General features: G+C 36.4%; 2 protein-coding genes across 3 annotated transcripts; both read left to right on the plus strand.

Moving 5' to 3' along the window:
• Positions 1–8,379: 8,379 nt before the first annotated feature.
• CkIalpha (Casein kinase Ialpha) lies at positions 8,380–95,576 on the plus strand. Of its 2 annotated transcripts, XM_081734853.1 has the most exons (8): positions 8,381–8,647; positions 45,041–45,147; positions 49,886–50,111; positions 53,097–53,236; positions 57,482–57,560; positions 62,996–63,070; positions 64,871–65,087; positions 93,246–95,576. In XM_081734853.1, the coding sequence occupies exons 1-8, from the start codon at positions 8,522–8,524 to the stop codon at positions 93,254–93,256; spliced, it is 981 nt and encodes a 326-aa protein (XP_081590979.1). In that variant the 5' UTR covers positions 8,381–8,521; the 3' UTR covers positions 93,257–95,576. The 2 variants fall into 2 exon arrangements, with proteins under 2 accessions (XP_081590978.1, XP_081590979.1); XM_081734852.1 differs by lacking the exon at positions 93,246–95,576 and having other exon boundaries at positions 8,380–8,647; positions 64,871–65,253.
• A 21,626-nt stretch (positions 95,577–117,202) lies between these two features.
• Positions 117,203–117,736, plus strand: LOC145666282 (histone-lysine N-methyltransferase SETMAR-like). The gene has a single exon (XM_081733346.1). The coding sequence runs from the start codon at positions 117,203–117,205 to the stop codon at positions 117,734–117,736; it is 534 nt and encodes a 177-aa protein (XP_081589472.1).
• The last annotated feature ends 16,613 nt before the right edge of the window (positions 117,737–134,349 follow it).

Raw genomic sequence — 134,349 nt, forward strand, 5'->3', positions numbered from 1 at the left:
TGTTAAAAAAAGTATCATAGGCGGTTTGGATCCCCACAGAAAATGCGTACATCCGTATTAATAATAATACTAGTTTCGTCCTTCGATCTTTCTTGGTTACGTTGCCCACGAGACGAGACGAAACACATTTCAAATAGTTTGTTGCATAATTTGCCCACCAGACGATACAAACACGTAGTGTTTAAACAATACAGACTTTTGGATTGCTTATGAGATGAGACGAGACAAAGACATAGTCTTCAAACAACAGTTTGCTGCTTAAGTTGCCCACGAGACGAGACAAACACGTAGTGTTCAAACAATACAGACTTTTGGGTAGCCTATGTGAGACATGACGACACGTACTCTTCAACAATAATATGGTTAGTGAAGAAACAATTCATGAACGAATAAATATTCACAAAATTCAGGAGGTAACTCGGGCCTGATACCACCCTCAACCAATTCTTTTCAAAAACAAATATGTCACATTTGTGCTGACACGGTGGGTCAATAATACTCTCGTGGGGGCACACTGATTAACAGGAGGTTTTCCTCCGGTTTGAAAACACAATGGCTCACTGGCAGAGTACATATCTCTGGTACTTGGTGGTTCATAGTTCGTTTCTACTCTGCGTTAATTACTTTCATGAGAAAGGCAATGTATCTCAATTTTCTAGGGAGTTCCCGCTTCGATCCTTGTGCAAATAAGTTTATGGTGGACAAACACAATATATGTGGATTTCCTATGAGGGATCTCCCGTTCTCTCTCTCAATACAAATACATCAAAATAATAATAATAATAATAATAATAATAATAATAATAATAATAATAATAATAATGATAATAATAATAATAATAATGTAAAAACTTACTTGAATTTGATATCGCCTCTTGAGAAAAAACAGGCAAAAATATTAAGAATAAAACACGTTAAGGAAAAACAGAACTTAACCACACTGTGACAGTAAAGTAAATTTTTCAGATGGGTGTGCAGTGGATTTATATAAATAGTATATTTATTAAGGTTATAGGGGGATAAAAGAGAAATAAGGTAAATAAATTTTTCTTTGTAAAATCCGCTTGGGTAGTAATAAGTTTCAATGTACAAAAGAGGAAGAGAAGGGATATTCCATTTCCAGACATCTTGTCGGATCTATAGTGATCAATTTATTTTCTTCTTTAAATAAATGACAGAACACATTCACAGATAACCCATTTGCTTTCTTTCCTATGAAGCTAGATGGTTATTAAATATCAATTTCTTCAAAGTAATAACCATTTACTAGACAGTTTTACAGTGTGCTTAAAACACTCATCACGACAAATTTAATTGCTAGCATCGAGTATGTCTGGAATCGTAATAATCAAGTTTGTTACCTGCGGACACATTGGTGCTGTTCATAATATAGTCAGCGCACAAAAATCCAAGATGATAACTACAAAAGGTAACGAACATTGTTACAGCTACTGATTTAAATTTAATAACCCATACATTTCAATGAAAGATGAAAACCGTTGTCAGTTTAAATTTATTGATGGAAACCAAAGCATCTTGTATTTTTGTCGAAAAGAATATCATGCATCTGAATACACAAAGACCAATAAACCAATTCAACAAAAGATAAAAATATCTGAAACACTCTTCAATGACCGCCAACGGGCGCCCGAAAGGCAGCTGCAAAGAACCCAAGGCCGCACCCTTTCGGTTGTGTGCCTTGTCAAAGCTAGTCACTCAGTGGGGAGGTGGGGTAAAATAATACTTCCATCAAGACCTTTCACCTACGCAGGTAGTTCGTCAGCCATCGGGAGAAGAGGGACGGAAGGAAGGACCTTCAACTTGCAGAATGTCCTGTCGGCAGGAGAAATGTCAAACAGTGGGAAAAGAAAGAGAGGGAGAGCGATATACCTGTTCAATCATCAATGAGAAAAGGAGATAGGGAGAAAAAGTGCATTCATTCATTCGCAACAAGAAATGTGTGCTCACCTAGCGGAGAGGAGAGAAGGTGGGGTTTACCTGTGCACAAGAGGAAACTGTGGCCATTGAGGGGAAGTGATTGACAGGTGAGTATCTTCATGGTTAAGTAGAACACCTGACTATTGGGTGATGGTGGGGTGTGGCTATACTGCACTTGCCTTACCAATCAGATACCATAGTTAGTTTCAGCGGGTGCAGTGGAAAACTTGGAAAGAGAGCCTATAAGTTGAGAGATGGCAAGGTTGAAAATGCGTGGCTGTATCTGTTTCTGCAGAAGGAAGTTTTTTCACGTCTCGCAGAGTTCGCTTCTCGGTGAGAAAACATGAAAAATAAATAGATAAATATTCATTCCTTCCCTTTCCTTTACTGCATATCTTATTCAAGTTCATACAATCAGTATTTTCGGAATATAGTTCCTCGGAGTTTGCACATCAAACGATACGTAAAAGATAGACAAGGAGACGGCAAAAGACATAGTTTTCAACTTTCAGAAATTTTTTCTAAGTTCACAACATTTTAACATCCAAATTATTTGTAGAATCATTGCGTAGCTCTTATAAGTTTCATTGATATATTCTAAGTTCATAGTGTAGCTCCTCTTAGGACTTCACGTAGTAAAACGAGCCAAAAACAATCCATTAAAAATCATACTTTGAAATATTTTCGGAATAATTTTAGCACACTCACACAAGTGTTTGAGTAATTTATTGTGAGGGAAATAATTTTAATGAAAACGAATTAAATTAAAATGTATGACGTCATTTTGACGGATCATAATTAAATATTTAAGTAGGATCATAATTAAATTAAGGGCAAAAAGCTTGTGGGAGCTAGGGATCGCGTTTCAAGCCTTATAGTTGAGTTCTGATAATCTGAAACACAATTTAATTTTAATTTGATCATAATTATTAAAATTTCGATTAAAGAATCGAGTAGGATCATGTTTCATACAGCAAAAAATGTCATTCCAATTTCCAGGACCACCTCAACCCCTTCTATTGCCCAGGTAATAAACCCTCCCCCTCCCAGGGACTTACCCAGGGCCTGTCGGACCACATCTGGCCCCACAGACAAGGAAGTGGTTAAGTAATAAATCAATTAGTCTAACAGTAGTCCTATTCACGACCACTTTCTAATCCTAGGCTACTAACTTGTATATACCTAAGGAAAAATAAAAATATGTATGATAAACAATTACACATGGATGAGCTTTTGTAAAAACACTGACTTTACACAACACTAACGAACAACCCTATTGTTTGTTTATCGTTAGCGCTAAGACAAAATATAAAACCTTCTAGGGACCGCGTTCGGATTTTTGACGTTCGGATTATCGACGTCCTACTGCATACAAAAGGTTAAAAGAGAGTTACCATGGTCCCATATTTTTCTATTCTTTTGAGTTTGAAACGTAAACTTCGATGAGCTGTGCCATTTGGCACCACTTTAGGTTACTGGAAACGACCGCTTCAAGGTCAAATTAGGAGTCAAAAATAAAAAGTGGGATCATTTGGGCAATGCGAACCACTGACTGGCTGGTACTAAATTGGTATCATTCCATTCGTATTCACACGCACATAAATAATTGATATGCCATTTTTCCGACAATTCTATTTTGACCCCGAAAATTAACGAAAATCCGGTATTTTGGACAATTTGGACCTGTGACCGACTAGGACGAAATGGGTGTCATTCGATTTGTATTCACACGTACATGAATAACTGATGGGGAAAACCTCATGAAAACGGTCATGCGAAAAACCTAAAACTAATCCTTCTGAAAAGAAAACATGTATATGACACAGTCAACAGTCATTGTAAGTCACCAATACCGGGAGCAGAGGACAAATCATAATAATACCAAATTCCTTGATATACTGAAGTTTAATTTAAAAGGAGAAGAAAGAAAGGAAATTAAAATAATATATAAATCTTCTTGTTATTTCACATACTACCTACCATACGTGGGTGATAATAACGTAACCTTTCTGATTATGACTTGACTCAAAAAAATGAGGAAGAAAAATCTTTAAACGACGAATTTATGCGTACGCCAATAATTATAATAATAATAATAATAATAATAATAATAATAATAATAATAATAATAATAATAATAATAATAATAATAATAATAATATGGACTTTTCCTCTGTGGCTTGGAATCACTATTGTACGCTTCTTTCTAAAGTCTGGCCTTTTGCGCAAAAATAGTATTTCTATGGTAAGAAAACAAACAAACAAAAAAAAACTGTTTTTAAATCAATCAAAATTTGCACATCATTTGTTCACAGGCACGTACTCAAAAATTTTTATTCGAGATTCAAAATCGACAGTCCCGACCAGATGGACTCCTGTGAGTGCTCTCTGTTGCAGGGATATCATTTGGGAAGATCAGGGGGCAGGCACGTAGCCAAGATTTCGGAATGGGGGGGGTCCGTGACATGAAATACTGTGGTCATCACATGAGAGGCTCGAGCATTCTAAACTATTTTACTGGAATATATGTTGGTTCGTTTAGCCAGGATTTCGTAATGAGCGGGGGGGGGGGGGATGGCGAGACGTGAAACTACGTTACTGGCGATATATATTGATTTATTAGGACAATAAAATGAGGATATGTTAGTACGTATTTTAATAACAAACCATGAAGAAATTTCGAGTAAAAGAATTTAAAAAGGCATTGAAAGGGATTTTACAATATCTGCGTTCCTTTCTCTGATGAATCAAATACTAACAGAACTTTCTTTCCACATAACATTTTTGTTTTCATTACTCCGTCAACTACTGTCTGCTTCTAATGACAGGTTAAAGGAGTAGTAGAAAACTCTTTCTGTAATAACATGTTCGATATTGCAGAGAAACGATGACGAAAAATTATTAAAAAATGTCTTACAGAACGGCATTATGCTCTGAAAAGCTTGAAATTTTCCTGACTAGTAGCAGAAATTCTGAGAATTCCGTAACTTTTCTAGAAATGTCAAATTCCCTGACTTTTCCAGGGTATTCCGCTCATTCGCCACCATGTATTGCAAATAATACAAATCTCTTCATAAGAAAGTGGAACCAAAACTTTGCTGTGGCTTTTTATTTTTAATGCTGATTCTTCTTTTACTTGTTTCTTTTCGTTTCATCCTTCCTTAATTTTTTTTCATTTCCGGTTTCGAACGGGGTGGCTACGTGCCTGAGAGGGGCAATTGTCTCCCCTGAGCTTGAGATGCATTGTATATACATTCTAATCAATAATCTAATAATATACTAATGGAAATCATAGAATTCTATTTATATCGGACTCTTGCTCCTCCTCTCCAAGCAAATAATGAAATGAGGCTACTGTTGTAGACAAAATAAGAACATGCGAGGGGCAGTCAAGAAGATCCGGGACTGCTGTCGTAGCTCTTTATTACCACAATATAATGAGTTGAATTGATTATGAGTTTAACGTTCCTTTTCAGCAGGCTATATGAGACGTGGACCTCCGAATCCGAACCACATGAGCTCCCGTCGGGAATCGAACCCGGGCCTCCCACGCCAAAGGCGCGTACCCTAACCGCTTAGCCACAAAAGAGCTCTACCACAACCTAAGTACAATTGGCATCTTCGGAACCCACACACTTGTTGCTCCTTTCCTGCGATTGGTGGGAACACCGACTCAAGTCTTGTTTTTGGTATCTTCCGAAATTCAGGCGTCGGGTAGGTTAGGTTAGGCTAGGCTATTTGATCTGTTCTGCGTTGACGAAACTGAAAACGCTCATTTTTAGCTTTGGGAAGAGCCCGAGTCCGATGGTGCTAAACTGTTTTTAAGGCTATCAAAGTCTGTGAAGCAGATTTTTCCCAATTTGCACATGAATTTGATGCTTTCGCGTTGCTGGATCTGTGAAATTGCTCCAACTGATCAGCCCGCACTCCTTCATTTAGCTACATTACTCCCCACCCAACACAAGTACATGCTAGGCATGTGTAAAGAATGTTCTTCGAGATACATTGGAATACGAGATACTTAATATACACTTGAATAGAGAAATCATTTGAAATTCACATGAAGGAAATAACGTTACTTCCACCCTAAAGTATGTGTCTGGAGGAATATCGAGGAATATATCTGCTACGTATATATCATGTACCGGATATGTACTTGATACATTTATTGACATGTATCAAGACTGTACTACACATGTGTCACGATATTAGCTACTCTACCAGCTGTTACAAAGGCTAGAGCGAAGCCAAGCCGCATTCTAATTATATTATAATCCTTAACAATTATACATATTTTGATATTTTCTTCTAGTGAACAACATTATTGTAATATGCAAAAATTTGAACGCATAAATGGTATGGAGAACATATGAAATGAAAATACGTCACATATTTACATCACCAAATAGGTCTACATAAAACAATAATCGTCGAAATTTCATGCGTAACTTATTTCGAAGGAACAGAAATTTTGTAGACGGTGTTCTAAATTATTTTATATTAATTAAACACAATCAATACACACCTCACGATGAACTATCGCCTTTCTCCTTAACTAACTGCTTCTGTGCGGGCGTAGACAAATGAGCGTCGCAATGCGAAGCAACGACCCGAGAGGGCCATAGTACATGAGGTATGTGCTATTCACGTTCCTCACATTCCAGCAAATCACGTAAAATACCTTTCAAGTGTCAGAAATTCCTCGAAAATTACTTACCTAGCGACACATGCTGGGCACATGAAATGCATATTCCTCAAATACCAGGTTCGTAAACGATTGGTATGGAAGTTAAATGGTACGTGCTTAGCATGTATCTGGTCGTATGCTGCCTGTTAAATGCATAATTAGACAACCTAAGGACTGTACTGTATAAGATTCATTTGCATCACAAATGCCAAAAGTAGAACAACATTCCGGAAGTTTTTTGACTGTACCTCGTATTATTTAAAAAGAACTACGAAGAATATTTGGTGCCGGGAAAATCCGGATCCGGTGGACCGTCTTCGTAGGTGTGTTCCTGTTCTTCTCTATTATTATTATTATTATTATTATTATTATTATTATTATTATTATTATTATTATTATTATTATTATTATTATTATTATTATTATTATTATTATTATTATTGCATATGCTGGGCTCGTATTTCTCATTAGGTTGGCTGGGATTGTGCTTAGAGCGCAAAATATTTTAAAGGCTCAAAATTTAAACATTAAAAAAATAAAATAAAATTGAGCTACCAACTTTTAACATTAAAAAAAGAGAGCAAAATGGAAGATTTCATTTCCGAAATGCGGCCCTGCTATAACCCCTATTTGTGGGAAATTTCACAATATAGCTACATAGGCATATCCACTGAGCTCACATATGCAATCTAATGTTTTTGTATGATAGAACTAAGCGAGTGTATTAAAAAATAAAATGAATATAATAAATAAATAAAATAATTATAGTAACTAAACTTCTCACTTTATTATTGGAAACTCCAAACTTCAAATCCCGCTATGGACCATTCTGACAGATTTTCCGTTTTTTTTTTCTGTCCACCGGCCGAATGTTTAGTGGTAGGCATTGGTCAACTTGTTCCAAATTCACTGTCATGTTTTATTGATAACACTGGCGTCTCTGGCATGTAAAATTTGAGGGGGGAGGCATTAAAGAAAGTGATTTCAATGGTACTACCTAGCCCAACCTGTTTATTAACTCCGATTCCATTTGTTACCTTTCTGCTTACCTTCATGGACCCCCTAAGGCATATCAAGAACTCGATTACAATCGTTTCACAGCCTGAATATTATATTCAAAATAAATATAATTATTATTATTTATATGCCATTCTGTCGTTAGTAAATACATTAAATTAGAATAAAATATTGAATATTTTGTACTTCAAAATATTGGGGGGACGCGTCCACCTCGTCCCCCCGCCAGAGACGCCCGTGATAGTTTTTAGTGTAAAATATCTTGCAGTTGCAAGTTAAATAAATAAACATAAGTTTAAATAGACTCATATGCGTTCTGGATGATTGGAATGACTGCACTATAGTAGTTTTACTCCCTATTCTAAGACGTAAATCTCTACACGTTTATGCGTTGCTTTTCTTTATATACAACACATAATACGCGAAACATAATTCCTCTCTCTCTCTATTTTTTTTTTTATTATTATTTCCCTCCTGTTCGTATAAACATAACATGAAATCTTGTTTGTGACGTCACTTAATCAAAAAGGCGAAGTTTCATGTATTTCAATAATTTGCTGGTAGTATATACTAGCGCACATTTCAATCTGAAACTTAATAGAAATTCCACATGTAATTTTGCATTGAATATTTGTTTGCAAAACATCCATTTCATATAAATCGAATAATATTTCATCTAACTTTAAGTCGTTTTACATTACGGTACTGCATGCAGGATTGGCCTTACCCAGAATGCATTGCACTGCTTTGTTCTTACGTCAGTCATTGGAGAGGAGATGTCGGCGTGTAGTAGGAAGTGTTAGTTTTGTGTATTATTGATTTTTGTTTTCTTATTTGCCTTCCTAAATTCCAAACTTTATAGCACAACAGACCTTTAAAATGGCAACCTCAAGTTCTTCATCAAAACAGGAGTTTATTGTGGGTGGAAAATATCGTTTAGTGCGAAAAATTGGTAGTGGTTCTTTTGGTGACATCTATTTAGGAATCAACATAACGAATGGAGAGGTAAGTTTCTCGTGAAATTATGTGAACAAAAGTGAGCCAGTATTCTTTATTGCATATAAATGTGCTTATCTTCGAAATTTTAAGTGAATCTGAGCTAAAACTTTTGCGTACGAACAGGTAATATATAAGGTTAAAAGTAGTCCGTAGCATGTACGATCGCAGTAATGGCAGACACAGACCAGCTGAGAATGGAGTTTTTCTTCAGCTGTTGTGTGGAGGCCATAATAAAGTGAAACTTTCTCTTGCTTGTTGAGTTCTGCTGTGAATTTTCAAGATGGAAAATATTTTTTCGACCCCCATTATGTTTGTGTACTGATTGCAATTGTTGTATAAATCACGGATGAGGAAGACGTCTTAAATAGGTCTCAGCCTAGTTGCTTTTTTTTCTTCTTTTTGTATGGGTTCCGATCGTGTATCTTTTTAAGGATGGCTGTTGGTCAAATGGTTTATGAAGAAAGAAGTTGATAAATCTTTGGTTCTGCAAGCCAGGAACATTTGAAGTCATATTTAACGCTATTTTGATACTGATTTAATGATTTAGAAGTGAAATAAATCAGACAGACAGCATCATGAGCGTTAATAGGCTCACACAATGCTTAAATATAAAATAACGATGTTATTCGTATGGAGTGTCGTTAAGTATAGTAGTTATAATTGCAGGATATTAGTAATAATTACGCTCTATTAAAAAAATCGACACATTGCAGTACTTGCAAAATAAAAGTTTCCTCATGTATTTTAATAGTTATTATTCTATATCATACTCACCCAATTAAATGGGTATCGAAACCCAAATTACTTTCATATGTGTTTATATACACTTCTTGGGCAAACTTTACAATACCCACTCCAGTGGTTATCCTTACGCAGGCACGAGAAATTACACTCGATTGATGTTAACAAAATAAGTCAAAACTTCCTAAGCTAACCCGATCCTGCTGAACCGTACTCGGGTTAACTTTACAACGCCCGCTCTAGCATGTATACTCACTCAGAAACTAGTAATTATGCTCTTAATTTTATGAAAATGGATCAAGACTTAACTAATCTTAAGCTAACCCGTTCCTATCCCTACCCTATTCTACTTTGTTATACTAAACCTTTTAAAGCGGCCCTACTTATCGATGCGCAGCTGGAGCGTGTATTGTAAAGTTTACCGCCTCTACTCTACCATACCCTTTTAAAGCGGCCCTACTTCTGAATGCACATCTGGAGCATGTATACCCGAAATTTACCCGAAGGAAGACATAAAGTAGTTTTGAAGACTTTAAATATTGTAAATCATGTAGATTGAACACTGTAATAGCACTACAAATTTGCTACCTCATACTGCTTTAAGTCGAGTTATTCAGTTTAGAGACTCCCATTTTGAAAATTATCCTTGCACTTGGGAGATCTATTTTGTAACTCATTGAGTGTTTCGAGTCTAGAGTGAGCGAAAACAAACTAGTATCACTCACAGACAGATACGGGATGGTAGCACAGGAGCAAATACTTTTTGAAGTAGTGAATTGTAAAATACCGTAAGCAGTTACGTATAACGTGTTGAAGTGTATGCAGTTCGCGTATAAAGGTTTATATGACAGCCACACTAACAGTTTGTTACGCCACCTTAGTATATTATCAATATTAATGCAGATTTACCACTTACACTCGTTACTGTTTCTTTGTGAAGTAATCGATCTTTAAATGTAAAATTTCCAGTTTATGCTGAGTTATTTTCAGTCTGCACCCTACAACTGTCTTTGAAATACAAAATTGGAAATATTCCGTTACAAATCCAAATCTTGTTTTCGTATGATTGCAGTCTTTGAAGAGTAAATGTGTACTTGAATAAATTGCAAATATTGGAGTTCGTTCGGTAAATGTGTGTTAAAATGTAGTGCTGTTTTAGAAATAGTTTGTATATAACTATATCAATGCTAAATTCTTATGGTATTTCGAGACTCTGTAGCGTTCATTATTATAAAACTTCAAAAATTAGTAGATCGATATTATTTCGAAAGTTGATAGATTTCTTCAGAAATCATCATTCAAGTTTATTCGTGAACTATTGTAATTGGATAATCCATTCGTAGTTATTGGAGGAAAAAAGAATCACAATCATGCTAAAACTATAAATTCATACTTTTGTGATGAGTTTCGTACTCGTTTGTTGATAAAATTATTTTAAAACTGCGGCGTTTTTTATTTATATAAATAAATAAATGATTAAGATAGATAACAGATTATAATCATCAGCCAAGACGAAATATGATAGTTTCCCTTTGTCAATAACGAAGAGATTAATTTTAGTAGGTTGTGGTGACTTAAAGAGGTTTTTAAGAAAAATTACGTTGCTCCTAGTAATGTAATCGTTCCCATGTTATTGACAGGTGTATGTGTACGTGGATGCTAATAGGAACACTAACCATCATGTAAAGGTTGTCATATATATATATATATATATATATATATATATATATATATATATATATATATATATATATATAAATTTTTGTTAGTTTTTGAATAATTTTGAGCATATGTATCAACATTTGAGTACTTTTCTGGCTCCACTGTACAGAGTTTACTATCAGATAAACTTGTTTCGTATTTGATTTAATCGTTCTTAACAAAAGAATATAAAATAACTGGGACATAACACATGGGCGGAGCTAGGAATTGTCTGCTGGGGGGCACGGTAAATACAAATGAGAATTGAAGGATCTTATAAGTGGCATTTTATTTTTTTTATTTTATTTATTTATTTATTTATTTTTTTTATTTATTTTTTTTGTCAAAAAGTTGTGGGGCATACTTAGCTCCGCCCATGACAATATTTTGGTGAAAACCTTTGGCGAGAATTTTTCCCCCTCTATACAGAAGGGAACAGACTGGTCTTTAGTTTTCGTTACTTAGATATACTTTTCAATCAGTGTAAATCAGGGAAGTGTAAGGACACAATCTAATTATCCTCAGTATGAAAACCTTTTATTTTCCAAGATCACGAGATTTTCAGTATAAGTCGTCTTAATTGATTTTTGAAAGAAATCTTAGAAATTAAATAATACTTGAATCGATAATACACGTAAGACAGGTACTATCGTTTAATGCTAAACAAATTCATGTGCTGTACTCGTATAAACTTCACGTACAATCCATTTTGAAGCTGTTCTTCGCATTTAATTTTACATCAATCAAGAAAATAGTACCGATTTGATAATGATTTGGATCGGATCTGCCATTTTTTTTTCTTTTTTCTGTCGTACTAGATCAAGGTTGTGTAAATGGATGCTAACACCTCCGTTGGAACCAAAAGTTAATGAAACAGTTAGTTTATGTATTGCATGCATCAAATTATGCTAAATATGGTTACTAAAATACATGGAATCGTGTTTCATGATTTCATAGGTAGAGATTATACAAATTCTAATAGGTTGTGTCAAAGTAGATATATATATATATATATGAAATATTCTTGATAGCTTTCCATTATTTAGAAAAAAATGCACTTTTTCTATTAATACTAACAGTATATACTTAAGGGGCTATTTTCAATCTATAAGTATAGTGGTATACCACTATAGTGAACAATAGTAGGGTTCTCTTTACAATTTTATGACTAATAGAAGTGGTCTCTACTTGGAAAAAAGTCTGAGAAAGACTAGTTACCAAGCTTACATATTAAGTGGAATTTTAAATTGTTAGATTCTATTACCAAAGATTGCCAAAGAAATAATGATGTTTACTTAACTAGATACTGTAGGCACAACTATCATGACGCACTTGTTTGGTTAGTTATACAGGGTGATTTCATTTGGGTCTAGAATTTCTAACTAAAGTCCTATTTTCATGCTGTTTGTGGCAAGTGATCAAGGGAGAATGGGAGATTTATAGCACTATGTTCACTGGTTTAAATTTATCCGGGGTAATGTCGACCACGCTTCAAGAAAAACAGTAAATATTTACCAGTGTACCTGACAATTGGAATAATTGGAATGAAGTTTTGGATTTTTTTTAGCGAAATTGTAGAATACAAATTAACTGTTAGTGAGAATACAAATTAAGTGTTAGTGGTAACACCCATAAATCACATGTTGAATAGCTATAGCCGGTTTCTTGCCACAGACGGAGAGATTTTTTTGGGTGACCTAATGAGTTAACTGACATCTTCCACATCACCCGGCTATGGGGTTCAATGCTTCCCTTTCTCACTCAGAAACGATCCTGTTTCTTCCAGTTTATTTACTAGCAACCATATTATGTTCCTTTGTGGGGCAGAACGTGAGGCAAATTTGTTTCTAAATGCCCTTTACGTAGCAACAACAGATTCCGTTCTCCAAAGACTTTTTAAGGATAAACTCATGTTACTCCAAAGAGTACACTATTCTTACTGTGTCCTGATCATACTCATACAGTAGCAGATAACTGTACAGAACAATTCCTAATACAACGGCCTAGTTTCCTGGTTCTTATTGACCTTGGCCATCTAACGAAGAAAACTCAAATATCTACACCGCACCTCATTCCAATTCTAAGGTACACTGGCGAATATTTGCTGTTTTTCTGGAGGCGTGGCCGATATTACCCTGGATGAATTTAAACCAGTAAACATAGTTCCATAAATCTCCCATACTTCCTTGATCATTTGCCAAAACCGCATTAAAATCGGGCTTCAGTTAGAAATTCTAGACCCAAATGAAATCCGTGAGTTAAAAAAAAAAAAAAAAAAAAAAATCACCCAATACTTTTCTACAGAAGTGACAGTCAGTCTCTGCTTTTTAATGCTTCTTTATATAATGTGTTTATTGAATAAATATCGGTGCATGGAGAAAAGCATGAAAACTTGCATGAGCTAGTAAATTATATGTGCTGTGCTGGAGTAGTTCAAGATACATAGTACATAAATATTTTACGGGAATTTGTTGCGGGGTAATAATATAATAAGTAAATTGTGATTGCATTATACTTATTTTACAAAGGCTTCATCGGATGAATGTTGGGATAATAGCTTGAAGTGCCTTACTACATTCGCGTCATAGTCATTTTCCTACACTTTTACCGATGGACTTACTCGTTAAGGTGAAAATCTTAAATATAATAAAAATAAATAAAATGGAGCAATTTCAAAACACGAAAAGTACCGGTATGTTTGTTTTCAAGTTTAATGAACAAATCTTCTGTGCTTAATGTATATGTAGTTGAATTGTTCAATATTAAAATAGTACAGCAAACATGTGAAGGGCAGAAGGACGTAATGTCTGAACTGGAAAAACTTGTGTTATATGTACACTCATGTCCAAAATTATTGTCGCATGTCTATAAATATGTTGTTGTAGGAATATAATTTGATCACGAACTCGCCCTGCATTTCTTATAATGTTGGTAAGTGTATAGTCGACAAAGACATGTATATGGCAAATTTCATGTCAAAGGAGCAGTAAATAAGAATAAAATGAAAACAAATCTTTCTCGTCCATTTTGCAACATTTTGTTTTACTCATTCTAATTTTCATATTTATAATAATTTTCCTATGAAATTTACCACAAATATATATTTGCCGATTATATACATAGTATCAGTATTAAAAGTACCCTGCAAAATCATTATCAAATTATATTCTTACAAGAAGACAGTTAGATATGCGACAATCATTTTGGACATGAGTGTACAATAGGTAAAGAAAGGAATGCGACAGGCTTTGAATATATATATATATATATATATATATATAAAGTAAATATATGATTCTTGAAACTAAAAATGAGTTAATTACAATCTGATGCCAAGGACCTTCATGAATTGCATCAAATATTCCGCTGTCGTATGACAATCTTAACCTCCAACAAGTGCTGATTTTCGAATATAACATCTGCACTGATTTCTAACATATCTTAATGCTTCTTTACTTAGCGTATTCTCCGTAACACAGTGTAATTCTTTGTAGTTTGGTTCCCATGCACTGTAATTATTAACTTAAAACATTTATAAACTTCAATCACTTCAGGACTATAAGAATTGTAGAGAAAGAGAAACAACCCTACATTATACTTATAGCTGTAGCGTATAGGACGTAACGTATAACATTGTCATCGCAAGTTAGTCACTTGAAGGGTTACCTACTTGTGGTCTGGGGCAAATATGTCCTTGTCAATAAGGTATACATAGTGTTAGCAATTATAATGTTTGTCTATGCAAATAGTAGTGTTTCCTATGTATTCCACAAATCCATAAGTAACTGGTAAAAATTATATAAAACCAGCTGATCACAAAAAATGTATAAAGGCTTTACATGTATATTAATTTATATGCAAGCTCATTTGGGTAGTTTCTGTATCTTTAACACCCAGCCCACGAAAATTGAAACATTTTAAACGATCTAGTGTAATTTCAAGCCAGTTTAAAAAATATAGGACAGGTATGTCCCTTGGTCGTGAAGGGATTAACCTTCTGAGTTATCGATTGTTAGTAAATACACATTGTTCTTCGAACATTTTTTCATTCGTTTACTGAGCGTTTTCCTAACCGACGCCAACCATCATACAGAATGTTTGCAGCAATTTATCGACGCTTGTGTAAAACAGGACTCGTACTACGTGTCAACGTGGATGCTGCTCGACCTGATCGTGTACGAACACGTTATTTACGATTGTATGTTGGAAGCTGTGGACAAATGCATGTGTCACATGACTATAGTCTTTCCAGCCTTAGACCAAAGTAGATGTAAACAAAGCGAAATGTATTACTTCGCGGTTCACACGTGCTTCGTCAGCGAGAGACGTGAACAGCAAGATCTTCTGCTACCTTATTATCGTCGCATAATTTCCAAAGTGTAAGGTTCTGTTGCTTGGTATATAATTAACGCACTTGAACTACTGTTATGTTGGAAATACATATTTTCTTAAATCGTTATATAAACGAGATTCCCTCTGTTCCTGATGTTGTCTTTTGTGTTTTATAACACAAGAGGAAGGTGGATTATTGTAACACTTTTTCGCCATGGAACTCTCTGCATTCTACAATTTCAAATGAGTGAGGTCAGCGCCCGAACGCATGCGCAGCAAATACTATATGTCGAAGGACGGGTGAGGTTGAAATAAAGCTACATCTGTTGTTAAATATTATATATTGCGTTTATTATCACAAAGTACAGGATAAATTTGGATATTTTCATTTGAAAATATCGTTTTAGTAGGGATTATATTGGGGTAGGATATTAGTGCAGTGAGACCAACAACCAATCACTGGTCATCGATCCACTGGTAGTCAGGTGAGTTTGTTTACATCCACTTTTTTCTAAGGCTGGAAAGAGATTATATGGCTTGAGGTACAGAAAATGCCTTATACTGCTTGTAGACGATCCAAGAAAACTAGAACAAGGGTATTGTTCCAGACCATTCAAGACTATTTGATGAAAAAGACGTCAGCACTGACGTCATTTCTGTCTTAAATTCAATAGTTTCGTTCAAGAAATTTCGTTTCGGTCCTGTTCTAAACAATCCAATTCAAGAACGTTTAATAGCCAATCAACGCTCGAGTTGAGTGCAGGAAAATACAAAACAACTATGATGGCGTCGTGACAGAGCGGCAGTTGTTGAATAAATATCTTTTCATTACTCTTTTCTATAATTATCTGATGTTCAAAGTGTGCTTATAATAAATATTGGTAGTATTTTTGTTGGTAATATACGCGATTTATGTAGTTACAGTGCTTGCATGCCCATAACTATTATTAAATTTTGAGTCAATGATAGGTAAAAGTATTAATTTGAGAATTTAATATACAAGAATATCGGGTGTAGATTAAGAAAGAAGAGTCCATCAAATAAAAATCATATATCTGACTTTTCTTGCTTTAATAAGACGTTTGGTACTGTTATTAATCTGGGATAATAATAAAAAAAATAATTGCGTACAGATTGATATGCTTGCAAACTGAAGTACCGTGGAAATGATTACATGTTTTCCTATTATAAAATAATGCAATTATTTTATTACGGAATTCACACATAGTATTTCAGAAGTTATTTCTTAAGATAGGATTTGCTTTACGAAAGAAAAAAAAAATCGAGAATGCTATTTAACAGGGCAGGAACATAGGAAGGGGCCCACGCGAGGGTACGTCCGTAGGAGCAGGCGCGTCATCGACGGAGGTTATTGTGCAAGAAACAAGAATAAAATAATGCATAAATAAGAATAGTGCAACAAACCCTTGACATCGTATTCACTCATTTTAACTCAACTGTAGCCCTTGTAATGATTTGATACTGGTAACATTAAACTTCTAAACACAAAATACTGGTTTCCTACATTATACAGGCATGTTTTGACAGTGGATATTATCCCAAACAATCCTCTTCCATACGCACTCACACATTTTAACAGTAAAATTACTATTTGACGGGTTATTCTTAACCAGTACCAAATATAGGATAGGTTTGTAAAGAAAGTCTGATGCAGATATGGGCGGTAAGTGCAGTAGCTGAAAAAATATATTATTATTGCCTCGTTTGGTTTCGTGTGTTTTCAGGCCTTTTCTATAAACAGTCTTCGATGCCATAGCATAAATCCAAAGGCAGTCATTGCCAGGGTGGATTGATTTAAATCAATCTGATTTAAATCACTTGATTCTTTTAAATAAAAATCGTTGATTTAAATCAAATTCCGAAATAAATTAATTTAAAGTGAAAATAAGTAAAATCCAGCCTCTGTTGTGGTATTTCAATTATGGAAGATAATCATAATACAATAAGACGCAAATATATGTACAGCACAGTATGGAAACGAGTGTTTCATCAGAGGATGATTTGGGAAAATTCCGTTTTGAACGGGTATGGGAGGAATTCTGCTTTCTTATCTTCGTAACATAAGGTTTTTAAATCGTTTACTATTCCAACGAGAAAATCACCATGGACATTTAAGACAAAAGTTCTTTTGTGTACGCGTCTGTTTGTTTGTTCCCAGATAATGATGTAGCAATAATCTTCCGGATGCAACCTGGAATACCATTTTATACAAATAATCAGTACGGATTTAGAAAAGTGTTTTGGGAGAGTTTTTTCTTATTAATGGTTAGATTTTTTCTAAAAATGCCTGATTTTCATTTGAGGGGAGCTTGAAGTTTATGAGTCAAGACAACTAAAATTTCGTTTGTTTTAGAAATTCCGTAATTTCGGAGAACAGGCTTCAGTCCGAAAGACACCCCCATCCTAACCCCTTTCGCAAATCCATCATTGTTGGTAATTAGTAATAACAACAATTTAAAACATAAGAAATGAAATCAGCCAGGAATCACAATACACGCACTATCTCTACATTCACAGATGGAATTAAGAACTTTTGTCGGAACGGTCAAATGCGGGACTGAATCCCGGATTTCCCAATAGAAGCGGAAAAGCTAACAACACACTCATATTTGTTGTGCGTGACTTAAAAATGTATTTCGCGTTTTTTATTTTATTTTATTTTATTTTATTTTATTTTTTTTTATTAAAGGGAAAGTTCCGTAATGACACGTTGAATTCTTTTAAAAATTCAGAAACCTTCAGGACTGGGTAAACCGTAATGGTAGTTACATGTTCCAGAGCCTTGGAAACCAAACGCTCAGATGAACAGTATTACGCATATGGTCCATGAACAGAAAATTCAGTACTTTCCTGACTCTAAAGAAGCTTAAGGAACAGTCAGTGCATTACATACAGAATTTGGGACTTTACCGATTTTGCAGGTCCGAAGCACCTGATAGGTGGTAACAGATTATTACGTATGTAATAAATGAATAGAAAATACAGTTTCAACATTTTTGTTCCATTTCAAAGAAGTTTCTGTAGGAGTAGCAAAGGCGGAAGCAAGAGGTGCATTAACAAATTAGGTGATTTTTGAGCGTCCCATACAAAGATTGCATTTTTTTTAGTCTTTTAAAGTAATACTTTGAATGTAATAAAACAATGATTATTTTTCATTGTCACTCTAGTACCAATGTTTATGAAAATCTCGGAAGTCAGACATAATAAACTCATGGGCTATAACAGATTGACGAGGGAATGATATTTATTTATTTAACAATCACCAGATGCAGCTCAGAGGCTATTTATTTATACTGGATATCTAACATGGAAAGGATTTGTGAAGGTATCGGCCAGGGACTGTTTTAATAGGTACCATTCCGGCATTTGCCTGGTAGGACTAAGGAAAACACTGGAAAACCCCAGTCAGGATGGTAGGCAGCAGGAATCGAACCCATGACCTCCCGAATGCGAAGCCAACGTTGTACCACTTGAGCCACTTGATATACGTAATGAACAAGAAGAAGAACGGGTTATTTTTGAGAAGGTTACGGCGTCGAAACTTAAATTTGTTTTGTGCGTTTGTTCAGTAAATATATTATCATCACCCCGATGTGTTATTTGTTTGAACTCACACACATAGTACAATAAATTCTGTATGTCATGCAACAGTTTTTCCTTGTTTTTGTATTTTTAATTCACAATAAAAAATATTGCTTATAATGCATGAGAAAGTTAAAACTTAACTGCAACTTTGTAACATGGATTAATTTCTTGGGATTCATTACAAAAATGTGTTAAAAATTAAAATTGTTTGAAATATGTTTTCGAAATTCATGTTTATTTTCGAGGTTTTGTATTATTATGAGCATCCACTACTATTTGGTCTAGGAATTAATTCGTGCGGGTGGACAAGAGATGGCGCAACGAACGGAGCGTCCCACAGTTCCGTGTATCCACACATGTGTTGCAAACCCCTGTCATCGCGTATCGTTCGTAGTATAGGGCAGTGGATTAAAGCGTCAACAACACCAGTTTGTAGTTAAGTGAACATGGCGCAATTTGTGCCTGATAAAGTGTTTTTGCGGGGTGTCCTGCTGCATTACTTTAACATGCAGAAAAGTGCGACTGAAAGTCATCGTATTTTGGTGGAAGTGTATGGTGACCATGCTCTAGCTGAGCGAACGTGTCAGAAGTGGTTTGCACGGTTTAGAAGTGGTGATTTCGGCTTGGCAGACCAAGAGCGAGCTGGACAGCCAAAAAAATTTCAAGACGAAGAATTGACAGCATTGCTCGAGCAGGATTCGTGTCAAACGCAGGAACAACTTGCAGCAGCATTAGGCGTTGATCAAACAACAGTCTCCAAACGCTTGAAAGCCATGGGAATGATTCAAAAGATGTCACATTGGGTTCCACATGAATTAAAAGACAGAGACGTTGAAAGAGGAAAAACCATTTGCGAATTGCTGCTTCAACGACAGAGCAGAAAGGGGTTTCTGCATCGAATTATTACGGGTGATGAGAAGTGGATCCATTACGAGAACCCTAAACGAAAAAAGGCCTGGGTGAAACCAGGTGAACCAGGTCCATCACAACCAAAACGAGATATTCACTGTGCAAAGGTTATGCTGTGCATATGGTGGGATATGAAAGGTGTGGTGTACTATGAGCTGCTGCAACCGGGTGAAACTATGAATGGAGAACGTTATCGACGACAATTAATGCGTTTGAAGCAAGCTCTGGCCAGAACACGACCAGAATGGGAGAACAGACATGATAAACTTATTGTTCAACATGATAACGCTCGCCCACATGTCGCAAAACCGGTCAAAACCTATTTAGAAAATGTCGGATGGGAAGTTTTACCCCACCCGCCGTATTCACCAGACGTTGCTCCTTCGGACTACTACTTGTTCGCTTGCATGAACAACGATTTGATTGGACAGCGGTTTACTTCTTCAGAAGATATCGAAACATGGGTCTCTGACTAGATCGCTTCCAAGGATGAGGACTTCTTTCGCCACGGAATCCGTACATTGCCTGACAGATGGGCGAAAGTGGTGGCTAGCGATGGACAATATTTTTCTTAAGGTATTTATGTATTTTGTGTTTGTACTACAGCTTCAATGTGTGCGTACCAACCGCACGAATTAATTCCTAGACCAAATACTTAAATGAGTTTTTGTATTGTAGAGAAGCGAAACGAAACCTGCTTTATCAATTTAAAACAGAATTTGGTAAAATGCCCAACATTTTCGAAGCAAAAAAGCAAAGCAGAAAAAACCGAGTTTCCCCCACGAAAAAAGACTGTTTTTTTTTTTTGAATGCTTGCATCTCTATTTGGGATTGAAATAAGTTAACGACTGGCAATCAATTCAAAATTCAAGCCCAAGACTTTCATTTAAATGGCATAATTAACATTTTATATTAATTCTTAATGTTTTATCTTCAGTTCGTGACTTGTATTACGCGAAAAGAAAGATTTGATTTAAATCAAAAAATCAACAAAAATGATTTTTTTCCACCCTGGTCATTGCCTTATGATACGCACAATTTTTTGAAACAGTTCAATTTTTTCTTTCCGAGTGTGATTCTGCCATCAGTACGTCATTTGAAGAATCAGATTTTCAAAAAGCTTAGTACAGGGATTTTATAGCTAAGCAGCACTTTACTCTTAACTTAAGCTAACCTAACCCGCATTTAATATAAAAGGGGCAAAATACTTAGTGAAAATTCGATGGGGTTGCTACAGAATCAATTGACTTGTTTTCTAAATGATTTAATATAATCTGTTAAATTCCAGATACCTGTAGAAAGTTAAGAAAGATATGGTAATATTATAGCTATTCATGCGCAGGTCTGAACTAAATCAGTACACAGTTTCGTTTTCATAGTTTGTCACTTGTTTTGGGCTGCCACCTATCAATAAGTATATAAAACATGATTCAATACCTCTATGATGATGTAAAAGCTGCTTCAAGACCATTCGAGACACTTATCAAGTGTCTTGAACAATACTCCTTTGAACGTGTAAATTTGAGGTATTGAATGGTCTTGTTCAATCTTTCTTGGATCGTCAAGAAGCATTATACCCATACCACCTGCGAAGGGTACAAGGACTGACAGAAACAGATTTCCAACAACGTGAAGCATTCTGCCAGTGGTTCATTCAACAGACCACTACCATCGTTCTGTTTCAGGCATCATTACCGTTCACTGACGAGGCCACGTTTGGAAGGGATGGTATTGTTAACATGCATAACGTATGCATACGCAGATGCATATCTCCGTAGTACGGTTGTCATTCATCATTAACACCAATTTTGACTCAATGTATGGTGTGGTATTGCCCATAACTGATAGGACCATACATACCACTCCAAAGACTGAGTGGAGCACAGTATTTGATCTTGCAGGATACACAGGAAGATGTTCCCCTAGTGATTCGCCGCAACTATGGCATATGCATGATGAGGCTCGTATGCAGTTGTGTAAATGTCCGCTGGTGGTTGAACAACAACTTCCCAGGACGTTGGATAGGGCGTGGTGGTCCAATGCATTGGCCTGCCCGGTCACTGGACTTGAATTCCACTGGATTTTTATCTGTCGACACATTAAAAGAGTGATGTATGCTACTCCTGTCACCGATGTCAATGACGTGGAACAATCTATCCATAACGCCTTTGCAACTATTCACTATGACCCAGGTATTTTTGAACGTGTTCGCCAATCTGTGATCCGGGTTGTTATGCATACATTGCTGTCTATGGCAGACATTTTGAATATCTCCTGCGATGTGCCCAAACGTACGTTTGTGTATGTGCAAGTCGATATCCACAGTTTTGAACTTACTGTTCTCACGCTTTCATTCCTCGCTAACTGCAAATATCCCCAATATGCATACTGCCTTCATAGGACCTTTATTTATTATTTTGTTTACCTCAGTGTTACGAATCGCCTCCCGACGTTGGTTACATTGTTACACTATATATATATGTGTGTACCGCTCAAAAGTTTTCGAATATCTCGAATTTTTGTAAGCATCTACTGTGATTCTATTATTTTGGCACTAGAAGTTTACCGGCCTGCATGAAAGGTACTCCTGCCTATAGCATCAAATTTGACGACAATTGAATCGAGATCTGAGAGGTACTGCAGATGATCTGTCAAATAATGATTATTAAAATTGATACCAAAAAAGACAATTTAGTATATATATTGCATACCATAAACAAGAGTGTAGAAGGTGAGGAAAGATATTATTTTTGTTTAGAAAGTGTGTATATGGAGGGTCAATTTAGAGGCAAAAATTTGAATGAGAAAATAGGTATCCAAATTTTGCAGTTTTTATAACTTGTTGATATGCTAACGTTCGAAACGCCGAAAATACCATACTTTGAAAAGTGCTTACGATGGTTTCGTATGCTTCATTGTTGCTCGTTGAAACAGTAACGACAAGCGTTTATATACGCTTCCACTGAGCGACAATTGAAGCGAGAAGGATGTATATTGGCCTTCGTAAACATTTTCAAAGCTTTTTTTAAAGCCAGGATGTCTATAAGATATAGATAATTGTAAAATTTGGAAAACTACTTTCTCTTTCAAATTTTTGTCACTGTATTGTCTCTCTATGTGTACACTTTCCAAACAAAACTATCTTGCCTTACCTCACACAATGGTTTCAGTTTTTAGAACTATAAATTGACATATCATTTATCTAAATTGACATATCCTCTCAGACCTGAATTCAACTGTCGTCAAACTCTATGCATTAGGTACCGTGTGCATGGGTTTTCTCCGGGTTCTCCCGTTTCCTCCCACTTTATTCATTCCACCATTTCATTCATTACTCATCATCACCGTCTCCTTTAGCCTAACCGGCATAACCGTGGGACGTAAAACTCACAGATTTCATTTCATTTCGATGCATTAGGCAGGAGTACATGTGATGCAAGGCGTTAAAGTTCTCGTGGCAAAATAAATGGGATCACAGTAGATAGATGCTTACAAAAATCTGGGGTGTTGGAAAACTTTTGAGCGGTAGTATATATATATATATATATATATATATATATATATATATATATATATATATATATTGGGCCTATATGAGTGGCATTGCAAAAATCATGGCAACTTTTTTTTTTTCTCAAATGTAGGGAGATGGATGAACACACACCACCAGAAAGATATAGCACAAGAAAAAAAGACGAAAAAGTTTTGTCGTTCCAAAAGTGTTTGTTAATTGCAACTGTATACAGTAGTACATTACAAACAATGTGCATTCCATGGCATCAAGCGTCTTCCCAAGAATCCACAAGATGGCAGGGACGTGTTCCTGCTCTGCACTATTGTGTACTGTTGCAATTGACAGTAAAACACGTTTGAAACAACAAATATTTTTTTCGTCTATATTTCTCGTGCTATATCATTATGGTAGTGTGTATGTTCATCCATCTCCCTACATGTAATGTTTACATATAAACTAACCTTCATTTGCGTATTTCAGAATATTTTTATTCGTCACCATTTTCGAGAAAAAAAAAAATAGTTGCCATGACTTTTCCAATGGCCCTCGTATATATATATATATATATATATATATATATATATATATATATATATATATATATATATATATATATATATATACAGTAAAGCATTTATCTTAAAGCTCATTTAGGATTTATAACAATATATTTAACTACTGTGTGAGTATACTGTAAGTGTACCTATTTAAATATTGTGTAGTACTGCTACGACACTAACGTACGCAGAATATTCTTACTTCATCAATATGCACCCTTCTATATAATTCCACAAGAAGTTGTTACAGTAAGTAATATGTGAGACTACCTGAAATACCCGTTCTTCGTTGAGAAAAATAGGTTTATGGAAATATTTATCTCCCTTCTCCCCCTTAGGATACGCATATCAATGGTGTGTAACAATTACAACCCCTTAAGTTATCCTGTTTTTGGTATAAATTGTTAACCCCAACCTCTTAGAAGACCCCGTTTAATCAAAGTTATGTGATGAAATCCCAGCTTGAGGTAGGTGCTAACTATTTCAAAAGTTGAACTCAAATTGTTGAACCGTTTACCTGTGATACGATCGCAAACCACAGGGAACACCACTTTTAATGTAAAGGAAAAATATACAGAAAATACCTCCCCAAAAACTTGAATTCTGGATACATGTTCACTTATTTTAAGTAAGGAGTTTATATTTCATCACACTAATGAAAGGATCGTGAGGAACTCAATTTTACGCATAAAATTTGACTCCTTCTTTGCTCCCCCCATAAGATACATATTTTAATGAAAGTAACATAATAAAACTCACTTCGAAGTATCTGATAACTATCTAGAAATGAAGTTCAAACGGTTCAACCATATTCTCGTGGTGTGATCAGATGGTTTTATTTTTATATAATAGATATTCCATCTCATGTTGGAATAGAAGCCTTGGTCTGTTAATGAAGTAAGGCTTAGGAGCTTTTCGAAATATATAGAATCAGTATTTGGCTACTACTCGGAACATGGAATGAGGAAAGTCAATATGCATATCATTGAAATAATTTTTACTTTATAAGAGTCTTCGGACGAAGTATACATTGCATCACATTGATGAAGGTCTTCTGAACAGCTATAAGTATTGGAAAGCTTTATAGTAGATACCTAATTGAGAAAGTAATTAATAAAATTTGATTGGAGTGTAACTAAAGGACTTGGATGGAATGTCGTTTTCATTATTTATGAATATGCTTTGTTCACACGGGGTTCTTGTTTATGTTAAATTAGCAAAAAGTAATTAAAATTAAATACAAGATATGGTTCGAGTGGTTCGGATGAGTCATAATGTTCTAGTGAGCATGGATTTTTTGTGCAGCAGTTTTCTTTCTTTTCTTTTTTTCGTTCTTTTATTGTATAAGATTATGAATCATATTCCTGCTCAGTGATTGGCAATAATTTTTGTTGTCTGACAGAGAAACAATATCATTAACTTCCGGTGCGAGCTGCTTTAGTTTTATCAGGTGGAACTCCGTAATCGAAATGAAAGTTGTGGTTTGTAAGATGGATGGAGTAGTGTAGTGAGCCATTACCTTACCCAGTTACGTATGTAATATCCTGTGGTCGGCATAAGTTGTTCCCCATCAATAAACTTTGCTTTGTTTGTAGCATCCTGTTATCAAATATGCAGTGATTTTGGTTTAAAATGTGTGCGCAAAGAACTTACTTCTACCTTAAACCCTGTTTAAGATGATCATCGGTATTTAAAACTTGTTTTATTTTTCAAAATATAAATATTATTTTAGTACACACGGAACAGATCGTAATCAAGATTTCGGTGTGTTACTTCGAGTTTTTAAGGATTATATATATATATATTTAAAATCCATATCCTGAGTCTTCTATTGATACATTCCCGTATCGCCTATGGTTCTTCCAGCAATATATATCATTATCTTAATCTCATTTTAGATTTAGGCCAAACGGGTGTTCCCATTTTGTCTACACTCACTTGACGAGGAATATTTAGTGTCGGAAGGTTTTTTAAAGATTTATGAACAAATTTATTTCTCAACGTCAGCAAGAGCTCTGACGTGATTGATTGTGATTCTAACCCAAGTACGTGCCGTGCCACTAAGTAGTTTCAGAGGTCACCATTTCAAAAATGCTTTTTCTAAAATGGCTGTCCTTGAAAGTGGTAAATTTACTTTTCAGATATACTTTTCTTTACAAGCTAAAAGCAGTCATTGTAAAAAGATTCATTGAAATCCACTTTTCAAACGTAAACAAAAAGCAGAAATAAGAGGGAAAGTGGATCTACACTTGTAGAAAGAAACTACAATTCTTAGGATTCGTATAATGCCTACAAATATAATTCACAAGAGACGTGTATATATTACAATATAATCTTTATAATGTGCTTATGTCACCACTTGTAAAATGTAATGCTCTCAAATATCTTTACATCAACAAATTTAATTGGTTGTAATTTAGAAATCTCCGGGAGTTTCCTTATATTTTATAATCGTAACTTTTTTTTTTTTTTAAACGAGCTTACAGAACAGTTTGAACAGGCGAGTGACCTGCTATTCAAGATCAATTTCTCAACTTTGAAAGGCTGGTCGGTTCTCCCGTAGTTCTAAGAGATGAACCATTAGGACCTTCAACTGCCCTGCTAGGAAAATTTCCTAATGTAATTCCTTATCCATAGTGGTGGGTGGAATCAACTTTGTAGTTTTTCTGCATGAATGCAGAAATACTTGTAATATTGAAAGTAGAGTGTAAAATTGAGGCCCAGAGAGAAGGCCCAGGATAGCATGAATGCTAGCTATTAAATTCAGATTTGAATGCTGGATTCATCTTCAGAGTAGTGGACGAGTATCAAACCAAAGGTAGCAAAGGAGAAGTGAACGGAGTCAGTTCTCTTCCTCGTTCTTTCTGTTTGAATAAATTGAGTATGAGTTTCTCAGAATGAAGAGATACTAGAATAGAGATGCAAGGGCTCGGGGAAAAAAAAGTTTTTTCTGCTTCGCTTTTTTGCTTGGGAAATTTTGGACTTTATTCAAAATTTTGCTTTAAATTGATAAAGCAGACTTTCTTTCGTTTCTCTACAACACAAAAGCTTATTTAATTAGTGATGCATATAATAATATAAAACCTCTAAAACAGACCATGAATTTCGAAAAGATTTTTCAAACAAACAATTTTAATTCTTAAAATATTTACATTATGAATTCCAAAGGATTGACCAATGTATATACATAAGTTTTTAAGCTCTTATATACAAAAGTAAGTACTTTTTTTTTAAAATGATACACAAATAACTAGCAAAAGTGTATGTAGTATTTTTACTTCAAAATAGCATGCACTCTCTTTTCGAAACAAAATAAAGTAAAATATGAGAGAAATACATTTTTACGATATTCTTAAAGGATGCACATCAAGAACTTCGTTTTGGGTGGTTCTTTACATTCTTAAAAATTTTCACTGTAGTTTTAACTTTCATATACATTTATGAATATTTCGAACAATTTTTTCATTCATTGATCACATATGTAATAGTTTGTTACCATTATTACCTGTGCTTGTAATAGTGATTTGTGTGCTTCGGACCTGCAAAATCGATAAACTTCGAATTCCGTAATGCACTGACTGTTCTTAAGCGGTACGTGACGTTTGGGCGCGAGTTAAATTAAAAAGTCATTATGTTAGGCAGTGAGTACTAAATTCGAATCAAGATATCACAAGGTGTCTAATGTAGTGGAAGTCCTTGAATTATACTGGATTTTGTTTTACATACTAGAAATACTAGAATTTCAAAATTCTAAAAGCTGAATTAACAATTAAATTTTGTAAATTTAAGTTTAAGCCAAAGTTGTGTGCTTTTTTTTTTTTGATAACTTTTCAAGCCAAAGGTAAGTAGACCAGACTAGATATGATTGACTGCAATACATACATAGTGAGCCTATTCCATTAAAAAAATTTAAAGCAGGCCTTCTTCTGTAGTTACGCAATAAGTGTAAATGTCAAACACATTTCTAGTGGCTAAATGACCAATATATGTACACTTAACAATTATTTTTCACTTTGAAAGCGTTCCTTTTTTCCTTTCGCCACTTTCTTTAATGCAGGTTAAATGCTTACAATGGGACGGAAAAAAAAAGTGTGTTAAGTTTTGATTTTTATATTGGAATGTTAATTTTTTTTTAAAAAAAAAAGTGATACCAGAAATACGGCATACTGCAGTTCCTAAACTCAGTGTCTTAGACATCCTGTATGCGAAGTATGTCTTAGACACCCTGTATGCGAAATATCTTTTCCTCAACTCGATTAGGATTTAGGATTTTTAGATTTCTGGGCTCTCGGATCGAAGGCCATTTAGCCCGTCACGTTTGAGGGAGCACACTATCCGGGGAAAGGGAAGGAAGGAAGCGGCCTGGACCTATAAATTAGGTACCACCCCGGCATTTGCCTGGTGTCAATGAGGAAAACCTCATTCAGGGTGGCTGGCCTGAAAGAGCGTGTTACACTTTTTCGACCGAGTGTCCCCACCGGGAATCGAACCCGGGACCGCTCGCACCGAAGGCGAGAGCGTTAGCGGCTACGCTACGCGGGGCCACTTTCCTCAACTCGAGTGCGCGGAAATCTTTTATTGGTAGTTCTTTATTGGACTTAAGGTTAGTGTAAAGGGACAAATTTTGCTGATAGATGTCGCTACAGTCTTCGTCTCTCTCCCATGTATTTTTTACCTTTCACGAAAATTTACAATTTCTTTTATAAATTTCAACCTATAGACTTCAAATTTTTAGAGAAGGAACTTCATAACCCATTAAAGGGAAGAATCCGTGCCGATTTTTTTATTTAGAATTTTCTTCTAGAGGTTCGGCAACAAATGCCACAAACGCATTAAACTATTTAATTTAGAAAATATACAGATAAATGAGGTGAGATAAAGATAGAAGTGTAGGAGACGTATACATCTTGATTCGCGCTGTTTTCAGTGCCTAGCTTACTTTATATGTCGTAAGTTGTGATTTTTACTATGTACCTCGTGCCCAAACGTCTGGCGCCTAAACGGCTTTGCGCCCAAACGTCCTCTCCCGTCCTTAAGCTTGTTTAGAATCGGGAAAGTACGGATCATATGCATAATAGACTTCATCTGAGCGTGTGGTTTCCTAAGCTCTAGAATATATAACCATCATCACGATTTACCTAGTCCTGAAGGTTTCTGAATTTTTAACAAGAGGATTCAACATATCATTACAAAACTTTTTTCCTTTTACAACAAAAGAAAAACTATGGAATACATTTAAGAAGAATGGAAAGAATTAATAACTGTTCCAAGTCACAATAAAGGCGACAAGACTGATTGTAATAATTAACGAGGCATTTCTCATGTGTCAACATCCTATAAACTCCTCCCGAACATTCTATTATAGTGCTGCCAAAATGTCTTGATCCGTGGCAAAAATGCGAACTAAAGCTCACACCCTCGACACACCCAGCGTTGAGCCAATAAGGGTACAGCTTTGCTAAGCGAGAGAGCGGATGACGAAAGGGAGTGGAATTCCTTCAGCCGATAGCAGCGCTTGGAACGGAAGATTAGGTGTCATGTCAATATGGTATATGTATAACAAGATTGATCCCATACGCAGATGAAATTATTGGAGATTATCAGTATGGATTTAGGGGAAATCGATCAACTATCGACCAGATATTTATCATTTGACAAATACTCGAAAAGAAATGGGAATATATTACCCAGTACATCAAGTATTTACAGGGTTCATACACTACCTGGAAAACCTGGAAATCTTAAGGAAATTGATTCTGGAAGAAATAATCCTGGATAATTCAGGGAAATCGATCATATCTAGTAAAAAACCTGGAAATATTAGGGTAATTGAGTCCAATATTTTTTGTATATTTTGACTGTATTCAAGTATGAATGTATTCAAGAATCCTGCGGTACTTCTGCTACTTTTTTTTTTTTTTTTTAATAGATAATTGGTACGAACTTCAAATTATATTCACGCAGCCAAACTGTATCTATAAAAGTTGTTGCGTAAGTATTTTAGGATTCTGAAACTAGTATTTTTGGATAGGACACATACTAGTTCCTAAGTGAAGTCTTGACCCGATAACGGTAGGTCCCATAGTTTTGGAGTTATGGACGTTTAAAGTTCATTTTTTCATGTTTTCGGCAGCCTATAACTCCGAAAGGAAGCATTTGTGCTCTCAGGTTGGTCTATATCTTGATGTGTGGAATCCCCTCCAAACGTTGTCGGTGTTGTTTTGAAACTCCCTGTATATATATTACCATTAATTATACAGCACGTATTAGTGTCATTATAAAAAGCTGTAAAGTATAGTTTAGAACCCGTTTTATCTTAATAGGTGGTGTGGTTATCGTAGAGCATCAGTTTTTAGATCTTAAAAGTAACTCTGACATTACGAATATCTATAGCACGTACCTATATGATTTCATTGACACGGCTCGTTCGTGTCTACGCGCCTTTGGCGTGGGAGACTCGGGTTCGATTCCCGGCGGGAGCTTGTGTGATTTGGATTCCTCTTTTATCAGTAGGCCCATGTCTCATATAGCCTCGCTGCTGAAAGGGGCGGTAAACTCAGTCATTTCGTTCATCTCAATGAGAGCTATGGGTTGATGTATTGTCTCATGTTTGGTCAGGGCTTTTTTTTTAACGTTAATATAATATTGTAGAGTGTTTTTAAGAAAAGTCTCCAACTAATGCTAATTATGCACTGTATACATACTTCTCGTTCTAGTTATGTGTTCTACTTACTTTAGATGTCTCAATTATTTGATTTTCCACAGTATATTCAGTGAGAAATACATATTCTGGAGCTTCGTTTCAAGTAATTTTCTCCATCTACTCGTTGGTTCGTCCTCTCTCTCTCTCTCTCTCTCTCTCTCTCTATATATATATATATATATATATATATATATATATATATATATATATATATATATATATATAATATTTATAGTGAGTATAAATCATAATTCTCTCTTAGCGGTTTTTTTTAATCCTAATGTGAACAGAGCTTCATCTAAATGTCCTAGAATGATTCAAAAGGTTTTGAGCAACAATTTTAGGAAACAAAAAAAAAAAAAAAAAAAGGATTGCGATCTTGGCCAATAATTAGTTTTTAGATGAGGGCCACAAAATTTTTGAACGGTCCCTAAATAGAGTTTTCTTATTTTTTACGAAGTAAGCACATCATACTGAGTTATCTGGTAGTTTGGGTTTTGCCACACTATATGTAATTCTCCAGACCTACAAGAAAATTTATGATTGAAATACTGTATATTGGATCTTTTGATCCAAAAATTCGGATGCCTGAAAAAAGACGAAGAAAATGCTTGGTTACTCTACTCTTGAATTAATTGACGATAGAACGTGGAGGTGGGAGGTATGCAATTTTTCTGACAACAAATCAGATGTCATGTATAGGTAATTTTATTTTAAGTACAAGTTCAGTATCGATAATGGTTGTACGATATGCGTCATAACTTACAGTTTTGTAAAATATTATTATAGTAGCCTATGAATGTTCGTTTGCAAGTATTCAGCTAAGCTTCACTGCAGTTCTGACTGCTACATTGGAATTGTGATTTGCATTCCTTCCAGTTCGTTGGTCATAGTTTATGAAAGAGAAGAGGTCTATTAATAGATTCACTAGAGGCTTCAATCAATCAGTGCAGCGAAGTGGTTCTATAAAACACGTGTTGAAACAAGTTCAAAAGAGAGATGCACGTGCGGACAAAGTAGATACCATATGGACAAACGTCATACGTGTAGAATTATGTATATATAAATACGGTTAATATATGACTGAATAATAAGACATGTGATTTATATTAAAACTTGGTGCGCTGTGCTGTCCAAGGACAAACTCAGAAATAGGCATTTATTGATGAATTTTATTTATTATCTTTGTGAACCAGTACTTGTCATTAATATGAAGTGTCGTTTCTGATTATGGTCTAAGCGAAAACCCAAGTAATGTGACCATAACTTAATTTATAAAATAATTTGACTAAATACTACTATAATGAATGGTAGCTGCCATTCTGAGGTCTATTTGAGCCGTAACAGAGTTTAAGATATAAACTTCGAAAATAATTTGAAAGAGTTATAGAGGAATCATATTAGTTTTATATTCCTTGATTATTCCGTAACCAATCATTTTCAGTGTGTCGAGAGAAAGTTAGGACATTTAAACTAAAATACATGCTTTATAGAAAAATTTACATCTTATAATTTTTTTAAATTTATTATTTGAAAACAATTTGCAATTACGTATGTAATGTTTCTTTATAATCAAAAGTACAACTAATTTGCCATTAGCTATGAAAAAAGATAATTTCTTATTGGTGTGCTGTAGAATTCTGAATTACAGTTAGTGTGCCAAAAACTGAAAAAGATTGAAAAACAGTGCCCTAACGTACTATAGATTAAGGCCACGTTGGAAATTGAACTTGGGCTATCCTACAAGGAACCGCAATTACATTCATGTAATAGATTATTGTTTACACAAAGAGTAACCAATTTTCAAATAGGGAATTGTATTTTATTTTGTTGTACGATATTGCAGTAGTATGATTATCTTTTGTCAAGACTTTAATGCTTTCTATTTATCACTCCCTTCTCAAAAATGAATTTCTTGATTCAGTAAGTATCTTGTGTTTCACCATCTAAGAATAATTGTATAGCCAGTCACATAGTAAAACTAAATGAATTGATGGAATTTAAGTTTAGCGTCTCTTTCAGCATCGAGACTGTATGAGACGTGGACCTGTAACTGCACGTGGGACTCGAAGATTAGCTCCCACCGGGAGTCGAACCTGATTCTCCTGCACCAAAGGTGCTTACACTAATCATACAGTGAGTGTAAAAAGTATTCATACAGCCAGTATTTTTGTAAAAAATGAGATTTTGTCCCGCTTCCATGATATGTAAATCCAACTCACTGGGCTATTAGAAAAATGTGTTCCCGAAGGAAGACTTGGGGGAAGTATAAACAACAAATGCTATTTTGACCTTGGTTTACAGAGACAAAAAATGGAAAAGTCTGAAAATTCATGTGCAAAAAGTATTCATACAGTACCACAACTCTCACAGGAATACCTCACTCTCCGTGTACAAAAACGAACGACAGGCCTGTAAGGGCACTCTAGTTTGTTCTACGTTCCCTTGGAGTGCATTCAAGTTCACAACATTATCGCGGAGTTTGGAAGTGCGGCAGAATGGGGCGTAAAGGTCGTGAAACTACAGAAGAGGAACGAAGAATTATAATTTGTCTGCATAACCAGTGTAAGTCACTTTCTGAAATCGCAAACATGGTTGGTAGGCCTAGAGGGACTATTCAAAGTATTATTGATAGAGTGCGACAGAGAAAAACGTTGAAAAATGCACACAGAACAGGTCGTCCAGTGAAATTAAATACCCGTTGTCAGTCATTGATAGTTCGAAAAATAAAAAAGCATCCGCGTCTGAGTGTGCCAGAGCTTGCAAGTGAGCTTTATAATGAACTTAAAGTGCATGTCTCACATTCTACGATTCGCAATTACTTGAGAAAGCGTGGCTTTCATGGTCGGATAGCCCGAAGAAAATATTTTGTGAGTGAAGTTAATAGGAAGAAAAGGTTGACATTTGCCAAAGCACACCGAAATACACCACAATAATTCTGGGACCGTGTGATATTTACGGACGAAAGCAAATTCAACATTTTTGCACCTGATGGACGAACCATGGTGTGGAGGCAAAAGAATACAGAGTTTCGAAAACAAAACCTGAAACCTACAGTGAAACATGGTGGTTGTTCTATCATGGTTTGGGGGTGTATGAGTGCATCTGGTGTAGGGTCCTTGCACTTTATAGATGTTACGATGAATCATTATCAGTACATTGATATTTTAAAATCGAATCTCCATTCATCTGCTGAAAAAATGGGCATTAGACAAAACTTCATATTCATGCAGGATAATGATCCAAAGCATTCCGCTTTAAATACACGCCTTTGGATCTTGTACAATACGCCAAAATACATGCCAACACCTCCCCAATTCCCCGACATTAATCCGATTGAGCACCTTTGGGACTACCTTGACAAACAGATTAGAAAACGACCAATTTCAAATAAACAAGACTTGCAAAGTGCTCTGCAAGAGGAATGGCAGAAAATTCCCTCATCAAAGACCAAGGCTTTAGTAACATCAATGCCAAAGCGTATTAAAGCTATTATAGCAGCGAAAGGATATCCTACGAAGTACTAAAGTGGCCCAATGTGACCAAAACATAGGTACTAAGTGAAGTGTATGAATACTTTTTGTTGATTTATATTTATTTCTTCTCACAACCTTTTTGAATTTCCTGCACGAACAATAGTTTCTTTCTTTGCTACAATCCTAATTTGTTTCATATCAGTGTATTTTTGTGTTATGTTTCCTACAGTTGAAGAAATAAAATAGAATTTTCAGTTCAAGCGGTGTTTGTTCACCGTGATAAGTTACATGTTTCGATTTTTCGAGGTGTATGAATACTTTTTACATTCACTGTATATCGACAAGAGAGCTTATAGTAAAACTAGAGTTTCGAAACGTTATTGAGGACTTGTTATTGAAACTGAATTCGAGTTTGGTTCTAATGACCCTTTAAAAATCTAGCGGACGAAAGTTAGTGGTTAGTATTCTTGCTTCGCATTGAGGTCCTGGATTCAAAATCAATTTGCCGGCCATCCTGGTAGAGGTTTTTCCGTAGTACCCCCTGAACTCCACCAGGAAAATTCCGGGAAGGTACCTTTAAATATAGAGATTTGCACCTGTTTTCTTCCTCGTTGATAATTTCAGCATAAAATGCCGAAGTTGAATAAATTGAAGTTTGATTTCAGTCGCTATTACACCGTCCAATCTAAGGACATTCTACTATCTGGATGTTAAGAAAACATAAAGTACTCCCAAAATAGGCTATACCGAGCCATTTACGATGTACTTAGTTATATCCTTCAAAATAATGAACAATTCATGTCTTAGTCTTCGGTGAAGACAGAGGATTTTTCATGTTCAAGAAGGAAAAAAGAACGGTCGTTAATCAGTAGAGATATAATGGAGTAAATAAATCTGAGGCTGAGAGGTAAACTATGACAAGTCACTTTTTGGCAGAAACTGAGTTGTCATACTTTTCTTTACTTACATTAGTACAAGGGACACTAGGAACGTTTTGAGATGTGGGCAACTGGAATGCAGGAAGTGAACAATTTTTCCATCAATAAACAATCGACGCAAATCAACAAAATATTGTCTTGCAAACACTTTTTAGCTTCTTCTGTAAAATTAATATTTTATGACTTAAACTACTTTACTTCTCAGCCCCAGCAATAAGAGATGGTCATTGATAAAGTTATCATAGGTTCAGTATGATTTCTCAGCCAACATAATATTCTCCATTATATGCTGTAATTAGATATTGCCTATTATATACTATAATTAGATAAACTAATTGCTGAGCAAAGCCAACTGATTTTTATTATAAAACTAATACCATATAACAATTCCGTCAACTAAACACTTTGGCCTTATCAGAGACTATCAAAGTATCTGATGAAGCCAAAGCATAATGTTCAGTTGGCGAAACAATTACACGATATTAGTTTTACTCAGCGATTAGTTTATTATCTAACTCAGCCACCAATCTGAAGTAAGATTTTGTTAATGTTATCTACAGTCGTACAGTCAGCGACAAAAATTCTTTCCGTTTAGTAAAATCAGGGCTCCCAGCTGTCCTATTTTCGTATGTTTTCCTATATTTTGGAAATTTGTGTATATTTGTCCCATATATGTCCTATATTTTAATCTTGTCCTTTATTTCCTATATTTTTCAGTGATTGAATTATTAAAAATACAAACCAAGGGCAGTTCCAGTGATGATTTAAATTGCTATATATTAGTAATATGCTAAATGTATCTTATTTTTTTTCTGAGGGAGTCACTAACCCTTACTATTTTTTTTTTTTTAATTTGGTCTTTCCCATTCTCCCATGTCCACTCTTTTTTTTTTTTTTTTTTTTTTCTTTCTTTGTTTCCAATGTGTGTATTCTCCACCAGTGAAGTTTAGCTGAGGAACCTTGCCGTGCTCCAGTTTCTTATATCGCAAGCTGTGTTAGCATTTTCTTTTAGTAGTGTGTGCAACAGTATTGGCTAGGCATTGAAGTTTTGTTGGTATTCACCAACATACCCCAACGCCTTCCAATATTGCTGTACATAATGTGCAGGGTTCCCACGTGTCTCGGAAAACCTAGAAATAAAAGTACGGTATGTCGTGAAAACGGAAAAGTCATGGAAAGCAGAAAAATAGTGAAAATCCTGGAAATGTTCTGGAAATTATTTATAAACTGGAAATGTCTTGAAATGTATGTTGTATAACAGTTGTTAGAAGTATATATAAATATATATATAATTTCCATAGCTAGAAGTTTAAAAAGTAAAAGGTTTTATATATACTCTTATTCTGTATTAATCTAAATATTGTTTCCTGTTACCCATTGAGATGAAGGGTGACCTTTTCTTACAATACATTTGTATTTTTTTCTGTGCTTCTGAGCATAATATTCTATTGTATAAACCAAACTGTCCTATATTTTTTTAAATGTCTTACTGGGAGGCCTGTAAAATTCATTTTGAGAATAGGAACGTACATAGTTTCACTGTGTTTCAAGGCTGGAACGTCCGGAAAATTACGTTCTTTTTAATTTACTGTAATCTGTACTCAAATTGTCCTTCCATTTTAAAGTTATTTACGAAAGTAACTTCATCAAACGGATATAACTTTTGTCACTGACTGTAGAAGAAATTTTAATTGAACTACAACTATTACTGCTGTATTAAAGAATAGGGAGAAAACCGTAAAAGATTAGAAAATAAATAACCCAAATGTGCAATGTGGAGATTTAAGTCACCTTCCAGGTTCTCTGAAAATCATTTATGAAAAATTAATGAAAAAATTAAAAACAAAGGAATAAGTCAGTAAGCAGGGTGGCGTATTGCTGTTTATTTAGTAAATCGTAGGTTCGATTCCTTCTTGTTCACGTGGGGACTTTTGCCTGATTCATGGATAAGATTGAGACTAAAAATTAATAGTAGGACCGTGTTAATTTGTAGCAGCGATACTGAAATTTCAAAACATGTTGAGTTAAAGAATAGTCATTTCATGTAAAGACACGCAATATTAAATGAAATAGTTGCTTGACCGTCAGGTGAAGTTTTTACATTTTCACCGAAAGTTAAGTGCACTGCTGAAAACACTGTCACTTTTTCTTTCATCTGCCGTTACTTCACTTCGATAAGAGTGAAAAGAAGGGTTTGTAATGGTGTAGAAAACAAACCGTTGCGTGGTTAGTATAAAAGGTATAAAGTTGTTTTTACTACTTTAAGGTTAGTATAAATGGCAGGGTTGGCTGGTTTAAACCAGCTGGTTTTTTCAAAAAACCAACTGGTTTAAACGAAAAAACAACAAAATATTCGTAAAAGTGTAAGTGTTTGTAAAATCTTGATGAACACACATTTGAGGGTTATCACGTTTCACTCCCGTATATTATTCGTATTATATTCAGACCTAAATTCCCCATTCATTACTCAAAAAGATTATACTACAAAAGCAACTTTTTTTTATAAGTTTATAAATGTTTATTTTGTGATTTTTTTGTAGTTGTTATTATTGTTATGTAATTGCAATCGAAGAAAAATTCTAAATATTGTTTCGTTTCAATGTTTACTATTGATAAAATACATCGAAAATGCCGTACTTTTTGTGTTTGTGGGATCATACAGACCCCACGAGAGGCATTTAGTGAAATAAGTATCTTTGGTATCTATTTATGTATAAATGAGTCTGAGCTAAAGAGGACTCAAATAATTCGTATCTTTATTCACTTTTCTTATTGATATGCAGATTAAGTCGGTGTATTTCTTTAATTTGGACCGATAAAAGTCGTTGTTAACTAACTTGAACTAAATTAGTTCTTCTGTACTCCATAGTACTTTGAAATTGTTCATATGTAATTCTGTGTAATGGTTTCACTTGTGCAACTGTTTATCTTTTTGTCCTTCTGAAATGACTCTTGACAGTTATATTAAGAAGCATGTAAAGATCAGTACAACGTATCTTTTTATCAGGATTCCTTCGTGAGTGAGTCGGCAGACGTATCGCATTTGTGGCCAATTAGTCCTGGTTCCGAGTTCAAATGGAGGACAATTTCTCTCCGATGTAACTCGAGAAGCGGTTTTTATTCCGCTTTAAGCTTATGTGACCCCTTCAGCATAACCCGGTTGTTGCAAAACATCAAGGCGAAACAAACTTATTTCTGTCCATATATGATATGAATATATAGAGCAAATTATTTAAACCATAAAAAACCTGGTTTAAACAAAAAAAAAACAAACGGTTTTTTGGTTTTTTAAAATAAAAACAATGGTTTTTGCCAACCCTAGTAAATGGACAAGTTTTGCCGATAGATATCACTACAGTCTTCGTATGTCTGCCATGTATTTTTTACGTTTCACGAAAATTTACAATTTCTTTTATAAATTTCAACCTATAGACTTCAAATTTTGATAGAAGGAACTTTATAACATATTAAAGGGAACAATCCGTGCCGATTTTTTATTTAGAATTTTCTTCATTGTTGAAACAGTCCATTGTTAAAGGTTTGGATATCAATTTCAAAAATCAAGCCACTTCAACAATGAAGAAAATTCTAAATAAAAAATCGGCACGGATTATTGCCTTCGATAGATTATGAAGTTCCTTTTCTAAAAATATGAAGTCTGTAGGTTGAAATTTGTAAGAGAAATCGTTAATTTTCGCGAAAGATAAAAAATACACGGGAGAGATACGAAGACTGTAGTGCCATCTATCGGCAAAACTTGTCCCTTTAAACCAACCATGTTTCAGAATACATACATACAAGATCAAGCCCTGGGAAATGGAATTTTAAAGATCTCGATTCCCTTTCTTTAGAAATAGCATGAAATGGTCTATAAAATACCAAACAAGCTGTATTAGTCAGTCTGTATGTACCAAAACAAGTATAGTCAGACAGTGGAAGCTTTTTAGGGAAGTCACAACGGTTTAAAAAAAAACTGCAAGCTTAGGGAAGGCGGCTTCATGCAATTTGAGAAACCTGGACAATGTAATTAGTACTTTATCAGTACAGTATAATTAGTAATACAAAAGCTGTTTCTTCCCTTCGCTGGTAGCTATAAAATAACCTTTTTTTTTTCGATGTGACTTTCCTCCAGAACCGCCACTGAGTCTAACATAAAACACTTAATTTTAAACAATAACGAATTTTGTAATTGTCACATTTTTTTTTTCTTTAAACAAAACAAGAAAAAAAATAGTAGTTCAGTTTCTGCTTCTAAAATAGTTTATAATGTGACTTAATACATTAGATTCTTCCTTTGCTTTTCAAAGGTAATTTTGAAAATGTTGTTAGGAAGAAGAGAAGTACTGTAACTAAGATACTTTTCCGTTATGATTCCCACATTCAGCTCGCGCAGAAGTTACATCGTATACGAACAAGATTTTTTTACTGATACTTTTTTTTTCTTTCACTGATACTACTGCTACAACGGTGTCTTAGAGTTGATAGATCTACTTTGTGGTATCAGTTACAGCGGCGTCGTTTAACATGGGAACTTTCTTCTTCCAGCCAAAGTTATATTTGCTTTATAAGTAGAAGCATTTGCTCTTGAAAACGTGGCTTTTTTTTTTTTTTTTTTTTTTTTTTTTTTTTTTTTTTTTTTTTTTTGTCGGGTGGTATAAGCATATCAGTTCCCTTTGTCAATTCCGGCTTTCTGTAAGCGTGTTCGCTAGGCATGAACCCAAGTGGATTGGTTGAGTTTGTGTTCAACGTCCCTTTTTCAGATTATATGAGACGTGGGCCTATAATTTAATGTTCGAACGTAGCCGTGAGGAACTCAAAGCCGGGGGTAAAGGATTAACCATAATATATACTACGTACCAGGGTTGGCAAACCCCCCCCCTTTTTTTTTTGTTTGTTTGTTTAAACGAGATTTTTTGGTTTAAATAATTTGATCTATATTTATATTACATATGGCCGGAAATAAGTTTGTTTCGCTGTGGTGTTCAACAACGGAAATATGCTGGAAGGGGTCACATAAGCTTAATGAAGTCCGGTCAGTAAATTTCTTAAATCGTGAAACTTCCGTGTTAGCAGTCGGGAAAATCAAATGCAAAGCAATAAGGAAAAAATCCTGTTATTGTTTTGCATGTAAAATTTTAAGATCAACGTATCATGTTCAGTACGCTAAAACTAAGGTATTAAATTACAAATTTAGTATGTAGATGTTGAAAGTCCAATCCAAGCTAATGTTGAAAGCTACGTAGGCAGTTTTGCAAATTTCTGTCAATATATTTAAGCAACTTTGACTTCTTTATAAAACAAGCGTTTAGCCAAGCAGAAATATAAAATTTGGTTTCGTTTATATGTTTAGGCTTAAGATCCTTTTGCAATACCGAGATTATCAAGAAGGAGATTTTCGCTTAAAGTGATATCCGGACTGCTACTTGGTTTAGACTTGAAAGAAGGACTGTGGTTGATTAAAAGGTGAAAAGGAGATAAAACTAATGCAGATGGTTTGATATATGGAAAAGTCACCATAAAGTTCACACGGTTCGCATTTTTCGTTCTTTTTTTTATTTATTTATTTATTTGGTTTAAACCATTAAAAAAAAAGGCTGCTATAAACATGGCTTAAACCACCTTGGTTTAAACCAGCCAACCCTGCTACTTATAATACATATTGAGTTACAATATCAAACTCCTACGAATATTTTGTTTACTGTTAATAAGTGAAAAGCTCAGTTCTTATTCCTGTGAGGCGACACATTCCTTTTGCTGTAGCATGGGGTTCCGGGTTCAAACTCTGCTCCCGCCAAGTGAACTTTGTGGTGGGCAAACACCGTATGCGTGGATTTCCTCAGGGTTCTCCCGTTTCCTCCCACTTTCTTCATTCCACCATTTCATTCATTTTTCATAATCACCTTCTCCTTCAGCTTGACCGGCATAACCGTGGGTCGTAAAACTCAGATTTCATTTTTTCCTTTTTTTTTATATTATTTGCTTATTTATACCTGTTTCTGTCTGTTAATGAATAAATGTTCACAAAAAAAAAGCTTAATTCTGATAAATTAATAAATGTTTATTTACACTAACTACACAACTGAAACACAACTTACTGGTATATTGTCTTTTTTACGAATTCCGGAGGACAGTCTTGTATGGATCTCATGGCGCTCAACTTGCTGACACACACACAAACTGTTTTTAAAAACAAAAGAGAAGCGTTACGCAAATGTAATGGCAATGATACAAACTCACTACAAGTGTCTCTACTATACGAAATGCCAAAAGATTCCGTATTCTTTGAAGCAAAAATATCCTATATATTAAAATTTCCTGTGTTACGTACAACTTTATTAAATGCTAATACATAACAGTAAACTTTCCCCCTTTTCATCTTTGGTGTAGAATTTCCAAAAATTCGGATATCACACACAAACCTGTCCTGAAGTGAGGAACGTTATATAGGCCATGCAATTGTCGACCCAATTTCTGTCATAAAGAAGCTAAGTACATAAGCTAATGATTTTCATAAACTATCACGTCGTACGCTTAAGACCTTGGAGCTTTTTAGCCAATAAGATTCCTTAGGAATCCATGTTAGAATTTTAATTGCAGTTGATTTGTCTCTGTTTGTGAGCCAGCAATTCATTCTCGTGTTTATATTTTGGATATCCTAAACTAGGGTTGTTTTAATTTTATTTCAAGAAACTGGGGCAAATTTACCCCTAAATTGGGTAAATTTTGCTCCCCTATATAGTTGACAATTCTGGTTTTTCGGAACAAACAGCATGTCAACTTAGCGTCAAACTCAACTTAGTCTTAGAACGTCAATACCTCCTTTTATCAATGAACAACAGCCATAAATTGTTATATCAAACGGTTACCACATGAAAATAAGCGAATTGTAAACATTTTGAAATAATTCCACCTACGTCATAGTTTTTTTTTTTTTTGAGTGATCTAGTTTTGAGAATGTTGATGAAAATATTAATTTCTGTATAATACGAGGGTAAGTCAACTGAAAACCATAAAAGTAGAAATAAAAATCCGCATATGGCGCCAGTGGGCTGTAAGTTGGCATGCCTGTTTACGATAGTATGCCGGATGTCTCCTAGGTGGCAGCAGCCGGCAGATGCACAAACACCGGCGCAACAACAGTTCCAAAATGGCAGCCCCACTAGCCACATGCACCAGCGAGGAGCAGCGTTCTGTGATTCGGTTTTTGCGAAGTGAAGGTGTGAAACCGAGTGACATTTTTAGGCGAATGAAGGTTCAGTATGGAGATGCGTGTTTGTCACAGCCACAAATCTATGAATGGTGCCGGAAATTTGCAAATGGTGTTACGTCTGTGGCTTCAACGGCTGCAATGGTCTCTGGAGTCACTACGCGCCGAGCCTGGCCGGGGCGTGGAGCATCAGCCACAGACGTAACACAGAATGCTGGTTACACAGACGTAACACACACGTATAATCGGAGAACGCTGCTCCTCGCTGGTGCATGTGGCTAGTGGGGCTGCCATTTTGGAACTTGTTGCGCCGGTGTTTGTGCATCTGCCGGCTGCTGCCACCTAGGAGACATCCGGCATACTATCGTAAACAGGCATGCCAACTTACAGCTCACTGGCGCCATATGCGGATTTTTATTTTTACTTTTATGGTTTTCATTTGACTCCCCCTCGTACATTATTTAAAGATGTAAATCAGGGTTCTACTGGTCAGGGAAGTCAGGGAAAACTCAGGGAAATTTTATAAAATATATTTTCTGATTTCAGATGTTGTACACATCAAATCAAATTAGTGACACTGTTGCAAAGAATGCAAAGAAACAATATTCTCTTCTTTGTAGATATTAATGATCACAGTATGGAACGTGGCTCAGATTTTTATGGAATGTACGTAGAGCAATTGATTACTGTTTGTCTCTATAGAATAAATGTTCTCGTATATAAATATTCACAGTTATTTATTCCTTATTTATATATCAACGTCATATAACACTTGTCATGAAAGTCAAGGGGCCGCGGTGGCTCAGTGGTAGAGCGTTCACCTCTGGTGTTAGGGGTCTCGAGTTCAAACCCTGCTCCCGCCAAGTGAACTTTGTGGTGGACAAACACCGTGTGCGTGGGTTTTCTCGGGGTTCTCCCGTTTCCTCCCACTTCTTCATTCCACCATTTCATCCATTACTCATTATCACCGTCTCCTTTAGCCTAACCGGCATAACTGTGGGACGTAAAACTTTTTTTTTTTTGTCATGAAAGTCAGGGAATTTCCTGCCAAAGGTCAGGGAAATATATATCTCCAGATCCTGTAAATCCTCCTATATAAAAATTGTTGGCTCAGTGCTCTTAATAATAGAATAATATATGATGACGATCACTGAGTACACAAGATTTCAGCAAAGTGGGAGGAAGAAGTTTGTTTCCAAGTTCATATCATTTTAGGATATTTGTATATATTTTTACATGCATTCTTATGTAATATCTTCTTCAAAGGAGGAGGCCCGCATTTTGTTCGTTCATTAAACTGTCGCAAATCCGTCATAATCTCGGATAACCCCCCCCTTTTTTTTTTTCGTATTTGTCTCAACAGCATTGCTATGTAAAAGTCAAAAGTTAAAAAAAAAAGTGAATGCCAGATTAGAAGTAATGTATCTTGTATAGGGAAGCTTCAAAAACTAATGTTTCAAGTAATATCTGGCTTCGATATTTTAATTTTTATTGTAGTTTACATTTATATCCTAACCATGATAATCCGATCAATCTCTCAAGGTCATCATACAACAACAAAGCTGTTAGGAATCGATTTAATAGAGATCAATTAAATGAGAAAACCTTGGATGTTTAAAGGCTGCATTCGTTTCCTCAGTATATCAGTCAGTATATATACACAAAATAGAAAAATTATTGTTGTGGTTACCTTTAGTATTAATAATAATTCTCACTCAAAAGTGAGGGTACAATGATCCAGTGGAAGGGCGCTCACCTCTTGTACGAGGGGTCTGTGGTTCTATCCCGGGTCATGAAAGTTCGTGTCCGTATGTTTTCTTGGAGTTCTCTTGTTTCCTTCTATTTTCTTAATTCATTCTTTCATTGATCACCTGTCTCCTTTAACCTAAAGTGCATAGCCATAATACAGTAATTTAAAGCTGTTTTTCAAACTCCAAAATAATATCTGGAACATCATTAAATATATATAATGTGATCAAGTGAAACTCATTTGCAGACAATATCTATTCATTATAGACCATGTAAAGACATTATGATGAGTGTATTACAGTATTTGTGCTTCAAAACAAGTCACCATACGCATTCAGACATTTGTTCCGTGGTGTGATCAATCTACGAATGTTGTCAATGTAAAATTTGGAACGTTATCATTCGAACTATTGACTGGCGGCAGCCTCTGGCAGTACTATAACTTAATTTGAATTGTTCTACTATGGATCAAATGTTCATACGTCAGTTTGCCTAAATAGTTTTAGACACCTCTGCACAATTATCCTTAGTGGCATTTGACTAGGACACAAGGAATCACTTGTTCCTGCACCTCTTTTCTGATTTATTCGTGACCAATCGACCACTGCTATTTTCGGTAGACACATGTCGCTATAAACGTCTGTCATACGTTGAAATATTTCAACTGGTTAGTATCTTTTAGCAGTGAGGCATCACGTTGATCTTGTTTGGACGAGTTGTGAATTCGGAACGTCATCTTTCGACGGTCATTCCCTCAACAAGAAACGTGGCACCATTATTTCTACTGTACATAAATAAGAACATATGCCATGAAAGACACCATGACTATGCCATGTCGCAATTTGTAATTTTTCTTCATTACTTGCATGTATATGAACCTTAATGTAAAAGGAATTGTGAGATGAATGTTGATAGTGCTTTCCATGCATGCTAGAATTAACAGTAACTTTTCTGTTCTTTTTGCAGGAGGTCGCAGTGAAGTTAGAGCAAGTACGAGCAAGACATCCCCAGCTTTTATATGAGAGCAAATTGTATAAGATTCTCCATGGGGGAGTTGGAATTCCACACATCAGGTGGGTAGAAGAAACTGTTCTGTTTCATACGTGGTTTCACTACGTACATAAGAAATTCACAGCGGCTTTTCACAGTAAAACTGTATATACCGCAAATATTTAACTTGGCTGAATTGATTATTTGAAAAAATGTTGGTTGAAGTCATTGAGCTTACTCGTGTTTTAGTCAAGACCTTGTTTATAGTAATTATTCCAGGAAGTTGCATTGTGGGTTGCAAAATTAATATTAATCTAAACTGATAGAAATTACAATAGAAAAGCCAAATTGAATATTAACAGACAAATCTATGGGGTGTTACCTACGTAAGCTTTCTTTTTCTCCCAAAGTAATTAAGAAATAAACTGCAGTATCAATTTAGATTTGATACTGCTTCCGAATTCTGAACAAAGTACTTTACCATATCTTTAATGCATTGTTTTTACCATTGAAAAAGTGTAAGGACTTAAAAACTGTCTCTCAGAAATGAATGCTCCAACTTCCATCACCGTATCGGAAGAAGTTCGTTGATTATAGATAACAATTGTTTAGGTAATGATCTACTACATTTTACCTTTCCAAATAATGATCAGCTCTTCTGTGAAATCGTTCTGGCTCCTGCAGAGCAGAGGTTTAGGATCTTGGAATTTACGTTATCATCAAATAAGAGATAAGTAGGAGGATTAACCACTTCTATTTTACTGTTAAGAAGAATTTGCTGGCACTAGTTTTCACTTCTTACTGTTTATCTTCTAGGGGGGGGGGGGGAAATTAATTACATTTCTTTGTATTTGACCTTTGAATCGTGGCTTCAAATGTTGGTGGCTGTTTGGAGTTCAAGATTTCCTTCATTTAAACTTAGACAAATTTGCAAGCGTTACGTACACATTTCTGAAGTGTGCAGTACGTATTTATTTCCTTATGCAATGTGTACGTAAAATTTGCAAATTTATCTAAGTTTAAATGAAGGAAATCCTGAATTCCAAACAAAGTACTCAGAAATGTTACAATATTTTAATGTCTAATATATATATATATATATATATATATATATATATATATATATATTCAAGTACAGTAAAGTTGCATGACACAGTTAAACAAACATATAAAATATTCGAAAATCTGGCAATAACATTAACATATTTCTCACAAAATGTATTAAAGAAGTTACTGGAGTTTTTACATTTTTTGATCACGTAGTTGAATGACAGCACACATTTTGTGGGGTCGATCCAGGTGAGCTCATAGACTTGTTCAGGTAGCATCGTGAGGCAACTGGGGAGGACCATGAATTAAGATAGTATAGACTCCTCTTAAGAATACAGTAAAGGCGATATTTTGAATACACGTCTCCCGACATAAAATTACTAGATGATCAATTTACGGATTCCTTTTGGATTTTTTTTCGAAGTGAATGGGTGAGACCTACAAAGAACAATCCCGTTCTTTGGAAAGAATATAGTTTTTTTTTATTGTAATTTTACCTAGGATGCTGCTAATTATAATGTAGACGAAATACAACTTTATCGTGAAGTGTTAATACTGAGCGTCAGGGATGGAAAAAGAATCAAATCTGACCTGCTTTTGAACCGGTTTAGGCACCAAGAACCCATGCTAAAGATAGGAACCTGTCCGGAACATTTTCACACGAATCGGTTCATTTTCCATCCATGCTAAGAGCACCTTTTCGCCTCCCCACGTGTTCGCATTACTTGCTGTAATTTCATAGAAAGCTTAATATGTAGATACCAACTTATTCATTACTAAATTATTTCTCATTTAGAAAATAAAAGTTGTGATTAATACCTGCTTATTTAAACAGAAAAAAACAAAATCAGAAGCGTGTGTAATATTTTAAATCTTGAATTTTTATCAACTCTTATCCTATGTGAAGAAAATCTCGTTAAAATAACAGTGGTTTTCCTAAAATTTTACCTGTTGTTCGTAGGCTTTCTCGGAGAGGATTACGACAATTGCTAGCGCGTGTCTTTGGTACATGAGTCGATAGCCAGTGGAAGAGCACAAAAATTTTAATTTCACAATCATTCGATTCCAATAATAATCTCTCTTTTAGTTTAAAGGATATAACCGTGGGATATTAAAGGACTTTCTAAGCACAACTCTGCATAGGGTATATTAAGGTTGTAACTGATCCACGGTTCTGTGATTTTTACCAGATTGTACGATGCATTTCAGCTAGCGTTTATTTATTTATTTATTCGTAACATTTCTCATTTTCTGTGAGAAATGCAGAAGTTAAAATATTTTGAAATCATTAATTTTCTTTCCTTTTTGCAACGACTTGCTTTATTTACCTCTAAGGTACAGATATTAGCCTAATATAAGTAAACCTCAAGACAAAATTAATACAGTTGTCTAGCAGACGCTGTATACAGTAATTTAGCATAGCATGCAACTAAGGAATATGTATATTTTAACTTTTCTTACGTTGGATTCTAATTACTTCGCCACATGAAAGAGTATATAATAAAACGCACTAAAAACACGTAGTTAGGCGCTGTGAAAAAAAGAACAAATTCAGATTAATTGAATATTCAAAAATATTGTCAAAAGGGAGTCATGTACTCTTGTAACGCTAGTCCACAAATCTGTAGCTAGTATTTTATTACTGTAGGCTAGAGAAATGCTCATATATTATTCTAGTATCACAAGTGTTAGAACAAGTATTACTAATCTAGTAGCTTTGAGAAATAGGCCCGTGGGAGTAAAGCGCCTTAATGAGATTTCTACATACAAGACCCTATTTTACGTTTCTGAAACAAGATTACTAGCAAAAACACGGGGCTTTTCTGCCCTTCTGTTAATGAACGACCCATCTAATTGTTACCTAACATTGGTCCAGTTTTTTTTTTAAATCTCTCTCGCATTTTCTGAAAATGGAAAAAAAAACTTTAGCTAAAAGGTGCGAAAATGAACTGGATCTGAGTAAATTTGGCTATAGTATCAGTTAGGATACCAACATTTATGTGAAATTAACTTTATCTCAAAAATGAAGGTTCACTCCGTAGACTACGTAATTCCAATTCTTCATTTCGTGACGGTGTTAGGGATTCAGCACCTAATAGAAAACTCAAGTATGGACGCATTCCAAACGAGCTACTAGCTTAGACAATTTATAGGACAAAGTTAGCACTTTAAAAAAGTTATTTTTTCTTTACATTACTTTTTATTATCATGGTTATGATATACAAAATAATTTATTTTCTATCCACATAATACAATAAAATAATACTATTTCCCTACTGAAAATGCGATACAAACATAAATTGCTATGCATTTAAATTTGTTTAGCAATTTGCGACGCAAAAATCAAATACACACGCACACACAAAACCTAACATATATCACTGTTATCTACTTTCATTTTAGCTAAACTGATAACAAAACAAAACAATGTGTGATTCGCAGGATACGTTGTCAGTAATGAATCATTCTGTTCATTCCATCAATCAAAAGCTATCATATTACAACTATCTAGTAACGAATAATAATAAACAATGGCAGACATCACAAATTGGCAGTGTGTGAGAACTATATATTTGAAGCGGTTGTTTTACGTATCTTTATGTGCTTCTTGGGATTGTGGAAGAATGCTTTTTGAATCTGTGATTTCTCCGGTAAATGGGTTGATTCCGTTGCTATGTTAGGGATGCTATATTACAAGAGGGAAAATCCCGGACACTGTGCTTTCATCTTTACAATGCATGAAATGAAAGGACCAAAGTTGCATTCATTTCCTTGCACTAGTGTAATAAGTATAAAAACTTAAAGCAAGGCACGTATTTAATCAAACAAACCTTGACATTGATATAAATAAATACATTAAAAACACAAATCATTAAGTTACTAGACACAGGACCCACATACAACGCACCGTTCCCTACTCACTACTGAGAACTCAGCTGCAGAAATTCCAACAACATTACCATATCGAGATGAAACACGAGATCATAGTAGTGTGTGTAACAACACAAAGTATTAAATTTCTGCTTTCTAATTTTCTATCAAAGTGTTTTAATATTTTCCATTTTTGCGTTGCCAATATCGTCGGAAATCTGATCAGGGGTTGCTATTTTAAATCTTACGTAATCGTAAACCCCAACTTTCTCCTTGGTATTGTCGAACACAGTGGCACCAAAAATATTGTAATAAAACAAGATTTAAGTATAAGTTCTAATCTATATCTGATTAAGAACATATCGCTGGAAAACAAAAATAGCCAAATCCATGCAAAGCCATTAACCCCGCCTAAAAAAAAAAATCAAAGTACGGCCTTTTAGCATTGATAATAAGCAACAGCCCTGAGACATATCGGGTGAATATGGGCAAGACTCAGATTAATTTTCGATGATGATGCCGCCAATTTCCGAATCAGCTTGGAGAGCACGGTGACTTGTAGGTCATGTGAACTTGTGATGGACAACATTGCGTCCGTGGGTTTTCTCGTGCCTCTCCCTTTTCCTCCTATAGTCTCATTTACTGTGATCACCAAATTTCCGTAATCATCATTGTTTTGAGCTTAAAGAAGATACTCATTAGATGTTACATTAAAGGTTTATTATTATTTTTGTTTCAAGTCAACTCTCGTCTTTGTTTCAATTTTGCTTATTGATTTCAATATAACCACTTTATCAATAAAATTTCTGCTTTTATTTGTTCATTTTATAATCGTTTGTAAGTTGTAGATAGAAAAGGATATTTATCATATTTCTTAGTGGTTATTTTAACGTTTTTCAGGTGGTATGGACAGGAGAGAGATTATAACGTATTAGTCATGGACTTACTTGGACCATCCCTTGAAGATCTGTTCAATTTCTGTTCAAGACGCTTTACCATCAAAACTGTTCTCATGCTGGCAGATCAAATGATTGGACGCATTGAATATGTCCATTGCAAAAGCTTTATACATCGGGATATTAAACCTGATAATTTCCTTATGGGAATTGGACGACACTGTAACAAGGTAAGTTGTATTGTGATTTTGTCCTGAATAGAAGGAAACTTTGTCAGTCACAACTAAACTGTCAGTTGATACAAGTGGATACATTCCAGATGTTTATTTTGATTTGTATTATGCAGGAGTAGTCGAGGATTGACCTATGTAAAAAAAAGTTCCCAAAAGTCATGTTGTACTTTGTAAGATATGAACACATCCTTGCGCATTAAAAAAGTAATTATTGTTGACGTAGGTATGAAATCTGACTTCTTCACTCCAGTTATAATATAGAAACGATATTTTATTTATGAAGATACTAGCTGAACCTGCGTTCTCTACACAGCGCATCATTCGCATATGAGCATAAATCTCCTTCTCATTCCTTACAACATATATACATGTCCCTTTACACACACAAGTGAGAGACGTCTTGATTTTAAAAAAATCGGCAAGGGGGAGATTTTTTCGATTATTTTTTTCTCAATATCTCGCACTGTTTGCAAGATTTGAGCCTACTTCCGATTGGAGTTTCTGATTCATGCATGACCAGTGTTTTCTTTCTTCTTGCATGCAGTATGTAATAAGCAAATACATTACATATACAATTAATTATAATGTCAGTTATATATGGTGTTCATTGGGCAAAACATTCAAAAAATGAAGATTTATCTTAGACTTGAGAAATGGGTATCCTTCCTTTCTCATTATTATTTGGCCATGAAACAAACGCCTGAGACATATACAACCCCAATATACAACAATGTGGTGTTGGAATGCATAACACATAGTATATGATGCTTTAGTTTTTTTTTTATTATTTCAACGCTTCCAGTGTACCTTAAAAAATGTAATAAATAAATAATGGCTATGTTTTTTTTTTTAAATATTCAATTAGAACTGGACAACGCAAAATTTCCAATCGATCAGTGAAAACGTCATCTTTCTAGAGCCTGTAGTTTCTAGATCTCATTGTCGAAAGGATTGACCACAAACATATAAACGTCCTCAACATATAGTTTAAAAGAACTCGAAAGATAGCACAATTCACATGCATTGATTTTAGAGAAGGCTTATTTTTTAATACAAAGGCTTTGAACACTAATTTTATATCAAACTTTGTGAAAAAGATATAGTTAACTAATTTAGACTATGTAAAGTACAAATACTTAAAATGTTTGTCTCTGTTAAACGTGAAATCACACATAACCGTAAATGAAAGATTTGAAAGCTAAAGTTATAGGTTGGAGCTCAGGCGCTTTTAATTGCTGTTGTAGCATTTTAATAGATAGATAAAGAGAACAATTATATATTAAGTCGACTAGTATTGTTTTCTAAGGCTAATTGAGTGAAATCATTTCCTGGAGAAGTGAAAGGGAAAGCGTCTTCCAAAGGTGTGAAATTTATTAAAGGGAAACATGTTAATTACTCACTAACCATGAGGTATAAACACATTATTCAAAAGTTATATTGATACAACATACATTCATTATAATTGAATAATAGTGAATAGGTACACTCTGCTCTATTTAACATCAAAGCTACCTCGTGTCTAAGCGGTTAGCGTACACATCTTTAGCGTATGTGGTTCGGATCTCATTTTTGTAAGTCCACATCTCATATAGCCTAGCTGCTGTAAGGGACGCTAAACTGAAATCAAATCAAATTATTGAACATCAGATTTCTAAAAAATAATACAGTCATCATAATTGCTTCACTTGTAAAATCTCAGTCCTCAAGATAAAGTATTAACAAAACAGTGACAAAATAATAAAGATTGGGGTATATTTACACCGCATCTGATAACTAACGATTCACTTCAAGAGTGCGGGGCTTTAAAAAATATCTTCTAAGTATTTTGAAGCTGTATGTAGAGGGCATATTACCAATCACATGTAGCATGACTTAAGTACTCGATGAATATCGTCTCAGGATCAGTTCTCAATGAGGCACCAGTATTCATTAGCGTAGAGGATATCGTGGCATAATTAAAATAAACTGAAGTTTGAGCGGATTTTTTACATTCTGATTGCTCGATTAACTAAATGGAAGAGTGTGTATCTTTAGAAGATAAGATATCGAGTTCATATCACGGTTTAAACACATATCAGTAATACTCTTTTTTAATTTGATACGTAATAAAGGGAAGTAGCGGAGTGAAATTTTTGAAAAGTTCAACTTTATAAGGGTAAATGTTTACCAAATTCACGACTTAGTAAATAATAATTATGAAAGCAAGATTATATCGTGAATAGTATCTTGAGTTAACATAATACGTACTTTACACACACATAACATGCTTATACATTATTGATATACATTTAGCAATTGGGCTTATTTGGGCTCTGATTCGCTACCGACTTGGAACGCTAGTACTCACACGAACTTGCACATCTCTTATCCTTGGATACTTGAAAAGATCAAGTGTATGTATTCTTGTCAGTGTAATTGTGCGTAAAAGTTTTTTTTTTTTTTTACTTACACTGCATTATTTTAGTTTTTTAGATGAATATAGTAATAACTAACATTAACAGGCCAGTTGGCAGAGCAATGAAATTTTCATGGCATCAGATCGCTTGTTTGTCGTTTAGCCTTCGTGTAGAATTTATCCATCATCAAATAGTCTTATCAGTTGTGGTTTTGTCTTTTTCCTTTCATGCAATCATATAAGGACCTTGAGAAATGATTAATAATATAATTATTTTCCATTATTATCCTTTTCTCTATATTAAAAGAAAAAAACTTGCTTCACGTTATTTCATTTAAGAATTTTCTTCATTCCCTCTTTCAAGGACTTCAGTTTTATTCCGTCACTTTTCGTATTGTCTACCCACAAAATATTTTTTTTTTTTTTTTTTTTAAAGTTTACATTTCGTAAATATAATATAGAGCAGTATTACCCAATTATATCTTAATAAACAAAATGTTATGGCCCATTCCAGGAAACAAAAATGTAAGTAAAAGGTAAACTATATCATGGGGTTTCCATATTAATAACTTTGTATCTCATTTCAGCTTTTTTTGATAGACTTCGGATTAGCAAAGAAATATCGTGATACACGCACGCGACAACACATCATGTATCGAGAGGATAAAAATTTGACTGGTACAGCACGATATGCTTCCATCAATGCACACTTGGGAATAGAACAGAGGTAGGTTAATACAAGTCTGTGTAATAAAATACCTAGTCTAGACAAAACTTCTGATACGATGCCGGTAGGTGGAACGTAAAAGCAAGTATGAATAGCGGTAGCAGAGATTTAGTAGTTATTTTCCAATGCATAAGCGACTGATACAGATAATTCAAAATGTCCACCGCGGGCAGTTACACAGGTCCGAAAGCCCGTTGACCAGTCGTCAATGTCAGTATGCTTAACTTCCAAAGGAAACTGTTCCCGCTCTCACAAGGACACGTTTCTGGGGCACAATATTAGAATGTCACATTGAGCAGACCTTTGGCCTTCATTCTGGACCACAGGTCTCAGTCCGAGTGTTTAATTAGGTTGAAGCTGCTAGGCGACTATTATACGCTGCGATCAAGTCGGAAATATATTACTGGAGACCAGCTTAGGCCGACTGCCTTGCGGGTCGGAACTGAGTCCCTTTGGAAGACAGTATGTATTGGCAAAGTCTGTAACAGAAGTTCTACTACAAATGTTAGAACATCAGACTGTTCGCAGCACACGTTTCGCTCCAGTTTCATAGAAGTGAAGCTTTCTGACTTCATGATGTGAGACGCCTACCACATTATTACCGCGGCCGGATGTTTCACTATAAGAGTGATTGTAGTGACTTCCGTAGACGATGTTACATACATCCGATTATTTTAGCGTTCGTTTTCGTCAATGGTAAAAATCTTTCTGTCCGTAAACAAGATGTGTGAGTCGCTGAAATTGCTGTTCTTTTGAACCACAGCATTTGTAGCCCCAAAGTTTGATCCTCCCGGTATCTTACACTTGCTTCGTACTTCTGCACCAGATTTGTTTATAGTCAGGTGAGCACATTTTTAATGGCCTGTTGAGCCGTAACAGTACATGGACGAGCCGAGACAGTTGAAGTCTACTAGTATCTCTGTTGTCCGGTAGACGAACACACAAGTAATCCCGAGTAGCTTCAGGATGTTGAATATCTCATTTGCGTTGTTATCTTTTGTTATGGAAATCCACAACATTTATCCTATTTTCGTTTGTACTCCATTCAATCTGAAACACAGACGGTTAAAACATTGTGGTCTGAAGCCGTCATGCGTTTTACTACTTCCACCTAACATATCGCATTTCGATAGCTTCTACATTGTTACTTACGATGGTATGAATTTTATATAAATATACTTGTCCAGACTGGGTATTTTTAATTTTGTAGTTATCTGATGCTTACTTTGGTGTTAAGGGATATCCTAATCATTAGGATAAACTAACATTGCAAATACACCGTAATAAGTAAGGTAACATTAATAAGTAAAGTAATCAGCTTTCGCGCCCTAAATATTTATTTCTTGAAATATTTCGGGAAAATCGTTTCTCTTCTTTGGACAAATGTTGCCATAGTTTCCGAAATATGGTAAGAAATAAATATTGAGGGCGCGAAATAGCTGAATATCTACTTATTACAACGTTAATTTACTTATTACGATGTGCTTACCATGTTAATTTATATTACGAGGGTGGGCTGAATAGTTTTGTCTGTTGATTAATAACTCGGATTATGTTGAACATACAATTTAATGATATAAAAAAGAATGTGTACCTTGACGTCTAGGTTTCAGTTCTGGAACATTACTTCTCCACATAATCTACTTCCACGCATTTCCTCCAACGGCGCACTAGTCCTTCCATGGCGTCACGGTAGAAGTCCTTGCTTTTGGAGCGACACCATGATCTTCCAGCATGCTGGGCATCATCTGATAACTAATGGATGCCCTTAAGGTTTCCTTCAGATTATAAAAGATGGCAAAAGTCACGGGATGCAAAATCAGGGCTGTGGAAGGACAGTGTATCTAAGGTTCAGTATTGCGTCGGTGGTAAGCTGCTGATGTGAGAAAAAGAGGGGCTCCATTGTCCGGTCTGACGCATGTCAGTCAAGCCATTAGCTTCTTTAGGGTTTCGATGTATCGCTCTCGGTTCAAGGTGGTACCCTTGAAAAAAGCTCTATGTGGATAACGCCGTTCACTTCGAAAAAATAGAGTCAGCATGACTTTTCCCCCGGACGCAAACTTTTTTTTTAAGTGGGAAAGCCTTTTGTGACGGACGGTACTCCATGAACTGCTTCACCGTATACAACTTGCATCCGACGAAAAATTTTGAGCTATCGAAACTCATTCCGTTGTCAAGTATTGCAAGAATGATAGCAAGTCACTTTTTTAACTAAAAGTTACTTTTTTTCAAGTTGGTTACTAAAAGTTATTTTTTTGGGGCTGAAATCATTTTTTTCGTGTGATTTATGTTTTGTATTGGCAGTACTTTTTGGGGAGCTAAAGTCATTTTTTTCGTGTGATTTATGATTTGCATTGGCAGTTTACTAAGAAAAATAAAATAAATGGAAAAATGCAGAAAATTGTTATACCTTTTTCCATTTCACATAGACTAAGTTTATGTGAAAATATGAAAATCTGGTAGCATACGTTCTTGTTACTACTTTTTATTTCATTTTGTATGCAACTGCATTTTTAGTTAACATTTGTAATTTATTTTAAAAGTTCATAATAAGGGTATAAACATATTCCACATTATTTGCTTTGATCTTATTGTGTTACAGGACAATGGCACATATTACCAGTTATATTACATTACTTTAATTTTGTCTTATTGGACATAATGAAAATATGTCCCATCCAGATCAAAGTTGAAATATAAAACCGTGCAAAGTATGTAATTAATAATGAACCTCGAAACACAAATAATCCATTTTTTTTTTATTAGCTGACAAACTCAAGTAAAATAATTTTTAATCTCCACATATTAAAACATTACGTGTTTCAGCTATGTTCCAGCCACGGCCCTATTTTGTTTGGGGAGAACAAAAACAAAACAACAACAACAACAAAAGAAATTCAATTTATGTCCAAGTTTGGCATCGAGGTTTAAAGTTATTTTTGATGAGGTTTTGCTCACTTTTTCGTGTGCTTTTGGTCATTTTTCAACTATTTAGAAGAGACCAGACCACTACGAGCCCTGGTATTGGCTCTCTGCTTGAATTGCACGTCCATACTAGTCGCCATCTTTAACATAACTGCTGATCACTTAATCAGATAACTCCCACTACGTGGCGTCGTAGGTAGGAATGGAGGAACGCTCAGCAAAAGTTCCTATAAGAGAGATTAACCAACAGGCAAAACTTTTCAGTCTTTTCTCGTATATCTTAAGAAGTAAATTGAGGGCGCAACAGAGGCAAGTATCTTGTTTATTTACTGAAGATGTGCCAGATGTAATTTTTATTATGTAACATTGTAAGTTTTACTTCAGTGTTTTTATGTACAAACTGAGGACATGCTCATAAAATTATTATTTCAGCTTCTCTTCCAGTGTGTTGAAACTTTTTTTAATCATTCCAGTAAATAATATATCATATACATACACTTTTCACTTAAATTCCTTGTTCTAACAAACTTTTCTGATGTGGAGTGCCGCCGTTACTCTTAATACGAGAAAGCAGAAAGAATTAATCTTCTGCTTGACGCAACTTATTTAGTTTTCTTTGAATTGTTCGCTCCCATTCGATCAGTTTATTGGTAGAAAAAATGTTATAAGTAGGAATGTACTAGTGAACCCGAATGTACGGACATCAGGTATTTACTAAAATAAATTCCTGCTCTGATGCAAGTGTAATTTTTAACTTTAATGTTGAGGAGGATAGTATTTAACTTAATGGTACGTTTCCATTTTACATGAATCTTGTAGCTGTCATAAAGACCTTGCTACCCGATCTTTCTATCTACTGTTTAGATTTTACAACTTCTTGTAAGCAAGAAAGGTATCACCACCTATGCAGCACTGCACTCTAGAGGACAAACAGTGAACCTCCTCATTAAAAACTTGTATTTTGGCACACTTCCCCTCCCTGTCCAAAAGAATCCGTTGTTTCGGAAGCAGCGAAACTGGTTTTTCTTTTATGTCAGCGGGAGGGCGATAGCAGGTAGCAAGCAAGACGTCCCAGAAAGTTGCGCATCGTTCAACTCCTTGCAAGATGGAAAAAATGTTTTATGACCCTTTCAAGACTGTGTACACAGTGAAATATGGTAGGGTTTCAAGATTTTTTTTTTTTTTATGCCAGCTAAAAGTTCTTCTAACGTGAAAATGTGGCTTAAGAAAAACGTTAAGAATAATGCTTTTTAAATTTTTTTTATTAATGTTTAGCTCAATCGTTTCTATTTTGACTAATTGGGTCGTATTATTTTTCAGTCGTCGAGATGACATGGAGTCCCTAGGGTACGTTCTGATGTACTTCAACCGCGGGACTTTACCTTGGCAGGGACTTAAGGTAAGAAACGCAACTTTTTTGTTATTTGTGCAATGTTGTGTTATTTAATATATATAAATGGCTAAACTGGGAAATCTCAGAATGAGCATAAGGTATCGACGGAGTTTTGAAGTAAAAGAAAGAATAAGAAAGAGAGAGAAAGAGGGGGCTGGAGTAGGGTTGGATGGTTTTGCCTGAGGATAAGAAAAGAATCCCATTCTCCATTATTTAACAGTGCTTTTATTTTTTCTGCTGATCTGTACTTTACCAGCCGTCCTGTACTTGTTTCTACCTATTTCTCTATAGTTCACTTTTTATTGGCCGTGTCCCTGTTTCTGTATAAACTGTTCTCCAGTCTGGAAATGATGCCTCGACATTGAGTTGATAACATTCTGCCATTATAACAGAACGGCTGACAGTGACAAGCCACCTGGCCCAACCAAAGTACTCCTACGCCTGTATTCGATGTAGGCCATTGTTCAAGTGGAAAGGTATTCGTTTAAGGTGGTTCGATATTTTCCTGTTAGGGATGTTCATTGGACGCTGTTTCGACTTAGACTGAGTTTAGACCTTTGAAATAGATTTGTCGAATCGAGATAGGTTGTGTAAGAACCAAATTCAGAAAATTAATGCTGCGTACTCTTGACTACCATGTGCCACCTTACCTTATTCGTATGTCAAGTGGCTTTAGAAATCGCTGTTCCACAAGGCGGACTGTTTCAGGATCTGCTATTTCTTTGAGACTTTATGAAACATCTCTTCGCAGAAGATTTGCAGTCTTGTGCTGTTGATCCTAGCGCTTGTCACAAGTTCTGTTTATATGTGAGTCAAGGTTTAGCTTTCAGCCCGTGTTCCTTCCGCCGCGAGCTGAATACAGGGGAAAATAATCACTTTGCCAATAATAGTTTGATAATGTGAGGTAGCATTATGTTGGATGGTCGCTCCGACGTCCTCATCATTGAGGCAGTTTCACTCCCCGCCAAATATGAGATTCTGTAGCAGTGTGAGCGGAAGTGGCGGAATCTGTTGGCCTGAAATTGATCCCAACTGATAGGTTGTGCACATACATCTGATTGTTCGGATGAAATGGCTACAGGCAGGTCATAAATCTGTGACAGACCATGTGTAAGCAGAAGGATAGCAGAACATAATTTCCTTCCCAGGAACTTCGAAAGCCAAAAGTGAATTCCCTCGAAAAATGGGGATTGGGGCTTGCTACCCACTGATCTCATCAATAACCATATTTAAACGTGGGTCGTGTTTTATAGCACTTCCGCTTCATCACATCCTGCATTAAGTGCAAATATCTCTTTTATGTATATATAGGGATTGGACAAAAATATCTAAAAACGCTTCATACAGGACACGTAAGTTTGGCCCTCCATTGTACAACACGTGTTTGTTGCGGTTGCCGATCGTTTTTTTGTTTTCAATATGTCATGTGGACCTTCCTCTTCCGTCAGCAGTAACCAGTTCACCTGTGAGTGTCATGGTGTGAAAGTGGTGCAGTAAAATGGGCAACCTGCCAAGACTTCCAAAGACTTGGTGCCCGTTTGGTTGGAGCTTCAGTGGCAACAGTGGCGAACATTGTGGGGGTATCGAAAGGCACTGTGTCCAATGTTACGAGGGCATACACAATTCATGGGCAAACGACGTCTGCAAAGCACAACAGTGGTCGAAAGACAATCCTGTCAGATAGGGACCGGAGGGCATTAAAACGGATTGTAGCAGCTAAAAAGAAGACCACTGTAATGAAAATTACGTCTGAACTATATTCCGGCCTAGAGAACCCGGTTTCATCGAAAACAATGCGAAGGGAACTTCATAAAATGAAAATTCATAGCAGGACCGCTATCGCCAAACCCCTGGTCACAGCAGTAAATGCGATGAGGCGTATCCAGGGGTACAAGGACCACAAGGCGTGGACTCATGAGCAATGGATCCGATGAATCGACCTTCACCTTGTTTCCAACAACCGGTCGTGTTTACGTATGGAGAACACCGTCGCAGGCCTATGATACAGACTGCTCCCAACTGTAAAGCATGGGGGTGGTTCTGTTACAGTATGGGCAGTAATATCGTGGTTTTCTGCAGGTCCCATCATAGCCCTGCATGGAATGATGAATGCTAAGGCGTATGAGGCCATTTTGGGAGACCAGGTTCTACCCATGGCCCAAATATTGTTCCCTGATGGTGATGGCATCTACCAAGATGATTTGGCACCCTGTCACGCTGCAAAAACTGTGAAATCATGGTTTGAGGAGCATGACCAGGAGCTATCACACCTCTCCTGAGTCCCACAATCACCAGTTCTGAGCATCATTGAGCCATTGTGGTCTGAGTTAGAAAGGCGTGTTCGGTCTCATTACCCTCCATCAGCATCCCTTAATTAACTGGAGCATGTTTTGGAGGAACAATGGTACAGAATTCCACACAGAACGATTCAGGAGCTGATACGTCCATTTCACGTCGGATCCAAGCTGTTTTGGACGCAGAAGGAGGCCCCACACCATACTAGGTATGATTTTCACACTTTTGCAAACGTTTTAGATTTTTTGTCCCACCCCTGTATATATATATATATATATATTAGCACCAGTAAAACATATGCAAAAGAATAAGAGATTTTTCTTATTGTTTTGCATAGATTTTACTATGCCAGCACATTTCCTTCAGTTCTTACTGTTTGGTGGCGTGTACGGTATTTGTAACACGTCATTAAACATAGTGCCCTTAAGTTGGGGTTTCAACTTAGAGCAGAGTTTCTTAACCTGGGGGATCGCGAAGATAAGCGAAAGAAATAAATATAATTAGAATCTAATACCGGAAAATATTTTTAAATATTATTTTGAATTTTGCTCTGATTAGTCATATTTTTATTTTTATATGTATTGTTAAGAACAACAAAAAATAGGTCTACTAAACATTTCAACAGGTGGAGAGTTGTTTAAAAATCCAACCATAAATTATAAGAGGGTCGCTGGCAAGAGGATGTGATAAAATGAGGATCGTGATAGGAATTAGATTGAGAACTACTGACTGGGAATAGGAAGTAGACATACGGAGCCAAAAGTGGCGAATATGGTGGATAGTCAATGACACTTCTTTATTATGTGACGGTGAATGGAGTGCTAATTGCTGGAGCTAATTAGTTGTAGCATGATTCCAGGTTATTCGCTGGGGGAATCACTTGATTACCTTTAAGTGAAGCTGCCATTAAAACAAACTTACGGTGAATGAAACTCTTGATATCAAAAAAGACAATCAATAAAAACTTGATTCGTGACTCCTACATGCGGACCGCTTTGGCTTCCCTGGAATGATCCAATCCGAAGACTGTTGGTTGGTAAAAAGATTGTTTGAAATTTCATGTTTTATCTCTGATGATAATGGCTCTGAGAATGTCTGACAAGTAATCCGCTGTCATGACGAAAGTCTTTGCAGTTGCTGCCTTCTGTTCAACATTGAGTGTGTGGTACAGCAGTGACACTCTTATATGTACTGTTATTTAACAGTTACTAGTTCATTTCAAATTCTCTCACAGTATACTCTGTATTAAGGTAACCAAGAAAGTTCTGTTGCTTTTTCATCCACCACCTTAGAACATCGATATGTCACCTAAGACGTACCTGGAAGATCAAAGAGAGTCTCCATCACCATGGATGACCTTCTGCCAACGTTCTGGAAGGTCATGGATTCCATCGCGGTGGAACTTAGTGGGTTGTGAAGCAAAGAAGGTATCAAGTGCATTTTGCACCTCTACTAGGGATTTGAACTAGCGTCCTCTAAGATGATTGTCTAAGGAAGCAGGTGATGATCGGACGGTGCAATGTTCGGGAAGTATGGCAGATGCAATATTGTTTCCATCCAAGGCGTCGAATGGTGTCCCGGGTCATCATAGCCACTTGGGGCTTGACGTTGTCCTGTAACAGGAAGGACCCCATTGCGATTCAGAAGTGCTGGCTCTTGAGTTCTTCTTAAACACGGCTCAACTGTTGACAGTACAGTTGTAGTGATGCTGTGACCAGCTGGTAGCAGTTCACGATGCCGCGAGTAGTCCACCAAACACACAGGAGGACCTTCATCTGGTGTAGTGCTAGTTTCGGCTGTTTTGGAACCGGTTCATGGGATGCTATCCAATGAGGACGGAGCCGCGAAGCCGTACAGGACCCAGTTCTCATCACATGTCAGTATCCTGTCCAGAAATGGCTCCTTCCTCAGACGAGAAAGCAAAGAAACACAGGTGTCTGCTCGCGTTGCCTTCTGACCCAGAGGCAAATCATGTGGGATCCATCGACCCAACTTGTAGTGCTTCCCAAGTTGAAGGAAGTGCTGCCGAATGGTTTCTCCACTCACACTGAATTGTAGTCCCAGTTTCTCACATGTTTGGCCACTGTTCTCCTCAATTGCTGCCTGAAGATCTTCATTTTGTACATGTTTGCCTTCCGGCACGTGATGCGTCTTCGAGTGTTTCTCGAAGTTAAACTTGTTAAGCCACCGCTGCAGCGGCGTTTGACCCCAATTTGAACTCGTACAGCATACACGCCCTTATGACGTTTTGTGGAGTTCCCATGTTCACTCTGCCCTGCCGCTGCCACCAACAACTGACCATCGCCTTATCTCCATTCGCATTCAATTCACAGTGTGAGGGCCAATGGAACAGACAGTGAGATATTTTTTTTTTTTTCATTAATTTATTTGCTTGTTGGTTTGAAGTAGTCGTTGAGCTGAACACTATGCAGTTCCTGTTGCATATTAATTTTTCTCGAAACAGATCATGTCAGGTTGTGTATGTGATGTTTTCTGATTTGTTGATTCACCACTTAGGAATGAAAAATGGCAAAGAACAATTCTCCATAGAATTCAACATCGAGAACGGTATTTCTTCGAAATATATTGAAATAGGAGCCTCATCGGGGAGACTTCTAGGAAAAAAGAAAAAAAAAGAAAAGAAAAAACACCGGGTAGGGGATCTGGATTCAATTCTCGGTGAGAATTCAACCTACAACTGAACCTAGGATCAAAATCATATGATCTTTGGCGGGTAAGGTTAACAATGCTTGGAATGATTTCTTACTTTTTCAGAGAATACATACAAGTTATGGAGTTCTAATTGAGAGTGTACGGAGTTTCGACAATATAACTTGATGCATTTAAAAAGATATAATTCTCTTAAATACTGAAGTTTTGTTTATTCAGTATGATTATTCAAATATTTTTAAAAAGTGGAAATAGTATGGCAGTATTTATTTATTAAATTAATTAATTACCATTCCCTGTTTATGCAGGAATAAATCAGCATTTTCATTCTTAGAGTCAGAAGACAATAATGTTGATGATTTTTCATTTAAAAATATGTCGTCACTCATAGGAAGTAAGTGTGACTTATTGTACTATAATTATGTAAGTATCAGTTGTTAATGTGACACTAAGATTCTTATATTGTTTCTTTTTAGGCTGCAACCAAAAAACAAAAATATGAAAAAATCAGTGAGAAGAAAATGTCAACCCCAGTGGAAGTGCTGTGCAAGGTAACTTGAAGGATAATACACAGTTTAAAGCTTTTTTATTATTATTATTATTATTATTATTATTATTATTATTATTATTATTATTTCTTTGAATAATGCTTATGAACGTCTTTAAGCTATCACTATTCCAAGCTTTCTAGTGATGTAATGCTTTGTTCCAATTATATATATATCACTCGGATATAGAACTCACTATAATCATTGTAAAGGTAATGAATAGAACTGTGAAGTTAATAAGATTAAATTGACAAAAATAATTGTTTAGGTTGTTTCTAGTGCTTGATTGTCCAGCAAATCCTCATTAACAGACACAAATGCGTACGAGTTGTGATTCAGTGTAATGCAGCCTAAATTGTCTACCGACAATTGATAAAAATGATATTTCATACTGTGCTGTATGAATAAGCTACCACTCTGTCGACTTAAGACCGGGCGGGCAGTCGTAACCGAAGTCGATCCTAAATCGACGTCTAACTGTACTTTTTAAGAAAATGTAGTGACCTCGCTGAGCCTAGTCGGTAACTCTCTCGCCTTTGGTTCCGAGAAGTCCCGGGTTCGATTTCGGTTGGGGACATTCGGTCGGAAAGATTTAAATCGTTTTAGACCACCCATTTCAAGTGAGGTTTTTCGTGAGTTTTCCTCATTCACACTAGGTAAGTGTCGGAATAGTACCTAACATAAAAAGATCCCAGTCCATTTCCTTCTCCACTTCCCTGGTATTGTGATCACGGAGGGACGTCATTCCTCTCACGTGACGGACTTAAAAAGTCAGATGACGAATGCCCAGAAACAGTATTCCTAACTTAAGAAAATGCATGTAGTAATTTAAGTTTGGAGAGCCTAACTCATATTAACAATATACGAGGTATGTTCAAAAAGTATCGACCCTTTAGTTTGCAAAAATACATTTATTGATTCGGAAATCTGAAACTAATCCCCTTGAGAGTAATCCTCTTGGTAATGCACACACTTCTCCCAGCGCTCCCACCATTGTTGGAAACACCTCTGGAAAATAGTTTTTTGTAATGGTGAGCAACCGTGTCGTTCGCATCGGATCCCTTTTAGTGGCATTTTCAGCTTGGGAAATAACCAAAAGTCACATGGAGCTATGTCGGGTGAATAGGGAGCCTGACGATACACAGGAATGTTGTGTTTGGCGATGAAGGCCTGAGTCAAATGCGAAGCATTCGGTACAAACTTCACGGACACACTCCCCATGCTCAAATTCTGGTTGAAAATTGAATGTACCGATCCGATGCTTACTCCTGTATCGTTCGAAATTTCTTGGACTGTGATATGACGGTCCTGCAAGACCACAGTTTCACTTGCTCAATGACATTGGCATTCCGGCTTGTTGAGGGCCTACCTGAACGTGGTTCACTGTCCACTGATGTGCGGCCATCTTTAAAACGGTTGTACCATCCTTTATACGTGAGGTGCGAATGGTTTCCGCTTGGGTATCGCTAATCTTTTGGCAAAGTTTATTGCAATATCGCTGTTCAAGTTTTTCTGTCATTTTAGAAAAATTCGTCTTCACTCGTTGGTCTACTGCCAGTGACTGACTGTAGGCGGGAAAAAATTCACGACTGAGCATGAGTGTCCTTTCTCGCGCTTCATTGGTTCACGCAGAAAAATTAAGGTTCGATACTTTTTGAAGACACCTCGTATATCAGTACTTAATAAAGTAACTTCTTCAAATTTTCTCAAACTCAAGGTTTATAAGATAACTTGCGTTGGATTAAATTATGGTTTGAATCAAATGCGATGTACTAATTACATACGTCCGTTCTTTCATTTTAGGGCTTCCCAGCTGAGTTTGCTATGTACCTGAATTATTGCCGAGGGCTGCGATTTGAGGAAGCCCCTGACTACATGTACTTGCGTCAATTGTTCCGTATTTTATTCCGTACTCTAAATCATCAGTACGATTACACTTTTGACTGGACTATGTTGAAGCAAAAAGCTGCGTCCTCAGCTGGTACCGTCGGTGGCACGTCGCAGGGCATCGCTACCCCAGGTGAGAAACGAGATAAAGACAAAGATCGGGCTGACAAGCGAGAGTGACCGAGCTCTTGGATTCAAGGAATAAGACCTTCGATGAACTGAGTTTTTTTTTCTTTCAGATTTATTTTGGAAGGTGGGAATAGTAAAAAGAAAACAATAATAAAAATCTGGTATCATCATTTTTTCTCTCATTAAGTGACTTTTCTGATATCCAAATTAACGAAAAGAGAAAACTTTTTTATATATATATATATATTTAAAAAAAACTCCATTCCTCTCTACACGTTTTTTTCTTTGTTAGGTGTGTTGTAATGTTAATGATAAATTTTCCTTAATGTATTGTTTCATTTCACTTCATTTCTTTCGTTTGTGTACGTTCAAGAAAGAAGTATGGTTGAAAATAAGAGAGAAGGAAAAGAAATCAAAATGTTTTCTCATGTCTTGTTGATCGTAAATTAATAGTTCTTGTGTAAATTATGTACAATAAATAAATTAGTAGATAGATCAGGTTGTGTAGAGGTTTAGATTTGCCTGTAGTGAATGCGTGAATTATGTACAGGTACAATAGATTCAGTATCAAACAGGCTAATGCACACTTTTGATGTACATATCTTCTTCAGTGTATTATGTGCATTAGTTATTTACTCTTGATACTCTTTAAGTAATAATAATAATGATAAAACATTGTAAATGTTTCTAATTGAAATTGAAACAGGAATTTTGCGTGTGTGTGTGTGTATGTGTGTATGTACGTACGAGTATGTGCGTGTGTGTGTGTATGCTTAAGAGCGGAAGAAGTGTATTTGTTTCTGTGAAAAATTCTACAAAATATATATCAACACATTTATTCAAGCCATGAATTAAACTTTGTTCATAAAAATAACTACTGAAAAGCGACTTTTCTGGTTCATATTTAAGGGAAAAGGAACTTAGATTAATTGCTATCGACATACATATTTTTTTTTCCATTACCATGTAAATAATTAATACTATAACTAGGGAATGACAGGATTGAAATTTGAGTGTTTGCTTTGTACTTCTGTTGCATTGTGATTTTTTCTTAAAAACTCTGTCATTCTTTATTATGTTGAGAATTTTCGTTGTTCTGTTTACGAGAAGTGGTAAAACGTAGCGACATGCATGTGCTCTGTATTTGTCATAGCTTTCCTTAGGTCACTTGAGTAATTTTAGTTTGGATAAAAAGATATCTATATATATATACTATATATAAACACATACACACAGCAGCTTCTTTGCTGTAAGCTCATCATTGTATCTTTATTTCTAAAGCACACACAGTAAAATAGTTTCTTCATGTCACTATATTGAATCTGTAGTCAAATTTCTGAATCTTAAACGTAACGCAAGAGGAAGGGATTGGTTTATTTTGAGCGTTCTGTTTTGAAGTTTTGCCATTTTGGTTACTAAAATTTAATGCTACTATATGTCAAAAAGTTTTTTTTTTCTTAATTTATTGCAAAGAATGTAATATATCTGCTTGAAAAAGGCCATGACATTGCCTCTTGTGTTCCTAAAGCTATACTTAAGTTGTTCACTCCGTGGCATGACTTGTGAAGGTTTACAGTTGTTGTTTACTTGTGGGTGTATTGGTTTATTTTTCTCTGTATGTGACACATAGCTCATTATTCTGAGAACAGTTGAATGCATTAATTCATTTTTCTGTGTAATCTGGAAGGCATGCCATGTCTCTTAGTGGAAGATTAGCATGTTTTCTTTTTTCGGTTACTTTGCTGTATCATCAGAAGACATTTTCAACCAGGAGTTTTTTTGTAATTTATTATTACTATAATTATTATTATTATTTGTAATTCGTATTTCATGTAGTGAAGTGAGATGAGACACAATAAATTTTTAAAGACTGGAAAAATATGGTGTTATTTTAAAGGATTTTTGTTTTCCTTTGCGCTTTTATATATATATTTACTATATATATGTATGTATGTATGTGTATATGTTGCAAGACCTCTGTTGTGTGACTGAAATGTATTCTCAACTTCCTTCCGAGTGACCGTATTAGCGATCTTTCTTTTAAAAAAAAAAAAAAAAAAAAAAGTCCCTAACATCCTGGAGGCCAACTCCTTAACAATTCCCAACCTTCCTCAGGAGCACAACCAGAGTGTCGGGTGACAGGATATGGAAATTAAATGACAGGCAAGCTTGAATTGTGGTATGTAAATGTATAGTTTTTAACCCCCCCTTTTTTTTTTTCATTCATTAAATCTTGTATGAAATGACATGGCTTTGCTTTAGCCTGGTTGAAAATTATTTCTGGTGTACAGTCAAAATTGGCTTTAGTTGCTTGTTTGTGACCAAAAACCTTAGTTGAATTTCGTACACTGAGCTTATTTTTTTCTTCTTTTTTAGTTTTATTACCAGTTTCAACTCTTACCTCATTTAATTCTGTAGGTCAGGTTTTTTTCATGTTGTTTGTAGTTTAATGCATGCTTTCCCTTTGGTTTGTTCTTTGCATTAGTAGTACACATGAACATGTCTTTATTTATTTTTCGTTGGAAGCTGCTTATGTTGTGTATATTATAAAAAGCAAAATCTAATCTTGAAATAACATTTCTAATCAGATTCCTTTTAACATCTGAAACTAAATTGTCATGTGTACTACACCGAATGAATTTAACAATGTTCGTAATTTTTTTTCTTTTTTTGTTTCCAAATATTTTAACATGCTTTCTGCGTTGCAGCCAGAAAATATTTTCACTTCATTAACAGTTTTTTAACATTATTTTTAATTTTCAGATGTTGCACCCAAGGCAAGTATTCAGTAACACAAATTTTTATTGATACATGAGTTAGTAATTTAATTTGTAGATTGGTTTTTATTATGCATTTGATTAGAATGTATCTTCTAATATTTTATTATTATTATTAATATTATTATTATTATTATGTTAAAACAAAATATGGTGGATATCAGCTAATTTTATGACTTTAGCTGATGCGTGCTTCTTTTAAGAAAAAATCCTATTCTTGCAACTGGGTCGATTGTACTGCACTTGACTAACTTTTGCATGTAATTAGTAAGTTCAGTCCGCACAACCAGAAAAATATAAGGTAATACATCGTATGAAAAGACATTCCTAATTTTCTCGTTGTATATTCCGGAACCGTAGATATAATCAGATAGTTACTTCTGTATAAAGTTGTAACATTGTATATACCGCGCAGTTTAATAAAATGTGAGGAGGAGTAATGGTATAATGATACTAGGGCTAGCATGTAATGGATTAAATAGAATTCGGATATGATATTTGGTGTCTTGAGTCTCGCATGTATGCAACTAATCTGTGGTACTCGGTATGAATCACTTAAAATTACCACCGTGTTTATTACGGAATAAATAAATAATTGTGGAGATTTATGAGAAACTCAAACTTTTCGATAAAGTAAGACTTTTGAGTTGTATTAACGAAAATCAAGCCATGAGTCAGGTATCGTTCTGACTTGCACTATGACTCGATGTGCACAGAACAACACGAGCTACATTTCTTCAGTGTAATCGCCTCTCCTGCCACACCATGTGAAAGGCGTCGTACACCGTCAGCGCGTCAATTTTTGTCGATGCCCCGCAGGTCCACCATATAGCAAAGAGGTCTTCTCTTGTGTTGTAGTTCTTCCCGTGAAATGGTTCCTTCATTTCGGTGAAAAGATCACAGAGTACCTGAAAACATCGTGCACTGTGCCCACGTACCACTTCAATCTTGTTGCACACACGTGATTCGTCCTTTTCTGAAACATTGTTGTTACAGTCCTTTCAGTTTTCCTCTCCTTTACGGCAGTGCTGCTTTTGACTGAATAACAGACAGTCATTACCTCTTGCCACACTTCATCGCTTCACATTTCCGTATCAGCTACGGAATTCTGGTAATAGTGAGACTCAGTCCTCTGACGTGAGGTATTACCACTACTGTTTATCCAATCTATGTATATGGGGAGTTGCAGATATCAGACTACATGAACGTTGGAGCATTTGAAATAACATGATTCTGCCATTCTGAAAAATCACTTGTTTCCGACATTTGGGACTAATCTGGCAATTTATAATCCTTTAAAGATAGTCTCTAACGTTATTTTAAGATAATGTAATAAATAATATTTTTGGCCCCGAAGACCATAGTACAGAATTACGTTAAGTAGTGAACTCAGATTCGATTCCCGGAGAAGAGCATTACAGTGGTTTAGAGTCAGAGCGCCGTAAACTGTAATTCCACTACTCAATAACTTCGTTGCTGAAAAGGGACGGTAAATTTCAACATAATATTAAACAACGCCCATCTGTATTTGGCGTACTCCATAAAATAAGACTGCAGGAAGGAAAAGGTATATATTTTTCATTCTCGAAGCCTTCCTTGATAACGTATGTATCAAACATAAAGTGAGAGTAGGGTTTTATATATATATAATATACAGGGTGTTAAGAGATGATTCCTCACATCAAAATAAGTCAAAAAGTTCCTGTGAACTTGTGGGAAAAAGTGTGTAGGTTCAGAGCTAGGGCTGCCCAAAATCGCAAAAAGCGAAATTTCAAGAGGCCCTATTTCGACTTCGAGAAATCGTGGAGTGGTGGTCCTTATCAGCGTAAAGGAAGTCACGCATACACAATCCAAAAATGCATATTTCCTTAATGTCCAATAGGTGTGCAGAGTATTCTCTACAGGGTGAAATTCCCAGACATGCCATTAACCGAATTTTGAGATATGCTCTAACTTTACGATTGATCCAAAGTAGACAAACGATAAGCCTTGACAGCAATGAACACGGAATCCTTTGGCGCGATGTCAGAAGTGTTAAGGATCGTCAACAGCACGGTCTCTCGTACTCGGGAAAACACATGCTGCGATGTTTTCTTTCACGCTTATAAGTGATGAAAACGTGAATATACCATGACGAAATACATCGCATCACACGTTATTCCGAACACGAAAAAACGTGGAGCTGCCGGTTCCTAACACTTTTGACTTTCCTTCGAAGAACTGGATGTCGATTGTTGTCAAGGCTTACCTCTTGCCAACTTTGGACCCTCCTTGAAATCAGGGTATATCTGAAAACTCTATTGAGAGCTTATATGAGAATTATACCCTGTACAGAATACCCTGCACACCCATTGAAAATTGATGTAGTATGCATTTTTGGATTGTGTATGCGTGATTTCCTTTACGCTGATATTGAAATTTAGCTATTCGCAATTTTGGACAGCCCTAGCTCTGAAACTACGCCTTTTTTTTTTTTTTTTTTTTTTTTTTTTTTTTTTTTTTTTGCCATAGGTCCATATGAACTTTTTCTCTTTATTTTGATGTGAGGAATCCCCTCTCACAATTTGTCGTGTGAACAATTTCGGATCTCACTGGGTCCATTTTCAACACCCACTATAGCTACAAACTTGACTTTATTTTTTAACGTTGTTGTCCTGTAAAACTTATAAAAACGCAGTTTCATCCGAAGGACAATAATTTGAATGTTTCACGAAATTATCCCGCTATTCAAGTTAGTATTCCTTAGATGAATCTGCGTTTTATAATTTTTCCAGGACGACGACGTTAAAAATTAATAAATTCAAGTTTGTAGCCGTAGCGGGTATTGAAAAAAGGACAGCGTGGTCCCCGGAAGTCATTCACTAAGCTTAACAGATGTTATTTACGAGATATAAAGGTAAACGAATTATAATTCATGATATGTATCCTGTAGCATCCGTCAACAAGTTTATGATACTCTATAACCGTGCAATCATATTGCCTTTGTAATATCCAAAAATGTGTTGGAAGGTTATTTTTGTGTTTTGTTTAGGAACATGTCCCATCACTAAAGAATTCAGGAACTTAAATTTTCATCTAGGAAAGTAGCTTGCTTTCAGGCTTATGATGTCTCAATGATCTCAAATGTTCTATTGGATCTCACTTGTCTGGATAAATGAAGTCTGAACAATTTGATACAGACCGCAAGAAGCATATTAATCCGAATAACAAAGCTCACCTCGATATTCTCTTTAAGCCACGATGAATAAAATAAAAGAAATAAAAAAAAACTATTGGAGTGTGCGTGATACTGGGTTAATTTCCAGTGGGCCAAGGATATTCGGTGTTGACCTAGTATGGAGGTAATTCGAAAGCTATTTGAATAGGTAGGATAACCAACTCGAGTTTTAACCATCAAGAAATAACTACGATGGGAGCCAATATTCTAACAGTACATCACTCAACTAGACCTTCGTGGGCTTTCTAAAGCGAGTAATTCAGTTTTATTTCTTCTCGATCAGTATATTAAGGAATGGGAGAATAAGCTGGAACTCTTGCCCGTCAACCACTAACTAATAAGAAACTTAGATGTAGCAGTATATGTACAAGATGTGTTAGAAAAGTATACTGGCAATATTGTGCACGAATCGATAACGCTGCACAGTGCGAAATTTCAGCAATCTAGCGGAACTTAAATGTTGAGTATTATTTACACGTAGCCTTTTGTGTGGTTCAAAGAAATTCATGTTGTACAAGTAATTTGGGCTATATTTCCGAGCTTGATATGTGCAGATACACACATGCAGTGATATCTTTGCAATAACCATGCATCGTGTGATCAGGAACCACGAGTTTGTGTTAGGTTATAAAAAAAATACGTGCAGACACATGACGACTATGTTATAAACAATGAATAGGAACCATTACATGTTTGTTGTATAATGTCCTGGATAGAATAGTAGGATAAAAGTGATTGATGTACGTTTGAAACACAAAAGTATTACCTTTACAGATAAAAAAAAAATAATATAATGAAATACAGTATTACGTGAAGTCCTTGTACAGCATGGCACATGTGTAACAGTTATTCAAAATCAGTAGTATCTGAGTGATCTAAGGGCTGGAAATTTCCATCATCGTCAGAGAGGTTGTAAGACGATTCTTTTAACAAACACAGAACGTCAGACATAAGTTTACCCCTTTTAGTCTTTGGAGATATCCGTAAACCAGCGTTTTCCAACCGGTGTGCCGCGAGGAAATCGAAACAAAATTATTAATTCTATAGCAACCAAATTGCAAGACATAGGGGGAAAATGTACATTTTAGTATTTCACATTACTATGAATTTCTACCATGGAAAAAATTACTGTAATTATCATATATTATTCTACATCTGTTACTGTGTAGCAGACAGTATTTCGGCTCGTACACATTTCCACGTTTAGTGCTATGTTATGCTTCAATTGAGAATCATACTAACACCGAGAAATAGAAGCACTTGTACGGTACGCGTCAAGTGAACGTTCGTAGAACACACTTTGGCATGTGAATGGTAGAACAACACTTTGTTCAACAGCTGTGTTTTGACCGACGCATCGCAAGCTGTGTGATTGCAATGATATGCACCGGTTTTGGTTTAAACAACAAAGTTAAAAGTACAAGACATTTGTTTGTTTGTTCGTTCGTTATTTAGTGATCTTCGTTCTTAATGAAAGGTTGGATACAGTTTTCGAAAAAGAAAGCGTTTTTTAAAAATCTGAGTTCTGTATTTCATTGCAATTGTTTTCTATTTTAAAATTAGAATAAAAAATAAGCATAATGAATTAGCATAGGGGAAAACCAGTAATCGAGCTTTCATCTCTGTGGAGGAGGAGATAAGTAATCACAGAAAAAAATACCATCGTATTTTATATTTGCAAACAATAATAATAATAATATCTATTAGTGTGCCGCGAGAATTCAAGTTACACCCGTAGTGTGCCGCAAGTTGAAAAAGGTTGGGAAACGCTGCCGTAGACTGTTGACAAATGGATCTGAAGTAAATTGTAGTCGATACATTGATTCGGTATTAGTTTCAGCTCTAGATGTTTTCCTCGAGAAAAGTTTACGATATTTCGTACAATCTTTGTTCCTTGCTTCTAGAGCTTCTTCCAATTATTATTCTATTGGTAGTACGAGCTCGTATACTAGCTGACATTATATCTTTACCATGAAACAGCACTTTATGCACACTTACGAGGATTAAATACCAAGAGTAATATTGTAGATACAAATTTAAAGTGTCCTTAGTATAATCACCAAATTTATCTGCATCTACAGGAAACTTGCAAATCAGGCATTCCAAAATGACATGTAAATGCCTTATTAAATCAACATGAATACCTGTTATTTCAGCAGCTTTTTCTGTTTTTTTTTCTTTTTTTTTTAATATGCGGTGATGCCGTCATTAGTATTTCCAGTGTCTTGTTTTGGCATATCTAATAATCTCAGCTCACTCCTGGCCTGTCGTTGTATTTGTTTCTTTTTATGTTCCATTTTCGTTTTATCATCACCGCTAGCTCGTCATAATTGAAAATCCAGTCTGTATGAAATGTGCAAAATATCCATAAAGCATATTCAGGAGTGAAGAGGTGATAATCCAAAAGATAGTAAATTGTTATCCACATTTTGTGGAAAGGATATGTAAGGAATTCATTTCACTGGGCTTTCCGCGGCACAAATAATATGTTTGAGACGAAGCACAAGATGACACAACATTGCAAACTTTGCCATCAATCATGCAGATCATTGTAGTACTAATAGCAAACGCTTTATAGTCCACAGTTACAATCGTTGGGGAGAGTTCACTAATCGGTTGTTTAATTTTGTCCACTGCTGCAGTTATGAAATCAGTAGGCTTTATGAAAGGCAAATTTTATGGGACGACAATATCGCGCAGAGGATGGAGCCATATTTTGCCATATTACGGTTCTTGCGTTTCTATTTACAGAGTACATTTGAATTGATACCAGAGTTATGCTGAAGAGGCTTTCGTCAGTAGATTACCTTTCTGTAAACTCATGTTTATACATTCACATCCCCACTTTACAATCATCTTCACATTATCACTATCGCACAAGGAAAACATTTTCTTGCACTTGGCTTAGTCGTGTCACAGTGTGATCTATAAGTGATTTCATTGATACTTCCGCTGACGTTGCTGTTACTAGTATATCAGAAGGATAGTACAACGTTTAAGCTTTTCTAACTTATTGTAAGGAGAATATAATTTACACTTAAGTTGTTCAGCTTGCATGCGCATAATATTGTATTGATTTGAGGAGAGGTCATAGTCCGCTATTAAAGCTAATGCTTGATCAGGAGTTAATGTTGCGGGTTCCGCCAGATAGGTATTCGGGCTGCCTTGAATTTAGTACTTCTTGTTGGGGGAGGCAACACTAATCTCTTTAATGATGGCAGCTGAATCACGTTTCCCTGCCTTGTACAGTTTTATTTCTGTAGCTTTACACAGCTCTTTCTGACTGGAAGTATCTAGAAGAGGTTTCACTTTTCGCGTTTGTACCTTAGAGCCACAATCCGTAAATGTTTTTGAAGGTCTGCCTTTTTTCGTGATTGATATACTGGGATACGGCATAGCTTGATTTACATCTTCAGAAAACGTAACATTGCACTGCACCCAGGTCGTATTGTCTTTTAAAAACTGATCTTTATGTCTGTGAGACTTTTTCCATCTCTTCTTCATTTGCTATAAACAGTTCTTTATTGTTACTTTGACACTACGTAAAACGTCTTTTGGTAGTTCGGAAACACCCTATTTCGGCACAATGTAGGTCTCAACCGCTTGTATTCGTGTCTTGTGCATGTTGCACCCATTCATTGAAGATGTCGAGCTGAGAAATATCATTCTGAAAGAAAGCAAAATAACCATTAGTTTTGTAACATTATTTTGGCTGTTCATCAATATAACAACAATACGATAAGCTTGCATATTACAAAATTCACGTCCTTTTAATACCTCACAGTGCATGTAGGTTGAATTAAATCTCATTCATAGGGCATTCGTACTTACTATATTTAACGATCTTTACTCTCGGCCTAAAGCACAAACAAGTGGCGGATTTACGGGGTCGTCGGGAGGACTTTTTAACGCTCACTAAACTTCCGAGATTTCTATTTAAAAAAATATAAATAAATAAATAAAAAATAAATAAAAAAAACAACTCAGTGAATGTTAGTTATTCCAGTCTTAAACTTCAGGTTCCTCCAAATTTCCGTGTTTCTACAGAAAATAACACATTCCTATGAAAAGCTCCTCCAATACCATTTTTCTAAATCCGCCACTGAATTGCAAGTGCACAAATTTGCGCCAACTTTTTTTTTTTTTTCTGATTGAAACAAGATAGGTAGCTCGACTGTGAATCATGTGGCAACTTTAAATAACGTTAAGTAATAAACTAAAACCTTTATTGAAAAGTACATATGCTATAAACATGTTGTTTTTCAAGATACTAATGTAAAAGTTCGCCAAATCGTAATTACAACACAACAAATTGCAATTGATATACAAAATATGTTAGCTCAGTATATAGACGTTTCAGTACAATCATGGAATTATTAGTGGATATCACATTCTCTATGTACGAATCAAATAAACTTCTGGTAATTAGACGAGCGCCGGTGATATTTTATTATGAAACGTGGAACGTGTCACTTTTAAGCCCAGTTGACCACTACTTGGCGCCAGGGTCATTACAACTGTACATTTCCCTACCGAAATCGCACATTTGCATTCTTTTCTCCGACATTCCGAAATTTGATTAAAGTTCCGGTAGATCACTGGTATTTCGCAGTGTGCGCTACCACCTCCATCTTCACACGCCAGTAACCTTTGCTGTTGACGCAGTACAAGTTTGGATTACGAAAATAGACCGGCAGAAGTTGGTCCAACGTTGTACCATTTAAGTTTTGTGTAAACTTTGGTGGATCCGCTACTATAACTTACAAAAATTACAAGCCAGGACACAAGTATTCAGATGGCATAAGTCCTTTTTAGAGCGCCTAGAAGTGGAAAACGAACATCGTGCGGAAAGACCTTCATCCTAAAAAACGGATAATTGTGGAAAGAGTGAAGTCTTCTGTGACGTCAAATGGTGAGAATAATCAGAAGAGAGTTAAATTTAAACATGTTTTCCTCCATCAAACATGATTTGGACATGACAAAAGTGTGCGTCAAGATGGTTTCAGAGAACTTCACTACTGAGCAGATCACCATGAGTAAATTTTCGGCAGAAAAAGAGATTCATGTGTATCCTCAGTCCGTGTGTACTGTATAATATCCAGAAGAGCGTCACGATGATCTAAAGAGTATTCCAGCAGAAGCCTTCCGAGTTCTGCTACGTGGAATGGAAACTGCCTCCATTGCTGTGTAGTTGCCCAAGGGAATACCCTTGATGTGTAAAAATAATAAAATCCATCGTTAAAAGAAAATTTCAATCTCATTACTTAATACAGTAATATATATATAAAAGCTAAGCGTTGTCTTCAATTTAGTGGTCGAAATCTCTCGGAGTTGGAGGCGCCAGAATAGGTATTTTCCGAGGCTTTTAAAATACTTGTTCACCTGTATAACTCCTCCATTTAACAAGTTTCCGTCCTGCCAGGAAAGTTTTGAGTTTCAGGAATAGATGGTAGTCCGAGGGAGGTAGTTTTGGTGAACAAGGAAGATCCAGAGCCAGTTCAAATTGCAACTGAGCCAATTTTTGCTCAGCGACACGGCTTTTTCTCTGGAGAGAGTAAATGCACTACGCAGTTTTTTTTCGTGTGCAGTGCATTATGCACTATGAAGTGAACCCTTCAGTTGAGATGCTTGTGGCTCTTGCTAACTCGCACACTTTCACCTGTCTGTCGGCTAAAACCAAATCATGGATTTCATCAATGCTTGTTCTGCCATACATACCCAAAATCGAAGTTGCATAGGAAGGACATAAGCCACCCGATGTAGATAAAATCTTACGAATTTCCTTCGCTGTTTTTCCTTCGTTAAAAAGAATCTCACGACAAATTCGAATTTTTTCATTATTGCTCGATACATTTCGAGTGTGAAACAACGAATTATTCAGTATGACTTGTCACCACAGATTGTTCACGGAAAGGAAACCTTATGATTACATATACAGATGGCGTAAACTTTATCTATTAGTATGCGAACCAAGTTAGTTACCAAATCCCCTCGTAACACAGATATGCACGTGAATTAGCACGCTATTGTTATAGCTTTCGGTACTCGTAGAATATTATCGTAAGTAATCAAAGCACTATGTATAAACCTATGCCTAAGTACATTTTTGAAAAATCATAATATCTCTATAACATGTGTAGTTTTTATGTAAATAAAGATCCTTCATTGACTGCAACGGTGCTCAAGTAAAGCAGTAAAATATAACCCTTAAGGGATTTCATTAGTACTCATTCTGCATCTCAGAAAATCAGTTCAACTCTTGTGTGAAAACGCACAAATGTTACATATCAGGCAGACCAATATGGCTTCTCGTAAGCTTGTAATGAAACTGGCACCACTTGCTAAATGTATATAATGAATTACGAGAAAATAGTGAAAAACAGTCACAGTATACGAATTGCCTAAAAGCCTTTGTTGAAACTTTTATCAGAAAATGGGAGGGAGAATTAGACAAGAAACTAATGAAGAACATGCGTGTCGGAATGCAGTCATGTGGTGGTGTGACCAGCTGTAAGTAGATGAAGTTAGATGATAAAACTAATGGGATGGGTGAGTCATTAGGAGTGCACAAGAAGCATAAGGAAAGTGAAAATTAATGAATTAAAAGAATATTTTTAAATTATTATTATTCCTTCGCACTCCCACCGATCTGCCGCGGTGGCTCTGTGGTAGAACGTTCACCTCTGGTGCATGGGGTCCCGGGTTCAAACCCTGCTCGTGCCAAGTGAACTTTGTGGTGGACAAACACCGTGTGCGTGGGTTTTACTCGGGGTTCTCCCGTTTCCTCCCACTTACTTCATTCCACCATTTCATTCATCTCTCATCATCATCGTCTCCTTTAGCCTAGCCGGCTTAATCGTGGGACGTAAAACTCAAAAATTTCATTTTTTTCCCCCACCGATCTGCTATTTCCATCTTGCTACACTAAACTCTATTCACCCACAGCCCGGCAACCCAACATGAAACTCAGGATGGAACCCACTCGAATTCTCCAGCTCACACACTCTCTCGATCTCTGCTCATCAGTTTTTCAGTTCCTTTCTGTGTGTGATAATTTCCACAAAACTTAACCGATAAATTGTATGCAAATTAGACATTAATTTTCCCATCGTGTGTTGTACCTAAATTTTCTTATGGTAAAGTATCTTCGCTATTTGATAAACACTTAAATGAAACATCAATAGGGCTTACAATCAGCTATTGAAAATATTGTTTGTTAATCACTTATTCTTTATTCACAAGTTCGTTCAGATTATAGGTTTAGTACATATATATATATATACAAGACGCATCCAGAAAGTGACTTTCCCAAAGGCCTTGAATGGAAACATTTATTGTACCAGATACAGGCTATATTTAGCTATTTTTCAGCGTATTCACCATCGGAATTCAGACATTTGTCATACCGTGGAACCAGCTTGTATGACCTGTGTCATAGAACTCGACCACATGAGATTGGAACACTGTTTGATAACCTCTCCATCATTCTGAAAATGCTGATGCTGACCTGACAGGACTCTTGAGATGAAAAACAGATGGTAATCGCTCTGACCGAGGTCCGGGCTATACGGTGGATGATCCAAAATTTCCCAGCTGATCTGTTGTCTGGCAAGCTGTGTGTGTGCACAGCACTTTCCGCGCGAACATAGTCTGCTTGAATTTCGTCTTCTAGGGAGATCCACTGTGACGTCAGTGCATTGACTGCTGCTTGGTTTCTGGAGTCCTGTAAGCAACCCACGTTTTATTCCGTGTGATGATGCGACCCAGAAACTTCTTCTCATCGTGGTATCGTTGCAAAAATGTCAATACTGACCCCATGCGCCTTGCTTTGTGTTTTGGAGTCAGTTTCTTCGGCTCCCCCCTGGCACACAACTTCTTGAACAGCAGGCGCCCCGTGACAATGGTATGCAATAAGGAGTGGGAACTGACCGCTGAGTGCCGTTATTGTTAATCGACGATTCTGCATAATGCGTTACCGAACAAGGTCGTCTGTAATGACGCTTAGCCTCACATTGCGCTCCTCGTCATGCACATTTTGGCATCCTGCTGCAAATTGTCCACACCAGCAACGCACCATCTGCTTGCTCATGACGTTAGGCCCATAGATGTGGTACAGCTGACCATGGATTTTTAATCGGTGCTATGCCCTGTGCAGTCAAAAACTTTATCACTGCTCACATTTCATACGCAGCGGATTTGGAATAGGAACGTCCATCTTCAACCACTGCCACGACGTTACTTAGAGCACTAGGGAAGTTCCGCTGGCGCATGCATTTCTGTATCGATTTGCTATTATTATTTTGTGGAAAAAAAGTGAAAAATACTCTGATATTGAGTTCACCTTTACTACCCGAAACACATTATATAGAGAAGCCCTTCCTATTTCTGCAGTGCAACCGACGTGAAGCAATAAAACTTGATGCATAGATATAACGCATACCAATATGTATTCCACCGCAATGATCTGAATTTTTTAAACTGTTAAAATCCGGCTAGTACGTTTCATGTACTGAGCTTACCATTATGGTTTCTCGTGAGTTCTTACGTGCCAACCACCACTCTGATAACTCAGTACATGATGATCTTTTTCTTGTGAAAGGAAGTAATAGTGATGATATTAGTTCTCTCCATTTTTTTTTCCTGAAAACAATGTTGAATGGAAATAGAATATTGCATCATATGTTGTGTGCAATCCCAAGAGTCTTTTAATACAATGTGCAGTGGAAAATGTCTTATCGGCTTTATTGTAGGTCAGAAACTAACATTGGCTATAGTTAACTAAATATTGGCATACAATAATAATAAGTTGAATCTAAGCTAAAGGAGTATCCCTTAATCGAAGATGAAAGTGAAAAAAGACAAGACAATAATAATAGTCTTTTGAAATTAAGTGATTGACTTGATGTTGAGTATTAATCATAGAATATTGCTAAATTAGGTCAACACAGAAGGCGAATTGGTTAGGGAAACCCTCTTGTAATTCCTTAAGGAACATGATTTTACTTATAAGGCACTGGTCTTTTGAGAAGTTCGAAATTTTACTGCCATAGCTGCAAGATTACTACGCTCTGTTTACACAAGAAAGCAGATTTGGGACTGACTGGTTTCGGCAAGAATCCTTTCTAGCTTGCTCTCAAAAAAATGTCAGGAAATCGTATTTGTAAATTTGGTAAATACTCCCCGTTCTTAAGGGGAAACAATGGCTCAGTGGTGAAGTGCAGACCTCTGGTGGGAGAAGTCCTTGGTTTGATGGCAGACCATGCTATTGTATAATGAACAGCATTGTGTGTCTGTCTTTTTTACATTCTCGTTCTGTCATTGTTCGTAATCGTGTACTTTAGTAATTTGTATCCTGTAGCCTACCATCTCATCTTTATAACGTGCGTGGAATACTGTTCCTCAATGTTTTCAATACATTTACCTGACTTTTTCTTTTGAGCTTGGTAGTTTAGGTATTATTAAAATAACATACTATGGAAACAGCGAATCTACTATGTCACGTAAAAAGATCGCCTTGTGATATGTCAAATAGAAATATGTAAGTAAGTGTTGGAGAATAACGCGTGATATGTACGAACTCTAGAAGCCCAGAATTAAGAACTAAGGATAAGGATTTGGGTTTTTGTATTGTACGTTCTTATTCAACACGAGGTTAAAAAAGACAGAATCTACTATTAACGTGGGCTCCAAAAAACGACTGAGACTTGAGTTTGCTGCAATTTGGTGGATACGCATGCAAGATAAACCTACACAGTACAAGCCGTTTTCCACCACATTATTTGGCCTCCAAGAGAGCTGGGTTGTAGGACTACGCCATCGTTTCCGGCAAGAATATGTTAGGAAATATCATCCGTGTTGTAAATGCTACGTTAGGTAAATTATGAAGATAAAGGATTATTTCTTGTAGATTTATGGGGGAAATACCTCTTAAGTACAGTCCTCAACACAATGATACTTACCACACATTTCCACATTATTTATACTATTTCAGACGTGAATACTTCAGAAGGGGCCTGAACTTGTTTCGTTACATTAAAACAATATTGTTCGAACAACCCTAGGAAGCAATGTTAAACTTCATATACCACAGTTGTAGCACTTCCTAAACCGATATGGAAAAGGAATTACGTATCAGAAAATAGAGCAGAGATGATTACAGGCATCACTGTACATACTTTCTCCAGATGCTTCATCAGATAGGAGAGCGGTAAAGTCAAGGATGTTATAAATAGAGGATCTGCCCATATTTATCTTCATAGTATTAAACTGAAGCCAAAAAACAACAGAGCATCGGCACGTCTGATTGGCTACTCTCGTTTCTGCCATTATTTGATTGGATACTTTCGTTTCCGCCATGATTGTTGGCTCAAAACATTGCGAATCTATTGGGCGGAGTGGGCAGAGTAGGGGTGGCGAAACTGTAACGTATGGCTTCAAGATTTTGTTGTAAGGGCAGATCCTCTATTTTATAAGATCCTTGGGTAAAGTAACTGAAACTGTCAGATCAAGATGGTGGTCACAAAAGTAGCCGTGGAAAATGGATGTTTTTTATTTTATTTTATTTATTTATTTATTTATTATTATTATTATTATTATTTTTTTCGTGTGTCCCTTTGGTGAAGCGTTTATCAAGAGTGCTTACAGTATACAGTGTTCAGATCTCTGTGACAGTATATTCATTGTTTCGTGCCAATTCGTTATGTTTATATAGATGAAGAGATTTTCTTAGCTAATTTTGAGGCGCTAAATTCAAGTGGTAAAAATCTTCACCACGTACTTTTTGTGTATATACGAGTGATGTGCCGTAAACTATAATTTTACTTCGACGCGAATTTATACTGGAATCTATACGTAGACGCCATACGTTTTCCTGTATAGACTATGTAGACAACGTAAACTATAATTATTTTTTTTTCGCAGAAAATAAATAAATAAAAATGAAAGTGTAAATTGAGAATGGGCATGCATAACTTCGAAACTGTAGGGTGAAATTAGTATTTCACAAAAGAAAAGAAATATAAAAGCAATTTCTTCCTTCGTGTTACATGGATTTAAAAACCCTCCCTGCTGGTCTAATGACTAGCGCGTGTGCGTTTAGTACACGTGTGTTCGACTCCTGGTGGCAAAACACAAAAAAATTAATTTGACAATCATTCACTTTCTCTAATCATTCGTCTACTTTTGCCGAAAGAATCGTGGATCAAACTTTTTTTTTGGTAAAGGTAATAAAAGGGTGCAGATTTCTTGTACGGATCCACATGTTTGTAAAAGCAAAAGAACACATTTCTAATAATATTTTAACAGACCAGTGTGTAAATAACCAAAATATGTTGCGTTCTTACCTGTGATATTCATATCTACATAGAAGTATGTAAATGAAAGTCTACCCTGTTAAGCACGGATTCGCTCATAAGGTTGCCATTAGCCACAGTATATAAAGTGAAGTGAAATACCTGAAGTCAGTGTGCTTACTCATGATGCGCAACCATGGAAGTGTCCGAGAGTTAAGGAATCCACATATTTGTGAAATGTACGTAAGTAATATGTTAACGTTATTTTGTAACACAAATGTGCAAGCAATAAAAACATTACGATATCCTGTAATGTCCTTAGTAACGTACAGATATATAATACATCACTTAAGGTAAGGGTTTGTGTGCTATATACAGTGTTTTGCGCTATCTCATGTATATATCCACCGTCTCTGACGTGCCTCCTCCCTGCGGACATCACCATGCGGGCCCCTGTGCTGAATTGGTTAGATAGCATCGTACTTTTTAGTGGCCACCTAGATCAAGTTGATTACTGTTTTGCACATTGTTCTTACGTACGCACACTGAAGCCGTCGTAAAGTGAATCTGCACAGAGGAATGCAAGTCCACAGCCCGAAGATTAAAAAATCTATTTAAAGAAAAAGAAGTATGTATATTCAATGAATGGATCCATATAAAAAATCTGCACCAATAATTTTCTTTTTCTTTGTAAAACTATATTCTTGAGTTAAATGGAAATAATGATTATCCACGTGCTTAGTTGGCTTATGCTAAATAACAGGATTGCAAAAGACGTAATCAAATAGACCTCGTGATTTATTTTGATCAAATTTTTTTTTCGTATCCGAAAACAAAGAACGTCAGTGAATGACGTTTTTAAATGACTTCTTGCGTGTAGTAAAAACTTAATGTGGAACATCAGTACACTGGTAGCCCTACCATTATTCCGTTTATTAACTAAGTTTTATGTACCAGCTTCAAACACCTGTTTTCTACTTAAGTGAAAACAGTAATTGTACTCTGCTGTAGTTACATATTTTTTGTAGATGGACAGGTCCGTATTGCCATCCATAAAATATAAATATGTGACTGGGACCGTGGTCTGCACCCGAGGATATAAAACGTCTAATGAGATTAAGAAAGAAGATACCCAGCTGCGATGGTCGAGTAATCTGAGGCCAGGGGACTGTCTTGTCTTCTTCCCCATTAATGGTGTTTAAGTATTTGATACACAACAGCTAAGATCATGTGTGCTAAAAATGCAGTATTGAATTATTTTTGTAGAAAATGAATTATTTATATAAATTTGTATTTAAAAAATTACGCCGCCATTTGCAATTATTGGCCGACTTGAGAGTCGAAGTGCCTGAATTAGATTAAGAAATTGATAAAAGTTAAAAATAGAATTCAATATGGTTATGAAAGAAGTAAATAAAATGTCAAAATCGGGAAGGAGGTCCAGCGGGACGAAGACTTTCTTTTATTACTCTAAAGGACGGTGGTGTGATATTGTTTTAAATGCACATTCCCCAATTGAAGATAAGGATGACGATATAGAAGACAGTTTTTACGAAGAAGTGGAACGGATATTTGACCAACTCCCGCGATACCATATGAAAATTCTATTAGGGGATTTCAATGCGAAGGTAGGACGAGAGGATATTTTCAAACCGATTATAGGGAAGAGTACAAAATTCCCACATCGCGATGTTCATAAATACACTTGGACATCACCAGACGGAAAAACACATAATCAAATTGATCACGTTTTAGTAGATAGAAGAAAATCTAGCATAATTGATGTCCGGTCGTTTAGAGGGCCTGATTGTGACACTGATCACTATCTGGTAGCAGCGATAATATGAGAGAGATTATCGTTGAATAAAGGTAATATTCAATGTCCGAAAATGGAGAGATTTAATTTAAAGATATTAGAAGAGAGCCAGGTAATAGAGGAATTCCAGATTGAAGTTTCGAATAGATTCTCGGTTTTAGAAGATTCGGAGTGCACTAGTGTTGAGGATACTTGGATTGAAATTAGAGATGGCATTAAAAGTTCAGCAAAAGAAAAATTGGGATACGTGGAAATATGTAGGAACAAACTACTTCCTATGACCAGGAATGCATTAAACTAGTAGAGAAGAGAAAACTGGCAAAATTACGCTGGGTATAAAATCCGAATGAAATAACTACACAAAATTTCGCAAATATCAGGCGGGAAACTTCCAAAACTTTTAGAACAAAGAAACACGATTTTTTGCAAGCTAAAATTAAAGAACTTGAAGATAATAGTAAAAATAAAAATATTTGGGACATGTATAAGGGAATCAACGAATTTAAGAAAGGCTATCAACTTCGTGCTTATATATTAAAAGAAATCTGACGGTACACTTCTCACTGATACGAATAGCATCTTAAATAGGTGGAAAGATTTCTTTGACGATTTGCTGAACACGCAGCCAAAACTAATGTGCGTGGAGAAAAGGAGATACATACAGCAGAACCGTATATTCCAGAACCCAACCGAATAGAAGTAGAAACCGCTATAAAGAAATTAAAGATACACCAATCTCCGGATGTAGACGAAATTCCGGCTGAGTTAATTTTAGCTGGAGGCGAAAAGGTGTGGAACAAAATACACAAACTCATTCTCATTATCTGGCACAAGGAAGAATTGCCTATAAACTCCATTCAAATATTATATTAGCAAGATTAACCCCATACGCAGATGAAATTATTGGAGATTATCAGTGCGGATTTAGACGAACTCGATCAACTATCGACCAAATATTTACCGTTCGCCAAATACTCGAAAAATACAAGTACATCAACTATTTATTGATTTTAGAAAGCATACGACTCGGTTAGGAGAGAGACATTATACAACGTTCTTTCAAAACTTGGAGTACCGAGAAAGCTAATTAGATTAAGGTATGTTTAAGTGAATCCCAAAGTAAAGTCCGGGTACGAAAATTTTTGTCCACGAGCTTTCACGTCGAAAATGGCCTGAAATAAGGAGATGCGTTGTCGCGATTATTATTTAACTTTGTGCTGGAATACGCTTTAAGGAAAATCAAAAGTAGCAATCAGGGCCTAGAGTTGAACAGTATTCACCACGTTATGGCATATGCTGATGACGTAAATTTAATAGGGGATGATAGGAGAACAATAGAAAGAAATGCAGAGATCTTATTAAAAGCTTGCTGGGACATGGGTTTAGAAGTAAATGCAGAGAAAACTAAATACATGGGAAGTGCGTCGGGACCGTAATACAGGAAATTATGGATGCATTAAAATATTAAATAATACTTTTGATAAAGTGGATACTTTCAAATATTTAACATCAATATTAACAGAGGAAAATCATATTCACGGAGAAATTAAATGTCGACTAAAAACAGGGAATTTGTGTTACTATTCGGTTCAAAATCTCTTGTTATTGCGAATTCTGTCGAAGAATTTGAAGCTTAAAATATATAAAACGATAATCATGCCTGTTGTTCTGTATGGTTGCGAAACATGGTCGCTTACTCTGAGGGAAAGTATTTGAGTACAGACTGAAAGTATTTGAGAACAAGATCCTGAGAAGAATATTCGGACCCATGGGGAATGGCGGAAACTTCATAATAACATATATAAAAAAATTATATATATAATTGATTTTGATTTATAACGGTGTAATGGGTAAAGTTTACCACAATAATGGAACGGGTAGCATAGTGGGATTAGAGTTATAGTGTATTGCCTGTCACATGGAGACCATTACCCAAATGATTCATGACATTTCATTCAGATGTGACAGATAGTAAAATAAGAGAGATTGAATAAAAATAATAAGAATGCACAATGTAATTAATTAATATTTAGAATAAAAGAAACAATTACACATAAGTCCAATGCACAAATATATTACGGTACTAAAAAAAAGAACCATACAATAACTATAAAAACATGTAAATTGCTAATAAATAATTTTGACTTGTCATACTATACCATACTTTAGTTTTTTTTTTAAGTTAATGTTTTGACGACAGCTACTCAGAGACTTCATGTTGAAGCTCTGAACGGAACGAAGTGAATCCGAAATGGTGGATTCTGAATGAATGATTCCAAAAGAAAATGTATGCTTGGTTTATAAAATTTGTTTTTTTCACGTTCCACACTCCATGCTTTTTTTATTTATTTATTTATTTATTGATGCGGACATTTTCAGTAGCCGCTTAATAATTCCCAGAGGGGGATTGTCATATAATAAATCTGCACATAATAATGCATAAGGTTTTTTTTATATATAAAAACTGAAAGTATTGGAAACGTATTTTAGTGTATATTTTCGTACACGGAAGGTGAGAATAGTAATAGAAAGTGACAACATATGCTCAAGATTAGTTATGTGAATAGGAAAACAAACTTTCCCATCAAGAGCAACAACAGCCAGTTGACCTCTTTGTAAGCTTCTCGGCCCGTTGCTTTTTTCTAAACATAAACACATCTGATAACGAACGTATGGACTTCCCAGAAAATAAAATAGCAGCACACTTAATGAGAATTTTTTTTTTTTTGATTTTTCTGCGTGATACGTCACGAAATTAAAGAATATAAAAAGCACGGGCAAGAGACATGGAGCATGACAATTCACATCATCGAATCATACGCTCTGGATCGAATCACCAGTAACCGCAATGGAGTTTGGAACGCTTGCCGTGTAAGTACCCCGTCTTTTCCTATAGTACACCTTCTCCAACTTTGGGGAGGAGCTTCAGCAAAACTCTGCCATCTGGCATGCCTGAAAAAAAAGCCATTCATCATTGTGCGTATAAGTCTCCTGTGACAAGCGACTTACTGTACTTTTCAGTTTTAAAGATTTATTGTCATAATTCAGTTATAATAAATTATAATGTAAATGGAACTTCATATTTTCATTTCAAGCCCTGATGCTTAATCTAAGTTGCAGTGCACAGCCTAACTTTTAAGGAATACAGTTACTTATTTACAATGTCATGCAGTCGCATTTTTTAAAAATATTTTAACGAGGAACTACATAATTTATACGGTTTACCCAACATTGTTAGGGTCGTCAAGTCTAGGAGGCTTAGGTGGGCGGGTCATGTAGCTAGAATGGAAGAAAGTAAAAACGCTTTCAAAGTCTTCAGTGGAAGACCAATCGGAAAACGACCATTAGGAAGACCTCGGCTCAGATGGAAGGACAATATTAAGATGGGTCTTGCAGAGATAGGAATACAAAGTAGAAACTGGATCCAATTGGCTGAGGATAGAAGTCAGTGGAGAGCTTTTGTGAACGCGGCATTGAACCTCCGGATTCCATAGGCCATAGAGTTAATTAATTAGTTATACAGTTGAAACAAATTAATTCAACAATGCACACTTTAAATTGCTCGCATGCGTCGCGTTGTCCGGCTTGGTGGTGAAACAGAGGGAGAAGAGAGCGGGGTTGTTTACATCTACAGTATAATGCTGCGGTAGCGTCTTCTGTTCAGATCTGTCTGTCAACAGCGCGTTGAAGTACTGGACGGCGGAACCTCAAAACCGTCGAAGTCCATAGTAATCTGCTGACCATTTTGCCAAATGTTGAAGTATTGAACATGATGGTTTCAAAACTGTTGAACTGTGGAGCGGGCCCAGCACGCCAAGAAAATACTTAAAAATATTGAACTACTGTGCTTGTTGAAGTATCGAATGTTGAACTACCAAATGTGCTCTGTACCTTAATCTGAGGCGTTGATGGAATATCACTAAACCTTAATGCGTTTTGATTCTGGATTAAGGACATGCTTGTGGGCAAGTTAAGTTAAAGACTCGAGAAATTTTGACTGTAGTGTTGGATAATTATTTAATGCAAAAGAAATTGTTTCACTTCAATGTATTGTTTGTTTAAATATTTCTGAAAATAGTGTCAACATATAATTAAAACATTTGTGTGGTTAGTGGAGACAGAGCCCCTTTAATGGGTTACTGAAAATAAATTATGAAATCTCATCTGCCGAAGGTATGTATTATAATGACGGATAACACAGGAATAAATTCACAATTAAAACCATTGAATATGCTGTCTTAAATAACAATGCGTCTAGAAGATAATGAAACGAACCATAATGAGGATTGAAACTACTGTGGACAAGGTATCAATTTACGATCTACTATACCTAATCAACAGTTTAATTGTACGGCTTCACATGTAGAGAAAAATTATATACGTAAACACCTGGCATATTGTGTAGTTCTTCTGCAGTACAATACAATACAATAAATGGACACAAAATCTCAGTAAAATCAATTTACAGAAAACTATTTTTTTAGCAAGAATCCTGGGAATAAATAAAATAATAAAAATTGTTAAAACATAATTAAATTTCAGTTTAAAATACAGGCTTTAATGCAGAACAACAAGACCACCTTACTGACTGTGTAAAAGGAACCAGGCAGAAACAATAATACATCAAATGATTTTTTTTTTCCTGCATATTTTGTTTAACGAAACAACGAAGTTGATTGGTAAGATGCACCAACAATCCATTAAGTTAAATTCCTTTGCATCAACAATCAATCGTAGAACTAGTGCAAAGAAAATGAATTCATCAAATCGGAACTTTGATCGTTCTTAAGGATTACTTTTGAACAACAAAATAGTCAAAGTAATGCAAATGCTACTACAGAAGGAAAACGTAAAAGACTTGAAACTAATATGTGTACTTAATATACCACAAAAGTTAAGTGTAGAAAAAAGTTATCGGATTATACAAATCATGCATCATTTAGGTCAAAACAAGTTCATAACTAAATGTCTTTTGGAGATAATAGTTAGCATTTGCAATCAGCAGCAAAAAATCAACCACAATTTAAAAGGACAGAAATAGTGACATCAATTCAAGATAAAAACATTTCATGAAGCAGTGGTGCAATTCCTAAAAGCGTATAATGAGGACCATAAATCATTCTCTGAATTACAATTCAACTTTCAAGAAAGCAAATTGTCTAATGTTGTTTTTATTTTATTTTCCTGACGAGGAAGAAGGAACAAAACTTTATCTAGTGCACAAAACTCATTGTCTCAGGAAACGATAGTAAGTGGTACAGAAGACAAGGATTCAGACAGCAACATTCAGAAGAAATTTTGAAGGCTATTTAAGATATAGTGTTAAAGTATTACACAGAACACAATATTAGGAGCGCTATATTTGAAAAAGCAATGAAAATACTTAACATAATCTTCGAATCATTGAACAGCTAATCATGTAAGAACATTATAATAAAAAACTACATATAATTTTAATATCTTACATAATTGGGTGGACAAACTCTTTCAAGAGAACAGTTTTCTCATTTACCATACGTTACATTGATTACTAGTGAAAGGCAATTTTCAGATTTGTACACGTGCCAGTTTTATTTAATACAGTTTAATTTCAAGTCAAACAGTGATATGGCTACTGAGTTGCGACTTTTAAATATTGTATACCTTAATTGAGGTTTGAGAAGAAAGAAGACAGTATAATTAATCGATAGCGTCAATACACAATAGTTTGAGTGAGAGTAAATTGAAGAAGGCACAGAAGATGGCAACTGTTTTTAACAATTTTTGTATTGCTGTGAACTTGATCTCTTGACAACTTAAGTGTTCTATATCAGACGCAAGAGCTTCTCCACAGTTTTATCAGTTTCCTTCGTACACATGCCATTACTGTTTAGTACAGTTTCTTTTTTTTTTAATTAATTTTATTACGAAATAATGATATAGTCGATGTAGCTGCGAGTTGCGACTTGTAACCATACATTCCTCAAATGCTGGTATTAACGAACGAGAGTGAAATGAAGATCTGATAAATATCAGAGTTATGAACTCTATTTTATTTTATTGTTCAGCCTCATTTTTCTACAGTAATAGGGAGAAGGTTATTTGAACTTATGTTTGAGCCAATGAACACGACATTCACGGATGCCGAAATGGATATAGAAATGAAACTAATCTTTATTGAAATATGGGCAGTTTATAATATTAAGTGACATTTTATAATATGTACATCATACGGAACATATCAATCGCCAAAGTAATAAGTAATTTGATACAATTTGGACTTCAATACAGGCTGCTTGGAACTATATCTGGAATTTTATGGTTGCACCGGACTTCACAAAGAAAGGAATAAAAAAAAGTAGTGTAGTTTAAGTGTAGGTACACCGCTCGAAAGAATTGGACAATTATAATTCTTCACTAATTTTCTCATTATTGTCCCCCAAAAGATTTGCGTTGGGTGACATAACAGTATCTTACTTAGGATAGATAAAACTCAAGGGGCCACCAGAAGTAATTGCTGAAAATTGCATATATGTACAGTGTGTGAACATACGTCACAAAAGCTACAGTGCTAAAAACACAAACCAACCTGTTCTAGGTGGCCACTAAAAAGCACGAATGCTATCTAATGGAGCCAGGGCAGGCCGAAGCTGGTGGCCTACGCCATTGTGCGGGGTGTCAGTTGGGAGCAGGTGTTTTAATGATTGTGCGTATGCGCGAGAGCGAGGGAGTTGAAAACACATTGGTGTACACAGTGATACGAGCTCCCATACTACTTGTAATGGTTTGACACTTGCAACTCTCAGTTGTAAAATAAAAATACAGCTTTTATTTTATAGTAGAACAGGGTGAGGTAGGACAACTAACAAGAACAAGAAAAGAGGTAAACCAGTAGAATAGCAATAGAAATAGGACCACTGAACCAGTTTAAGGGGATGGAATGATCATGAGTCTACAAATGCAAATATAGATACCAATATAAATACAAGTCCTGGCACAAAGGCCTAAGGTGCTTGAGGAATGTAATCTGGACTAACGCTACCTCCGGTTATAATTTTATGCATGTCAGAAAACAATAAAGATTAATTCCAACTTACATGTTTAGTCTCCAATAGTACATCCAACAATAGAGTAACAAGACGTACAAAGTTACTCGCGACTAACGATTTCGGAGAACGCGACTCGTACAGTCTCGTCGTTTAAGTGCAACTCCCCTCTGGTAGATTTTACCAGAGTTTTTATACACGATTTGTTTTTCACTTTTCATCTTTCTGTTCTCTATTTCTGGACTATCTTAACCACAAAAGGGTTGTTTTCTGTGACGTCAGTACGGAAGTCCTTGTCTACCTTCACAAATATTTTGTCACAGGTATACGTTTCTATTTTACAAATAGTTCCTGTTTTTCCTTTCACTTCACCTTGTTTGTTTCTAAAAGAGGATTGTTTCCGTGAATTCGCTTTCTAGACACCTTTTGAAATTAATCGTTTAATACAACACTAAAAATTTTCGATCTAGTCTCTACATTCACGTAACACTCCTCCACTTAAAAACATACTACTGAGTGATCCTGAAATGGACACCAATAATTGATTTCGATCTAGTCTCTATATTCACGTAACAAGAGTGTAAGTAAAACCACTGAGCCAGTAAAATACGGATACGGTAGGGGCAGTGAGCCAGTAAAACGGAGATCGGTACAAGTAGGACCACTTGAGCCGATAGAGCAAGGATATAGGGGAGGCTACTACGCCGGTAGAACAGTGGTTCAGTTAGAACCACTAAACCAGTAGAACGAGGGTACAAATAGGACCACTGAGCCAGTAGAACATTTTTTTTTCTTTCTTTTTCTAGGTTATCTTCCGACGGTTATACACTTTAGGCTAAAGGAGACGGTTGATTAATGGAAATTAATGATAGTGAAATTAAATTTTTCTGTCCTACCGGCTTCAAACCCTGGACCACATGTACCAAAGTCAAGCGCATTAGCCACTAGACTAGCGGGGAGGGCTACAGTAGAATATGAGTAGCAATAGGGCAACTGAACAGTACAGTGATAGAAGTAGGACCCTGAGCTAGTAGAACAGGGGTTTGGCAAGACCAATGAGCCAGTAAAACAGGAATGCAGATAGGAGTACTGGGCCAGTAAAATAGGGTTATAGGTAGGACCATTGAACCAGTAAAAGAAAAGAGTACGGGTAGGATCACTAAGCCAATGGAACAAGGGCACAGGGAAGGCTGCTAAGACAGTAGGATAGTGGTACAATTAGGACCATTGAACTAGTAGAGGCTATATAGTTGCTCAGTGGTAGAACGTTCACCTCGAGTGTGGAATCCTTTGGTTCGATCCCAGCTCACACAATGTGAGTAGGATTTCTCGGGGTTCTTCCACTTCTTTTACTTCATCATTTCATTCATTGTCATTATCACAGTCATATTTAGTTTACACGGAATATTCGTGTGACGTAAAACTGAAAATTTTCATTTTGTAAATCCAAAATTGTCACGTAAGGCTTAATATACTTTTCTTCGTCTCTTTCGATAATTTTAAAGAAATGGCAATTACTGGTAAATATAATAAAATGATCAATACAAGCTTCAGTTAGTCATTTTTAGTACGATGTATCTATTAAGCTTATTAGTGAATGTACTAAGGATATGCAGAATACAGGTGCTAATGCCACGGTAATACATTTCTTTTCCATGGATAAGTCCAAACAGAGATACTTCACATTTAGGCCCATAGGGCATTTTGAAGGTGTGCCGGTAATTTTATTTTCCAGAGTTGGCAACACTACTCAGGCACTGGTCTATGAGTAGACAGAACAGAAGCATATTGCCCATGGTAACTAGGCTAGTACATCGAAAAAAAAAAAAAAAAAAAAGTTAATTACACCAGGTCTGGAGGAAATTGTGCGGTATCACCTCGACAACTGGAACTTAGAAAAAAACAGGTAAAATGATAAATTTAGGGAGCTTTGACTGTTTACACTGTGATAGATCTATGGCAGAATATATATAAATACTTCCCTTTCTTTTGTATTTCAACGACTTATATATGTTTTTCATTTTTTTTTTTTCTAGGTGGACGTTAGCCGTGATTCATGATACTTGAGCGCTGAATCTACACTTTGCAATCGCACATAATCCTTAACGTGTGCTAGGAAGCTGTTTCACTGTTGCTTGGTATTCCAATTGATGTTTGGGAGTATGGTCTCGAGAATTAATGAATTTAAAAAGAAAATAAATTAGGGTTCTCTATTTTTAGGAGAACACCTTTGGCTTTGGTCTACGCGCCATGTATTTTAGGGAATCAGGAAGCAAAAAGTTAATCTGGATAGGACTAATGAAGAAAAATATATACGAGGATTTTTTTTGTAAGCTAAGGAAAAAATGTATATATATTTTTGCTTGGTGGTGATTCAGGTCCTGAGAACCTGATGGCGCAATTTTGCGTCAGAGAATGTAGAAAATAGAAAAAAATATGTGATTTCGCTTGCGCTCTGCGTCATCAGAGCTTTGTTGAAGACAAATTTGAAATAATAATATTTAAAAAAAAAAAAAAAGTAAATATATATAAGCAATTAGTCATGGTTGAAATGGAGGAATGAAGAGCATAATACATAACCTACTTTTGTGAACGTCTTGAAGTAAACATTCTATATATCTATATATATATATAATTAATTATATATGGTATATAATTGACTGCAGAATGTCACTGATTGATTTAGTTGTGACATTACTCGATAGTCACTTCTTAAGTTATAGATTTAAAAGCAAGTTTTTTTTGTGATATTTTTTTTGTTTGTTTTTATAAATATACATCAGCTCGTAAGGGAAAAAAAATTTCATGTTTTTTGAATGTGTACTAGTAATTTTTTTTAATAGTTATATTATAAACAAACGCACTTAGTCTTTTACATGAAGGAAGAAAAGTATTTAAAAAAAAAAGTTACCCTCCGTTGTAAAAGTCACATATTTGTTCCTTTGACACAAAATCTCCTTGTCGAAATATATATGTATGTGTGTGCTTTTTTGAAAAGAATCGGAAGAGATGTAAATTTTTATCTTTATGGAATTTTTTTTTTTTTTTGAATGAACAGTGCCCCAATAGCGGCTTTAGAAGTCCACATTATGATTAAGAATGTGTTCAGTCTAGCCCCAGTTCAACCCCACACCCCACCCCACCCTCCACCTTGTTCAATATTGAACCATATACATATACAATATACTGGTATAGACTTTACTATACTACTAGAATCCGTGGAAGATGCTGGTGAAAAATACTTTTTTTTTCTTTTGGAAAAGTAATTAATAACAAAATGTTTATATAAAATATACGAACTTACATCTACCTACATATAAAAGATATATATGTGTGTTGTACATATATATATATATATAATTTTTTTGTTCAGTGTATGCAAAATGGAAAGGTATAGTGTATAAATGAAGCAACTTGAGGACTTTTTTAAAAAAAAAGAAAATAAATATACAGTTCTGTTGTTGCTAGTGCTGGAATATAATTAATATATATAGAAAGACTGGTTGTGTCTGATTTTTGCGGTTTCCAGAGGTCCGCGCCCTCCCCTTTTATCTCATGTATATTGTTAGTAACAAGGCAATGATGAAAGCTGCCAAGTAAATAAAACACAATGAACTTTTTGAGATAATTTTTGTTTGTTTGTTTTTTTGTTAAAAAACAAAAAAAAAAAAAGGAAATCAACTTTACATGTTTCAACAAAACAAGTGTGAATATATCTTATTACGTGTGACTAAGATGTTCTTGTATTAAAAAGAAAAAAAAAAACAGTGGTGATTGTTTCTAGAGTGAATCTGTTTCATGTGAAAGCACAGACTCTATACATATAATTTTCAAGTTGTACAGCTTCGTGTATTTAGCGAGAGTGATTGGTGAAAAAATAATATATATATATATTACATCAAATCTTTTTGTTCAGTCTTCACTGTTTAGAAAAATAATTACTTGACCTATAAAAATACGGTATACGCTATATATGACACGACTTACTGTGTAGTCAAATTCAGAAAGAAAAAAAAAATGGAGTATATCCCATGTTCTGTTATAAGATTATTTTTTATTGTCCTCCCCCCCTATTGTTTACCCGGTTAATCTGTGCGTATGTCTGGTAGTTTTGAGTTTTTTTGATCTTGTGGCATTTTACTGTAATTATTTTTTCAGGCATACTCTTGTATTGAAAGTAGACATGTAGAATGAAGAGAGATTGACAATAAACTGCCATAAAAATGTTAAAAAAAAAAAAATAGGAGTGAGTGATTCCATTAATGTGTTAACCGGTTATAAAAATGTAACGTGTTTGATCAGTTCTGTTTGTATAAAAAGAAAACAAGTGTGCAGTGGAGTGATAAAGTGGAAATTTTCGTTGTTAATCGTGTTTATTTGGGTTTCAAAAAAAAAAAAAAATGTAACCTTTCTTTGAATATTTGGTTCCAGCCAATTAGACACTGATACAAAATTAAAGTTCATTCCATAATACCACAATTCAAAAGGGCTATGGCTTACCAAGTGGATAATTAACTAAGTGATTGTGATCAACGCGTTGGCTGTCAACACTTGCGTCTGGCTTTCGCATCAAAGAATTTGCAAAGACCTTACAAGATGGGAGGTCAGGGATACGAAATATTCTCAGAAGGGGACAGGAAAACAGAGGCCTCATTCCTGTTTGACAAAGTACAATGTCCGGCAGAAAAACCTAACTGTTTTGAAAATTCATATTGTGACCAAACTGATTGTTTCACGTATGATCTTTTATTTTCCATTTGAACTGTAATACAAAATTGTTTTGCTTACAATAATCACGAAACATATCGCACCTCCCTTTTTTTTTAAATTACATTTTTACCTGGTTTTCTCTGTTTGTAAGCCGTACTAGTGGATCTAAAAGTAGTTATATATAAATGAAAGTGATTATGTTTGTCACAATAACTCGAACCGATCTCGATCAAATTTTCAACATAGATGAGGTTCGGGCATGGATGTCTTACTTTGACAGTGCAACTTAGGGGAGGAGGAAGGGAAATAAGAATGATCGAAAATGACCGATATTAATGTCGAATCCGTAGTTTCCGGAGTCGCTGAGATGAACAGTGATATTTTAGATGCCGTTTAAATTCAAATTCAGGCCCGAAACTTTGGGGAGAGGGATATATATATATATATATATTCGAAAATGACCGATATTAGTGATGAATTCATAGTTTTTGGAAACCCTAAGTCGATTGGTGACAGTTTTGGTGCCCTTTATATCCAAAATGAAACTTATTCTCCCGTGCGAAGAACAGGCATTCTGCTAGTGTATATATAAAATGTGGGAGAGACACATGAGTGTTGAGGTTGGATGTGACATTGTAGCCAGCTCAAACTGTTTCAGGTGCCAGTTCGCTGTAAAGTAGTCGTCAGTAGAACGTCGAGCATTCATTGTGAAGACGTTTAAAAAAAAAAAAAAAAAGTATTTTCCCAGCAACTCAGCATTAATCGGAATCACATTATTGCAAGTCACAACACACTTCTCGTTAAGTTTAACGGAGAAAAATTTACGCCGTGAAGAAGAGACCTTCAGGAAAACCACACACTGTTCGAACTCCAGAGATCAGTGAAAAAATTATCTGAAAAATGCAATTTTTAAGAAGCAGATGTGGTGTGTTATCTAACTAATTATTGCAAGCAAGGCACTTTGAGCTACGAGCAGTTGAGAAGTAAAAGATCATGTGAAATCATTCGTCACAATTTCAATTTGTAAACTTTTTTGTAGACCCTGTAAAATTTAAACCTGTAGCGTGGCACAATACGATAATAATGCCGCTCTGGTGATATCACGTAAATGCTCATCCCGTGAATCGGTAGGCGACCAATAAGATAGGACACGTATGTTGTACCAAAGGAGTGTTTGATACCTTTGACATACTTTGAGATAAACATGCGGTGAGCCAGTAACCTGTACTTTTTTTCTGCGGAACTATTATTGCGATCCCTATTTCAAAGTGAGACTGTGGTTAGTGCTTTAAAATAAAAATAACTTTTTCTGTTTTTTTTTTAAAAAAAAAAAAAACTAAACCCATTGATTCGATGTGTGAAGTCAAATGTACTGGAGTACATTCAGGGTTCTAATGTAAGTAAATGTGGAAACACTGAAATTGAATGTTCATTCAAACAATCAGGAATACAGAACAAGAAAAAACAGTAATGGAAATTTTAAGTATTTGGTATTATAACGAAATTTCAACGAAGAAGTCCTCTGAAATACAGGATTGGAAGAATTCTCTTCTCGTTACGTCTTCATATGATTCAGTATACATTCCATTTAGGAGAAGAGAGATTTGGTCTTTTAAGAGTCTTACGTACATCATGCATGCAATTTATGCTATCCTGGGATGTTCCAATTAATCTGATTTTTTCAATATATAGTAAAACCTGTATCTAGCGTAATCGAACGGGAGTCACAAAAATTCTCTTTAACACAGGCGCCCTGTTTGCAGAGGTGGCTTTAGAAGGTAAAAACGGGGAAGGGGGGGGGAAGGCCAGACCCTAGATTATGATAGGTGTAATAGCTTAAATTATTTTTGTCATTCAAAAAGTGGGAGGGGGGCTGGGCTAGATCTGCCACTATCTGTTTGCATCTAATCCACATGCGGTACGGAGATTATCTTAATCTGAGAATAACTGGCCATAACATTCTACTTTAAGCGTATTTTATTTAGTTATTTTTGCTACAGATATATCGATATATTTATTTCTTAAGAACAAAGAAAAAAAAAAGCTTAATTTCTATTATGGGTGTGCCGAAAACCTTATTACCTGAAGTAGGTGAAATTGTAATGACTGCATGAGGTTTTACAGTGACTAGGATTGCCCGTACTTTCGAAGGTCCTATGCTCATTGCCTCGAGCACCATTTTTCAAACAATTCTAAAACGCATCTGTGTTCTTTGTTCTCATACTTCATTTTGATCACAATTGTATCTACAATCATAAAAAATACAAACAAATTCACATGCAGTGACGGCTTTTCCCCGCAAACATTATTTCCACAACAGCAGCTCATAGAGTACAGACAGCGTGATGTATAAGGCATGTACCGAATTAAATCTGTCATTTTTAAATTGATGTAGTACCTTTATTATGCATTGTACAAGTTTTCTGTTTTACATTTATTGAGAACAATTACATTGACTTAAAATAAGTATGCTTAAAGAAACAATGCAAAGAGTTCATGGATTGTATTCATGGCGCAGCTTCTTGCGGATTCCATCGTCCTGGCAGCAGCAATCCACTTTCGCTGAAACTCCTGAATGGCTTTCGTAGCCTCACCTTTCACTCGCGCCCAATAACGCTCGATAGGCCGGCACTGCGGGACGTTAGATGGGTTCATGTCTTTTTTTAACAAATTCGATCCCGTTGTTCTTCATGAACTCTATCGTCGCTTTGGTGTAGTGGGCTCGGGCGAGATCAGGCAGGAATATAGTGGGGATATCGTGCTTTCGAATTAGTGCCAACAGTCGCTTCTGTAAGCACTCTTAGAGATAGACCTGTGCGTTCACCGTACCCTTCGTGACAAAAACTGAACTCCTTTCTCCGCACTCGCAGATCGCTTGCCACACAAGATATTTCGTGTCGAATTTCCCCACTGCGACCGTTATTTCGGATCGTGGGAGATGCTGTCCAGGTGAGACAATATAGATTTTTTGGCCAGGAAGCCCTGAAAAGTCGGCCTTGACGTAGGTTTCGTCGTCCATAATGATGTAGCGATTTTCGCGTCCGAGGTAGTCATAAAGTTTGTGAGCACGTGATGTGATGATGGTGCGCTGATTTTCTGAAACTCTTGGCACCTTCTGTTTTTTGTATGTCCTCATACCTTCGCGTTGCTTCGATCTCTGCACCATGCTGACGCTTGTGTTGCACTTCCTGGAAACATCCCTGACCGAAGCACTAGGATTCTTCTTTATGGCACTCACGATGCTTTTGTGAAGTTGAGGGTCACGTGGGCCATAAGGATTTCGATTGTGTGGTTGTCGTTCGATCGACTGAGTCGTACTGTACTGTGTCAGTATGGTTTGGACAGTTCTGCGCGGCATTTTCAGGTCCTCCGCAAACAAACTCCAGTGGCGACAAGGATTTTGTAGCCATTTGTCGACGACTCGTTGACGGCGATCACTCTCATTCATTGCTGTATCTGTACCCTGCAACATAAAACAATGAAAAGTATATTAATTCCTAAGTTAATGTAAGAGCTATCAATACATGTAAAACATAAACTTGTACAATGCGTAATAAAGATACTACATCAATTTAAAAATGACAGATTTAATTCGGTACATGCCGTATGCACAATCATAAGAGAAAGCGTCACAGCTTTTTTTCTCCATCCCGTGTGTGCTTGAGTGTTAAAGATAGGTTTCGCTTAATGGTGGTAAACCTATACTTAATAAAATTAAAACTATGTTCACTCATGTCCAAAATTATTGTCCTTGTCTATAAATAGCTATGTTGTTGTAGGAATTTAATTTGATAACGAATTCGCCCGGTATTTCTTGTAATATTCGTATGTGTATAATCGGCAAAGACATGTATGTGGCAAATTTCATGTCAAAAGAGCAGTAAACAAGAATAAAACGAAAATAAAACTTACTTGTCCATTTAGCAACATTTTGTTTGACTCATTTTCGTATTTATAATTCTTTTTCTATGAAATTTACCACATATACATTTCTCGATTGTACACATAGTATCAGTATTAAAAGTACCTTGCAAAATCATTATCAAATTATATTTTTACAAGAAGACAGTTATAGATATACGACAATCATTTTGACGTGAGTGTACATGCATGTAATGGATATACTGGGATAAAGTGTCTTACGTACCTTATTGAATTACAGTATTTATTTCTGCTAGAATTAATATACGCAAAACTAACAGTAAATAGAAAACAAATACTGTACATACGTTTTATTTTTTCCAACAGTCAAAGGGTGTTTTCTATACATATTTGCTGCTTAGCTGCACGATTTTTCATTAATAAATAAACATATATTTAGAGCGAGTAATCCACTAAGTATATCGTTATTTCGCCGCGAGGCAAGTTTTTGCAATACCTTTAAACTGACAGTATCTTGATAAATATTTAACTTACATTATTCTTCCAACTCATTCTCCTTAGACCAATTAGAGGAGGAGTTACTGGCTTTTAAAAGTAACACTGAAAATTGCATTTCGTTCAGAAATTGGCGCGTTATCAAGGGCCTTACATGATGGAACGGACATGCAGAGTAAAAGTTTAACAAAAGAATGAAAGTGTTTTCGTAGATAGCGTAGTGTATACACTGATCACCAGTTGAATTAGAGATACCTAACTAATACTGTATAGCACCACCTTTCGCTCTGATAATGGCGGCTACTTGCCGCGGCATGAATTCCACGAGGCTCCTATAGTGTTGTTGTGGCATCTTAATATCTGCGAAGTCCGAGTCCGCAAGTTGGTCGGAAGAGGATGCAGAGCCCGAATGCATCGTTCAATGGCGTCTTAGATGTGTTCGATGGGATTGAGGTCCGGTAACCGTGATGGTCAGGGAAGTATTGACAGATCAGAGGAGTGCTTATAAAACCAGTCTGCTGCCATCCTATAGCGATGGGTGACCTCATCTTTCCATTGTCTTGCTGAAAGATGAGGTCACCGACCGGATGTTGCAGCCGAGCAAATGATTCAGTAGCGTTCATTTGTGAAGGACCGTGGTTCCACACATGTTAGGGGACCCATTTCAATCCACGTAAACAGCCCCAGATGAGAATACCACCGCCACCGGCCCGACAGTTCCCTGCTGGCAAGATGGATCCATTGCCTCGTGCTGTTGGCGACGTCCGTACCCGTCCATCGGCATCTACGAATGTGAAACGTGACTCATCTGTCCAAACAACCTTTCTTCACATTTCCACGGACCAATGGCGGTATTCCTTTACTCATGCTAGACGTTGTTTCCTGGTTGTGCGGATAGAAGGGGACTCGCGTGACTGATGGCTTCAGTACCCCATGGCGAGCAGGTGGCTGTGGATTGTGTGGCTACTAACACGACGTTGTTGTCCTGCATTGAATCTCTCCGCGATTTGACGCACTGTGGCCCGTCTACCGGCTGTTACGATGCGGGCCAGTCAACGCCTACCCCTGTTGTCGACACGCCCTTGACCGCGGCAGTTTGCCCGTGGGGGTGCAGTTTTACCAGAATCCAGGTACTCATGACACACCCTTGACACAATTGCCTTTGAAAATCCGTGCCGCAGCCACTTTCGAAATCGAGCCACTCAGTCGTCTGAGCCCTACGATTTGATCACGGTCAAATGCACTGAGGTTCTTCGTCTTGCCCATCACACACTACACTGACACGGATACCGAGAGAGGAAGCACCCAGCAGCAATACACGCGCGATATGTTTCATTCACATGCACTGCTGGAGCCTCTGCAGGGCGGTTTCTGCAACTATCCTGCTGCCTCTAATTTAACTGACGATCAATGTATATCTAACCTCACAGAATGTCTAAAAACTTTCTGAACTCTTCATTCCTGGTATTTGATTCTTTTGTTAAAAGACTTGTGTTAAATTCCCATCATTAAACGGAAACCGTTGACGCGGACAACGGAAATCAAAATATTCACTAAATTCATGAGACCGTAAAATATTTCCGTTTAAGATAAAGCTTCCTTTTAATAGGATGTCTTTTGAAGATAGTTTTTACTGTGTTTAAGTAGCGTCCATGATTGTTCGTATTGCGTGCAATTTAAAGTAAACTGGATAGTGAATAAATGACTTTAGACAACTTTTTACTTCTCACCATAGATGTTCATTTTACTTCGACCTCACTCGCCCTCGCAGTAGCAGTTGGCCCTCGCCCTCGCGAATGGAATTGTCCATCGCCCTCGCGGCCAAAACTTGTCCTCGTCCTCGCGCACCCTCGCCATCGAAGCTTGTCCTCGTCCTCGCGCACCCTCGCCCTCGCTGCCGAAACTTGTCCTCACCCTCGCGCACCCTCGCCATCGAAGTTTGTCCTCGCCCTCGCGCACCCTCACCCTCGCTGTCGAAGCTTCTCCTCGCCCTCGCACACCCTCGCCCTTTTCGTCGAAACTTGTCCTCGCCCTCACGATAGGAGTTGTCCATTATCCTCGCTCGCCCTCGCCTTCGTGCTCAAAACTTTTCCTCGCCCTCGCGCACCCTCGCCCTCATATCATTGAGGGTGAGGAGGCCTCGAGAGGGCCTCCTTCGTGAGGATCAGAGCATCAATTATTCAACCTATTTGTTGAATTATTTCCTTATCGTCAGTGGCGGATCCAGGGGGGCGATCGCTCCCCCCCAGAAGAGGAAACTTCTTTATTTTATATATACAAATAAAACGCATCCCAGAGTTTGGAGCTCTTAAAAGTAGCTCTAAGTAGCAGTATTACAACCCACCACCCCCACCAGAAGTCCGTCCTGGATCCGCCCTTGCTTAACATACGTCCTAAAGAAAGGAAACTAAACATATCATCGTATAACTTACTGTGGAACACCTAAAATGGAACAACTGTTACAATGGAGATCTCGGTCGATAGTGACGTTTACATCATTTATCAACAGTATCCAATGCCTTTACTTCAAAATGTTCCTTGAACTACGATGCAAGCATAAGTATTCAGCCACACAAGGGCGGCTCTCATGAGGGTGAGGGTGAAATCAAGGTTTGATGAGTGGCGGTAGAGTGACTGCCGCGGACTATCTGTCAGAATTTGACAGTCAACACGTTGGCCATCCCTGATGTATGTAGCGTAACTGAGGAATTTGAACAAATTCAAAGGGAAAGATCAAAAGAACTTAATTTTGAAACTCCGTCAGCAAACAAATAAAATACTTCAGAACACTATTGTTGAATTATCACTCGGAAATATATACCCACTCTAACCTATAACATGAATGACTTCATTGATTTGAATGTGAATCTAAGTTAATTGATATTTTAAAATATAAACTGAAATGTGTCAATGTGCTTGTAAGGTTAATTTCGATGCTCAAATATTGTTAATATTCACCACTAATAGAGATACATTTGTCCTACCTTAACAATGTTAAAATTTTTAATTTTTTTTTCAATAATTGCCATAAATATGAAATTTTGTCTTAAGAAACTACCTTAGGGGCCAATTTATGCACTTTATCACTTTGGTCTTGGTTCATTTTTGGCAGCTATCATTGTTGGAAAGTTTATTTTCAGTAATTCCCACAATTATGAAATGATATCTTTCAAACGTTGTCTCAAGGATTCCTTACACTACAAATACGTAAAGGCAAATGAAAAATGAAATCTTTAGTTTAAGATACCACGATTATGCAAGCTAAATGCTAAAGGAGACAGAAGTGAATGATGAAAGAAATAGTTGAATGAGAATGTGGTAGGAAACTGGAGAATCCCCAGAAAACCCACGAACTTACTTGGACGGGAATCGAACATGCGACCCTTCGAACAAAGGTAATTTCTCTATCGCTGAGCCACCGTTACTCCCTAAATGGCACGCTCAGAGCTTAGCGCCTCCAGGGACCTTGGAAAGATTATCGAGCCTAAAACGATTTAGCACTGACTTTTATAAATCCACCAATTCAACAATTAATAATGTCGTGCAAACTTTAAGATTGTAGTAATGAAAGAAAAGATGAAATCTTTAGTTTAGCGCCCCAGAGTTATGTAACTGCTAAAGGAGATGGATGAAATTGCAAGTGAATGATGATGAAAGAAATTGTGGAACGGGAAAGTAAGAGAACAAACCTTTATTTTCTTTAGCACAAATAATTAAATGTGTAGATTAATTGATTTCCAGAAATTTTATTATAATTAGCAATTAAAAACTGAAAGGGCGATCACAAACTTTTCTTGCCCAGGACCTCGCAACAATTTGTTACACGCTGCCATACATTATTAAAACAGGAGTAGAGTGACTGAATTATTTTGTAATAATGCAAAACAGACAATTATTGACTTGAAGAGATAGGATAGTTTAAAAATTCTGACTGGGGAATAAAATCTTCATTTTTACGTCCTACGATTATCGCAGTCTTGTATACAACCTGGAACGAAAGAGATTCAGCCCACTGAAGATTCTTTGCGAATATCATTTCAATGTGAATTTCGAACAAAGATCTAAGCTTACCTTCATGCTTACGTTACGTCAAACAACTAACATATAAGGTGGAAATTATTCAACTTTTTTCATAAGATGTAATCCAGCTGACTAATTAAAATTTTATAAGCTTTATGTTTTATATGTTATATGTGGATTGATTAAATGTTGCACCTGATAATATGTAGTCGTTACTGCTTGTTACATAGTATTAGCGTGTGTAATGGTTGTATGGGGGAGAGGAGTATTTAAACGCTAATATTCTAAAGTGAAATATTTACATAAAAATTAGGATAATTAAACATTTTCAATAACTCCCTCTTAGACTTCGACTCTGGTTATAGGTCGATTACCGGTGATTACTGAAAGTTAATGATATTGAAATATACAAAGGAAGTTAGTATAGTGTCTAGCAAGTATGTCTGCTTTGCTGCAAGTCTCAGGTTCGATTCCCTTGAGTGAAGTTTGAACGCATTATGGTGGTTCGGATCCTACCATAAACTATAGATTCACGTACCATTTAGCATCGGCATTGGTGATGAATTATAAAGGGACATTAACTCTAATACGTCAGAATACATACAGATCGACTGACGACTAATAGTTTGGGCTGTCACAAAACTATGAAAAGTTAAAAATTCCGATTAATTGTAACAACTTCATCAGTGGTGGACATTGGAGAAGGATGTATGCTATTAACCAGCCCATTTCATGGGCATCTAAACTCACGAGCCCAACGCTCGCTAGCTCGGCATTCGCGCTCAACCGTTCTCGGGTTCAATAATTAAGCGCTACCCCGAGCGCCAATGAAATAAGTCAGCGCGAGTCCAACTGAGAGAAGTGAGCCCGAGCACGATTCCCAAAGGAATAAATGAGCGAGAGCCCAGTTGAAAAAAGTGAGCCCGAGTCCGAGAGAGTCCAGAGCAAAATAGCCATCTATGAACCAAAGTCATTCCATCAAGTCTTTTTCCATCTGATCTACTGCATTCTGATGGTTCTCTCATTGATTGTGTTTGTTTAGATATCAGCGCTCTTGTCATTTACTGCTGAATGACGTGAGTGACTGTCTGTCTGTCTACCAACACTCTTTAAACATGACAGTGTAGTAGACACTTCTTACCTAAAACGTCTCCAGCACAGGGAGGGCAACAATGAGGCACACTTACTTCTTAATGTAGCGCTATTTCTACCCGGAAACTTTCATGGGAAAAATCAAATATTATTCTTATTTGCATTATTGTTTTTAATAATTATGTACGTACACACGAGAAATTGTCTACTGCAATTAATTGAAAGGACAAATACGATTAATGTATAACCTTGCTATGACACAAACTTTTCATCTAGGGGACATGGCAGATGATATTTTAAATTTTGCCTCTCTCCAAAAGAGGTCAAACAGCAAACTCCAAAACAGTTGCTTTTAAGGAAGCTTGTCCTCCTCCCTCGCGTGCCCTCGTTCTTCGGAAGGAAGTTGTCTCTAGCCATCGTGCACCCTCGCTCCCGCAGTAACACTTGGCCCTCACCCTCGTTCACCCTCGCCCTCTTCGTCGAAGCTTTTCCTCGCCCTCGCGCACCCTCACCCCCGCCATCGAAGCTTGTCCTCGCCCTCGCGCATCCTCACACTCGCTGCTGAAACTTGTCCTCGCCCTCGCGCACCCTCACCCTCACCCTCGCGCACCATCGCCCTCGCTGCCGAAACTTGTCCTCGCCCTCGCGCACCCTCGCCCTCTTCGTCGAAGCTTTTCCTCGCCCTCGCGCACCCTCCCCCTCGCGGCCAAAACTTGTCCTCGTCCTCGCGTCACTATGGGCGAGGGAACTTGAGGGTGAGGATGCCCTGGAGAGGGCCACCCTCGCGAGGGTGAACATCTCTGCTTCTCACATGATTACTGAAAAACACTATGAAAAATGATTTTTTTTCTCTCCAGTCGAAGCACTACAAAACTAATTGTACAATGTGACAATACTTACTGGGTAGAATGTAACAATGCTTACTTCTGCGTTCCTCTCAGTAATGGAGAATGTAACCATTTGTGGAAACTAGTTAAAAGACGGGTTATCATTGTTGTATGGAAACATGACGATCAGAGAAGGTTTTTTCAGTCAGTAAACATTAGTGGAAAATAAGCGTGAAATATCATGTCTTATTGTGTACAGATATGTTCAATACCCAGACCTTGAAAAATCTACTCAGCTGCTCGCCACGCGTAAAGTCCGATCAATCAAAAACGTGAATTCAATAATAAATAACAATTCCATTCACTTTTTTTTATTTGTAAAAGACATATCAATAAACAAAATTTAAAAAAAAAATGTATTGATATGTTTACTGTGCCGCAAAATCATTTTGTTTATTTATCACTGCAAATACGTTAAAAGCACTGACTGCAAAATGATCTGGATAGTAGATTTTTTGGCTGGCGAATACTTGCAAGCAAGATTTTTTTAAGCCCTGTCAATATCACGTTTAAGATATCCTTTTCTTCTATACGTTTGTCAATCGTCAAACGTAACATTCACAAATTCTCTCAATTCCGTTTGATTAGTTTACCATTTCTTGTATATAGCTACGAAATCACGCAGTTATATTCTCACTAAACCACACACAGTCGGGAGGCAGAACACGTGGTTATTAGGTTTTGTTCAACCCGAGAGAGTGAAAGCAACCGGTGGTCCTAAATCATCAAGTCCACTATTCTGATCATTTCTAGACCACCGTCGCTTGATACGAGCGGAAGTTGACCCCGTACACCCCTTCCCCCTCTGCTGAAGGTAAAAAAAAACTTAGCGTTTCTAATAAAATGCCATATCCGAAACTAATCAAGATATTAATAAATTTCTTTTTCCTATTTTATCTGTAAGGTGTACTTTACGATTTTGTTTATTCATGCTATGGATAGACCCAACGGTTTTTCGGAAAATTTAACAAACATTAAAAACTAGCATATTTTGTCCTTAGTATTTTCTTTTTTGCTCTGTATCTCCCCAATGACTTGAGATATAGAAAAAAAAATCATCCCTAGTTAAATTTGTAGAGCATTAAATTATCATTCCAACGGCACCAATATTGTTAGGTTTACTTCCAGAAGTAGCCGTACAGCGAGGTAAGTTTGAAGGAAAGTGCGCTTTGATTCGAATGCTGATGCTCCGAATTTCACCACTGAATTTCATCTCACGTCTGTCAATGAAATCATCTCACGTCTGTTGTTTCCGAGATAAAAGCTGTTTTTTAAATATTTGAAGAATGGTTCTCACCCTTCTTCCTTGAACTCTCCTGCACTGTCATGATTATTTCTAGATCTCCGGTCAGTTGATACGACCGGGTGTTGAGGATCACAAAATTTTGAGATAAGTAAAGAAGTCTTTTATAGTGATAAAATCCATTTACAGTTGATATTCACGATTACACTTGATTCTTATTTTTAAATTAAAAGATCCACAATATTTCAGTCAAAAAAATTCTTGTAGGTCTTATATATATATGATGTACTTATTCCGTAAAAAATACGAAAACTCGATTTAGGGCCCGTTCAAAAATTTTGTGGGCCCTGATCCACAAATTTCAATATATTTCATAGAATCAAACACGTTCTTGTACGCCCTATATTTTGAGAACTACGTATAGTGTAGCCAAACCAAAGCTAACAAGTTACTCAGTATGATGTACTTATTCCGTTTAAAAAAAAAAAAAAAACGAAAACTCGATTTAGGTTAAGTTCCAAACTTTTGTGGCCGCTGATCCTAAAACTAATTATTGGCCAACATCGCATTCTTTTGATGTATTTTTGGATAATTCCTAAAATTCTTGTTCAATTCTATCATATTTGTGTGCGGTATTTCCACCGGTCGTTGAAAATAATTCCTTATTTCTTTAACTAAAATGTTTGTCTTACCATAATGAAAAATGTAAAGATATCTTAAGTGAGGGCAAACACCAGGGACGTGTAGTGTGTATTACCGCTGTTACCGGCGGTAACGGTAAAAATATTAGTTTTTTTGTTGTTTTCATATATCTTCAAATTTCATTATCGACATGGGAAGATGTTTACATTTTCCTTTTTCTTTTCTTTCTTTCTTTTTCTTCTTCTTCTTCTTTTTTAAGTTTGGATGGCCTATGCTTCATTTACATTGTGAACAAATGCAACATGCCAACACCAAATAGGAGCACACTGTTGTTGATACCGCAGGATTTCAGAGGTAACGCGAACCCCGATAGCGGTCATTCACTCCAGAAGCACCTTTCAGTGTGTCAGCGAGAAGCATCCTGTGGACTCGTATTTGGATTTTCGGAATGGCCCTTATGTTACCGTTCGGCTGAGTGGAACAGGAAAAAATAGGAACGTTCCCTGTCAAAATAAGGAGAATCTAGAATATCATCAACATGTATATTCTACTCACCGCCCGCTTAGGAGTCTATTCGCTCTCCTCTCGCTGTAGAGGATCGAGCGGACGGTAATTCTACTATACTGTTTCGTTTGCTTCCCCATTCTAAGGATAGAAACTTGGCTGTAATTTCAGTATTCATAAGATTATTTCATTGTCTTAACAGCATACAATTTCGGACAAATATAAGTAGCAGGTTCTTCATACTAATAGCATTTAACACATGCTACTGGAAACATGTTCTAGTGCATTATTTATATGTTAATCTATCATTTTTACACAACTTTTGTATGCTAATACGTTATCTTTAAATTTGAATAATACAGCAACAGTGAACAAGAAGAATATATTCCATAGGATATTCTAACAAAAATTTAATATAGGTTTACTTTGATTCAAAATAAAGTTTCTCATTGAATGTTAATTTGAGCTTATGGGCATTTTTTTTTTTTATTGAGATTTTATTTTTGTTTAAACAGTATATAAATTTAGATGGTTGTCTCATGCCTGAAGGAGCAAAGATATTGTCAGTCCCTGAAGTGTCATTAAATATACAGAAATGCCTATTGATGAAACACATTGTGCTATATGGGAACTGTTTCAAGAGCAAGGGGGAATAGTAATGATAGTTAGAGCAAAGCAGAGGTGTTGCCCGCGCTCCTTCCAATTCGAGTAATTATTATTATTTAGGATTTATGCTAATTAAGTTGAAAATATTTTGTTTCTAATTTAGTATAGTAAACTTTCGATGCAACAAATTTCCAACTCTAGCCGCTAACCTACTAGTTGAATTTGGACTTCGATGCAGTTTGATCTGTTGAAAAAGAACTGTGCATTCGTCTTCATCGTGCCGCAGTTTCGCTGTCTAACTAATTTTCAATACGGAAAACTTGTTGCTCAAACATACGATGAAACTCCAGTTATGGTTGGTGAGGTAGGGAACTGCAGCCTCTTGTTAATTATATTTTCATTCTTATGCCCATAGACTTAATTTAGTTTTAGAAAAGTCCGTTGATTATTCAAAAGGGCATAGGCGTAAATAGCACCCCCGCAACCCTCGCGGCGGAGGGCGCACGAGCTCCAGGGGCGAAAAATATATAGAAACTAGGGCGCATAACTAAAGGTTGCGGGGGCACTGAACCTTCAAGTTACGCTACTGGAAAAGGGCATAAGTTTTTTTTTTTTTTTTAATTGTGTTGGGACTTGCTTCTTTTTCCTCGAAGTCTTCAAAAAGAACAAATGCTCTAGATTATGTAGTCAACAAAAGTATCTCAATAGTCTCAAACACAAGATATGGAACTATAGGAGTAGGGTAAATGATGTGCTGTATAGCCTTAAATATGAACTGTTAGGAGTCTTTAAATCCATGATGGATAAAACCGACGAATAGGGTTCTCAAACCAGAGTTTGTGTAGCAAAATTCTATCAAACCTTTCAAAGTTTTCACTTCAATTTTTTACTTGAACTGTTTTCTGTTATAACATCAAGATAAGAAATCTTGTTCAATATCTTACAAAAGAAAGTTCATGATGTAGGTTACTGCAGAAAGAAAATAGATGACTTTGAAGAATATCTAAGATCATTGAGAGATAGTTTCAATTATATTTAGTAAAAAATGAAAGAACATGAAGAGCCACATTGTTCTAAAAGGTCAAGAGTAAATGAAGTGGAATTTGACCCCTTTGCCAATGCCTATAGTTTGAAATGGCTGATACTCTGAAAGAAAAAGTGAGTACTAGATTTTCTGTTATTGAGAAACAAGAGTTACTTGTAGTATCAGCAACCGGTAACAATCGTCAAATTGTCACGCCACGTCACCGGCAAACACCATTAACAGGTAATATATATAGGGTGATTGATAACATCGTTGTACACCTGAAATGTATTTGTAAAATCAAGAATGGGCCTGTATTTTCTCAATAGTCACTTTAAAAAAATGTTTTTGTAGAAACCTCAATAACTCTATTTGTATGTAATTTATGAGAAATTACATCAAACTTCATTAAATACTTACTAAGGTGTGATCGCTTGATCCGGAGCATTAGAGCATCCTTCGTTGGTGAAAGTTGGTGTGAGTTTTTGTGACCGACCATATCAACACAGACAGCATTAATCGAAAATTTTTGTGAGTCGGTGTAGAGATTCACCACAAATTTTTTTGTACGCGCTTTCGTCTCATCTTCCACATTACCAGATCCTATGTTAGTTAGCAAGTATGATTTTTTTTAAATATACATTCCATGCTCTTTTTTTTTTCAATTCCTGCGAATTGATTGGTGGTGTCGCTATACATGGAATGCTGGCAAGGATTGGCATATTTCATCTTTGAGCTCATTCACAATTGTGTGGATGAGAACACATTGTAATTTTATTGCTGTTCTAGTAGACATCCATGTTTCTTCTGCCTTAATAGTTTTAAAAAATGTATAAGGAGAGTAAGAACTTCGGTGTCTTTTCAGTCAATGAGCAGTTGCTTATAACCGTTCCTTGAACTATTTTATGCATGAAGTATTATCGTCGTACCAGCCTATTTATGCTTAGATTTCAATGGTAGGTTGTCTCCCTGTGATGACTCCACGTGAAGTAAGTCTGTAAATCCACCCGATGTGATACCTAACTGTTCGTCTTTCAATGTTTATCTACAGAACCTAATCAGCTCTAAAGAAAGAAATGCTGCGAGGTAAGATTTGCTTTCAGGCAAATCAATAAAACATTTCCACTGCTGAGGAAGCGGACAATCTCGACCTTCAATACTTCTCCGAATCAGTCAGTAAGTACTTGCTGTTCGCCTAAATCTTGTCCCTCCTTTAATAGAACATGGATTGTTATGGTCGAATAAACTATCAATTCGTGAGCACGCCCTGTTTAGAAAGTTCAGCACACATTTTACAAAAATATCCGCCAAATCACCATCAGTCAGTTTGCAGAAATTGGAAAGAAAGCATGGAATGTATATTTAAAAAAATCATACTTGCTATGTAACTTAGGATCTGGTAATGTGGATGATGGGACGATAGCACGTGCAGAATTTGTGGTGAATCTCTACACCAATTCACAAAAATCTTCGATCAGTGCTGTCTATGTTGATGTGGTCAGTCACAAAAAAGCAGACTATCTTCCACCAATGAAGGGTGGTCTAGTGCTCCACATCAAGCGAGCACACCTTCAAAGACACATTAGGCGACACGCCAGCGACTCGAATATTGACTTCACCTCTGGTGCTTGGGGTCCCGGGTTCGATCCCAGACCCCGCCAAGTGAACTTTGTGGTGGACAAACACCGTGTGCGTGGGTTTTCTCGGGGTTCTCCCGTTTCCTCCCACTTTCTTCATTCCACCATTTCACTCATCTCTCATCATCACCGTCTCCTTTAGCCTAACCGGCATAACCGTGGGACGTTAAACTTAAAGATTTCATTTCATTTCGAATATTGACTTCCTTCAACCCGAACATTTTGGTTGGCGAACTACGAATGAAAAAATTGGTGCCCAAATGGAGCACTCAGGAATCTATGCATAAAAGTTGCCCAGAGTTAGTCTTGTAAACATATGTGGGACACAAACAATTGCAAGTGTGTGGCAGCTTTAGTGGAGTGCATTAGAACATGTAGCTGTAATAGTAACAAGCGTTATAACTTACTTATAAACACTTATCTACGTACCAGAAAATGATTCATCTGATGAGGACTCCCAAGACTAAAGAAATATGTAATTTTACAAATATTTTGCGCAGATTTGATATGATAATGTAGAATATTATTATAGTTCTGTTTGTTTCCAGTAATTAGTAAGTAGGGTGGTTGTGCCAGTCTTCGACCACCCCCTAGTTGCCGACCACTTTTCACTTTAGAACCATATATTAGGCTTATTTTCCGATAAAAATGCATGCTTTTCCGTTATAATTGAATTGCAGCTTATTCTGAACAAATCACAAAGATACTGTCAAAATATATTGCACATGCATTCGGTAATAGCCAATCAAATGTATGCCTACGGAAGACGCACTGACAAGTAAACCTTACGTTTGGGTGAATCGAGTTGTTGACTGAGACACATATGAGAAAGTAGTACTAAATGTGGTCAGTATTTCAGTGAAGTTGTAGGTGCGAAGCTCCAGGGGTTTAGGAGATACAGCTACCACAACATCACATGGAGGTACAGAATAATCTTCATACAGTTAAAGGTAAAAGTTCTGTAAGACCTCTTGTAACTACAAAAGGTGAATAACAAATATATGGGTACATATTAAGACTACGGGGAAGTCATATAATAAGGGTCTACCTGACGGCGGCCATCTTAAAATCCGCCATTTTGAATTAAGGTTAAGTTTTTAAAATAGGAATAGGGTCATGTGATATATGATTTAAGACGCAAATTTAATCAGAAGAACAATGGTGACGTTAATTTTGATTTACGCGCAATTGGTAAAAAGTTACAGGGAAATTAAGTATTGTTGCAGCATATGTATTAGTCCTTTACCCCGCCTTGTAAATTTTGTGTTAATGATAATAATTAAATAAAAAGCAGGTGGATAAATATTAGGTCTATGATAAGAGTTGCCTTGATGGCGGCCATGTTCAAATCCGCCATTTTGAATCAGACAAAAGTTTTAAACAAAACGCATAACAGTGAGACCTTATTAATAGCAAATTTTACTATAAATCCAACGGTATAACCATTTTTGCTTTATCATTAACCAGCACAAAATTAAATGGGAATAGAGTAATGCAATAGATGACTTCGGGCTAGAAGTTAATCAGAAATACAATGGTGGCGTTACAATGTTAGTTGTTTGATGCTGTACTTGCACGCCATTTCGTTGTTTTTCTTGTATCCTGTTCACATCTATTTCTTGCTCGCTCTTGTCCTCACTGTACTATTGCTCACCTTGTCTGTTCAAAATGGCGGATTTGAACATGGCCGCCATCAAGGCAACTCATACCATAAATCTAATATTTATCCATTTTCTTTTTATTTAATTATTATCATTAACACAAAATTTACAAGGTGGGGTAAATGACTAATACATATGCTGAAACAATATTTAATTTCCCTGTAACTTTTTACCAATTGCGCGTAAATCAAAATTAACGTCACCATTGTTCTTCTGATTAAATTTGCGTCTTAAATCATGTATCACATGACCCTATTCCTATTTTAAAAACTTAAACTTAATTCAAAATGGCGGATTTCAAGATGGCCGCCGTCAGGTATACCCATATTATATGACTTCCCCCTAGTCCTAATATGTATCCATGTATTTGTTATTCACCTTTTGTCGTTACAAGAGGTCTTACAGAGCTTTTACCTCCAACTGTATGAAGACTATTCTGTACTTCCATGTGATGTTGTGGTAGCTGTATCTCCTAAACCCCTGGAGCTTCGCACCTACAACTTCACTGAAATACTGACCACATTTAGTACTACTTTTTCATATGTGTCTCAGTCAGCAACTCGATTCACCCAAACGTAAGGTTTACTTGTGAGTTTTCAACAACTTTAATCTGTTGCAAATGGGAACGACAGCGCCCTGTTTTTCGTGCTTTTCCATAGTTTTATCTCACCAGGTAAGAAATGCGCATATTATTCTGTTACATGGAACTATATAGCATATTTTAGTAATTAAATTTTAGTGATAACTGTAAGGTATGAAGAATAAATCAATAAAATGTAGTGGTCGGATAATGACTTATGAAATATTCTTTGTTAACTAGTGTTCGACCACAGGGTGGTCGAGCAGTGAAAAATTGTAGAAATATCAATAACGACTAACTTTCGATTCATCTGCATGAAATGAGTACCTAGTTACCAATTCTGAAGTTATACTGGAATACGAAAACATTTACTAATGTTCGACCACTACTTTTCGTAATACATTTGTACTGGTCGAAGATTAGCTGTTTCTTTCTCAGTGTCCGACCATGCTTTGCGTTTGTACTTTCTCGCAGAATTTCTTGATTCAAACACCAATTCAGTGATCAATTTACATTTGTATAATCATCTGCTGAGTCTTATCGTTAATACATGAATATTCACCGAATGGCCGTGACTCAGTGGTAATGGTGAAGAGGCAATCCACTGAGGGTTCGAATCCCTCTCAAGAGCAAGGTTATTTTTAATTGTCCTCGATATTTCTGTGTTCGTGTCCCTATCAGGATTGGATTACCTCCAATTGGCTCGAGAAGCATTCAGGCTTAATGTCTCGGCTGATACGAACTTTGAAAAAAATAGTAAAGCGTTAGCTTAGCATTCAAAAGGTCCTCGGTTCGATCCCAGCGGTCGACCATCTTGACTGAGTTCTTTCGAGTTTTTCCTCAGTCACACCATGCAAATGCTGGGATGGTATCATCAAAATAGGCCCTGGGTGTCTAACTTCCAACATTCTCTCCCCCAACCTATCACGGTCGGAACCGTAGATGCCTTAAGACCATAAAATAAATTCAAATTCAAGTAAGTGAATATTCATGTAGTTTCCCAACATTTTCATAGAAAATTAACTGCACTGTTAGGGTATGACATTTAATTTGAATAATAAATTTATTATATTTGGTCAAATTCGTTTAATATTGAACTACACTATCCTCGCTTCGTCGTGGAACACATTCAAATATTGTTAGCAGAATAGCTACTATCAGCTTACGTCTGGAATACATCTGTTTTCCTTGCATGTCCTTATGAAGTTTTGTTTCTTTCAGAGCTAATGAGTGAGTAGGCCTAAACTTAAACTGCCAGCTTATTCAAACGAGGATCTACAAAAAGCTCTGGAGGCTTGTCGCAAAAGCGCTACATACGAAAGGCATCAGTAATCTATGGAATCCCTCGGGTAACGCTGATGGATAAATTTCATGGTCACAGTCCCAAAAAGCGAAAAATAGATCCAGAACCATACCTAACACAGAAAGAAAAAGAGGGATTAGCAAACTGGCTCCTTAATGTGAGCATAAGAGCTTTCTACAGAAGAAATACGATCTTCTGAACAGTGTTAAAAAATTGTCGATTCAGAAAAACGCAAAACACCGTTCAAAGACAATTGAGCTGGTGAAACCTGGTACTACACTTACTTGAGGAGACACCCACAAATCGTGTCCCTAAACTTTGAACAAGGCGCAATACGCTGTAACCGAGGGAAACATTCGCTTGTGGTTTTAGGACCTTGAGAAATACTTGAAACAAACGGGACAATCTGATATTCTAAATGATTCTGAGCGAATATTTAATGCTGATGAATCCACATTTCAACTGTGTCCCAAATCAAGAAAAGCGTTGGGGTCCAAAGCGTGGAAAAATATGTACGAGGTGAAGGGCAACGAGAAAGAAACATTAACACTGCTTTGCACTTTTTCCGCAGCAGGAGAAATTGTATCCCCGATATTCGTATATCTGTATGTAAGACATCTTCCAAAGGACGTCATCAGTGCAGTTTCTTCAGAGATTTTCATAGGCAGGTCAGGTCAGATAGCGGCTGGATGCGAAGTGAAACACTACGAATGGATAGTAAACACCTTCCTAAAATGGGTGAATATCCCGCTATTAGGAAACCAGTCCTTCTGCTAATCGACGGCCACAAGACTCACTTGGCAATGGAAGTCACCGAATTTTGTTCCAGCCATGCTATAGTACTCTACTGCCTTCCACCAAACAGCACACATATTCTTCAACCCTGCGACGTATCTGTGTTCAAATCGTTTTCGAGAGTTATACATGGAAACTGAGTAAAATGTTACACGTGTTATTTCTGCACCACTAATTAAAAGAGTGATATACAAGGTAGCAACACAATTAGTAATTAAAAATGAATTTAGAAGATGGGGTTTATAGCCGTTCAACCCAGAGAAGACGAAGCATGTTTGGTGCTGCATTCCACTGAACCTTAAATGAATTTGGTGGTCTCTTTCTTGACAAAATTATCACAAAATTACTTAATCTCAGCGACTATTGTGCGAAATTGCGAAGTGATACCTGAAAAACTAATTATGTAACATCTACAGATGCTATTAGTTTAGTAAAGTTATGCTTTAGCTTTCATACTGTAATTAAAAGCACATTAACCGAGTAGTGGTCGGTGACTAAACAGTAGGCGGTCGAACACTAACGAAAAATGGTCGAACACTAAAAGAAATCAGTTACTGGTGTTTTTCCGACTAATATTACATAAATGGTATAAGTTATCTCAATTTTGGATAAAGTATAAATAAAATATAGTTTTAGGAACACACGTGAGCTACTTGCATCCTCTTAAGTTGTTCCATTGAGTGAAAAACGATTAAAGACGATAAGAAAGTGAGTTAGGTGGTCGAGGACTGGCACATTTACCCTATGAGGGCCATGCCGAAAGTTTTTAGCAGCACAATAATCTAACATCACAGCCACATTTTTTTTTATTACATTCGATATTTTGTCTTTCAGCCATCAATTGCAACAATGAGTCTGTGATAGCATGGTCAGAGATAAGAAAGATAAGGAAGCGCGCGTGACCTAATAGCCATGGAGCTGTCAAGACGTGACTTTCGCGCTGAGATTTTCAATGATTACAAGAAGAGCTTAACCGCGGAGCAGTGCCTTGAAACTTTGGTGAATACTTTTGGGGAATCTGCTCCTTCGCGAGCCAGTGTTGGAAATTGGTTTCGGGAATTTAAAAGGGGGCATACGTCACTTGGAGATGAACCTCGTTCCGGACGGCCAAACACTGCAGTGATTCTCAAAAACATCGAAGCTGTGAGGCAAATGGTGAAAGATGATCCCCATGTATCTTTCCTAAAGATCGAAGCGACTCTCAACATTGGGTCAACAGCAGCGCAGACAATTATGCATGAACACTTGGGTCTCAGGAAAAGGTGTTCTCGTTGGGTCCCCCATTTACTCACGGAAAGGGCAAAAGAGGGTAGTGTGGAATGGTGTCAATTTATGTTGAATAAATTCAACCAAGGGGCAAGTCGTGATGTTTACAACATCGTCACGGATAACGAAACGTGGATTTATCATTATAATCCGCTTACCAAGCAGCAGTCGCAAGTGTGATGCTTCGAGAATGAAGATCCCCCAACCAAAGTAAAGAGACCTCGGAGTGTTGGAAAGAAAATGGTTTCTTTTTTCTCACGGAAGGGACATGTTGCGACTGTTGTACTTGACAATCGGCGTACGGTGAATGCTGAGAGGTACTCAACAATTTGTCTTCCCACTGTGTTCAAGAAATGGAAGGCCCAACATCCAAGATCAAAACTCGGTCATCTTCTGTTGCGTCATGACAATGCAAGTGTCCACAGTGCTGCAAGAACTAGACTTTTTGAACCAGGAAAGAGTCAGAGTGCTGCCACATCCACCCTATTCGCCGGACTTGGCCTTGCGCGATTTTTTTGTTTCCTAAAGTGAAGGAACACTTGCGTGGACGTCGCTTTTCATCGGATGATGATGCGATTGGTGCTTATTTGGAGTCTGTGGACAATACAGACGAAAATGTGTGGAATGAACAGTTTTCTAAGTGGTTTGAAAGGATGCAAAAGTGTATTCGTGTCCGTGGAGAGTACTTTGAAAAACTGTAAATGTTTGGTTCCAGTACGATGCTTCTTGTGGTCAGAACTAAAAACTTTCGGCATGGTCCTCATATTTAATGAAGTTCGATGTAATATTCTCATAAATTACATACAGATATAGTTATTGAAGTTTCTGCAAAAAACATTTTTTAAAGTGTCCATTGAGGAAATACAGGCCCATTCTTGATTTTAGAAATACCTTTTAGGTGTATAACGATGTTATCAATCACCCTATATATCACCTGTAAATGGTGTTTGCCCTCACTTAAGACATCTTTATATATGTTCTTACATTATTTATATTTTCTGCTTTTTCATTATGATAAGATAAACATTTTAGTTAAAAGAAATAAGGAATTACTTTCAACGACCGGTGGAAATACTGCACACAAATAGAGTTGAAAAATTTGAATCAACCTGAATATCAACTATAAATGGATTTTAACCCTATAAAAGACATCTCTAGTTGTCTCAAAATTTTGTGATCCTTAACGCACGGTCGTATCAAGTGTCTCTAGATCCAGAAATAATCATGACAGTGCAGGAGAGCTCAAGGGAGAAGGGTAAGATCTGTTCTTCAAATATTGGGGAACAAATCAGCTTTTATCTCGGAAACAAAACCTTTATTGACAGACGTGAGATGAAATTCAGTGGTGCCATTCGGAGCATCAGCATTCGAATCAAAGCGCACTTACCTTCAAACTTACCTCGCTGTACTTCTATTTTTGGAAGTAAACCTAACAATATTGGTACCGTTGGAAAGATAATTTAATGCTCTACATTTTTTTTTTTAATTAGGGATTTTTTTCTATATCTCAACTTATTGGGGAGATACAGAGTTAAAAAGAAAATATTAAGGACAAAATATGTCAGTTTTTAATGTTTATGTTAAATTTTCCGAAAAACCGTTGGGTCTATCCAAAGCATGAATAGACAAAATCGTAAAGCACACCTTACAGATAAAACCGGAAAAAGAAATTCTTTAAAATGTTGATAGTTTCGGAGATATGGCCTTTTTATTAGAAACGGTAACTTTCTTAGCTTCAGTAGAGGGGGAGGGGGTGTATGGGGGTAACTTCCGCTCGTATCAAGCGACCGGCGGTCTAGAAATGATCAGGATAGTGGACTTCATGATTTAGGACTAACGGTTGCTTTTATTCTTTCGGGTTGATCCAACTCCTTATTTTGAAGACTTTTCCAGATTCTGCCTCTCAACTAACAAGGCTGTTAATTGGTTAAACTAAAAATTCTGTTTAAGTTGCAAATCAAACTCGTAGCTTGCAATAACAACCAAATATTTAAGAACGGTTGATCTATTTCATTGTGGGCTAATTTTCTTCGGATAAACAAAAAATTACTCAATTTTTATCGATTTAATTTCTAGTGGAGCTTCCTTAAAGTTAACAATAGCATTCTTGCTCGTGGTGTGATAATGAGTTTGATTTTGGTGGTATATACGTATGTCTTAAATGTCACGCTACACTACAGGTTCATGTTTCATACAACTCTGTACCAAAATAGATAGTAAACTCCAGGCAACCAAATATTTAGTCTCAATGGTTTTCTGAGATTAGAAATATAATACATTTTTCAATTTTCTTCTTTTCTCATTTCACTCTGAAGAAATCGAATAAAGAAAGGAAACGTTTTTGGTACTATAGTGGCATTTACTTGATAAAATTAAGGAAAGTGTGTTAAAGTGACTATTTCCTCGACCTGAACCAACAATAAAATTGACACGAAAACATTGCACATATCAGTTCGTTGTTGAAATTTAGCGCCCTATTTCAGCACCGAGGCTATGTGAGATGTGGACCTACAGTTTAAGTTTGAATCTGACCCATCGAAATACGTTCAAATTTGAATGTTCTCCCCCATCGGAAATCAAACCCGGGATCGCATGCATCGAAGACATGCGCTAACCAATAGACCAACAGGGAAGACATTTATCGGTTTGCTGAACAACTAAACTCACAATAAATCAATGAAATACTATTCTAACAACAGACATAAACTGCCCAGAAAATATATAATGCATTGGAAGTCATCAGAACATATAAATTTCCATTTAATAATATGTATAGTATTTTTAAAAAATGGAAACAAATATATTTTTAGTGAATAGAAGATACGTACCATATTTCGCATTTATTTTGTCTACAATTTTGCGAACATCAGGGACGTCTTCCGTTATTATTAAAATTTAGAAGTGTTATTCTTACCTACGACACAATGGTACTTTCAGTTTGAAAATTGTTCCTTGCTGCCTGTCCTAGGAGTCACTTCTGGGTTCAGGACCTTGGAAGTTGGAAGAACTTGCACAATAACTATCAAAGATTCAAGGTAAAAATTAAGAATCAATATCTTTTTAACGAATGTCGTATTTCCTAGATTGTTTGATGTAGCTGCTATCAATTTTGGTTCAAAAGTTCAAACTATAACCTGCGATAAGCGAATGATAAAAGTAAATTCTTGAATATGTAAGCTTTGATAGAAAAATCGATTACAATAAGCCTGATATTTAAAAGTAGTAAACCAAAACGGCAAGTGCAAAATTAGTCTTGCCTAACAGTGTCGAAAATTACATGATGCAGGTAATATCTGTACCTCAGAGGTAGACTATACTGAGTTACTTTTAGGTTGAAATTGAGTTGGAATGCTTTTCTTAAAAATTCGAGTATTTTTTCTAGTGTGTAATAATGTAAAGAATATCCCTACTGATATAAAAAATAACTTTCAATTATTCTGAGTTAGACGTAAACAATGCTAAGTATACTTATACAATTTCTGAATATTAACTGTATTCAGGCTCGCAGCTAAGGTGGGGGGGGCACACTCAGTTGGAACTAGATTCTCAACATGTCATTATATTGAGCGTGGAAGAAGTTCACCCAATGTTTTCTGTAATGACACCCTGGGATTGTCAAAATTGGATTACAAACAAAAGACTCCCTTGACCGCTCTCAATGTGAACTTTGAAAATTTCAAAACTTTAAGGTGTTAACATGTGAACGTCGTTTCACTCTTTCGCGTCCTTGCAAGGAACGTAGCAGTGAACATGCATCTATGTCAAAAGTAGTTCATATCTAAGTGCGAAGAAAAAAAATAATCATGGGTTACTTCAATGAAACATTTTCATGTGTGTTTACGTAAAGGTTAACAACAGTCTGTATGGCCAGATCATGTTCCTCAGTTGTGATTACTTTTTTTTTTTTTTTTTTTTTTTTTTTTTTTTTTTTTTTTTTTTAAATACGAATATCTTGTTACGTTATTGAAATTGTTTCCAAAAGTTTGGCATGAGTATTACAAGAATGTACTACACCCAGCTAGAGTGAGTTCGAATTCGGGAGGAAAAAAATGGTGTGATATATTTTTATTCTTTCCTTTCTTCAAATAAGAGCATTTTTCAATAATCTGTCAAGTTATGGTTCAGTTAATGGCATTACGTGATTTTTCTTTAACCCTGCAACCCTCGCGCGGGGTAAATATGACCTCAGAGGGATATTTTTTTGTTTGGCTCTCCTAGACAGTTGGCAATTCTGACCCGGCCATCCTACTAGCTGTCTGTTGTATTGTCTACTTCAAGGCCAACAATTAGTTGTTTACTGCAACATTTTTCGTACACAAAAAATACGTTTAATATAAAGTGGGGTCTCTGTGACCCCACGCGACGGTTGTTGATAACAGTCTTGGGAAGTAACGTAACGCAAGTAACGCGTTACTTTTTAAGTAATGTTTCCTAGTAACGCGTTACATTTTTCCAAAGTAACTGTAACGGTAACGCGTTACAAATTTTTAAGTAACGTACCTAGTTTGCGTTACTTTTTTCGCGTTACATTTCGGATGAGTAACTACAATATATGTATATTTTTTTTTGGAAACAAATGTTTCTTTCCTGTAACTGAATTTCTCAGAATGGAGCATGAACGATGTCAGTGACCGACGATTCCTGCAATGTTCGCCTTTTCCCGTTTCACCTTATGACCTCTAGCAATGAAATTTCCATGTAAAACCTGTTACCACTTTTCATCTTAATGTAAGGCGGAACGGGAAATCTCGATGTGCATTTTCCCGTTTCGCCTTACGAACTTTATGTTGGTAGGCTTGTAAATACATTCATAGATACAATTTGATTTGTTTATTTATATAACAAAATATAGTGCAACTTGCTGTTTTTTGGAAGATGAGGACAGCCTCAGGGAAATAACGTGTACTGATTGCAAGCACCTGGAAGATTTTGTCTTAGATTTTGACAGCTCCAAATCAATACATTCAGTGAGTGAACTACGAGTGCAATAGTACAGGTAATCTATTTTACTTTGATTGGTGTTGTTTTTATAAAGATGGAGAACGAAAATATTTTATCGTTCGAACACTTGAAAGAATAGTTTTTCTTAAAAGCTGAAGATGATGGTGAACAGAATTAAAAAGTAAAGAGGTGCCACGGCGGGAAATATTTATCAACAACTAGGGCGCCATAATTAACGACATAGAGTAAGGGGTTAATATGAATAAACCGTGTTCTGATGAGAAGGCCTACTTTATTGATGTAATGTTGATGTTATGTATTATTAGAGTTCTTTTAGATCAGCTTGCTTATCCCAAAGTCCCGTTGATTCTAGAGTTTGGAACAACTAGCATTAAAAAGCATGTATCAATTTTAGAGTTACTGGCAAGTATTGATTCACCCCCAGTTCATGTGTTCTCATTTTGTCAGTTGTAGTGTAATATTTCTCTATATTCTGTATTTTTTATTTTACATAGCAACATTTTTATAATTATATAATTAGTTTAGCAAAATAATAATAAGCAACCATTTTTTCCTAACGCATAGGGATGGGCACGAGTCAAGCTAAAACTCGACCCGAATCCAAGTCGAGTTTCGATTCGAGTCAAAAGTAATATTCTCGAGTCGAGTTCTGAACCGATTCACTGTTTTTGGCGTCGAAGTTTCGAGTCGAGTCGAGTTTGATAAATGGGTCGTTCGTTTTAACTCGTTTTGAAATCATGGCCTGATTACACTGGAAAGCGAAAGCCATGATAAATGTAAGCTAAGTAGTAATATGGAATACTTTTAGTGTTACTCACGAGAGGGGACACTGCTCCCATCTCGTCTCGTCTCGGTAGCGACACTACAAGAGATTTTCTTTTATAACAAGCGTAGCTCGGCTCGGCTTAACTGAGCCGATGGCTCGAGCCGGCTCGCTTGGGGTGAACCATCGGCTCGAGCTGCCTTGGTTGGGATGAACTATCTGCTCGGTTCGACTCAACTGAGCGAAGGGCTCTAGCCGACTCGGTTGAGTGAGCTGTTGGCCGGCTCGTTTCTCGGTTTGGGTCGATAGTGAATGAGCTGTGAGCCGATCTGCTCGAGTCGTTGACAATTATAAACCTGGGCAGAGCAGTTTTGAAGATATTTGTCCAGTGCCCTATAATTTTAACAATGTTTGGCTCGAGCCCGAATACTCAACCTGGACCCTCTACCCAAATTCAGAAGCTCGTGAACAATGTCCTTGACTCCTAGACTTCACGACTACCGAGGTTGGCAATCAATCAATTCCTTTTTTAGTAATCAGGTATAAACCGCATATCTTTCATGTTTATACACAGTGTTGTTATAGTAATAATAATAATAATAATAATAATAATAATAATAATAATAATAATAATAATAATAATAATAATAATAATAATAATAATAATAATAATAAGTTGTACTAGTAGTACCATTGATAATAATTATATTGTCTATGTAAGATACTTGAAGAGAGTACTCGAAACTATACACCAGATTTGGCTCGACTCGACTCGAAACTCGACCAGAATTCGAGTTGAGTTGGAGGAAATTTTTCAAGCCGAGTTCTCGAGTCGAACTCAAAGATGTCTGTTTCTAATCGGATAGAGTTTCAAAGAAAACTTGCTCGAATTCACTCGTGCCCATTCCTACGAGTAACGCAGTATGGCATTTTAGTCAATGTTACATTACATTAAAATGTTCATATAGCTGTCAAGTAAAAATTTGTCCTTGCATTTACATAAATCGATTCAGAACGTGCAATAATAATAACAATAATAATAATAGTGGTAGTAATAGTAGTACGGAAAACTGAAGTAAGATTTTTTTTTTTTTTTTTTTTTACATATTCAAGTTTCGGACTTAAAAGTAACGCGTTACTTTCGAAGTAAAGTAACAGTTACTTTTTTGAGGCAAGTAACGCGTTACATTTTAAGAGAAAGTACAGTAACTTGTAACGCGTTACATTTTAACAAGTAACTTACCCAACACTGGTTGATACCGGTACCGCGCGAGTGGTGCAGGGTTAAATATAAGCAGTAATTTCGTGATAATACTTAACAGAAGTGTAATTTTGTGAGAAAGTATTCTAAATCATTTCATACACACTTATAAAAACAATCATACATAAACTTCACGACAGAAACATAACAGACAATGTCTAAAAGTATGAATTTTTAAAAACACATATTACTTTGTAAGTACTTAATAAAAGTTAAAAATGGTTCCATATGTTGTTACTTCAAAAATAGTTTTTCGGTTCTCCCGCAAAATTACGAATTTCCGACTTGGTTGAGTTTACCTCTGAGGTACAGATATATTGGCGGGAAGCATACGCAAACAGTATTTACACTATAATGCGTAAAATGTAAGGAGAGATTACGTACTAAGATTACTTGGGACAGCGTAAGGAAGATAATCTAAGCATTACAAAAATTAAATGAAATCTTTCAGTTTAACGTCTTACGATTATGCACTTTAGGCTAAGGGAGACTATTAAAGCAAATGAATGATAATGGAAAAATGGTGGAATGAGAAAGTGGGAGTACTCCAAGAAAACTTACGGACACGATTTTGGCGGGCGTAAGCAAGACAAAAAGTAGAAGGAAAAACTGTACACGCAATTAAAAGATTTCGAGCAACAGACAATACTTCTGGAAATTAGAAAGCAGTGACGTAACAAGACGGGGGGCAAGGGGTATAGCCCCTACCCCGAAAGTTCTGGTAGAAGTTATTGGGAGCGCCTAATGATTACTTTGCCTTTTTTAAAAGCCGATTGAAGAATGAAAAGTTTATGTACAAAAGCAGTTTTTTGTATGCACTGTCAAATCTTCGACAAAATATAGAGTGCAGTGCTTTGTATTATTATAACTAATGGACACTTTTTCCGTTCCTTTTATGTTGATTGTCTCGGGCACCTTTGATACAATAAAATAATGAAATACAAATGATCTATATGACAGTCAAGCAGCGATATTAAAATTTTCTTAATCCTTTATCGCCCCTCATTATGTACGGGCGACATAATGCTTCGATAGAAAAAAGGAAATAATTTTACAATGACGGAGCATTGTAAATATATTAATAATTCCTTTCGTCGCCCCTGACTGTATAAGCGCGTCTTCGATAGAATAAAAAAAGGCACCAAGGGGCGCTGTAGATACATTAATTATTCCTTTTGTCACCCTTGATTGTATAGGGGCGCCTTCGATAGAACAAACAACGATGCAATATTACACCAAGGGCGCTGTAAATATATTAATTACTCTTTTTGTTGCCCCTGATTGTATAGGGGCGCCTTCGATAGAACAAACAACGATGTAATATTACACCAAGGGCGCTGTAAATATATTAATTACTCTTTTTGTCACCCCTGATTGTATAGGGGCGCCTTAGATAGAAAAGGATGTAATATATTGCGCCAAGGGCGTTGTAGATATATAAATTATTCTTTTTGTCGCCCCTGATTATTTGATTTGTCGGAGGTTCTTCGATAGAACAAGCAAGGATCTCCTCAGCTACCGCGCAGGAAACAGACCCCGAAAAGACTAGAACACTCGCAGACATCCGCGAAAAATTATCAATTCAACACCGCAGAAGAGAAATTACGCGCAACCTATTATGAATGTTTGGACAATATCATTTGCAAAATTTTGTCGATTCCGTCAGCCTGAACTGAAGAAGTATCGTGCAATACAGGATCTAATTCTAGAAGGTAACTTTTCTCAAGACATGAGTGACATTTTTAAAAGAATACCATGTCAATCCGGACCGACTACAACTACAGATGCAACAGTTACTCATCACTATTAGTCTAGCAGCTAGGAGAGTCCTGTTGGGAGTTTGAGAGCCAGAAGGTTTGTTTGTTTTACCGAGTTCTACTATCTTTAGTGTTTTTAAAAAAATTGGTCACATGTTCTGAATCATGGTCATTATTGCGCAATGGCCGCCATCTTGAATAATCCTTTCGTATTCACTACATTTTTCTTAAATACATCTAGCTCAAGCTGTAATTGTCGCAAAGTTATCAGTTATACCTCGTTCGATTTGCAATAGTATAGGCTTTTAGGTGACGTTATTCACTTGTCAGTAATACACACAAGAGGGAAGTAAAGGGGGGAAATTTTGAAAATTTCCCTCAAAATTTTCCCTTTTACCGATTTTTTGCTTTTGTTATATGGCAACGCTGGGTTCTAGGCGAGAAAGAAAAATTACATACATTTCCTGTAATGTGGTAAATATATGCTGAAAGTTTTGTCTTGATTGATTGACTAGCAGAGGAGTAATAAAATATTTTATATTTTATGATTTTGGTCGCTCTAATAATCTTTGGATTTAATGAAAGTATTTTTGTCACATAGAAAGACCCTCCAGCTCAGACTGTAATTGCCGCAGAGGTACAAATAATATTTCGTTTTATAATTTGTTTGATTAGAGTAATAAATGGTGTGGATTAATCTAACATATGTGCCATTATAACTTATGACAAGGAATTATAAGGGAAATAAATATATAATTCACAGGAAATATTTTCCTTTAATGATGTGGAAACATTAAAAGATAGAAGTGGAACTACTAGAAATTCACTAAAAATTAATACCCAATATTTAATTCACAAGTGAAGACATAGATTTTTTAAAAATCGTAACATTTCATGTTTCGTAATTAAAAAATGTGTTCCAAATTTGATATCAAATGATATTTTCAAACAGCAATTTATTCTTCTTCTTACATAATAGCCCACAAATGTCTGATAAACTGACACTTTCATCCCACATTTACACACATATTCTTCACTTTACATTTACAGAATGGATAACACAGTATTTGTTTTACTCTGCAAGGACAAACATTGACTTTTGCACATGTCTTGCACGTACAAGGAGAGACAAATTTAGGAGGTCTGAAATATCCAGTCGTTATTATTGGCTTAAGATATCCTGCTTCCTCTATGTAACCATACTCTAGTGGATTCAGTGGTTGGGCTTCATCCAGCACAATCATCCATATGTAGCACTGAAGATAAGCACGCTGTATATGAAAGACTATCGTTGATGATGGTGGACATAGTTGAGAAAAGTTGATAGCTTTTGCTTTGTGGTATTGTTCAAATCGTGCCATATCACAGTTTGTTTTTGATGAACCATGTACTTTTGCAATAAAAAGCTCGGCATTTTTTTTTTTTTTTTTTTTATCATTCCTTCATCCAAAATTGTTCAACAGGGTTCCTGATGTTATTGCTGTTTTAAGTGCCATAAGTTTTGTCCCAACCTTACTTGTGGTATCGCAACCAGTTATACTGTGAACAGCAGGAAGAACGTATAAAAGTGTGTCGTCCATGTCCTCCGTCATTTTGTGAAGTGGAATGTACCTCATAGATGGTCGTGTGTCTTTGACAACCCACAGTTCTTTCAGTCCACATTTTTTATAACTCTTTTTGAAATGATATAGTGCGGAAATCATAACATCTGTATCTACTGAGGCAATCATAACTCTTTCAATGGAATCAGTTTCGACCATGTGTTGGATGTGTTTCATGATTCTATTATCAGCTTCCTCACATTCACAGTAAAGATCTGGTACCAAACTAACAGGTCCTTCGGTTAATTTCAGGCATAGCTTTGGGTTATGTTCGTGACCTCCTCCCAAATACAAAGATTTTATAGAATTTCCTTGATCGACAATCCACTTAATGAAGAGTTCTTGCAATCGTGCTCTGTTCTGGCTTGAAGCCCAAAAAGTATCCATGTTGACAGGAAGGGGTGCATTTGGGTTACTAGGAATCACATCAATAGGATCAACATTTTTTTGTCGCCTCAGTTGCTCCCAGTTTTTGATACTTTTATTTTGATACAAGTCAAACACTATGTCAGTGCGCAAACAACCATCGGAGAATTTTAAAAATATTTTCCACAAATAGTCAAAAAAGGCTCCAAACGTCTTATACATAAGTCGTTTGACATAGATTTTTCGCGCGTACACCATAAAGTCAATCACCATTCCTGCTCTCGTTTCCTGCGTTGGTAGATGACTAACTACATCATTCTTATTTAAAAAGTGTTTTTCAGGTTCTTTGCTGAGTTGTGCTTTATCTGCTTTCTTTAATAACCCATCATCTGTTAGATAATACGATTTAGATGTAAGCTCGTATTTTAGTACTGTCTCAATATCGAAATTTCTTGAACATGCTATTTCTATGAACCGAATAGCATTATTTGTTTCTTGGAGTGCCGTCTCGGTTGCAGATATGTGTTTCTATGTCTTTGGAAATTGTTTATGTAGGGGATCTAGAATACCTTTGGATTTGTCAATAAGCCTTTCTTGAACGAAGTTTTTGTAGCTAGTATCTCGTTTTCCTTGTATAGAGAGTAAGTACACAGCTATTACTTGATCAATTTTTGTTCCACTTATAATGTTAGAAATTCCACAACTATCAACTTTCGAAAAGGGATTTCCTCTCTCAAGAACAACTGTTATCATCTCTGAAATATTTTGCTGCTCTTGAATTGTTAAAGACTTCGAAAACTCATGATGAAGAGCATATTCATCGTCTTCATTAAGGCCACAAAACCGTCTCAAAAAGTATGTTACATTTTCTTTCTCATGTTTGGTAAGATCATGTTTTGTCACGACTTCTTTTCGTCTGATTACTCCGATTATGCCTCCAGATCCCTTGGCTGGCTTATTGTAGTGTTGCTCTAGTGCTTGATCTAACGCAACGCTGCTAAATCTATTGTTACTATGTTGAACTGCGAAATGACCGTTCTTAAACTCATTATAGATCAGAGAATGTTCTTGTTCTAGTTTTAAGCAATCGTGGTAATATATTGTACAACACCGTGCATAATTTGTTCTGTCAAATGAGAAGAAAAGTGGCAAACACTCTCTTAGGCTGCACACATGCAAGTCCCAGTTATTTTCTCTGTCCGCTCGAATTAAGTCTCGGAGAAGACGAGCAAGTGTGGAGACAAACTGATCCCAATAAGCAAACATTTCACTTTTTTTTGTGCTCCACTTTCTCTAAATTTCTCAAAGTCCATTCTGATGGGACTCAGGTTTTCGATAGCACATTTAGTTTCTTTAGATAAACTTTGTTCTTCATACACTGATAACTGTATGCGTTTTACTATTAAGAACAATTCGAAGTATTTAGTTATGTTAATCTGTTCCATGAACGCCTTCCACCCCAGTGTTTCCATTACTTCACAAAGCATTCCTATTGCTCTAACTCCCCTGCTATAGTGGTTTCCTTTTAAAGCGCTTTCAGCAGTGTGTGGACCCATGGTTTCAGTCTGAATAAGAATTTCCAAAGCTCCACTGCTCTTGAGGTATAGACCAATACATGCAAGCACGACTTTCTGAAGATGAAATCCTCCAAGGCCAAGAAATATGTTGGAAAACTTTTCGGGTTGAAGAAGCTGAATTTCTTTAGCTATATGATATACGCCTTCGTCACACCACAGTGAACTCTCTTCGACATTTAACTGGTGCAAGATATATTGGAAATTACACATTATTGTATAAATAGAGTCATACTGAGTTATAGGATAGGGTAGTATTGGAGTATATCCCGTAATGGTCCTGTGATATGGATGTTCAGACAGTGCATTCATAAAAGCGTTTCTAGAGGAAATCTCAACTTCCTGAGGGAAATCTAATTGAGGTACGTTGGATTTTTTAAGAAATCTTGAAAGAACCATATGAGATCTAAATTTCTGCCTGGCTGTTTTATTTCATTTGCTGTAATTAGGTCATTGCTAGGAACGAAAGTACTGAGGATACTGCACCTTGTTTTCGGCTTTGTGTAGTACAATAGCTTTTGGGCATGTATCTCTTTAGTTAGAGTTCGTGAAGTGACATCAATGCCAAACGTTCCCAGATATCTCTCTGGACTATCAGGTTCTTCTAACGAGACGTTAAGTTTATCACTCAGATGATGGTCTTGAAACAAGACAAGTACTGTGTCGTGTGTTTCATGCATTCCTGAAAATGTAGCTTCTTCTCTGTCGAAATTGTCCATAGCACCTCGAACAGGAATGTTGGGTTTTATTGATGGAGGTATGGGAACACGGTGTCCTTTAGCCCTAATAATAGTCCTGTTTGCTAGCATTTGATCTTGACGTAGTATATCATCATAACTGCAGCATAGCCCTTGACGGTTCAACATGGTGCTGAGAGTTTTGGATCTAAATCTTTATCTTTCCTAAATTTTGGACTTCGGTCAATGTGTTATATTCTATAGATTAAGAGTAACAACCAGTACTTTATAAGGAAGAAAATCTTGAATCAATTACCTTTAAATCATTAATCTTCGGTTTACTGACGTCTTCGACGTTAACCTCGACTTTTGGTCATAGTGAAGACTCCAACAGTGCTGCCAACCTACGCACCAAGAAATTTCCTCTTGTATTTACTGTGCTACTGAGAAAAATAGAAACTTTTAAGCGTATTTTCCACATTTTTTGATCCTTTCCATACGTACTTCTGGCAAGCCACCTAAAGGCCTATATCATTAAAAGTAGATCTTGATATTATTTGTATCTTTGCGGCAATTACAGTCTAAGCTGGAGGTCTTTCTATGTGACAAAAGTACTTTCACTAAATCCAAAGATTGTTAGAGCGACCAAAATCATAAAATACAAAATATTTTATTACTCCACTGCTAGTGAATCAATCAAGACAAAACTTTCAGCATATATTTACCACATTACAGGAAATGTATGTAATTTTTCTTTCTCGCCTAGAACCCAGCGTTGCCATATAACAAAAGCAAAAAATCGGTAAAAGGGAAAATTTTGAGGGAAATTTTCAAAATTTCCCCCCTTTACTTCCCTCTTGTGTGTATTACTGACAAGTGAATAACGTCACCTAAAATACTATACTATTGCAAATCGAACGAGGTATAACTGATAACTTTCCAACAATTACAGCTTGAGCTAGATGTATTTAAGAAAAATGTAGTGAATACGAAAGGATTATTCAAGATGGCGGCCATTGCGCAATAATGACCATGATTCAGAACATGTGACCATTTTTTTAAAAAACACTAAAGATAGTAGAACTCGGTAAAACAAACAAACCTTCTGGCTCTCAAACTCCCAACAGGACTTTCCTAGCTGCTGGATTATATTCCTACTTCAACAAATCTGAGAGACCTGCTTGAGAACTTCAAGAAACTCTGTAAAGAAACAAGAGAGTTGTTTCCTGAAGTGTTGAAAGTCCTTCGTCTCCTACTTGTCACCCGGCAACATCTGCAACTGCCGAGAGAAGTTTCTCATTGTTGCGGCGTCTCGAAACTTATCTGAGGTCCACAATGACCCAGGCAAGACTGAACCATTTTGCAGTTCTTAATGCATACAGGCGTGACTCACTGGACGTGAAGGAACTGTGTAGAGAATTTACAAATAGCTCCTACCGTGCAACTGTCTTCGGAAAAGTGTGAATTCTGTTCTTTAAAGTGTGTAGTTTTTGTGTTGAAATGAGCTATAGGATCACAGTGGATCGTTATGTTTTACATTGAACATTTAATCAAATTGAAACTAAATTATTCCCTTCTTGTTAAATATATTAAAAGTTGGATGTTAGGTACGCAAGGGCTCAAAAATGGCTTTTAATTTTTTTTCCACCGCTTTTATGCTTTTTTTTTTTTTTTTTTAATATTTCAACTTTAATGAAAAAGTACTTTCCACCTTTGTTCCCCATTATAAGATGAAAAAATCCGTAATTACTGCATTCTGAAGAAAAATAAATATGAGAAGTTCAACAATCAAGAATAATCGATCACTCATAAGAAAAAGAAGGGCAAATATACGAGGGCTGGAAAGAAAAAAGTGGCAACAGACAAATCATTCACGAACCCTTTATTGGACAATCATGAAACTTCTACAGGCCTTCAATGGAATCCCCTGCAGCATTACTCGTTGCCAGATGTGGGGAGGTCGCAGGATACCAGCAGCGGTGCCTTCTTTGTTGATGCCTGCAAGAGAGCGCCCTATAACTCGAAGTATGACATTTCTGCTGCGGAAACTCATCCCTCGCAGTGGTTCTTTCATCAAAGGGAACAGATGAGTCGCATGGACTCATGTCCGGTGAATAGGGTGGGCGCTCTAGAACCTTTCACCACCATTGTGCAAACCGATTCCTTATAACAACTACGTTGTGACAACGGACGTTATCATGCAAAACAATGTGCGGATTCCTTATGAAGTTGGGTCGGTTTCTGCGTAGCGGGACGATGATGATGTTGAGAAACCTGCGTTGGTACACTGCATTTAGGGTCTGGTTCGGAGGAACTGCATGCCGTAAAATGACACCTTGTACATCGTATACCACTATCAGCATTACCTTCACATTCCCAGGTTCCTGACGCAGCTTCTTGGGTCGGAGAGATGATGGGTGGCGCCATTCATTTGATTCGCGCTTCAGTTCTGGCTCATACAAGCGCGCCCATGTTTCGTCAAGTGCGATAATCCTGTCCAGGAACGCATGACCTTCCAGTCTGTATCGTGCCAAATGATCACCTGCGAGGGCGTATCTCAGCCATTTCTGAACGTCTGTAAGGTGGTGCGATACCCACCGGGATGCAATTTTTCGGTACCCAAGGACATTGTGCAACACATTCAACACTGTGGATGGGATGTTCCTACCCCGTTCGCCAATTCCCTCGCAGTCCATCTCCTGTGCACATGCAGCTACGATTGCATCAATTCAATGACTCGATTGTCGACCGCATGGCGTCCTCTACCTGGTTCTTGTTGCACACTGCCACGTCCTGCACGAAACGCTGCTACCCAACGTGCCACAGTCCAGTACGGCAATGCGTTATTCCCGCATGCTTCACGTAGTGACATTCCGTGGCGTTTTTACCACGGGACACTTCGATTTTTATCCATGAACGTTGTTCTAACTTGGAAAACATCACTTTTAGAGCGGTGTGCTTTGCCAACCTGCATTCAAGAACTTCACTACGATCACTGCCGCGCCACTATCCGCGTTGTATAGCTTCACCCACCCGCCAAGTGTTGCCAACTGCAGCTCGCTCAAAATTCCCTGTGTGGGGGATGGGACAGTGTTGCCACTTTCTTTCCAACCCTCGTATTAACCCTTTAAGGACTTTTGGTACAGATCTGAACCATGGAATTTGCTTTATAAATCTCTAGTAAAGCTTTTCACAATTTTTTTTTTTTTTTTTTTTTTGCACTCATTCAAGCGGGAAGCATCAAAGAATGTGTTCCACGGGCATTTTGCAGTCACGCTTGCGATGCCTGGGGGCAGTGACGTCACAAACATGAACGAAGAAAGAAAAGGATACATTTTAGAGCTCTTAAAAAAAATCCTAACATATCGCTTTTAATCTTAGAATTATGGTTCATATCTATTTATGTTTGTAATAAAGAAATGTTTCCAACTGTACCACACAAATTTCCCTACTGTGCACAGAACTGCCGTGTCGTGACAAAACGCTGTAACTTTGGCGAAGAAGTTTTGCGAAAATGAGCCTTAAAGTTTTCATCCGAAGATGTGATCTGTATCGTGTAGAACCAGTGTAACTAGGCAATAATGGTCAACCAATCAATTTTCACCAAATATAATCACACAACATGCATTTACGTAACATTACATGTAACCACGTGTTTCCAAAGTCAAGATACACTGGTTCTACACGATACAGATCACATTTTCGGATGAAAACTTTAAGGCTCATTTTCGCAAAACTTCTTCGCCAAAGTTACAGCGTTTTGTCACGACACGGCAGAGAAGCGGGAACATCCCGCAAAAAGTAAAAACAAGGGGATTTTTCAGATCTTTTT

The sequence above is a fragment of the Thermobia domestica genome, chromosome 12, assembly GCF_964235325.1.
Source record: "Thermobia domestica chromosome 12, izTheDome1.hap1.1, whole genome shotgun sequence".
Taxonomy (NCBI): domain Eukaryota; kingdom Metazoa; phylum Arthropoda; class Insecta; order Zygentoma; family Lepismatidae; genus Thermobia; species Thermobia domestica.

Excerpts from the sequence above, each read along its gene's own strand:
- LOC145666282 (XM_081733346.1), top strand. The coding sequence starts at position 117,203 with ATGGAGCTGTCAAGACGTGACTTTCGCGCTGAGATTTTCAATGATTAC.
- CkIalpha (XM_081734852.1), top strand. The coding sequence starts at position 8,522 with ATGGCAACCTCAAGTTCTTCATCAAAACAGGAGTTTATTGTGGGTGGA. Across the intron at positions 45,148-49,885 it reads GTTGGAATTCCACACATCAG|GTGGTATGGACAGGAGAGAG; the intron begins GTGGGTAGAAGA and ends AACGTTTTTCAG. Across the intron at positions 53,237-57,481 it reads CACTTGGGAATAGAACAGAG|TCGTCGAGATGACATGGAGT; the intron begins GTAGGTTAATAC and ends ATTATTTTTCAG.